The 124,663-nt window shown below is 38.3% G+C and overlaps 7 protein-coding genes across 12 annotated transcripts; 3 read left to right on the top strand and 4 right to left on the bottom strand.

Moving 5' to 3' along the window:
• Positions 1-1,519: 1,519 nt before the first annotated feature.
• LOC122828015 (bri3 binding protein) lies at positions 1,520-8,020 on the top strand. The gene is made up of 3 exons (XM_044111196.1): positions 1,520-1,926; positions 3,956-4,058; positions 4,159-8,020. Exons 1-3 carry the CDS (start codon positions 1,744-1,746, stop codon positions 4,578-4,580), a joined length of 708 nt encoding a protein of 235 aa, XP_043967131.1. The 5' UTR covers positions 1,520-1,743; the 3' UTR covers positions 4,581-8,020.
• Positions 8,021-12,630: 4,610 nt separating this feature from the next.
• wdr31 (WD repeat domain 31) lies at positions 12,631-20,637 on the bottom strand. Of its 2 annotated transcripts, none has more exons than XM_044111542.1 (10): positions 20,517-20,637; positions 16,944-17,004; positions 15,038-15,170; positions 14,815-14,889; positions 14,580-14,724; positions 13,947-14,047; positions 13,738-13,805; positions 13,354-13,495; positions 13,008-13,170; positions 12,631-12,911 (listed from the first exon to the last, which is right to left on the bottom strand). In XM_044111542.1, exons 2-10 carry the CDS (start codon positions 16,988-16,990, stop codon positions 12,724-12,726), a joined length of 1,062 nt encoding a protein of 353 aa, XP_043967477.1. In that variant the 5' UTR covers positions 16,991-17,004; positions 20,517-20,637; the 3' UTR covers positions 12,631-12,723. The 2 variants fall into 2 exon arrangements, with proteins under 2 accessions (XP_043967477.1, XP_043967476.1); XM_044111541.1 differs by lacking the exon at positions 20,517-20,637 and adding an exon at positions 17,551-17,857.
• An 887-nt stretch (positions 20,638-21,524) lies between these two features.
• Positions 21,525-43,735, top strand: LOC122828197 (guanine nucleotide-binding protein G(q) subunit alpha). Of its 2 annotated transcripts, none has more exons than XM_044111539.1 (7): positions 21,525-21,675; positions 33,452-33,636; positions 36,197-36,351; positions 36,439-36,567; positions 36,882-37,011; positions 37,593-37,746; positions 39,279-43,735. In XM_044111539.1, the coding sequence occupies exons 1-7, from the start codon at positions 21,540-21,542 to the stop codon at positions 39,467-39,469; spliced, it is 1,080 nt and encodes a 359-aa protein (XP_043967474.1). In that variant the 5' UTR covers positions 21,525-21,539; the 3' UTR covers positions 39,470-43,735. The 2 variants fall into 2 exon arrangements, with proteins under 2 accessions (XP_043967474.1, XP_043967475.1); XM_044111540.1 differs by lacking the exon at positions 21,525-21,675 and adding an exon at positions 33,163-33,332.
• A 958-nt stretch (positions 43,736-44,693) lies between these two features.
• Positions 44,694-58,068, top strand: gna14a (guanine nucleotide binding protein (G protein), alpha 14a). The gene is made up of 7 exons (XM_044111081.1): positions 44,694-45,157; positions 53,608-53,792; positions 53,885-54,039; positions 55,795-55,923; positions 55,999-56,128; positions 57,374-57,527; positions 57,719-58,068. The coding sequence occupies exons 1-7, from the start codon at positions 45,037-45,039 to the stop codon at positions 57,907-57,909; spliced, it is 1,065 nt and encodes a 354-aa protein (XP_043967016.1). The 5' UTR covers positions 44,694-45,036; the 3' UTR covers positions 57,910-58,068.
• Positions 58,063-98,894, bottom strand: vps13a (vacuolar protein sorting 13 homolog A). 4 transcript variants are annotated; one of them, XM_044111077.1, is made up of 76 exons: positions 98,723-98,894; positions 97,050-97,093; positions 96,927-96,969; positions 96,752-96,847; positions 95,433-95,534; positions 94,742-94,851; positions 94,587-94,646; positions 94,406-94,465; positions 94,072-94,152; positions 93,820-93,877; positions 93,189-93,316; positions 92,940-93,046; positions 92,678-92,849; positions 92,336-92,398; positions 91,713-91,845; positions 91,458-91,552; positions 90,697-90,839; positions 90,375-90,576; positions 89,220-89,334; positions 88,159-88,295; positions 87,944-88,076; positions 86,958-87,075; positions 86,562-86,700; positions 86,352-86,463; positions 85,973-86,148; positions 85,483-85,639; positions 85,306-85,385; positions 84,816-84,875; positions 84,001-84,199; positions 83,728-83,844; positions 83,394-83,497; positions 81,999-82,166; positions 81,600-81,907; positions 81,353-81,500; positions 81,005-81,176; positions 80,600-80,727; positions 80,199-80,368; positions 79,715-79,971; positions 78,538-78,713; positions 78,321-78,464; positions 77,811-78,020; positions 77,470-77,613; positions 77,288-77,389; positions 77,055-77,207; positions 76,715-76,973; positions 75,971-76,131; positions 75,735-75,838; positions 75,349-75,664; positions 74,885-75,021; positions 74,503-74,797; positions 74,165-74,269; positions 73,304-73,450; positions 72,827-72,958; positions 72,615-72,745; positions 71,704-71,772; positions 69,464-69,596; positions 68,019-68,079; positions 67,766-67,937; positions 67,512-67,665; positions 67,180-67,326; positions 66,443-66,524; positions 66,288-66,357; positions 65,974-66,088; positions 65,571-65,684; positions 65,262-65,395; positions 65,070-65,151; positions 64,615-64,728; positions 63,852-63,927; positions 63,293-63,456; positions 63,118-63,163; positions 62,878-63,001; positions 62,052-62,166; positions 60,634-60,719; positions 59,219-59,342; positions 59,067-59,141; positions 58,063-58,978 (listed from the first exon to the last, which is right to left on the bottom strand). In XM_044111077.1, the coding sequence occupies exons 1-76, from the start codon at positions 98,820-98,822 to the stop codon at positions 58,928-58,930; spliced, it is 9,819 nt and encodes a 3,272-aa protein (XP_043967012.1). In that variant the 5' UTR covers positions 98,823-98,894; the 3' UTR covers positions 58,063-58,927. The 4 variants fall into 4 exon arrangements, with proteins under 4 accessions (XP_043967012.1, XP_043967013.1, XP_043967014.1 ...); XM_044111078.1 differs by lacking the exon at positions 71,704-71,772 and having other exon boundaries at positions 58,071-58,978; XM_044111079.1 differs by lacking the exons at positions 58,063-58,978; positions 59,067-59,141; positions 59,219-59,342; positions 60,634-60,719 and adding an exon at positions 60,942-61,360.
• A 979-nt stretch (positions 98,895-99,873) lies between these two features.
• On the bottom strand, positions 99,874-101,768 carry LOC122828267 (C2 calcium-dependent domain-containing protein 4C). Its single transcript, XM_044111677.1, has 2 exons — positions 101,749-101,768; positions 99,874-101,653 (listed from the first exon to the last, which is right to left on the bottom strand). The coding sequence occupies exon 2, from the start codon at positions 101,622-101,624 to the stop codon at positions 100,413-100,415; it is 1,212 nt and encodes a 403-aa protein (XP_043967612.1). The 5' UTR covers positions 101,625-101,653; positions 101,749-101,768; the 3' UTR covers positions 99,874-100,412.
• A 9,308-nt stretch (positions 101,769-111,076) lies between these two features.
• Positions 111,077-112,607, bottom strand: foxb2 (forkhead box B2). The gene has a single exon (XM_044111046.1). The coding sequence runs from the start codon at positions 112,494-112,496 to the stop codon at positions 111,531-111,533; it is 966 nt and encodes a 321-aa protein (XP_043966981.1). The 5' UTR covers positions 112,497-112,607; the 3' UTR covers positions 111,077-111,530.
• Between the last annotated feature and the right edge of the window lie 12,056 nt (positions 112,608-124,663).

Raw genomic sequence — 124,663 nt, forward strand, 5'->3', positions numbered from 1 at the left:
AGATCGACACAAAGGGGCACATACCTAACACTGCACATCATCATGAATGCGGCATCCCCAAAGTAAAATATAATGGTGGCAGAATCATGCTATTTGGATACTTCTTCTTAGCAGGAGGAGGGAAGTTGGTCTTAGTTGGTGCTAAATAGCAAGTATACCTCCAAAGATAAGCGACCACAAATGCAACCCAAGGTGGATGAACAAAGTATTGATTCAGGGGCTGAAACAACTGTATGTTGAACTTTTCAGATTTGATCAAGTACTTCCACTTCACAATTATGATTATTCTGTGTTGGGTCAAAAATGGTGATGAAGCCATTTTATTTATTGCTGCTGATTAATAAAACTTGTCAATGTGAAACCCATTTGTACCTAGGCTCAAAAACCATAGAATTGTAAATAATGTTAGCTCTATTTTAGTACAAATAAAACATTTTGGATTAATTGAAAGAAACCCCTTTCTTGAAAAGAAAAAGTACATTTCGTTTGAGTCCTCTCCAGATCTATGGAAGAATTAGAGGTGATACTTAGAATAAATAACTAAAGCATCTAATTTACAACCTAATGGTGAAGAAAGAGTAAAACCTGAATTACTTCAATGTGCTGTTTTGTTGTGAAAAGAGTATGCAGAAATAAATAAAAAAAAGATAGAAGTCGTTAAAACTATCTTTTAATTAAAAATCTCAACAGATTTTGGTTTGGTTTTTTGTTGTTTGTTTTTTTTTGTTTGTTTGTTTTGTTTTTTCATTTGTCTTTCTCTTGTTTTATCTTTTTAGTTTGAGCCACCTGAAACATTTGAGTCAGACATTGCAGATCCAGATTTTGTCACATAAAATTTTACAAAAATACATCAAGATTTGTTGTAATGTGACAAGTTGGGGGGGAAACTACTGCTCCTGAAGTTCAGGGATATGAATACTTTGCCTGGCAAAAGACTTTTTCATCTTTATCTTGTAAATATTTTACCTCTCATTTAAAATGCTTCTGCAGAAGAATACTAAATGGCTGTATACCTACCAATAAACAGTTTGTAGTTTCATATGGAGGACATATCTATAATTTCGACATGTACTGTACCGTACTATTGAACAGCACTACTAGAAGTATCACTCGTTGACCAGCAGAGAGCAGCAGCGAACCATAGTTAATCTGAATCTACCTCACTTTGAGGCGAAGAGAGTTGTTGCATTAAATAATATAGGAAATATAATATTTCAAGGAATAACTCTTTTTCTATGTGCACATAGTTGCTTTTAGAAATTAGCATATTAAAAAAATCTAATTAAAGTATGTTTATAATTTTAAGAGTAGGCTACATCACAAAACATCAAATTTTACAAAATATCTACGATGACATTACACAAGTGCATAACATGTTACTTATTATACATGTTTACATGTATTATATGCATGTTGTAAAACTTGTAAATGTACATAAAAGAACGTTTGTTTTTGACAAATAACAGAAGAAGCATGACATTTGCGCTCTTATAGAGGACTTTTCTTATAGTGCTTTTCCCCTCTGAATTTGGAGCACGACACCTTTGTCCGAGGCACCCTGAATGTAACAGTGTAACAGGAACCCTGAATGTCCGAGGCACCCTGAATCTATCACCACCATCACAGCCAGTTTCTCCCTTGCAAGGTCTCCACTTTCGGCAGCTAGCTGTTGTTTTTACCTCGGGTTTTAATTTAAACATTTTGATACTAACTTGTACTTGACACCGCTGAGCGCTTGCTGCCATGAAGGAGAGCAGGATTTTTGTGATTTTCTTGGTGCTTTCCGCCTCTCTTCTGTGCACAGCCGAAGCGGGCAGGGGAAGGAGCGGCAGTAGCAGCCAGAACAGCTTCAGACGGGCAGCTAACGGGATCTACCAGACTCTGAGCAGTGTGTTCGGAGAGGATAACATCAGAGCCCTGTACAAGGTGAGCGGAGGACACTGTAGGGGAGCACATCCTGGTTCTCATTAAATTATGAGCTGGCCAGCTGCTTGCAGCACGCATGATGAACAGGAAATAAGAAAAACGGGGGCTCGGCCTGGTCAGTTTATCATGGATGCCATTTTGAAATATTACTATTAGTACAATAATTTTTCGTCTGTTGGCAACCCCAGTCTAAATGCTTTGTTATATACATATATATATATGTATAGAAGTGATGTATGTATGTCATTGCAGTTTTGTTTCAAGGTTGAAGGATCATCTCTAAACTGCGAATTCATTCATTACGTCGAAGGCCTTTAACGGCATCAGTCTTTGAAAGCGTCCTCTTATCATTTTATAGATAAGTAATCATGTGAAGTACATTCTGCGCTTTCCTGTGTGCTCTCTTTGGTCCAGCTGCACTTCCTGCATTTTGAAAAGCTGCACATTTCCTGCGTTTAGCCGCCAAAGCTTCCTATGTCACAGAGGTCACGTGATAATCATCAATACAAATGAACGCGATCAGAATGTTATTTTACATTTGTGGACATTAGCCTGTGTGGTGTTCTTACCACATGATGGCATTGCGAAAAGATTCACAGTATTACAGCTGTGGCACAAAAATGTTAACAAAATATCCATAACATGTGATATACTTCTTTTTATTCAAGATAGAGAAATTACTATGGACCCAGTCTACAGCATTTTTTTTAATCCAATCTGCAGTAGGAAAAATGGCAGAATGATGTGAAAATGTTAAATTTAGAACAGAGCACGCTTATAAATATTAATGAGGAAGTGTCATGTCATTCGCGATCTGTGCCGCTTTTTTTCGTACGGTAGACAGGTTGTAACGCCATTAATTCAACAAATCAGGAATAAGATAGAAATCATGTGACAAGTACAGTATTCTCCCACTTGCTACACAATACCACGTGGTGATTGTTCAGCCAGTGTGAATGTCTTTACAAGATTTGTTTTTTGTCGGAAAACTAATTTTGAGTTAAAGTAACATTATATTTAAGAAGACTGTTGCAGATAAAACAGTGCCAAAGTCATATATTTGATTAAAGTTAATTTAATATAACATGGGGAATCATTTTAAAGAACATTGCTAGTAAAGAGTTTGGTATATTGTCTTGAAAGTGTTAAACCCATCCCCGTCAGTACAACTGAGAACATTTTCTTAATTTAAATTATTTTACAGCATGAATATGCTCCAGACAAGGCAGGCTATAAAACTCAATGAAATGTAACCGGTTGAATGCATTTGCTCTACGCCACTTTCATAGTCTTCTTCTTCTCATTTAAAGCATTTTTTTTACCTTAGAAACAGTTGTAAAATAAAACTTTTGTAATTTTCAAATTGTTACTTTCAAAAACCTTGTGTTCCTGTGTGGCAGTCTGCAGGCCAATGCCTTTCTTTTTGCATATGCCAATTTTACAGTGCATCACAATAAAAGCTCAGTGTCAGGTTTTCTGGCGCTTCCTTGATACTAGGCAAATGAAGAAGCAAAAAAAAGCAATGTAACTATCAATCAGTCAGACGCTGCAATTTGTCAAGTATTCATTTTCAAGACACTGAAAAATATGAACGCCTTGCCAAAAAACTTGCTTGTGTTTTCTTAAGCAGTTGGGCTGTTTTTAGAAGCAGTCGAGACCCAAATGGAAGAATAACGATGTGCAAAAAGTGAATTTTGCATAGCAGGTCTCCTTTAAAACACTGGGTCTAAGATACGGGTGTATTGGGTCTGAAGAGGTGATCTGGTTAATGTGAGGTAAGCTCATGATTAATACTGGCTTTATTTTATAAAAGCCTAACTTTAAATTGTTGACTCAATTAAGGCTTTTCAAAGAGAGGCTGGGTGTCTTTGAAGCCATATCAAGGAAACATTTCGTGATGAGTTTAAATGACTAGATCACCATAAGTTACATGCTATCGAAAGATCACTTACATCCGATACATCTGCCCTCTGATATCACTTTTTGTAGAAAGAACCTCCCTAAACCTTCACTGTCTCTTTCTGCTCAGTTTTTCTCCAAAGCAACAGAGCGATTCGTCCATGGAGTGGACTCTTTTATGGATACCATCTGGAAGATCTGGTCGGATCTGCTTGATGTGATGGGAATTGATTGTAAGTCATGAACTTGCAGCACATTTTTTTTCTTTATTTGACACTAAAGCATGTAAAAAATGACATACTTCCTGTCTCTCTCCCTCTCTGGTTTGTGAAGCGTCAAACCTCAGCCACTACTTCAGCCTCACGTCTCTAAGCAACTCCCCAGCACGCGCCTTGCTCCTGATCGCTGCCATACTGTTGGCCTACTGGTTCCTATCCATGTTCCTGGGAGGAGTGTTTTATCTGCTCCATGCAGTTTTTGGACGCTTCTTCTGGCTGGCGAGGGTCATACTTTTCGCCCTGTCCTGCCTCTACATCCTGCAGAAGTTCGAGGGCGACCCAGAGCGAGCCGTGCTGCCTCTGTGCTTCATCATGGCTGTCTACTTCATGACAGGACCCGTTGGAGCGTACTGGCGTCGAGGAGGCGGGACGGGCACACTGGAGGAGAAAATTGACCACCTGGACACTCAGATCAGGCTGCTCAACATCAGGCTGAGCCGCGTCATAGACAGCCTCGAGCACAGCGGGGAGCAGTAGACCCGCAGCAAGGAGAAGGGTCAGGGTTGACCACAAGTATTTAACTCACTTTCCTGATAACATCTGCAGGAAAACAACTACCAGGTATTTACAACTCAACTGTCAGGAGGGATAAACTAAGATCTGAAGACAGGGTTTTAAAAGCTTGATTATTGGAACATAAATGTAAAATTTCTCTAAGATTTAGACACGTCAACCAAACCAAACATTTTTGCTTGATTATGATAAACAAAAAAATTGGGAACTTTTTTGTACATCTGTAAAGAAGTTTAGCTGTGAGCTCTCTTTCTGTTTTACACATCTTAGCAACTTATAGCAAGCTGGCAAATGATAGATTTATTTTTCTTTTGTTGAAGTACATAGAGTGCTCATGCTAAGAAAATAAACATTTTATATTTAGATTTTTGCCCTTTTGAAACCCCTTGACATCTCTGTTTGAAACTACTGTAAAAAAAATAATAATGTGAGCACGAATGCCTGACTCGAATTGAGACATTATGTCCGATTTGTAAAGATGTTGTATAGTTGTCCACAGTGAGATTTATTTATTTCATCCAAACATATTGAAATTTCTTCTGATTAATGACCATCGTGTGGTGAATGTGATGTCCAGACCTTTTTTTGTGTGTTTGGGTACAAGAGTCGATGCTGCAGTGACCTGCTCCGGTGTGTGTTTGTGGTCAGGCATGGGAATTGGAAAAACACTGCATCTAAAGTCATATTCTGATGTGGAAACCATACAGAGAGCCAGCAATATCTCAGGCTCAATACTCACTCAACACATAATGAAATATGAGTTCTATTATAAGTCGGGTTTTTGTCGCTTGAAATCTGTGTGTTGTTTAATTTATGCATACCGTCCACAGAAATCCTACTTTTTGTGTTGTAATTGTTGTGGTGACTCAAATCGGGTCACGTTTTTATCATATCCATGCTCTAATACTTTGAGTCAGGACACTGGCTAATTAGTCTTAGAAAAATCATCTTTTTCAGAACACAATTTATATTGTATATCATAAAGAAACTGAAGGATAAATGGCATTGCACAATTCTGGATAGTTGGAAACTTTCAATGGGAATCATTAGGAAATTTTGGGAAATGTCTATAAAAATGTTCAACATTGGCACTTACCAGGGATTTCAAACAGGGGATTAGTTTAGCATCATTTTGAATACATTTAAGTGTATCTATCACATGTACAGGGTGGGGGGGATCCAGTCATTTCCCATTCATTCCCCAAATTCCCAATTAAAGTTTTGAAATTATTCAAAAGTGGAAATTGCTGAAATATTTCTGTAAATCTTGTTTTCAACTTGGTTGAGAAGAAGTTTCAACCAAGTTGAAACTCAAGCATCTATTACTCAACAGATATTTGTATCACTTCAATCATCTTAAAAAGAAAGTACATTTGATCTTATTATGTGGCTTTTAAAAGTGGCAGGTACATCCATATTTTCTGTACAATGGCTTAAAGTTTAGTGAGTTTTGTCTTATTGGCCATTTCACTGGAGAAAAACCCTGGTGAGATTTCTTTCCATCCATGTTTTATAGCTCTGGAGGAGTCATTCAAACATTGTGATGGCATAAGACCCATAATGCAAAGCAGCAAAGATCCCTGGCTGAAAGAAAATAAATTAAGTTTTATTAAGGAAATTAAAATCAAAATGTTCTTGTTGCTTTAATCACTAGCAACTTCTTCCTTGACATGGGAGCATGTTATTTTAACGAAGCTCTGTTTGAAAGCAGGGATTTTGTTAGTTTGCTTAAATCAGTGAGTAGTTACAGTAATGAAGGTGATGAAGCTGAGCTGGATGCTCAAGCAATGAACTTGCAAAACACAAACTGTTCTATTCAACCTTGTTATGTTTTTAATGTTTTTTCTACATTTAGTTTTAGTTCTAAATCATCATGAACTTTAAAGTCTTAAGTTTGAAGTGCCTTACAAAAGTAATGATACCCCTTGAACTTCTCTACATATAGTTATCACAACCACAAAATTCAATGTTGTTTTGCAATTTTGTGAAACAAAGTTGTGTGGAATTGGAGAGAATAAAATTAAACGGTTTTTTTTTTTTTTTGTTTGGTTTTTTTTTACAAATAAAAATTAATTTAAATCGAACCTCCGAGCTTCATACACAGCCTGTAGAAGCTTCTTTAACTGAAGGTATGATAAATCTCTAACAGATCTGAAATTTGTTGTCATTATTTGCAAAACTAGCTTAAGTTCAGCCAGATTGGATAGGAGAACTTTCAAGTTTTGCCTCAGATTTTTAGATTTGGTCTGGGCTCTGATTGGGTTATTCTCGGACATAAATCTGCTTTGATATGAACTATTTTGTTGCAGCTTCACCTGTATGTTTAATGTCATCATCGTGCTGAAAGGTAAAGATTTTCCTCCAGCTCCTCTATCCATTATGAAGAAACGTATCCCTACAGCTTTGTTAAAATGGGACAAAGTGTGAATAAGTTCAACAGGGGTGAATATTTTTGTAGGCATCATACCTTACAGAAACCTGCAGAAGAAACCATATAAGTGACCATTCCTGCTGCCAGTCCGTCAGTTGCAATTTAGTGCAAGTCTGGATCCGTAGATAATATTAAAAATATCACTTTGCTCTGTATCCTTGATTTTGAAAGTCCAAGGTTGATCTTCTTCTTAGCAGGTTTGGTAATGCTGCACAATTTTTTAAAAACCATAAGATAACAACATAATGTGGTTAAATAGAGACACATTTTTCTCACTGCATTTTCTCTGTCATTAAGATGATTCCAGGTCCCTCTGTTAACTTTAGCATCTCAGGCAGAGAGACTCCATCCGACAGGCTGGATTTATTATTGCCATGCATGAAGTCAGGAAACTCGTAATATAGCAACTTTGAAATATTGCAACCCAAAGAGTCCTTTGTATTCCCTAATTAAAAGTTTTCACATTTTGTGGCACCACTGGCATTTATTCAGTAGTAGTTTAAAAGCAAGACATGCAGTGTTTTGCCTCCATACCTACACCCCTAACATATTCTAATAGTTTTGCAATTTTTTATTAATATTTCTTTGGTTGGTTGGTTTTTTGGCTTAAAAGTGGTGTCCACTGCTGGCAAGCAATACTTTACATCCAAATTTTAGATTTTTCCTGTTTTGCCAAAACATTTCCAGCCTGTTTGCTACATAAAAAAAAAAAAAAACACTCAGGTAATTGAACTGTTCATTGTCATGTGAGATTTTATTGCATGTTGCCTTTATTTCTGCAGATTTCAGTTTTGCTTCCTGCATCAAGCTTTTAACGAATGTCATGAGACCAGCTAGAAATCGAATATGTATTTGGGTTGTGTTACTGTATAATACGGCTTGTGTTTCTGCAATATTTATTTACAGTGGAGACTGGGATTTATTGACCAAATGATCATTCTTGTTAAAAAAAAAAAAAAAAAAAGACTGGATACAATCACTGTTTTGTCTTTTGATAATCACTGTAGTATCCCTGAAATGAAAGTACGTAATGAACTATGTGAGAATCAGACAATTCTTTTCTCTTTAGGCAGCTGACTGGAGAAATGGGCTTATGATGTATTGATAGCCTGCAGATTAATCTGTATTTACATTTATATTTCTGAAGAAATTGAGCTAAATGTGTGCTTTATTAAGGTACTATTGTTGGCTGGTGTTACCCAAATATACTGTGGAGTATTGCAATAATCTGTTTAAATTCCCACCCAAACATGTATTATACTATTACAGCGGGGTTAGGATTGGAAGCTCTTTCACATCTTTAAAACACTTGAGAGCTTGTAAGGTATTATGTGGAACATCATGTTATTAATTATAAATGTTATCATGAGTCACTTACTGTAGATGCTGGTTGAAACCAAACGGATTCCAGTGTTAGCATCTGTCAGCATTAGATTCATTACTTCACCCAGATGTTTATTCTATTGTTTAGAGTGTATAATGAATGACTTCTATGTCCATTAAATTACTGTAACCCAACTGTGTCTATTATTTCAAATGGTATTTATATCTTGTGCCAATTTTTATTACTGTAAGGAAATTTGATTTCAGGCTTTTTATTATTTTTTATTCTTTTTTTTTTTTATCATTTTAAGTCTTCTGTACTTGTCTCCTGATTTCTTTGTGTTTGGGTGTCTTTATGAAAAACTTTGTGGAAAAATAGCTTTTTGAGCAAAGATGAGGTTCAGATTTGAATAAACATGTATTACTGAAAACTAATGTTTTGATTTATTACTATTTCTAAGAGAATGAGATATTCCTGTTTTCTGCTATAAATATTCTGTCAATACCTTCTCTAAACGGTCAGAAACTTGGCCTGTACTGTCATCCTGTAGTGTCTGCTTTTAAGTCTGCCTTCCATTTTGTATTTTCTTTTAATTGGGATAAATTATGCTGCAGGTCCATCTCTGTAAGAGAGTAAGCTACAAACAATATTCCTAAAATCTCTGGCTGTTCATAGACACCTGTTCTATATATACTGATGAAAAGTTGAGTGGAAGGAAAAAGTGTGGTACAAAAAGATGCAACAGCTAGCCACAGCTTTGAAAGAATTAAAAACCAAAACACGTTCTAGAGTTTGGGAAAAAGTCACAAGCTCAGGCCCACAGCTGGAGTCAGAGCTTTGAATCCACCTCACACAGGTGTATCTGAGACATGGGCTGCAACTGTTTGATTTCTGGCATAAAGCATTTTCTGAACCAGAGTCTACATAAAAAACATTTTATGTAGGCTAAGGAGAAAAATGAAAATAAAAGTTCTATTTTATATAGAGACCTGGGCTTCCAGTACACCTCAGCAGAACCGCAGGCTGATTGTCTTCATGCCATGCTGCACTGATGCAGTCACTTATGCAGAGGCCTGACCAAGTACTGAGTTGATTATGATATTCTGAAGAATAGAGAAATTTCTGTATTTCAGTACCTAGATTCACAAAGCAAAAAAAAAATATATATATATATATATATATATATATATATATATACATATATATATCTACAGATTAATTCTACACAGACAGCATTCTGATTTTCTGCACACAGCTAATGAAGACATGTTCATAAAGCATGTCTTAATTCATTGAAAATGACTACAGGATATGTTTTTCAGTACTCTGATATTTCTGTATCAAAAATCTTTTGTTTCACAGGATACAGGATACATGATTAAATCATTGTGTTTCATCATTGGGTTTAACCAAATTAAAAGAAACCACTTGAAAATATAACTGTGTATTGAACTTATACACGTTTCTCTCCTAACTGAATTACTTAAGTCAATTTAGCTGTTTAAGAAATTCTAATTTGTTAATATGCTCTTACATAGTTATAATATCAAAGGTGGTTTTAAGATATTACGTTTTTCTGACACTAGGTGGAGCTAATAAATAACGTATCAGTGACAAAATTTATATTTGTGTTGAAACGGTTCCATACATTGAAGAACGTATGGAACCGTTCTTACATGTCCTGTGTTATATGTTATATATTATATAACATATAACACAGTAATATGTTATTGTGACTGACATTACATGAAGCCAAGTGCTCAAAAGAAAGTGAAACCAAAAATCAAAATAATTAGATGGTTAAAAGTTTCTAGCAGGTGTCTACAGAACATTTATTGAAAAATTGTTGTAATAAAAGTAAAATTACAATAGCAAAAAGAAAAACAAAAAAAACAATGTGACATGAAATACATTTTACAAATAAATATCTTTATAAGTTGATGGGGGTTTTTTTACCAGGTGGTATCAAACAAAGGTCCTGGGTTTGATTCCCAGCTTTAAGAATCTGCATGGAGTTTGCAAAATCAATGTGATGCTTAAACTGGCAAGTAAGCAAACTAAAATAAAAACCAGCCAATTCTGATATGGTTTGGTTCTAACATGTGTTCCCTAAATCCCTGAGAAATAATTAGAAGTCGGAAGCTTCTCTGATCGACGCAGCTTTAGATAAAACCATGCAGAGTTTTCTTTCTGCTTCCTCAGTTTCTCCACCTGGTTATGTTGGTGCAACATGTTTGTTTCATCTTTTTAAGATGGCATCAGTAGGAGGATTAGGTGCACAGTTCAAACATGAGAGCAGTTTAAATTAATGTACTGTATGCCTGGACTAATAGACTTTACTAATAGACTTTAGCAATGAATACCTGAAGCAAGCATCTGAAAGACCGCACATCTTCATTTTAATACTTGCACGTTTTCCCTTCGTGTTCAGTTGATCAAAAAAGTCAGTTACTGGTATTTTGCATTGCTGCTTGAAAATTCTAACGTTATGGCTAACAACACAAAATATCAACTATACGCATCTCAAAAATATAAGAATCTGTATCAACAGGAAACCTCTTCTATACAAGAACAAAATAAGTTCATATGAGCTGGCATTTTCGACATTCTTTAGTTTTAACATTTTGACAAAAAGAACAATACCAAGATAATAAAAATATTTTTCTAAAATAAACTGAAATGACTAACTTTGCTCTGCCTCATTTAAGAAAAGCTTTTAGATCATTATATGTGATTTTGCTTGACCTTGCAAAATTACAAATCCTCATGTTCAGAGATACTGAGCCAACTGATCCTACAAGACCATTTAAAGTGACAGTTCTGTACATTATACAGTACTTAGCTAAACTGTGTGCTTTGCTACACAGCTTACATATTTTTAAGAACATGGTTTAGTGTCATCACAGCTTGTTTATAAACAAAACAAAATGTCTGACAATACCAACAAAGAAGTAGGAATGACTGATGATATAAAATGTGTTAGTTTCTGACATTTTTCAGCACTACAGTACTTTTTGTGATCCAGCATTCAGTGACAATAGCCTCAGAAAGTTAATATATGCTAAAAAGCTCCACTTGCCATAAGTACTGTATTGTTAATCTTACAACTTTTGTTTGTTTGGGAAGGCAAAACACCAAGAGAAACTGGTTCTCCAACACAGACCAAGCTTCTCACATTAAGCAAAGTCATTTAAAAGTTGTGCATCAATTGGAGATGGAGCACATTTAACTCAAGTTCAGATGAGAGACATATTTTAGGTAAACTTTGGCTCCTCAAGATCCACAGTGGTAAATAAGGAGGAATTAATTCCAGTTACCATAATATGAGGTCAAGTTAATCCAGTAATGACTAAAATGGTATCAAGTTGTTTTACTTAGCAGTACACATACCCCTCAGGCACAAGTCCTTGCAAGAGTATTCATATTTACTTAACTTTTTCACGTTTTGTTTTGTTACAACCACAAATGTCATTGTATTTTATTAGGATTTTATGTGATGGACCAACTTCAAGTAGTGCCACTTCTAAATAGAAAGGAAAGTGTTACATGGTATTTAATTCTGTTTAGGAATGTAAATTTACAGTCCATTTTCAACCTTCTTCACTCTAATTCCCCAAAATAAAGTCCAATTTAACAAACTGCTTTCAAAACTTATCAAAACATAGAAGAGAGTCCACTTGTGTGTAATTTAATTTAATCTTAACATAAAATGAGAGGTTGAGCTAATTAAATGTAATTGAATCTGTCTCATAATTGGGAAATTTATTTTTAAAAAATTATCTGTGTGCAATTTAAGACTGAACTGAATATCTTGCAAAAAATAAGTAAAAATAATAATAATAATAAACAATAATTTCTAGATGACTAAAGTTGGTAGAAAAAACCTTCAGAAGACTGTGAAAGTTAAAAGCTGGTTCAGCAGAGTATTGATAATTAGGGTTTGACTACAAATTATTGCCACATGTGTCACATTTTTATTTGTAAAACTATGTTGATTACGCACTTTGTTGTGCCACCTTAATAAATAAAGTCCCAATAAAACATACTAAGGTTTGTAGTTGTAAAGTGGCAACTTTACAACTACTAGTTGTTGCAAAGTAGTTGATCATAAGCGCATATGATCATTTTTGTACTGCACTATGGATTTAAGGTACAAACTTCACACATCACTTGCTCACCTCTCCCATTCATCGCCCTTCTGGCATTTTCTTGGTATGGCAGGTTGGTAAAGCAAAAATGCCGGTAAAATAATCAAATAATGACATTAAAAGGTTTTTAAAAAGGAAGTATGTCGTTACTGCTCGCTGAATGCCTTGATGTCCATATAAGTCCCATTACATGCTTTGGTGCTGTCAGAATCGTGCCACAACTCTCATATCCAGATTTCCAGCACCAGAACCCTGTGCCTGGAGGGACCCCTGGTCCAGCTGGATATGTTGGAGACCGGCGTTGAAGCTGGCACACAGCAAACTATTGGTATCGGTGGGAGCCAAAGAAACCAGAGGACCAGCACCATCCAGGGACAATGTCCCTAAACAAACTGAAATCAGCAGAGGGTAGAGTGTTATAGGTGTCAGAAACTGACACTATACTCTTCAGGAAGGGTTTTTTCTTTACCCAGGAGGTAGGGTCCTACCTGCAGTATTCTGATCCCAGATTTTGACCGAACAGTCGTGGGAGGATGTTGCTATCTGAGCCGGGCCACCAGAAAACACAGGTAGAAATGTGCAGCAGGCTGTGGTCTGCAGGTGACCTCTGTACTCCACAACTTTACAGCCAGGCTGACGCAAGTCCCAGAGCTGACAACACACAAACACCTCACTGCATGCGGCAATCAACAGTTTCAGGAACATAGCACAGTAACAGAGAACAACTGAAACATCTCACCACACATGGGATAAGATCATCATCCTAAGCCATATAGATTGTTTCTAACTCATGTCTAATCCATCAAATCTAGAAAGGGCCTCTCTTGATCTCACCGTGGCTTCACAACCCTGGCCTCCAAAGCCGTTGCTGCTGGACACCAAGTAGTTCCCGTTTGAAGAGACATCACAGTGAGTCTGTATATACTGCTTAGCTGGGAAGGTATTGGTCACCTGCCACGAACGGCTATCCCACACCCTACAAGCAAAACATGTGAAAAGACAAGCAAACACAGTTTTTAGTTAATGTACAATAAATATTCAGACCAAGGCTAAAATATCAAACGGTTGTTTGACTTTGTAATATAACTGACTGAATTGTGCCACAACTATCCCACGAGATGGGATTTTGCATTTTTGGCAGGGTCTGTAGATGAATTTGACTAAATTAGAATCAGTGATCTAAAAAGACGCATCCCAGCAAACAAAGCTTTGCTGTACCTTATAGTTTTATCCTCTGAGGTCTGGACTACAGAAAAGCTAGCTGGCACCCAACATACATGAGTCACCTGGAAACAAATAAATATGTTAGAAAAGCTGAAACCTTACAGAAATCCAAATATAAATATATGGTCTAAATGAGTTCATAGTAAATCATATTTTCCATTAGGTGCATCACTAGCTACAAAAGCATAAATTAATGCTCTTACCAGGTTTCTTGAGATGTTATGTCTGTGTTCACATTTTGCAGATTCTATATCCCACAGGCACATCCAGTTGTCCCGAGAGCCAGTGCAAAGCTTTCTTCCATCTACAAAGAATTTAAAATACCAGCATCGGATATGCAGCGCACTTTATTATCGCCCCAAAACTAAGTTTAGATAACCATATTAGGCAGGAAATATATAATGCAATTTTTTTTCTGCAAATAATACAGACGAACACAAAAACTACTTAATATATATTTGTTCTTATTTTACTCTATGCATATGATCAGTTTGTAATTCCCAATCCAATCTTTGCAGGTTAGAGAAATATCCTCACAGAGTTGAACTGCTAAAATCTAAAATTTGCCTTTTTTATAATATATTTAATTAAATTTAACAAATGCTACCACAAGTACAAAAATTTGTAACCTAAGTTGCAGTTGCCTCAGGACAACAGCAGTGGGAATAATTATTATTTGCCATTTCATTTAAAATTTGAAATGATTATACATTTCTATCATAAATTGCTGTTTTGACCAAAAAAAAAAGTAGCAGCCTGATAACTTGTTGATAAATACAAAAGTTAAATATTTTTTTAATGATGGAGGAGACTGAGTGTGTTCTTAAAGTTTGTACCAGGGCTGATAGCGATTCCATTGACAACCAGCTCATGTCCACAAAACTCCTGAATCGGTTCGTCTCCCTGGTTCAGGTCCCACATGAGAACGGTTTTGTCCCGCGAGGCACTAAAGATCCATGTACTGTCGAGATAACAAAGCACCTGGTGGAAATATCAAGACTGTCGATCAGTGTGTGAAAATTTTAACAGCTATTAATTGCATGAAAGCTGTTCTCTTCCCACTGACTTTACCTTGGTAACCTCTCTGTTGTGACCCTGGAAGGACTGACACATCTGGCCTTGTTTCCAGTCATACACTACAACAGCCTACAGGAGAGGAGGCAAGCATTTTACGCTATTAGCTTCAGGTATTATCAAAGCATTACACAACATTTATAACTCCCACACTCGGTACTGGCACTAATATTTTTGATCAATGCTGTAAAACCAAGACAATAAACATCTGTTGCTCTACCTGGTCACTGCCACCAGAAACACACAAGTCTGGGCTGAGATTGGTCACAGTGTTGATGGCTCCATAGTGGGCAGGTTCATACTGTAACACCTGACTGTCAAAGGTGTTCTCAGCCTTCTCCCCTTGAGGTGATCTGCACAAAAGATGTATGTATATGAGTATGATAATTATTTTGGGGGATTTTCTGGTTAGATGCTGGAAGAATATGTGATTTTAGCCATTGCTATAGTTTACCAAAAATATTTAAAAATTATGGTAATCTCAAAACACCAACTGTAAGGTTATCATAAACTTCATAAACCTATTCAGACCTCTGAGGTCCATCTCTGATGATTTTGTTGTTTCAATTTTCTTTTAAGGAAAATAATGTAATGAATACTTTTAAAAAATCATTTGTTTTAAATGCCAGACATATTTTATTTCTGGTTCTGTAGCAGCGAAATTACTGGAAGTTTTTAAGTCAACATTCCAGCTGGTTCAGAACATTGCTGGTCACGTTCCCAAAATACATTAAAGATCTGTTGTTGTTTCAGCCTTTCGCTTGTTTTATAAATGGTAACTGTAATATGTCTTTATGGTGTAAAGCCATTTGAACTGCTTTGTAGCTGAAATGTGCTATACAAATAACCACGACTTGTCTGCACACCCTGCCAGGTTTCTGGTGGACGGCTCACACACCGATACAAAAACACTATCTGATATAGTTCTTGCAGTGATCTAAACATTTTAAAATTAATTCTGTTCCTTAATAAGACTGCTGGACTGCGTCCCTAAAGATCCCATTTAATTTGTCTCTGCTCAGTTAGTTGTATTTGTAAAATAATGCAAGTTTATCCTCTGAGCTTAGAAGCTTTTGTTTTGCCTTAATCATTAAGTGGATTAAAATGCGGAAAACCTCGGGTTCTATTGAGGCAAAACCTAGAGATCCTAGCAGCTCCAGGATCTCGAAGATCAAAAAAGTGATCCTTTACAGCAGGGGTGTCAAAGTCAAATGGACGGAGGGCCAAATAAAAAATTTAGCTACAAGCTGAGGGCCGGACTGATCGAATGTTCATTGAGATTTTTTTAAATGACGCATTTGGTCTAGTGCAGCGGACCGGGGGGGGGTGCGCGCGTTGTGAGGATCGAACGGGGGGGGGGGGGGTGCATCTCGCATTTTTTCAGACGGGGGGCCGGCTTGCTGAGGGCCGGTTCTAATAATAAATCAAGATCATCCCAGGGGCCGTAGAAAATCTTCTCGCGGGCCGGATGTGGCCCGCGGGCCTTGACTCTGACATATGTGCTTTACAGTTTTCTGTAGAACAGCACTCCTTCAGCTAACAGACTGGAAACTGATTAGGTCAACTACATGACCTATTTTTTTATTTAAAAGAATAAAGCAGCAGTTGTTCTCACTGCTTTTAAAAACATATATATTACTACCGTAGTTATGATAATGTTACATAAAATTTGTTTAATATTTTGATTTTGATAAACAAAAGCTTTGAATAAACACCTTGTAAAACAAGCTGTAATGCTTATTACAGATTATATTAATTTTTGTCCAAGTGTAAACACTATTAACTAATGAGTCTGTCCATCTGCTCAGCTAGCTTAGCCAGGTATGTCGGCCTTAGTCATTACAGGGTTCATTTAACAAAACTGATAGGTTGCCCCCATTTAGTTACAACACTATGACTGTCCTTGTTTCTCACCACCACTAATATTTCCTCTGACACTTTCTCTGTAATGTCATTATATGGATACTACACTGTGGGAACAGGAGGATGGAAAAATATGTGGTCTTCAAACAAAAAACTTGGGCATACCTTGAGACTGGTAAGGAGCAAGGAAACTTTATTGCAATATTAGTTTTAAGAACTACATAAAACAAGGAGCAGACTGTAAACAGTCCAACATAACCCACCTGTACAGCTCAGACCTCTTGCGAAACTTGCTCTGCAGCTTCCCCATGTTTGCTCAGAAACCTTAATTTCAGAGACAAAAAATCCAACTGAGGTAAAAAATAAATAAATAAAAAAATAAAATAAAAAAATTCATTCCACAAATTGAAGGATAACTATTGCTTGACTTCAATAAGTAAATTGTGATGTTAGGGTTTGTTTTTTGGGGGGGGGGGTTTCAGGCTTATAGGTGTGATTATACCATGAATATACATCAAACACTTGCAAAACATGCACTCATGAATGCATGGTCATTATATCACTGCCATTGCATACCATGTGAGATTAACCCCACACACATCACTTTCCCACGCACGAACGGCTAAGCTCCACCCTCATTATCCCCACAAATTTCTCAAACAAGCGGCAGGAAGGAGAGAGCTCCAATCCTATTAGCGCCACATCATTACCGCCACAAGGAATTAGTCAGTCGAAAACACCTCGCTATGAACTGTACTGGCGGTCATTATGCAACATCTCCCGCGGGAATTTAACTGAAGTTATTTGAAATAATAGTAATGTTATAACTTCTTGTTTTCAAACCGACATCTGAAGACTCGCTCTACTTACCTGTCACCAAGAGGTGTGGTCACTGGGATGATGCTGAGGCTAACTAATCCTTATCGTCCATGCTAAGAAAGATCAGCAGAGCGGCGCGGCTAAAACGTAAAATTTGAGGTATTAAAAGTTGATAAAGTTGTTGTTGGGACGACAGCGACGCTTCCCCGACAAATGGCCATTATAGTTTGACGTTTTAACTGTATAAAACGCCGCACTGAAACGTCCCTTGAACTACTATACAACCATTCTTCCCTCCGTGGAGACCGCAGCTAGACGCTTTCCCGTATCCAGGGGAAGCGGGGTCACGTGACACGTGGAAGAGAACAAGCGGAAGTTGTATCTGCTCACAAAATAAAAGTGTGAGGTAAAAAACATAGTAATTATTTTATATCAGCGGTCTCCAACTAAATATTTCAATGAAAAAAATTACTACAAGGTATTTTTTATGCCAAAAATAGTATGTTAAAACTTTTAGGAAACAGACTTCACTGAACTATTTTGTTCTTTAAAGGCTCATTTTTAACAAATAAAACTTAAAAATGTAGCAATTCTTTATGATCTACAAGCTTCTGTTGCTCCTAAAGCTGTTTCTTAAATATAATATTAATGGTGCCCTCTCAGATGTAATTCATCTTCATCTCATCCAAAACAGTGTCATTTTATCTATGGGTTCATAATAAGCCAGATGGCCCATTCCTATTTAGCCTGAAAGATGAGGCAGGTTTAATTTGCAAGAAGAATTTGAAATCTTCATGTTTTAGGCCACTGGTCATTTTGTGATTTAATGTCTATTTTTGTTTATACTTGCTGTGCTTAGTACTTTGTTACTAAGTACAGTAATTAGCATATCCTGCTCTTTTTCCAATTTGTAACTGGGACACAGTTAAGTTGGCTTAAAGGTTTTTCCCACACTCATCCTGACCTTTGGGATAAATGAATGATCACAAGCACCTTTTTTTTCTGGTTTACTGTGGACTTCTTCAGTTTACTTGAAGTTATTCACTGTTCTTCTTTGAATAAAATATTGTTTAAGACAAAGATTATTCTGAGTTTCCAGAACTCTCTTAGTGTTTGCTGATGGCTTAGAAGCTGTACATCACATTTAATGAGCTTTGTATTTTTCTTGCAGGTTGATACCAGTTCTTTAGTACAACTAAAAATAGGATGAAGTAAGATAAAAACTTTATTGTCCATAGAAATGAAAATTTGGTTTACATAATTTGTCAGATGCCTCTGATAAAGGTGGCCCAAGTGCCATTAGTGGTAGACTACAAAACTTTTAGCATAGTGTAAATCCTAAATTTGTATTATGAGGACCTACTCATAATCTTAAACAGACTCACGGTGATAGACTACAAATCAGTGACTGCTCCACTGGCTGTGGAGCTGAATGAACACTGTGCCATTTCAACAAAAATAGAACATAATGACCTTCACAGCTTACTGCAGAGCTACTTGGTTGAATACTGGTGCAACTATTATTGTTTCCACTGTAGAGATAGTTAATGGTTAACATCTAGCAGGCCATTACCAAGTAATCCCTGAAAATAAAAAAATCTGTTCTAACCAGTAAGCAAAACATAGCATTTTTCTTCAAGCATTTAGTCTCTTGATGTTCCACAAGGCTTTATGCAGGCTCCTTAAGCCATCTTAACTTTAATAGTTTTGAACATAAGAACATAAGTCGTTTGATTAAGCCTCAACTTGTTTGTATATATAATATCTACCCTCATTGTAAGACATTTACAAAGTAAATAGGTCCAGGTTCTATTTACATTGTAAAATACCTTAAAATTACCATATTTGATTAATTTGATAGTTCTGAGAGACATCTTACAAAAAGCCACATTTTATGTTTACAAAAATGAAAATGTTATTATATATAACTAGTAAAGGTTTATTTTGGATTCCTAAAGAAATTGGCATCACAAAGGAATTTATGTAAGCATATTAACAGAAAGTTGAGTGGAAGGACAAAGTTTAATAAAAAAAAAAAATAATGAAACCAATATAGAAAACGTGCGCCTTGAGAGGTTAGTCAAAACCCATTTAAATTAGGAAGTCTTTTATAAGCCATTCATACCATTTTGAATCTTTTCTGATTCTAAAACATGTTCTATTTTATTTGGAAATCAAAATCTTGGAATGTGGAGAAAAGAGGGACAGATTCCAATTTCATCTTCTGGTATTGGTCCAGTGTGTTTATTAAATCCAAAGAAGCACCACCATCTAGGAAATTTTACACTTCATCATTCCATCTGCCCTGCCCCCAAAATCCATAAACTGGGTATGAACTGATGATGGTAGATTTAATGTTCCTCAGCGCATAGCTCCATATTGTTAAAAAAAAATTGCTATAACTTCATTATTTTCAAATGCCTGAGTATTGTTTATTTTCATAAAAATCTCAAAATATTATTGCAACTCACCTCATATGGGCCTATGACTCATATAGAAAACAATGTTAGCAAAATATGCCTTTATTAAATAAATAAATAAATAAATAAATAAATAAATAAATAAATAAATAAATAAATAAATAAATAAATAAATAAATAAATAAATAAAAATCTTTGGGCCACCCCCAAAATTGCCCTGGGCTATTGTCCTTGTAAGCCCTTTCTAAAGTCTGGCCCAGTGCACAGTACATGAAATCACTTTTCCATAAGTCTACATGTTATTAAAAAAAAAAAAAAAAAAGAGAGATACTCATTTGATATGCCACTCTGTGAAAAGAACGTGTATACAAATTTTACATTTTGGGCCAAATAAGCTAAATAAAAAAAAAACTTAATCAGATTATTCAGACATTTATTTTAACTTGTTGAGAATCACCTTTAAGCAAAACTCCAGAAAATTATTTTCTGCTTTGTATTAGTATGGTGTAAGATTACTAGCGTTGCCCTCCTCAGCAAGCCCCTTACAATACATTCTAGAAACGTCCCTGGAAACAGGATTTAAGCGGAATTGCTTACGGAACTCGGAGGGCTTCAAACGTGTAGATTCGCATGCTTCTGTTCTACAGGTTGGGTGGTATTAATACATAGTGGCGTTGGCTTGACGGCGACACTCCCCCCAGGTCGACGGGGGCCAGACGCAGCCCGCGGAGGAGTGGATGGCTTCTGTAATAAAAATACATGAAGAGAATTGAGGAAAAGAAGATTGGTCGGGGGGAAAGCCAGCAACACGGCGTCCTGTTCCTTTCGCCTCTTCCCCGGTGCGGAGCCACGGACCCGTGCGCCGCTTTTTTGGGAGGGGAGGTCACACTCGGACATAATTTCGCTGCGACTAGAAAGAGCTCTGTGTGAAATTCCGTTTTCTGTGTAGCTTCCTTGGTTTACCGAGCTGACACGGAGATATAACTACTGTATCCCAGCCTAGCGAATCGAAGTGAAAGTCCGCCATATTCTGCCTTACCACGCCCGGGAGTGGAGCCATTGGAAAATAAACGGACAACCTCGCTCATGTGTTTTTCTCGCCAACGCAGACTGCGAGTTGGAAAACAAACAAGGTATTTCAGCGATTTAAAATACCACCAGCGTTGAGGACTTTGGAAAGAGCCTAACCGGAGTACTGATGACAATATCTATCCAGATCAGTGCGGATGGTGTGTTTTAAAAAGATCTGTTGATCATACAGAGACAGAATAGCAGATTTTACCCGTCGACCGAGCAAAATTATTCAACTGGACCCGCTTTCTACTCTGTTTGAAGCTTTCAGCAGGCCCAGAAAGCGAACCGAAACACAGGGAAGAGGGTGGGAGGGAGTGGGGGACTCCAACAATTCCTCTCAAATATCTTATTTTCCGTCTCTACTCCAGTCTGAACACCCAGACTCATTACAGCATCACCTAAAGCCGGCCTGCATGAGGACTTTATTTGACATTCGTAGGCCTCTGGTTTTCCCTCCGCGTCAAATGTGAAATCTGGATGACTCAATACAGAGGGGGGGAACAAGCGGAGTTATAGTGCGTGTTTGAAAAAGGAAAAGGACCGAGAATGACCCTGGAATCCATAATGGCGTGCTGCCTCAGCGAGGAGGCGAAAGAAGCCAGGCGGATCAACGACGAGATCGAAAGGCAGCTCCGCCGGGATAAGAGGGACGCACGCCGGGAGCTGAAACTGTTGCTTCTCGGTAAGCTTGGCTGGGGGAGGGCAGCGGGATGTGGAGCCTGCATTCCTCCTTCATCAGAAATACCTCTGTGGGGAGGAGGCGGTGGTCTGGTACTGGGGCTTCTCACCTGGGTGAAGTTGGAGGGGAGAAGTGGTTGAAGTGTCTCTCTCTGTTTTAGGAGTCGAGTGCAGAGATTGGCAGCGGGGAGAAGGCCTAGGTGGCTTCCTGTGTTTAAAACCACCTGATTTGAATAACTGTGACCTCTTCGTATCGAGGAAACAAAACCACTTGCCGCCTGCGCTATTATGACGGGAACCAACCTCTAAAAGCACAGCCAGCCCAAGGCAAACACGAACTTAGTACTTGCGTGATTTTGTCACGCAAGTCGAGTTTCATAAATGTTTTTATACGTACAAAGTTTGGTAAAAGTGTTTTTTTTCCTGGTAAAGTTTTACTTGTTAAGTTACAGTCAAGGCCAGCTGGTTTTGTGCTCCACTTTTCTAAACAGTACATGTATTGAGCAACAGATTTGATTTCAGGGTTAAAGCTACATGCAGACCTCAAGCTGTGGCAGTGTTAATGAGTAAAAGGAGCTTGTAAACACAGGAGGACAGTGAATCCAATAACCACTTACCGACTGAAAATATGCACTCTGTAGTTAGCCCATTGACATTTTAATGAAAGATCAGAATAAGCCATATTAGGTTCAGATGTGCATTAAATGTCTAAATGCAGGTCTGTCTTCATCTGACTGGAGTAAACAGAAAAAGGATCTAGCAGGGCTCAAGCACAAAACAAACTTGACTTCATATCTGGTGATATCAATAAAGGAACTTGATGCCAGTTACCACTTGTCTGACAGTTGAAATGTTATTGACACTTAAAATGTCTTGAACTATCAGTTATATGTTAATATTAGGAGTTTAATATCACATATGAAACGAGGATGAAATCAGTTCATCCTCAAATGAAGCTGTCTTTTGAGTATCTCACATAGTTGTTTGAATTGCTGAACCTGAATATTCTTCCTACGAAAAACAACTTCTGACATCTCGACCATTTTCTTCTTCTTTTTCCCCCATTAATTTTACTCAAGAAATTAGAGTCTTAAAGAATATCTACGGGTTTACTTCCTTTTAACTCAAGTTGTGAATTTACCCATCATAAATCCATAAAGTGAAGGTTATTCTTACTGTCCTAAAATGATTCAACGTGAAAATAGTTGATTTATGTCTGGCGTTGGCTCTTAAAATTTTATCTACAACATTTGGATAAATTTTTCCCTTATGAGTTTAAGTATCCCACATAATTGGCTAAAGTTGACAATAGTATAAGAGTTTGTAAAACGCACAGAAATGCTTGGAAGGAAGAATGAAAACTATCATATATTCATACTGTATTAGAGACGACAAATTTTCTGGACACCATTTAAGATGAGGTAGAGTTTGTTTAAGTTTGTGACTTATTTAGTGTGGGCTGTTATTTCCAACCCTAACTATTGTACACTCATACGATAAAACTTTAAACTGAAGTTGCAAATTTCATCCATGTCACACAGAGGTGACTCACTGTTGGAAGAATCTTACAAAGCCAGATGAGGAATGATGTTTAAATGTTTTAGTTGTATATGTTTTGAAATTGTACTGGAATGACACCAAAACACCAGGAAAAGGGGTGGAAATTTTTAGGCAGTTAGCATATCAATTAGATTATAATTCAGAAAGCCAAGATCCGATGATAAATCGGGTTACGTAACATTGACCTCACACACTATGCATACAGATGTTTTACTTGTGCTCTTGTTTGGAGCTCCACAACGTGCTAGCTGCTACTCATCAGAAGATGTACAGTGACTGAGAGGTCGCGTTCTACGGGAATTTCTTCCCATGCATCCCAGGTTGGAGCTATTTCACTTGCTTGTGAACCCATACAGCTTTTGGCCATCTCTGCCTCAAAGGCCCTTCCAGGTGGTGTGCTGATGTATGAGTGTGACAAATGTTAGCTGGGCCAAAGTCTGCCCTTTATTGGATGTAATCAAAACAGTTTTGCAGTTTAAAGCTAAACCCTGGCAATGATTATATCACAGGGCTGCAGGAGAAGCTTTGGAGCCCTGCTGCCCTTCATTTAAAAACATTTGTATTTAACCACTCAACCATTATTGTGTGCAGTATGAATTCTTTAAGTCAAGTATAAAAAGATGGACCATGTTTACTAGACCTGGGCCGGGTACTGGCATGAAGGTATATCAAGATGTAAACAAAAAGGGGTTTCAAACCATTTAAATTTTCATCAGACAGTTTTTATGGTTAGAGGTCTGATTAAGCCCAGTTTTTTCTAGCTGTATGGAGCATATTCTAACTGGTTAAAAGGATAAAAAAGGCTTCAATACTTTCCATTAGTTCTAATAGTTAATGTCACTGTTTTCACATATTTTCTGTCAGGAACAACAGTCAGTTTGTCATATTGACCAGCAAATTTCAACTTGTTACCTTGTAAAGAACCTACCAACAAAATGGCAAAATATTCTGCGCAATTAACATTTACTTGGAAACGGACTATGTTCAGCAGTTGTTAGTAAACTGTAATAACATGCATAATAGCTTATTGTTGGAGCAACAGGTGTATTTAAAAAAAAAAAAGATAATCATTTTATACATTTTTTTTGTTTTTAAGTTTTAAATTGATTTGTTGATACTGTGAAGCTTTGGTATTGTTACTCAAGGTTTTCATACTGTGACATTGTCATGTGGGCCCACACCCGGCTTTTATATTTCAACCTGTTTTGTTACTAATGTAAAGTCAGGTAAAAGGAGGGTGGTTGACATTTTCTGTAATTGCCATACTTGAGTAATACAAGTTCTTTAGTAGTCATCTGCTTTTTAATTAGACTGAGCATAAAGCATGTTAGATGTGATAACAAGCTGTGGAGAGTAGTGCCTGATACCCCGGTTCTTTAGGAAACGCACCCAGAAAATCATGCAAAGGAAGCTGCTGGACCATCCTAGTTTCTACCTCTTGATGGATGTGTAAAAGTGATGGAGCATCAGATGTTAATGGGCTTCACTCTCCTGTAACATCAAATTGATGTGATGCATATCCAGTAAAAGGGTTCGAATGAGCTGACTGCCACCATTGTTAAATACGGATATTATTCTCCTTGTTGCCCCATAAGCTTTCATTATTCCTTGCAGTTTGCTTGTTATTCAAACATTTGAATTGCCAGTAACAGAGAATGCTTAAAGAAGGTTAAATCATTGATAATGCTTGCTAAGTTTCAGTTTTGTTTTTTCTTTTTTCTCTTTGGCGTTGTCACTGCAAGAAATTCTGGTATGACTTCTAGCACTAATAAGCTGCTTTTATGGAGAGTCCAAATTTCAGCTAGACCAGAGAAAAAAGGGAATTTCTCCAGGAGCTCGAGACATGCTCAGAGGGCAACAACCAATCAAAATATTATAAGCGCCATATTTAAAGTCCTGGAGTTAGTATTGTTTTTGATCTTCTTGATTTAATTCAAAAGCAAAGAATGTCAACATTAATTTATGACCACATCACTTCAATAACATACACTCACTATCTCTCATCCTACTGCTGTTTATCTTTAAATCAACCATCACAGAGTTTTAAGTAGTTCATAGTGTACAGTTGTGGTTCCACAAAGTCATCCAATATAATTAACAAATGATGAGTGTAACTCTAGTTTTCCAGCGCTGCTGGTACCGATCAGATCGGCTGAATTGTGAAGCAGCAAGTTGTCTAAAATATTGTCAAATGAAGCTGGTGGTCATAAGGCATTTGCTTGCAGGGATGTTGGGATAGATTATATAATTTGTGTAGTTAATCTGTCTGCTGACACTGCTACCCTCCACAAAGCATCAGTTTGAAGTAGAGGGAGGGTGAAACATTTCCTGGACGAGACTGTTAGTGGCATCATGACGTGGCACTGACATGGCTCTTTGGTTGTGGAAAACTATACCACTTCTGACTCCGGTTAAATACAGAAACGGCTTTGGTTGAAAACCCATTTCTTTATGTTTTGAAATCGGTTTAGTCTGATTTTTCTATTTTATCTGTCTGTCTTCTTGTGGCTCACTCTAGTAGTACGTGTTCAATGACATAATGTTTACAGAGAATGGGTTGAAAGATGTGGTCCTATAAAGATATATATCTGTTTAGCTCACATATTTACTGATTTAGATATATAGGCTATGCCAGAACAATAGACCTTATGAGCTCCTGTACAAAGCAGAGATGCTTTTTCGTGATGCAAGAAGAAACGTACAGCTGCTAAAGCAATCTGGGCCGACTATCATTGTTGTTTTTAAGCTCACTTAATGTAACTGCTAATCTTCTCCACTTCATAGAAACATTACGTGTCTCTGTGTTGTGTGTTATTACACCCTAGCACTTCAAGTGGTCGACTTACCCAAAAGAAGTTGTATGTGTGGTTCGATAACCCATATTCTGCAAGTGCATTGGGGGTTTTTAAACTTCCTAATTGCCTCGTTTCCTGTGGGACTGGATTGGAAAAGTTTTACTTTAGACTGTCCCTAGCATTGAGACTCTCAAGTTATTGTGGCTTTGAGACTAGATTTTTTTATGTGTGCGCACGTTTCAAATCACTAATGTTCTTAATGTCCTTGCACAGTTTTATCTATGCAACATGTGTATGTCGAAAACTTCGGACAACACAATTCATTTGGGAATTACAACGATTATCTTACTATATCAGTTGTAAGTAGCTCTACACCCACCATTTGGCCCAACCTACTTTCATTTAATACAAACAATTGCATGTTGGCTAATTTCTCATTTTTATGTAGCATTTTTGATTGTTGTGAATTATAAACGCAACAATTGCAATTAACTTTTTAATTTTGGTGTAATACACATCATTTTACATTGTACATTTAATAGACACCTGCATGGCACAGCAATCATCGTTCCACTAACACAAATATTCCTCTTGAAAAAAATTGCAATGCACTTGTCTCCTATAAAGAAGTGTAATAGCACTAAACTGCACACACAAACTGCATTTAGTCATATTTTCATGTTTATCGATATACTCAATGAAAAATAGGTTAATGGATTTATTTAACTGAGTACCTCCAAATGCGAGCATCAAAGTTACTTTGTTGTCTTGAGATCTGGTGACTGTAGCCATCGGACGATGGTGAACTTGACATGTTCAAGAAAGGAGTGTGAGATGATTTAGGCTTTATGGCATGGTGCATTATTTTGCTGTAAGTAGGCATCAGAAGACAGATACACTTTGTGGTTTTAATGGCGTAGATATGTGCAAACTCCATGCAGAAAGATCCTGGACTGGGAATCGAACCCAGGACCTTCTTGCTGCAAGGCAAGTTGCAAGCTACACCACTGTGCAGCCCTCAAGGTTCAAGTTATTGTTCATTCATGGATGTTTTTCCTTTAATCATCTCTGACCATTTTCTTCAAGCATTAAAAAGCATTTTCATCCATGCACTGCCACCACTGCTCACCACAGTGAGCACTTTAATCCCACGTCTTCCCATTTTTGAAGCTCAATTTGATGTTCACTTTGAACATCAGAAATGTGTCTTCACCATCACTGAGTTTAGGTGCCATGTGATTGACTTGTCCCTCATTTAAGTCATCTTTTTGATTATTGCACCTGTTGATCAACTGATGAAGGCCCATCAATATTATGATCCTAATCCTTCTTGGAATGTCAAAATAAGTAGGTGCTCAACAATATGGCTTGTATTTGAACCACTTTAGGCATTTGGATGGTGCGTTTGATTGTTTCTACATAAAGCTCAATGCTGGAGAAAATCTCCACAGGTTTAGGTTTCAAGTTGTAAGCCACACCTCTATGAAAAAGAGCCCAGAAGCCCCATATCGTAACAGCTTGTTTTGTATAATGTGAAAGGACAGGTATATTGTGAAACTGTGAGTTTAGACAATATACAACTTAAGTCGCTATTAAAATGGGACTTAAGTTGCATAAAGACAATAGGAAAAAAATATCTAAGAAAGTGGATGTTGAGTGTGAAATACATTGACTCTTACACACCAGACTCAAACATTCGACTTATTAGGCTTTGACAAATTAGTGGCTCAATTACAAAAGTGGCGCAGCCCAAATTACATTCCTTGGAGACCATTGGACCTACATTTGAACGACTGTCTTTTTAACACATGTTCTCTTTTACTGTGTTTAACTGCATATGCAGACTAAATCAGTGTCAAAAACATCAGATGCCACTGGAACATTTCATGTTTTATAATTACTTTCACAGTGACTAAGCTGTGTTTATATCACAACACTGAACTGCTTTTCAGTTTTCCTGCATGTTTATGGCACTGCTTTATTTGGGCACAAATTATATGTTTGTTTTTTTTTTGGTTTTCAGAAACATTTTGGTACAGGTTTATCTGCACAATCACTGTCAGCTGCTTTTAGAAACCAGATGAAAGCCACTGTGGGAACTTTGTCAAGGCCATCGCTGAACAAAGTCCACATTGGCGTGTAACCAGCCTTTAACAAACACGTTTGTCACTGAGAGAGGAAGAACGCCGAATGTCACATGATTCCTGTATGAAAGCGGCTGGATCAGCAGGGCAACAGAAAGTCTCTAAAAGTAATAAAAATGTGTGTTAAATTAAATGTTTCACATGTCTAAAAGTTCTGATAGTTTTTCTTGCGATAGTTTAAAACTGAGTGTTGAGTAGATTTTAGTTTCAGGAGAGACTTTCTGAAAGTAAAAATTAAAATAACGCAGCAGTTTGCTTAATAAAAGATGAAGTTCATTTATTACCATTTCCTATAAATGAGTTGAAGCTGCTCTGTGTTGTCAGATTCCTGGGAGAGGAAAGTAAAACTAAACTGACATTTTATTTTGTGTTGAAATACTTAAATCAGCCTTCTGGTGTTTAGATTTTTGGAATCAGGGCAACAATTATTTAAATTATAAGTTTAGTCAGATTATGTAGGAGGGCACAAATTTTTTACTTGCAATTTTTTATTCTTCAGAAAAGGGCATTTCTCATCAGATGTAAACTTTGCAGGTTTGGCTAAACATTTGGCAGGATTGCTGCTGAAAACCAAGTGCTTGTACAAAGGAAACACAGAGTATTACAGTTAAAAGCTGAGGGTAGAAAATGATATTCTTAGGTGAACTCTGCTTGAGGTGATGCAGCGAATTTATTCTGTTTTCACCCATGAATTTGAGTTTGCTGCATTGAACAAACACGGATGCTGTGGACACACAAACCCACACAGTTTGTTCATTTCCTTTCTCTCCATCTGAATGAGTTAAATTCTTGAATCTTGTGGCTTGTCATCATAGCTGCTGAATGTGAAAAATGGATTAATTCCAGGTCTGTTTTGGCTGCATGATATTAGAAAATCTTTTGATGGTGATATTTGTAAATATTCTAATGAATGATATCAGTTCCAATACAGACCTATTTTCTTCTTTCCCCACTTTCTCATCTCTGCTTCCTACATACTGTGACCTTTAGCATTTTTAGGCTTTATCATTGTTGTCCAGCAGAAGCATCTGCTGCACTTGCTAAATAATCTCAGACTTTAGCTCCTCTTGGTTATGGTTAAAGGATCTTTTAAGACCCCAAAGTCCTGAGTTATTTGGGGGAATTTTGTCAGAAAAACTGCAATTTATCAACCCAGTGTGACTTAAAGCCAAAAAGAGATCACATAAGAGGAAAAACTGTTTTTGCACTAAGCTACACCTTATTACTACTGCACTTAGAAAATACCTTCTCCTGTTCAAAGTCAAACCTTGTTAACATGCGTGGTTGTTTCAATGGGTAGATAAAGCCAGCTACATCACAAAGTTTGACAGATGGATGAAATGCTCTGTGGCCTAAAGGCTGTTCTTACAGTACAAAGTATGTTATTTCTGTCAAATAAAAAATGTTATCCCTCTTAGGCGGATAACCATTTTAATTACCTGTTTAGAGCAGTCGGTGTGTTTTACGGCTGTTGCATTAGTGGTTCAAATCCGACATGACCGAGAATTAGAAATGTCAAACTTTTTTCATCATCCTCTGCTTCTTTTTTATGGGGAGTTCCACAAGGTTCTGTTTTCAGCCCCCTTTTGTACATATGTTCTAGCTCTGACTCTATGCTCAGGAAACATGGAGTTATTTCCTATAGAAAGGTGGAAAACTCTTTTTAGAGACTAGTTTTACTTTTATTTTTTTGTTTTATATAAATGCATTACTGTGGAAATCATGGTTTTTTATAACGTGTATAACAAACAAAGCTAGTGGGATATTTTTGTCATATTGCCGACCCATTTAATTCTTATTACATAAAAACAAATTCTGCCATTTTTTCTTTGTGTTGAAGAAAGAGGGGAAAATACTTATCAGTAATGTATTGTTTACTCTTTGCTTATGTAGGCAGGGTAGAGCAAATGATGTTTACTCAGAGTTGAGATTCATCAGCTCCAAGTAAGAAGGGAGTGTAGATGATCCAAGGACTACTATACATGTTTATGTGTTATGCAAATTAAATTGAAATGAATAAAAGTCCTGAAAACTCATGAAGTATAGAGAGACAAGACTTCTGACCATTATTCCTTGTCACTAAAGTAAAGCCAGGTCAGACCCAGCAGGTATGTCTCAGAAGGCCCCCACCATCTTATCCCTTTTCACCCGTTGTTGAGGTGGAGAAACTGAGCTGCCACATGAACAAATCATCTTAGTCTGTGGGATGAACATGCAAATAGTGACAGAAGTGTGGGGTTTTACATGGTTGGCAGTTTGGGCATCACATTGTGCTGGGGTGTGCCTGACCACCAAACGTGGGAGATGTAATAATAGGGTAGGCTGTTTTTGGTGCTTGGTGTTCTGCAGCAGCCTTCAGGCTGGAGGGCTTGGCAACTGAGCACTTCATGTTTTTGTCTGGCTTCTAAATTAACTATCGTATAATCCAGGGGCGGGTTGTCGACCAAAATGTGGTTGTTTTTATAAATTCATTAGTGATTTTATTTAGAATGACACTTAGTGATATTATTGTGTTTTGCTGCTGAAGTCCGAGGATGGTTGAGTGTCAAAAGAGAAGAGGCTGCTGCAATGTCTTACCATTGCACTGACTTGCTTGGCATTTGCACAGAAATCAAACTTAAACTGTATTTTTTTTCTTTTTGTGGGTTCTAGTGTCCCTTATATGACAGTAGGCTGACAGGAAAGGGAGAGAGAGAGGGGGGGAAGACATGCTGCAACTGTCGCCGGGTCCGGGAATCGAACCTGCGACGGCCGGGTTGAGGACTCAAGGCCTCCAAACGTGGGCCGCGCCATCCCCTACGCCACCACAGCACGCCCAAACTTAAACCATATTAATTTAATTTTATATACTTTACCTTTTCAAAAGGCCGCTGTCTTATTTTATAGCTGCAGGTTGTGTTTTATTGCACTCCGTTTGTTGTCCAGATAAGGGGCACGTTAAGCACGTTCCGTTTTGTTGTGTTTTCGATTACACACTTTACAGTGATTATTTACGAGAAGCGATCGTCGTTATGCAAACTGCATTTGGGAGCAGATTTTCCGAGTTCCAAAAGGGGGGAAAAAAATGACCGTTTCCCTGTCGATCTTCATAATAAAAATGACATCAAAAATCAGATTTCTTTATTGCATTTCTTTAATTCAGTGCAACAAAACACAATACGTTAATATTGTAATGAGAGGTGAACTTAAAGCGCCATTGTACAACAGAGTCACGTGGTGCGTCATTCTGTCCAGGTTGGACAGCAGGGAAAATAAACATTTAATCATGAATGCTGATTATGTATACACTTAGTCATTTTGATAATAGGCTAATATGGCTAATATAAACACTTAAAGCTTGTTTTGCCTTCATTATAAACCTTATATAAGGCTTTTAATATTTTGCAGCTCCAGACAGATTTGTTTTTTGTTTTTTTTGGAGAAAAATGGCTCTTTCAACATGTTGGGTTGCCGACCCCTGGTATAATGGGAAGACCATTTTCACGTTACTATAATAGCAGGGCAGCAGATTAGACTAATGTTTGTTGTTTATTCCATGGAAGTTAATATGGCTTAAATTGCAACGTCTTGCAAAAGTAGTATTGTTTTCACATTTGTTCACATTACAACCAAAAACCTTCCAATTGGGATTTTATGTGATTATGTGTGTTATCAAAACAAAGTGATCCATCATTTTTGAAAGTTTATTGTGGATTTCTATTCAGTCCCATTTATACAGATACTAAAATCTGTCTTCAGAAGTCAGATGCTTATTTAAAAAAAGCCCTGTGGTGTGAAATAAGGACCCAAAACACACACCAGGTCAACCATGCTTTAGATCAAAAGTGTTGTTAGATTGAAACCAGTCAGTTGTAGCAAAACATAAATGGCTGTTCAGATGCTCTCCATTCAGTCCGCCTGAGCTTCACCTGTGTTGTAAGGAATAATGAATAAACCTCCTGATGTAGATCACTGATATGCAAAGCGTGTACCCGGATGCTCCAAAACACATGCATCATGCTATTTTGTTTTCGTCCGTCAGAAAAATATCCCTAGGAAATACATTGACATTTGTGGTTGTAACACAAATGTGAAGTTCAAGTGTTACAAATACGTATTTAAGGCATGAAGATACAATGCAAGCGTGTGCAACCTTTCAAACTCATCCACTGTGTAATACTTGGTCACTCTGGACAGCAGACCTGCTTTTCCAGTTATTCCTTTCAGAGATGGTATAAAGTTAGACTGTCCCCTTGCCAGCATTCTCAACAAACCTAAAGAGAAACTACATCCCCACGTCTTCACACCCAAATACTTCCTGTCATCACTCAGGGGAGAGTGTAGCTCTTGGTCCGTCACCAGAGCAAGCAGGGCGGCTGGGTAAAAAGAAACCCACACAGGTGAGACTGTAGAAGTGAGTGAGCACATGCTGCAGGTCTGAGACCAAATACTGTATATGTGTGCATACTAATTAGTGTTTTTGTTTTGTTCAACGTTTTGGCACAGAAAACTAGGAGCTTCTTTCCCCTCCTCCAAAAAAAAACACTTAGGATTTAAGATTTACAACCATGCAAATTGTTTTTAGCACTAATAAATTGAAGTACAATTTTATCATATTAGTCAGTATGGTAACTAGGTTAAATGGCCAGTTCACAGAGTAGCAAACTCACAGGTAGTCATTATTTACAAATGATGTATATTTTAATTGCACTAGCTTCAGTACCTTCAGTCACAGCTAACTTGTTTGGTATTTGTCAACTTGAAAATAAAGTGTTTGTCTGGTTATGTTCCTACTTCGATGCTTTTTGGGGGGCAAGAAAGAATGAATAGAAATCAATGTAAATGTTTATAGTCACCACTACTACTAATAAGTCAGAATTTTTAGTTTCATATTTAAACACAAAGGGCTACTTCAGTTGAATTAAATCGTAAACAAACAAAAAAAATCTGTTACTAACTGCTCTATACAAGCAGCCTACTATATAATCTACTGGGGCACCATTCTATATAATTCTATATACACAATACTCAACAGGAGAGCGCCCGCCTTCTTCAGCTCTCATCAGACGTGAGAAAGGCTCGGATCCCTGAAGTCATATTTTCTGACCCCTTGAAGCCCCGCCCCTGCGTAGTAACAATAAAATCACTTATCGCTTTTGGGGAGAATGCTGTACAGTTGCAGTGTATGTTGCTTAAGTGTTTAAATTTTGTTCGTTTCTGTTGACATTTAAAACCCAGTGCAGTAAATACACTGTAAATAAACTCTGTCCTTTTTTCCCCCCATCCTTGTCTAACTTTTTAGGAACTGGTGAAAGTGGGAAGAGCACATTCATCAAGCAGATGAGGATCATCCACGGTGCCGGTTACTCCGATGAGGACAAGCGGGGTTTCACCAAGCTCGTCTATCAAAACATCTTCACGTCCATGCAGGCTATGATCCGAGCTGCAGAGACGCTGAAGATCCAATACAAATTAGACTCCAGCAAGGTATTTGAGATCTTTTCCCACAAGCCTCTCAAACGGGCAGAAATAACAGAAATGACTGTGGTAATTAAAGGTCACAAGGGTTTGGGATAAAGTGAGTTACTTTGCTCCAAGTGTTCAGAGCACTGCTGAATATTTTTAGAGTGCAGTCTATCTTATTTGTAGCAGCCATCCATAATAATTTCCTGCTGATTTTTACACTTCCTGTGTCCTTGTAGCTCTCCAGAGCTCCATCACACCCTTTGTGCAAGTCTCTATGCTCTCACATTCTGTCGATGCACACATGCGGACATATTGAAGCAGAGAAACATTTGACATTTTTTGTTGTTGTTGTCTTTAGTAGAATTTTGAAAATATTTGATAAAACTTAATTAAAAACAGACATCTGAACTAAAGTATTTGATGCTAAAATTTGCTTGGTGTTTATGTTTCCTATGCAGTCTGAAATAATAGAGAAAAATCTGAATTTTGGACCAAAATTACATCTAATCTCAAATTAAAATGAAAAATTTTTATTAGGTGGTTTGCCATAAAAACATAATTTGGATTGTACCGGGTTTCTGTTGTTATGGTTTGCCAATTTACCTCCTCACTTGCGTCTGTATTCTGTCCTGTTAGTGAGCATTTTTATCCATTAGTCTTGAACATAAGAAATGATGCAACTAATTTCTGCATTTAAGCTCATTTCACATTATATTCTACATCCTTCTATAAAACTTTTGTCTTTATTCTTCACATAGTGTTTGCATTGTTGACCTAACAAAAGTTACATAAACTCTTCAGTTTGTGTCTCCTAACATGATTGGATTTAACCAGAAAATAGAAAATAAAAACCACATTAATAGCTTCAGTTTTGGAGAATTGTTGTGGTGAATTTGGCATATGTAAATATAAAGTCTTATCATTCTCTACCCAATGCAGTTGCAGAGTAAAACTTTACCCAATAACAGACTTTTTCTGTTTTTGGCTTTTTGTCAGATCTAAATTTAAATTCTCACATTTTGATGAGCATCAGAACCTGAGTTAATGCAAAAGGTTTTCAAATATTTATTAAGGGAAAATTAAAACAACCTTGTCCTGTGTGAAATTCTTCCCATTGTTGAATTATTGACTAAACTGTGATTAAGAAAATTTTTTTGTGTCTGATAACATGAAGGCGAAGTATATTCGGATAGAAATCTTAATCTGGTATAAATGCTGAGGTATGATCTTCACTAGACCATTCATTAATGAAAACCCTTCAGTTTGGCTGAAATCAAGCAAACAGCTAGTTTTCACAAACTCTTGATGTTTGTTGTTGTCACAAAAAGAGACTCGATTGGTTGTTTGGTTTGGGAGCAATCGCTTTTCCACAAAGCACTCGCTTATTTAAAAATCATTATTTGGAAACTGCTTCTTATATCTACTCAGGTTATGTTGTGCTGATACTAGAATTACCAGAAAAGGGTCATTTGACATTTCTACCATTGGAGCCCAGAGGAGGTCGAAATCCCTGGTAATGCTGGTGTTAAATGTTTTTTGGTGATCTGAAACATTTGATTGTGAGACAAAAAGCAAAAACAGAAGAAAACTGTGCGGGTGTAAATTCTCTTTCATAGTGCTGTAGGTTCCAGCTCACTTGTGTTCTTGTGTTAAAACAGGAAGTGGTTGTCTGGGACAAAGGATGGCACTCGTCACACGGGAAGTGAAAATGAAACCTGACATTCATGTTCGCCATGTGTCTGGTCATTTACAGTGCTTAAAAGGCATATGTACCTGATATTTGCAAATTTTAGTGACAAAATTTTACCTCCAAACATATTTAGAAGCATACGATGAAAAAATGCCATGTTATTGCATTTTAAGCAATAAAATGTCTATTTTCTTATTTGAATTATTTGTTTACTTGTATCTTTGATATATTTTTTTATAATTGTATTAAAAAGGATTAAGTGGTTATCTGCAGGATGTAGCTTTTTTATAGGAATAATCAACAGATTCATCAATTTACTAAAATAATTGTTAGCCGCAGCTCTAATTGGTTTTTTCAAGGGATTTCATGTTGATTTATCTTTTATGAACCATTGGGCAAGTAAGTTACAGTGGCTTTATATAAACAATATGTCACTAACTTTGGAGACAGTTTTCTACTAGACACACAGGACTTTATGTGAAAACAATGACAAGGTTTGCAAATATCCTGGTTTCTTTAGTTTAAATCTGAGACAAACGGCCCCGGCAGGCATTCGGCCACATGTCGCTCTTTCAAAACACAGAAAACTTTTGACAGGAATCTGGGGCAGCAACAACTTTCCGCTTAATTTCTTTAAAATCCTCTGTGGGATTTCAGCTTCAGATATTAGCTACATGCTGAGCCTGGGGTCTAATAAAATGTTCCAAGTGATTGAAAATGAACTGCTAATAATGAGGACACTGGCTTTTTGTAGAAATCTCTTTGTGTGTGTGTGCGTGTGTGTGTGTGTGTGTATCTGTGTTCTTAGTCACATTTTTATTTATTTATTTTTCACCATTTACACATGCTTCTGTCTTGTCAGTTTTTCAGTAATGTTTTTTCACCCACTAGACTAATGCCAACATTGTTAGAGAGGTGGACGTAGAGAAGGTCACCAGGTTGGAGAGTCCTTACGTGGATGCCATCAAGAACCTGTGGAGTGACCCCGGCATCCAGGAGTGTTATGACCGAAGGAGGGAGTACCAGCTCTCAGATTCCACTAAATAGTGAGTAGAGGAGGAGATCAGCTTGAGCTGGAGCTATGTTGTAAATGCCGTGGTAACGAGAAATTATTTTCTGCTGCGTCTCTGTAGTTACCTGGACTCACTGGACCGGATCGCCCAACCCGTCTATCTTCCCACTCAGCAGGACGTGTTGAGGGTTCGAGTCCCGACCACGGGCATTATCGAATATCCATTTGATCTCCAGAGCGTCATATTCAGGTGAGGAGCAGGTGGTGCCATATAACTTTGTAGACATTCATATTTCAACGTTATTCTATAAATGTTCTTAATTTATCAAGAAAAAACTCAAACGTAAAAACCTTTTTTACTTCGACGGCTACTGTGATTAAATTCATAAAATAAATAAATAAATAACCTCAGTAATACTAAATGTGTAATCTGGTACAGAAAGGATCTCCTGTAGCAGTCTGTGCTGCGTCAGATCCCTGTAATACAGACGGCTACAGGACGGTCACAGTGAGAAAGATTAATAATGATGCAGATGATGAAAACTGACTCTTCGGCTGGGACAGGATGGTGGACGTTGGGGGTCAGAGGTCGGAGAGGAGGAAGTGGATCCACTGTTTTGAGAACGTCACATCCATCATGTTCCTGGTCGCCCTCAGCGAGTACGACCAGGTGTTGGTGGAGTCGGATAACGAGGTACATTTCTGCGGGGATTTGGGGACATTATTTTGTTTTGTTTCTGTAAGAATGAGAGGGGAAGAGATTCCGAATGATTAAAAGACTTAAGCAGAACGGAACATGATGTGCAAGAAAATCGAATGGCTCTCAGTAAAAGACTGAAAATCAGATCGGTATGCCGCCTCGTCTTCCACCTGAAAAGCATTTATAAAGGATCAGCCAGATGATCTGAGCACAGCAGTAGGCGACCCCGTCGCTTTAGGAGAATATTACATCTGTGTCAAGGTGTTAAAACCAAATTAATGAGCAGGTTAAATTACCTCCAAACTGACCGTTCTTTTTTAACGTCATCAATTCTTTTAATCACTGAAATAAAGTATCTAACAACATACCCATCCTTCTCCTCTCTCATTCTCCCTGCTCCCTCTTCTGTGCACTGAAACATTTATTACAGTCTCTTCTTAATGAGTTTGAACACTGTGCTTTAATTAAACTCTCTCTCTCTCTCTCTCTCTCTCTTTCTCTCTCTCCTCTCCATTTCTCCTTGTTTTTGTCCCACCTTCACCAAACCACGCCCACTTTCACGCCCCCCTGTGCAGAACCGGATGGAGGAGAGTAAAGCTTTGTTTAGAACTATAATCACATACCCCTGGTTCCAAAACTCCTCTGTCATTTTGTTCCTGAACAAGAAAGATCTGCTGGAGGAGAAGATCATGTTCTCCCATCTGGTCGACTACTTCCCAGAGTACGACGGTGAGTAGCGCACTAAACGCCCTTCAACCAAGAGCTCATTTCTCAGGTCTTTTCAGCTGCTTGAAAGTTGGTAATGATGGGCCTTTATGTGAAGATAACTCCCACTCACACTTTTTAGGTTTTTGGTCTGGAAAACTCTGAAATCTATCGGTATTTTGAAGTATGAAGAAAGGAAATGCAGGAATATGTGTTTTTCAGGATTTTAGTCCTTATTTAGTTGTCTAGTTCTTTCTGCCATTGTTTTTATTTCTCTCTCTCTCTCTCTGTCTTTCCTTCTTTTTTTCCTTCTTTCTTTCTCATCAGTCTATTGTTCAAAGTAAGCAGAATTTAAGGACTGAGAACTTTGAATATTTGGACTTTTTCATGGAAAACATCCTGTAAAACATCAAATGCTATTTCCTCATGTAGCCATTCTTACCAGTTTCTTTTAAAAGGAAATATTTAAAACAAATAACAAGTTAAAACACCAGAAACCACTCGATGATGTCGGTCACAGTGCAGCTCAGCCTGGAAGCCATTATGCCGAATGAAAATTTTTCTCCCGTTCGATACAAACAGAACCACGTACACAACGATGAGACTTCTGCTCTGTTTAAAAACATGTATATAACGAGTGATTTGGAAAGTACATTTTGCTGGAAAGTGATAATTTCCAGCAGTGAAGCATTTGTTTGCTTGTGGACAACTAAACAAACAGCTGTTGCCCCCTGCTGGTGGCTGGATAGACTGCAGGTTTATGTTTGTGAATTATGTACGTCTTTGCTGCATATCGTTGGATCCTCTGATGTTTCTACCGTTTGAACTGTCAAATTATTACTCTGATTGTAGCTGAGAACAAGTTTAGAGTAGGATCTGTTTTTTGTAGCTGTACTTCATTGATAACTTTGTTTAGACCACATGGCGTCTGCAATCGTGCTGCAGAAACATTTAACTGGATCTGCCTTGGTAGAACTTTAATAGTGTATGTTAAAATTTAAAAGACAACTAAAAGAAATGTAAAAATAACTATTCTGAAGGATTTAACTAACCAGATAACAAGAGAATGAATATGCATGTGAAACATGCTACTATCAATTAAGCCTGTCCACTAAGCAATTAATCAATTAATTGCATGATGAATTAAAATGATCTCAATAATTTTCATTCTGATATTTTTTGAAGGCCAATTTTGCTTAGGGTTGTCAGAATACATTATATTTATGATTTTGGTTGTTTGTGTGGAATTTAATTGCGTTTTGTTTATTGTTTTTGGTTGTCGGTTTAAAACTATCTTCCAGTTCCTGTGTGAAGTATTCTTTACAAAGGTTTAATGTCTTTGGGAGGGCAAACCTGCATTATTATGCTATTATTAATACATCAGTTGAAAAGGGTCTTAAAACAATGAAATGGCAGTAATTTCTGGGTCATCTTCTCATCCAGTAAAATCTGCTGTCATAACAGACCCACCAGCAATGCTTCATCCTTCAGGCACTGACGTAAGCAGCCATTTAATCCGTTACCAGCTGGTTGCTGATGTTTTCCTTCCTCTGCAGGACCTCAGAGAGATGCTCAAGCAGCTCGAGAGTTCATCCTGAAGATGTTTGTGGACCTGAATCCCGACAGCGATAAGATCATCTACTCTCACTTCACCTGCGCCACCGACACGGAGAACATCCGCTTCGTCTTTGCAGCCGTCAAAGACACGATCCTACAACTCAACCTGAAGGAGTACAACCTGGTGTAGAGAGCAGCTCCTCCCAGAAACAGTGACTGACTCAATCTGTGAAAAGATAGCTTTCACACACACACACACACACACAGACACAAATTCACGCTTACAAATTATCTAAGGAAAACAAAATCTAACGGTTGCATAATACTAATTTATTTGCCCTTTGTTGACTTCTTGCTGTGTGAGGGGTTTCATTTTGCTATTTAAGGAGCTCCATCACATCTGCCTTTTTATAAACAACCTTTCTTTTTGTAACCCTCCTCACCTATCATCCTTTCCAAAGGTTCTGCAAGAAGCTTAACAGGAAGTGATGTAACATTTCTCTTATCTACCGCCTCTTTTTTTTTTTTCTTCATTTTTATGCACCTGTTGGCATGTCCCTTGTAATGTTGCCATAAACTGTGATTTTTAAATTATTTGAGATTGATTTGACATTGATTGACTTCAATCATTATCCTTGTCCCAGTGTTTCCTTGCTTTGGTACCATTCAGTGATTTGAGCACATCTACTCCTTATTCGGACACAAACGTGAAGTTCAGGATGAGAAGGAGAAACGGTCTGAGCGACCAGGTGTGAAGACGCCTTCCACAGACTGCCGGGACGAGAGGGGTTCTTAACTTCTGTCACATTTGCTAAAAGTGTTTACTGTAAACCGTGCCACACAGAAGCTTTTTCTTTCAAATTGTAATTATTACCGATGCCAAAACAACTCGAGCACAAGAATGAGGAAAGAAAAGAGCAGGAGCAACAGACTGACATGTTGATCGGCCATCTGAATCCTGCAGGTTCTGAAGTGTTCACCGTCCAGTCCAATCACAGCTTAGCAGTATCTCTGTGTCCAATCACTGCCCGGCTTTCCAGACTGTTGTAGCTGAATTAGAAATGGAGAATAAATCTGGTTGGTTGTGTTGATAATTTTCCGTAACAGTTGCTACGTAAAGAGGCAAAAAAAAAAAAAAGGGCAGTGTTGATATGCAGTTTGTACCAAAGTAAAGCCCTTCTTGTTTTTAATTGGCACTTCTTTACAAGCGACTCTCAATTTACTTTGGAGTACCTATATTTTTTAATTATTTCCCTGCAACATAAGCCTGTAATTTACGTTTATTGAGGCATAGTGCAATTATGAATGCTTTAATCATTGTATATACATCTCACTTTCTCAATATATATATAAATATATATATATGTATGTATGTGACAGCATCTTTGTTGGCTTTGTAATCATTACTTTTTTGGGCAGATTGAATGTTCAGTATTGAAAATGTGTATCTGTGTAATTGTTTGTCCAATGGCTAACTCGTTTTTTTGTAAGAGGAAAAAGTTATTTGCTTGTTCTGCTTTTGTTTCCTTTCATTTGTCAGAGGAGAATGTACATTTTTGCGTTACGTTGCGTTCATTTCTCATCAAGGAAACATTATTTACCTTCAGAATGTGGAACATTAGTATCAGATTAGTGCAAGTCGAAGCCTTTTCCTTAAATTTACAGTTCTTCTCCTCGTCTTTGAGAAATGGCGACCTGAATCAGAACTACACGACTAATTCTAACATTTGAACTCTTAGCAGGCTTCAGATCAGAGCACTTTTTTCCTGACATGTAACTCTTTGATTCTGGAGTCTTTTTAATAAGTATTGATGAGCTTTGGAGCCTCCTCAATACATGCTGTGGTCCTGAACATGCTTCTCACCCCTTCACATTAATAGCCAACATGTTTCGTAGGATCAGAACCGTGGAGCCAAGCTGAGAAGGACGGCAGGAGAGCTGCTGAGTTTAAGCGTTTTTGAAGATGATGAAATTTTCTGGGAAGCTTTCCTGCTTACTGAGACAAAGTCAGCGTTGAAATCAGGTAATTAATGTACAAAAAGTCAAGAAGAATGAACCATTTATTGGTTCTTTTCAAATTCCTTTTTTACTCTTTCATCTCGATCGCCACAGTTTCATTAGAATGCACAGTATTTGTTCTTTTTTTTAATTTATAAAACGAGAAAAATACAGTTTCATGTGTACATATTGCCTTATATTAAGCTGTGCCTCTGAAGTCTCTCACAAAGGCACTTTGGTTTTTTATTGTTTGTTTTTTTTTTTTTTTTGTTTTTGTTTTTTTTCTGAGAAGTGAAGCTAAAGCAGCTGATAATGTCTCGTAATTTTTGCTTTGGCTTGGTGTTTTGTTTTGTTTTTTTGTTTTTTTTTTGTATTTCCACGCTGTGAGAAGCTCTGGGAACAGCTCTGATTTGTAGCTCGTGTGACGTAACAGCAGGACATTTTGAGCACATCATGAACAAACTGGAATCACATTTCTGTTCATTTCTGTTGTCGCATCTGATTCATGTCTTAAATGTTTCTACCACAGTGCATTATGATGCATTGAACTGCTTGGACACATTAAAACAGCATGGAGACATGCAGAATGAGATTTTTCTTAATGCAAGTTTCCACATTCAACTTTATTTTGACATCCTTTTACCATGTCAGCAGATAAAAAGCAACTCTTTTTTTTTTTTGGGAAGGCTGGGGAATGTTTTGGATGTTTAAGATGTGGTTAAAAGAAACTTTACACAGCTAATGACCAACCCAAATCTGGCATTTTGCACAATTTTACATTTATTGGCATTCCTGGCACAGGTTTATAAAATGCTTTTAAATAAATAGATGTTTTATGGCAAAGCTTAAAATCGCACTTACTAAAACGGCTTGGATTTTTTAAAAATGTTTTTATTTTACTTATTGTAAAATTATTGTTCTGACTGTAAATCTGAGCAGGTTTACGTCGGTATTTATTCTCTGATGCTGTTTTGTGAGAATCAACACATCTGCCTTACTTGAAGGAAGAGGGTTTGCTTGTCTTCCCCATTTTGGCGAGTGTCCAAGAAAAAATGGACTTCCTTCAGGTCATATTTACACCTGAGTTGAAACAATAATTAAACGTTCCTGAATAGTCTGGAAAATAAATAACAGACCTTTATTTAATAGGAAGGGTGATTTTGTTTTTATATATGGGAAAAATGTATTTAAATAATTCTCAACTTTGAGGTGTCTATGTGACAGAAAATGATTTGTATATCTAAAAACAAAACAATGTAAAACAAATCACTATTTACATTTTAATAAAAATGTGGCATAACAAAAATAATATGTTTACCCTTCTCAAGAATTGTTATTAAAATCTCTATTAATATCACACCAAAATTACCCCACTATTATTATTATTATTATTATTATTATTATTATTATTATTATTATTATTATTATTATTATTATTATCTTTTGAAAATTTATTTTATTTATTTATTTTTTTGCATGTCCATCAGAATTTTGACTATTTATGTTTGCTGATGGGCAGATTAGGTGGGAGGCCTCCTCACCATCACCCTAATCTTTAGCTCTCTCCACAGATTCTCAGATCACACTCGAATCCAGACTTTAGTTAGGCCAATCCAAAGTGTTAATTTTACTTCCAGTCTAAAGAGACGACGTAGTAAAATCAAAACACTTCAAAGCTACAATATGAATAATTTTGGCCTTTATTTTCTTAATGTTGGATTGTTTTCCTCTTCTGTTTAAAATCTGCAGAGAATAAAGGGTAGATCTTATTTTATAAAGTTATTTTATTTATTTTTTTGGTGTGAGGTCACGCTACCAAAAAGAAAGACTGATTCCCTTCAAAGCTTTTCAAGCAACTTCACCAGGGGTGCCAATAAGTGTGTTGGGTGGTGCAGGTGGAGTATTGACTGTATTTCTGGATCTTTGCCTCTAAATGAGGGGTCGCTCTGAAGCTGGCGTCCCGTTTCAGACTTGTCAGTGCTGCCGAGTCCTCGGTAAGAAAGTCAGAAACTTGTGTTGCTGCTCTTGTAAAGTGGCTCTTAATGCTTCCCTCTTACTTAACGTGAAAATCTGTCCACATGCTGGGTGTGAGCAGACACACCGTGATCTTACTTGAGCCCTGTTGGATCACACAGATGAGTGTCAGTGCATCTCCACTGTTTCGGTTCTCTTCATGTATTATTACACTGTCACAAAGTAACAAAACGGGATTGTTCTTGTGCAAATGTAAAAGTGTGATTGAAGTCTGTGATCAATATGAGCGATCTCTTCATGTTCATGCCTTTCTGAGCAAGTTTCCCCCTTTGTATTGATTTGTTTTTCCCCTTTAAGCAAGCAGCTGATGCAGACTTCACTTGTTTGGCCTCTGCTGTTCAGATTTCCTGCGTTATGTTTCAGAGCAGGTCCGTGTGTTGAGAACTGTTTGATTAAAAAGAAGTTCCCATGAACTGCTCTTAAACTCTGTCTCTGACACATTATTATTATTATTATTATTATTATTATTGTTATTATTATTATTATTATTATTATTATTATTATTATTATTATTATTATTATGGTTGGTTTAAGATCTCCCGCTGAAGATGAATTTTGAAGCATTTTACTATAAAATTATGTTCTGTTTCCATAAAATTGTTTTTAGGTGTAGTTTGTTTCACAATCTTGCTCTTTACTACATCTTGAGGGATAAAGTGTGTTTGTTCAACATAAATATTGGATTTATTTGATAAACATTTTGTTAAAAACTGTTAACATTGGCAGAGGTTTGATGATTGGTCTTTGGGAATGTTCTTAGTTTTCACATGCTGCCGTTGGTTTCATGGTGAAAATCATCCTAATTATCACTAATGAATGTTTGAAATCTCACTATTATGAATCTACAAATGAATCTTCAAATTTCGACTATAACAACTTTTATAACATTCCATTTTATTTGTGAAAATCATCTGGTTTACCAGAGAATTAAGGACGTCTCCTCATTTACATCCGTGTAACCAGCGCAGGCTGATCGAAACTTGATGTTACTTTCAAGGCAAAATTCTCAGATTCTCCTTCATTTCCTCGTTTTCTCCAGCCTGACCCCTAGCGGCCATTCGAGGACCTCTCATTTAAAAAGTGGCGCCGAGTCACTTTCTCTGTCCTGCACCTTACTGTGGCTGTAGGGAGAAAATCTGCTCCTCTGTGTCTCGTCAGATGAAGTTAGGCATTAAAGTTATGTCTTTAACACATAACTCACGTCTTGCTGGATCTAATGCTGTCACTACACAGCAGCACGCTGAGCTCTCCACGCAGAGGTGGAACAGGTGAAAGTCTGCTGCCTGTGAAGGCTCACTTCCCATTTATCCTCTTCTATTTATGGCCAGTGCCACGCCCTCCTGACCGGACAGGAAAACGTTCAGCAGCCGTCTCTCTGGTTCAGAACAACCGCTGCACTTTGTCCTCAAGGAAACTCAAAAGAAGACGCTCTTCCATGAGAAGGATTTTCTAATTAATCCGCTGATCATACACACAGCTGGGAGAATAAGAACATTTCTCAACTGATAAAACTTTTTTATTATTATTATTAATTTTATGAAGGATCAAATTCATTCCTTCTGATAATGCTCGACTCTCCCTCCCGCCAGAAGCTGTGAGCCGTGTGAGCTTTTCTTCCCGCCCACCTCATTCAAAGACGTCAAAACGTCTTCCTTTTTTTTCTCCCCCTAATTTAATCGCACAAGGTTCACCACCATAGGGGCCTTCGTCTCAGTGTTGGGGAGGATGGCTGGGTGTTGTGCGTCGGCGGAGGACCGGGAGACCAAGAGGATCAACGACGCGATAGAGGAGCAGCTGCGGAGGGACAAGAAGGATTCCCGCAGGGAGCTGAAGCTGCTGCTGTTAGGTGAGCATCATGAGAGCCCGGGGCCCGACCAGAGGCTCAGACAGAAAATACTTACAGATCAGGAAAAAAAAAAAAAAAAATCAAATCAGGGTTTAATCTACAACGCTTTGAAAATTACACCAAACTGAATCCGTTTAATTTGCATTAAAAATTCAGTCCAATAAAGTTTTAAAACATTGTTGACAACTTTCCTATTTAAGTGGATTTATTAAAACTTCCCCGTGGGTGTGACGGTCGGTGATTTATAATTTATTTATTTTTTTACCATTGCTTCACAGCTTCCTCACCGACCGCACCTGCACACGCAGATTTCCATGGAAAGTTGGGCTAAAGAAACAAACAGACGAAAACACAATTAAGCTGTTTTTAGAAATGAGCTTAATTGGATTAATTATATTAGTTTATTTTAAATCTTTCATCAAATCCAAAGTCAGTTTTAAGATGATCAGTGGGTTAATAGGTTAATATATGTAGCCATAAAATGATTGATTAACTCCATTTTGGTTCTGCCGTATTTTTCTACTGGTTAAAACACTCGCGGTTCTGCGTAATTACTGTGTCATAGATTTACGCACCATTTTTTTTTATAAATATCCTTAATGGAGAAGACGTATAGACTGAGAGAAAGGTCTATTATTTCAAAAATTTAAATGAAATAGAATAAAATAAAAACACTTTTTAAGCTCCTACCAGGTCGGGTCTGCGTGTTGGGAGAATTTTGGTTTTGTTCAGGAAGGAAGTGGAGTAACGCGGAGGAGCTGTTATCTTTTCCTGGAGTGAACTTAGCTAGAAAGCCAATGGCCAACTAAGAAAATAGTTCAGACCAAGGAGCAGTCAGTATTTACAAACAATATCTTATTAATATTATTTAAAATATATTTGTGGTTGGGATTCAATGTAATTTATGGAAATGTTTGCAAATATGTCTCAATGAGATGCATCCAGTTATAATAACTGTAAGAGTTTCATAAACAATGCATATACATTTCATTTGGTTAGATTTTAATATTTCTAAAAGTACATTTTGTAAGTTTAACATTTGGCTGAAAGATAAAAAAGTTCAACTGATTTAGAAGATCAACTCATGCTTAGCCAATTTGAAAGTAATAAGTTGCATCATTATGCTCATCTGATTTATTCTTCCATGATAAAAAGAAATTAGTTTTGTGCTTAAGGAATTAGATCTAACATGCATCGACCTGCAGTAACTAGGTATTGTATGAAACCTTTTTTTAATGATCATCACATACTGACATTTGTCCTGGTTATTGGCAACACCTGCCTCACTTAGTTTTGCTACATAGTTTTGCTTTAGGATTAGCCATCGCTAAGCTAGTCAGTCCAGAGAACAAATGAAAATAGCAGATGGTAAAAATCATTATCAGTTAAATTCTACTTAAAATGTCTACATTTACTTTTAACATTGCTAAGATTAAACTCATCTGAAATCTAAAAAAAGATCTTATATTTAATACCTTCCAAATTTATTTTTACAGTGTGACCTGTCCTTCAATGTGAAGAACTAAAAGAAAATAATTAGTGTGTGATTCATTTCTAAAATGTTATTGAAATAATTATAAACTTTCAACATTTTTTCCAACACGGTTAGCAACTTCCACTTGCTTGCTAGAATTAGCCGTCGATAAAACAGCTAAACCAGCAACATCTTATGAACGTTTATTTTTTACGGATTTTATAATATTTTCATTCACATTACAACTCAGAACATTTGAGCCATTTAATAAATTAAATGCCACTTAATACATTAAATGTCTAACAAATTCATTTTTACAGTGCAGCTGGTGATCAGACTACTTCTAATTAGTGCACACTGCTCTCTTTGTCCACTTCTGACTTTCCCACGTCTTATCACAGGGTTTGTTCTTTTGCACCTTTGGAAGCAGCCTGATAGTCACAGAGAAAACAGGCTTGCTGCATCAGTTTCGCTGCATTTTACTGCAGTGGTGTGGGAGAGGCTGAGGGCCACCACAACCCTGCCGACGCCTCGCTCTGTGCTGCTCATCAGAGCCATAACTAGCTGCTGCGGGCGCGCCTCATGCAAAACTCATGCAAATCCCACCACGGAGCAGAACATGAGCCACAAGTTAGCACCCACTGTTTGTTGGGAAAGGGTCAAACTCTTAAAGCAGAAAGGTGCCCTGGGCAGCTGAACAACAAATGATTAGACGCCATAATATTTCAGATTTAAGGCAGCCTAAAAATCCCTCTGTGTTCTTCTGACAGGCGACGCCTATTAATAAGAAACCTAATGGAGTCAGACAAGCTTTGTGAGGAACAGGAAGAACAACTTTCAGGGAAAAAATACCTTTCTAGGCCACTTTTCAGGTTAGATATTTAGTAAAACTAAAAACCAATGGCCAATTATGACTGTGATAAAAAAATAAATAAATAAATAAAAATCAACAATGTTTTCACCATCTGAAGTTGTTGCTTTGGACTTTGGACACAGATGCTAAGTTGTCCGTACTGGTCAGCATCTTGCCTGTAGTTTCACTCATTAAACTGGTCACTGACTCAGAGCTCTCAGTGGGTTTCATTAAGACGGTCGTAGGCCTATAGAGAGCAGGAGCGGAGCGAAGCAGAACAAAAACAACACAATCATCTATGAAGTAGTTTATTTCTGTGGCCTTGTATCTGAAAAAGCCAAAGGTCGATAAGTTGAGCTCCAGCCCAGATTCTGAGCAGAGCAAAGAAAACGGCGGTAAAAGAGCAAATCTTACAAAAATGAAATTCAACAGAAAAATGTACGTAGTCTTTCACGAAGAATGTGGTAAAAATTTTAAAATCATTATTAAACCTTAACTATCTAAATGTAGATTTTTACGTTTTTTAGACTCTAGTGTCCTTTATTGAACATCAAACAGGCAGGAAGGAGAACAGGAAGACATGCAGCAAATCGCTGGGCTCTGGAATCAAACCCAGAACGACGGCATCCAGGAGCTGAGCCACCCAGCACATTTTACGCTTTTATTTAATCATGAAAGACACATTTTGATTTAAAATCTCATTTACAAGATGGCTACAGCTCAAGACAGAACTAAATTTTAAAAAATAACTACAGAGCATTAAAGGTCACAAAAAATAAGACAATAAAACAGCTGCATATATGAAACTGTGAAATCACATAATCAATCAAAACACTTCAATAAATGAGAATTAAATAACCAGTTATTGACATTTACAACATTTCTTCTTTTTTAGCATTTTTTTATGTTCTCTGTGAAAACTGAAAATGTAGCATCTCAAATTTTAAAATTTGTAATTTCATTAATGATTTTCAAAGACCATCAGCATTATTTAAGCTGATAAATTTAAATACTCACTTCAAGATAGCAAAAAACAAAAATAAAAATTAAAAAAAGAGGTGAATCAACACAGATATTGAGGGCGTGAACCTAAATGTCTGTTTCACCCCTGCCCTTCAACAAGGCCTCAGCCCAGTGAGCTGTTGCTGCCAGAAGTCCAGCTCACAACAGATATTTTATCAGGCGAATTTATGTAAATCATACATCAGGGGACGTTTTTGTTCTTGGAGCAGGGCACAGCTTGGACTGTAGAAAAATCAGTTTGTTGTACTGACTTCTTCTTTTGCATCCTGCATTTGCCTGAAAATCCCACCTGACCGGCGAGTTTCATTTGCACAAAACCTGGCAGGCACGATGCAGCCATCCAGTAGTAGTTCTTATCTCTGGTATGTTAATGCCACTCATTCACACTGACTGTGCCTCCCTGTCGAGGAAGTGTGTGCAGCTGTGAGGCTGCGGCACATCGGCAGATGTGGACAAGTCCCTTTTTACTCACAAGGAAACTGTGTCAAGCAGGCACACACACACACACACACACACGCACGCACACACACGCACTAAAAACACAACTACAATTCAGCTTAAATACTGTATTACCCTTTAAATTATTCATTACGTATTTTAGCTTTACTACTCTTACTGTGTCACTGAGGGGGTTTCCTATCTGTCAGTCATACCTGTTTTCCACTTAAGCTTACATAGAACCACAACGATCAAAAACAACAGAGAGGCCACGACGCTTTAGGTGCCAACACAAAAAATGCACCAGCGTCGTTCAACTTTAATTTGCAAGGAAAATGGGTTCTGAGGAAAAGTTTCTCTTCAGAAAAGTTTAAGAGTTTCAAAATGTCAAACTTTTCTGCTAGTCGCTTTTCTATTTTGCGGGATAAAATATGAACCTGTTGCTTTATAAATACAATAAGCAAAATAATAATAATAATGCTGATGGTCAGCCATTAAGCATTATAAGTCTCCAAGTAGGTTCAGTTCAAAAAGAACAGACGATCAACAAGGTAAACGATGCCTGGGTGACCACAAGTTGTATTTTGTAACATGAAACTGGGCTGATAACCAGTCAAAATCCAGAAAATTCCCTCAGGTATGGTGTGGATGTCAATGCAGTGAATCACAGTCTGATAATTTGTTCCTTCAGATGTCATCAGCAAGCCGGCTGCACATGCTAAAAGTACAATAAAATAATAATTCAGGTTATAGCTGAAATTTCTTTTCTTTTTCTTTCTTTTGCTCGTTTGCCCTTTTCTTCTAAGGCCACTCTGGGAAACTGCATGTTTCCCACATCAAACCCACAATGGCAATGAGTTCAGTCCTGAAAATATTCACCTGAATTTACCCTGCCTTTAGTCTGGTCCTCTTACTTTGACTGGACACAACAGAACATCCCAGTTTTTGTGGTTTTTGGCTCAATCTGGATCTGATGTTTGATTCCAAAAGCCCAACCAATGTTGAGAGGAAACACATGAAAAACAAATGTGCAGTAACTTCAAAGTCATTTAAACATTTACGATTGTGAGCACTTTGGAGACAATGCATGTAATTGTTTTCCCATTGTTATTGTGTTTACCTGTAATCAAAATGCAAATACGGTTCTTCAGGCTGTATAATCCTTTTATGATGTTTTGATGGAGTACTGGTTAAAGGAAAAATAATTTAACATCTAGATCTGGCTGGGGAAAGAATAATTTGGGGCTTAACCAGTTATCTGTCTGGAAAGTTTTTATTTATTTTTTTAATCAGCCTAAATGTGGAAATTATTTGTAAATCAAAACATCTTTTTTAAATTTACATTTTACTCAGCATCAATTTTTTTTCATTTTATTTTTACAAAATAATCTTGTCACATTCCTCGGTTATTCAGGTGACCACCTGCAGCAGAGTTTGAAAAGTTTTGTTTCATCCTGAATTGAGTATCTGGCGCAGCAGCAGCAGCATCTGAATTTGCCTCCTTTTCTGCCTCACATCCAGGAAACTTGACTTGTAAACAAGGTACATTCAAATGCAGAAGATTTGGCTGAAGTTTGTTTGCCGAGAAGTCTCGTGTTCTGCTTTGCATGGCGTTAAGACGTGGAAACTTCTGGAACCGAAACTCAGATCCGCTGCAGTTTTCATCGCTAAATTTATTTGATTGGTGACGAGTATCCACCAGATCTAAATAAAAATATTAGAATAAATTCAAATTTGTAAGCAGTTATAGACTTTCTTTGGAAACTTTGTGGATCTGCAGATGGGAAGTCATCTGATGAAGCGTTTGAGCGTTCAGGATGTAGTGATCCAAAGTCAGAAGTGACACCAGCTGCCTGAAACCTTGGCGTCTGCATTCGAAGCAAATTATGGAACTGATTTTGTCATTGGTTACAAAAGCTGAGTGTGAGTGGTCAGTGCAGGATAAATGATTTGACTTTACTTTAAACATTTCACTTTCCAGCGGTTTTAGAGTTTATGAGGATCGTGTCTAAGTACAATAACCAGTTCGACCCGTTATGAAAACGTAGTGGTGCTTTTCCATGAAACAGTTGTTTCGACGCATAAAACAACTCTTCAATGACAGAAGACGGCTGAGGTCGTCTGGTATTAAGTAATCACTTGAAAGCATTCTTACCTGGGATTCAAATCATCTGCCAGCTGGATGACGTGAGTCATCTACAACTTCCTGCACACAAATATGAACAAACTGGTGCCTTTTTGGCAGTCAAATCTGCATTCAAATCGTTACGTTTGCCTGCAGATTCCCGCATGGACAAGTTAATAGTCAAACGTTGTCATAGAACTGGTTTACCTGTTCTTTTTAATTATTATTATTTATTTACTTTAACCTGGCACTAGGTAACAAGATGTTCAGAAACAGAATGACTGCAGGGAGACTGTAGAGTGGCTGTGTGTGTGGAGCGGCAGTGAAAAGTGGGTCAGCTGCTGTACTTGAAGTATTTAGATGTTTTTTCCTCTTCATTTCAGAGGGAAATGTTCTACTTTATGCTCCCCTGAATGTAACACTTGAGAAAACACAACAGATTGGTAAATAGCTACAAAAGGTCCCCCTAAAGTAATATTAATGGTTATTCAGGGTGTCTTAATTTTTGTTCTTTAAAAAAAAAAAAAAAGTTTTTAATTCGATCTTTTGCTTCTTAAATTTGGTTCAATCACTTTATCTTCCTAAAGTGAACATAGAAAATATTTTTTGAAATAAGTTTCTGCCTTATCTTCTGTCTCCTTGCCATCACACTAATATTTAACTCCAACCAGATATTCACTTCGAAACATTAATATTTCTTACAGCCTGAAGAAATATGTTGGGAAAATTAAACACAAAAACATCCAGTTTCTGAAGGAAAAGCCAATAAATTCAGATTTATGGAGTTCAGCTCACGTGTCTTTAACAATCACTTCTTAGAAATATTGATCAAATAGTTTAGGTTAAATCTGTTGGAGCATTTTATGTTCATACAGTAGATGTTTGAGTATATCAAAAAATATAAAAACTTATTTTTAACTGCCTCTCATTCTTACTTTCTGTAAGCCAAGAACAATTTACAACAATTCTTGCTGCATGTTTTGATTGGGATTAGACGCTGCTGAGTTCCCAATTATTTCTTGGAAATAAAATCTATTATAAAATTTATGACTATGACTGGCTATTTAAACAAACTGTCATTACCCTGAAAATAATACTTCCTTACAGTTTTTAAAAATCTCTCTAAGAACATCTAAGCTCTCTTTTACTGTGAGCTCATAAAACCTTTGCCTCTCATTTCTCATGTTTTTCCCTCATATTTTCAAGGATATGAATGAGCTCAGTCTGAACCAACACACCTTAAAATCACATGAATAATATTCTTAGATTTACTAAAACAATCCATCCATCCATTTTCTGTTCACCCTTCGTCCCTAATGGGGTCAGGAGGGTTGCTGGTTCCAATCTCTTGCTATGTTCCGGGCGAGAGGCGGGTTCACCCTGGACAGGTCGCCAGTCTGTCGCAGGGCAACACAGAGACATACAAGACACACAATCATTCACACACACACTCACACCTAGGGAGAATTTAGAGAGACCAATTAACCTGACAGTCATGTTTTTGGACCGTGGGAGGAAGCTGGAGAGAACCCACCATGCACAGGGAGAACATGCAAACTCCATGCAGAAAGACCCCGGGCCGGGAATCGAACCCAGGACCTTCTTGTTGCAAGGCAACAGTGCTATCAACTGCGTCACTCTGCAGCCCCTACTAAAATAATATTGTCATTAAAAATTTTTAGCACATATTGTTGGCAATACCTGACACATAGGCGCCTGTTCAGGGGGCGCCTGTTCAGGGGGCGCCTGTTCAGGGGGCGCCTGTTCAGGGGGCGCCTGTTCAGGGGGCGCCTGTTCAGGGGGCGCCTGTTCAGGGGGCGCCTGTTCAGGGGGCGGCTGTTCAGGGGGCGCCTGTTCAGGGGGCATTCCCGTACGGCCCTGCCTTGCCCGTCCGCTGGTCCTGCCAGACATTTACACAGGCTGCACACAACTGATAATCCGTGACTGACATCTCTCTGTGTTTATATGTAGACAGAGGTACAGATAAAATCTACAGCATTGAGATCAGGACCAAATTTAAGGCTCCAAATGCATGTGTGTAAACAAACTGCCTCATGTTTACTCACATGCGGCGGCTTCGCGTCGGGTTGGGATCATGAACTGGTCTGACATCTGAAAAAAGACTTTGATCCAGCTTAGGTTTGAACCAATTCAAGATAAATTGCGACTAACCCATTGAATTGATTGACAGGTGCCATCATATCAATTGAACAGGTTCACCCCATGACCCCCCACCTCACACGAGTCGCTGACCTGACACCTTTGTAAACTGCTTAATTATTGAAGACATGGACAATAAAAAATTTTCATTATATTATGATATTTTACAGGTTAGCTTCTGAACGGTCTACCTTTTGTAATTGAATTCAACATTTTAGTAAATAAAAGAGGCAATTTTCTAAAACTGGAGGCCAAACTTTGAGAAAATTAGGAGTTTTTTGAGGTTTGCATCCCATATCTCAGTTTCTAAATGCAAACATTCAATAAAAGTAGCAGAATAAAACAAATTGTGGAACGTCTCCTCTGTCTCTGAACAGGCACGGGTGAGAGTGGAAAGAGCACCTTTATCAAACAGATGAGGATCATCCATGGAGGGGGGTACACAGACGAGGACAAGAGGAGTTACGCCAAGCTGGTCTTCCAGAACATCTACACATCAATGCAGACCATGATCCGAGCCATGGGGCCGCTCGGCATATCCTTTTCTGATCCGCAGAACAAGGTGGGTTAGAAACCAGTCTGAATGAAAAAAACCCCCCACATATCATACATATAAATCTATTATAAGTCAATTATTCCTCCTCTTTGTTGCAGAACAATGCAAACTCAGTCCTGGAGGTGGAGGTGGACAAGGTGGAGGAGTTGGATCAGAACCTTGTTGTTGCTATCAGGAACCTGTGGAACGACGCTGGAATCCAGGACTGCTACGACCGGCGCAGGGAGTACCAGCTGTCCGACTCCACCAAATAGTGAGAATTTCACCTTGCAGTTGCTTAGAGCACATGAAGCTAACCCAAGCTAACATGAAGCTAACCCAAGCTAACATGAAGCTAACCCAAGCTAACATGAAGCTAACCCAAGTACTCAGCAGAGAAGACAGTGGCCGCTGTTATGTTTCTGCAAATTTTACGTATGAATTTAGGACAGGAAACATCAAGCTTTGCTAGGCTACTTAGATATTTTTTGTCATACTTTGACCTTTTGACCTCTCCCAGTGCTAGAAACAACCAATCAGAGCCAGGAGGAGGGTCTTAGTGCTGTCAATCACCCCTCCATGTGGCACAGCTCATCCCCTCTCTTGACCTTCCCCTTATCTCTGCTAAGCTATAGTTAGCAGAGCTTGTCATAAATGCTGAAGCTAGTCAACATAGCCACCAATGATGGCACTCTAAACAGTTTTCCTGTAATAGTGAGTTGTTTCTCCATTTGGCAGCGAGTACACAGGAATGATTAACAACATCAAGTCCCTCCTCTTGGCTCTGATTGGTTGTTTTTGGTCAGGACTGGAGCATTTCTTCAGACAGCAATAATAGCTCAGAGTGGAGGTGAATGAGATCGACCTCTTCACAGATGTCTTGTAACATAATGACACATAAATAAATTTAACACCAGGTATTTACATACACTGTAAAAAATGTATGTAAACCTTTTCACACTGTTTGACATAAAATTGGAATAAATGTTTTAAGACTACCAAATTTCCCAGAAACGTGGTCATCCCAATTGACCTAAAACGGAAAAAGTTTATTCTGTTTTCATGTTAGAATGAAAAAATCTGTATGTATCTTTCTATATAATGTATGTAAACTTTTGGTTTCAACTGTACTTTCCAGAGGTCTGATGTTAGTCCTAAAAATATCAGAATTTGATTGGTCTACTGTAATAAATTTCTGAGATACTGAACTTTGGGTTTTCATAAAAACGCAAAAGATAAAAGATAGATATTTTTATTTTATGTCATGAATCCCTGTAAAATGACTGGTAATAAATATTGTACTTTTATGCAGCTTTCTGATTTTTAAATATATGTTAGTAGCAACATAAAAAAATGTTAATTAAGAGAACCAAAAAAAAAAATAATCCTATAGAATATCTATTTTTTTGCTTTCCTAAAATTTTTACTCATAATTCTAAATCTGCCATGGCAGCAAACCAAAATAAAACCATTGAATCTCTATTATTGGTTTTGTTGCGTTCACCCTGAAATAATCACATGTTGGATCTTTACAAAATAAAGGATGGATCTCTGCTGCTTTATTAACACCACATAACTGAGTCATGTTTGTTCCCATGTTTTTAAAATATACAGAGGAGCTTTAAATAGAACATGCAAGGCCAATTCCTGGCCATGCAGATGAGCTCCAACTCATAGTGGAACAGAAATTATTCCTAGTAAAACTTTTCTCTGACTTGACCACTAAGTTGAAAAGAGAAAAGCGCTGTTTGTTTTTTTGTTTTCTTTAGTGGGTTTTTGTTTTTGGAAATGCAAATCATATGTTAACTGAAATGTGCTCCTTTTTCACTTCTGTAATGCAACAAAGCTGTTGTCTGTTGATTCTGCCAGAAGTTTCCATAAACGGCTCTTAAATCAAATATGCCAATGTAATGAGAACTTCATGCTTGCTTTGCATCAGCGCCCTGTTTGGGTTTCTGGCTTTTCAAAACCCTCCTCTGGTTCTTTTTAACTCAACCGCTGATAATGTCATCGCTGTAAATAATTTCAGCTATCTCACCGACTTGGATCGGATTTCCCAGCCTACCTACCTGCCAGACCTCCAGGATATCCTCAGAGTCCGAGTGCCAACAACAGGAATAATTGAGTATCCCTTTGACATGGAGAACGTCATTTTTAGGTAATGTCACTTACAGCATCCCTCTCCACTGATGGCCGTCGCTGTGTGTACTCATTGTGGCTGATTTTCTGTCAGGATGGTGGATGTTGGAGGTCAGAGGTCGGAGAGGAGAAAGTGGATTCACTGCTTTGAGAACGTCACCTCCATCATTTTCCTGGTGGCGCTTAGTGAGTACGACCAGGTCTTGGCAGAGTGCGACAACGAGGTGAGACTCCTACCTGAGGCAAAGCGACGTTAACACATTTATACAACTTTTTCTTTTCTTTTCTGCTCAGTTCAGTTCAGTCCTGCAGCTCACAACTGTTATACAACCAAAGTTAAAAAAACAAACAAACAAACTGATATGTTTGAATGCTAAACTGGAACATCAATGCATGAGATGACATCCTAGTGAGAAATAAGAGTGAACAATGTCTCTGTTTCAAGTTTTAGTTCAACAAGTCAAAATTTAAATGTTCTTTTTTCAAGTGAGAAAAACTTTAAGAGAAATGTTGATGACTATTAGTTTGGAGATTAGACAAACTGGCATCCTACAGGCAGAATTAAAAGCGCTGTCATGAGCCCAGTCTGCTTCTAATTTCAAACACTACAGTAATATCAGGTTCCACCCATCCTGGTAACTTTGGTGCCCAAAAGTTCCCAGACAATATTCTTCCAACAGTGTCACTGAAACAGCCCACCTTTTATTAGCAAGCCAGAAAGGTGCAAGTTTCATCCCTCTCTCATCATCCACCTTGTTCAAAACAGTTTTCTACTGCTATCAGCTCAAACTCAGTTCCCAGTTTGTTTCTACCAACATGTAATCCTAAAATAAGCTAAAGCTAATGCTACACATGTACGGTTGGAAGAACGTTGACAGTACAGTGACAGCTGGATCAAATGCTTTTTTGTTTTTTTCCTTATTTGGCTCAGACATGAAGAAATTCCTAGTTTTTGATGACAAAAAAGAAAAGCACAATAAAAAAAGAACTTCCTTACTTTACATTAGTTTAACTTTATGCTTAGAAATGACAGCTGTTGACTCACAGTTTGATCTATCAGCAGAGCCACTCAATCAACTCTAATGGATTCTTACCTCTCAGTCTGTATTTGTCTTTTTCTTAAACTAAAGATAAACATTTTCCCTACTTCTGGTGAAAACTGTGCTTCCAACAGAGGGTCTGGGTCAGGTTTTTGCTTTACATGTTTACTGCCGCTGAACTCCTGCAGAGACGATGTCTGATGTTACAGAGGGTACAATTACAAAATGCTACATCATCAATTTAAGGAAAAACAAATATCCAGTTAAGAGGGTGTAAATGTGTTTTGGTGTTTTATTAATGATCTGCATTAAAAATCAGCAACAAAGCCTACTTAGGTTTCATAATTTATAATGTTTCATGCCTTTGGATGTCATATCCCCTTTGAAGTGCGAGTTTAAAATGTATGTTCACTGTGGCACCTTCCTTAGAACCGGATGGAGGAGAGCAAAGCCCTGTTCAAAACCATCATCACCTACCCCTGGTTCGAGAAGTCTTCTGTCATTCTTTTCCTCAACAAGACCGACATCCTCAAGGAGAAGATCATTTACTCTCACTTAGTCACCTACTTCCCTGAGTTCACAGGTCAGATTTATTATTCACTCATCATTAAATCCAGTCTGACAGCTTGGCTAGTAGATGGCCTGAATCAATGCTAGCATTTGAGTCAAGAAAGTACATCTAAATCGCAAGAACTGTGTTTTCAGAACCACATTATTCTTCAACTCCTAATGAAAGGTGTTTTTATTAACTGGTACCTTGATTCTCCTTTGCAGGGCCTCAGCAGGATCCAGTAGCAGCTCAAGAATTCATCCTGAAGATGTACCAAGAACAAAATCCCAACAAAGACAAGAAGCTGTACTCCCACTTCACCTGCGCCACGGACACCGAAAACATCCGCTTTGTCTTTGTGGCGGTGAAAGACACCATCCTCACAGCCAATCTGAAGGACTTCAACCTGGTGTAGCCGCCACTGAAGCAAATGCCACGTAACCGTTTACCCATATTTCACGTAAAAGATTTTCTGGATCAAATATGATCCCAAAAGCACAAGATCCAATTTAGCTGAACAGCTGGAACCCAGGAGGCATAAACATTGATTTGTGTAGGATATTCTGCCTAAATTAGAACTCCTTTATTTTTAAATACATTTTTCTCTGCATATTTCTTTTGTAAAGTTTGCATTGCATATACATATATTTATATATATATAGTACAAAAACATGAAAGCAACATTACCATTTCAATTCCACAGACTTGATGTGATCAAAGTAACTCAAATGATCATACAGATAGTATAAAAATAGCATGCAACTGTAAATCCAACTAATTCTTGGAAAATGTGTATAAAAAAAGTAAAACTTGAAGAAGACAAAGGAAACACTGAACCATAATGATGTTACAGTAACACCTTGATTCCCTTTTAGATGATCTGGGACATAATTAACAACTTTAAATGCTGAATGTGAGGTTGGTAATTTGGCCTGTTATTTAGGATGCTTCCCATGATATTTCTACATTTTCACCGAAATAAAAACATAATTAATAACAAAAAGGAATAAATTCAGTGACATGATGCATTCGACAGTGAAACATAAAACTAAAGACACCTAAAAGGTTTTAAAAACACCCCGGCTTTTTACACTAAATGTTATAAAATGTAAAGGTAAACTTGAGGATCAATGTTGCTTCGGTCAAAAAGACCAATGAAACTGGATTTGTGCAAAAAGAATGAGTGCAATTAGAGTAGTGGCAAAGTGTGGTGAAATTGTGTAATTCAGAAAAACACTAATAGCACTTTTTTTTGTTCAACAATATAACTCCTGTTTAAATCTTTCACTCCTAACTTCATGCAAACAGTCAACAGAAAAAAAAATGAGTGCGCTGTTTACACACAGAGAGACGTAAATCAGGCATGCAGTAAAGAGCAAAGGCACTGACACACAGAGATCATGTGTGTTTTTAGCACATCCTGTTCTTCATTATTAGTATTTAGGTAAACGATCTCTGGCATCTTCCAATTTGTTGAGAACCCACTGAAAAAGAAATTAGAAGTCAGAATAAATGAGTTTTAGTCATTTGTCAAGCATGGCTGGCCTCTTCTCCTAAAAGCCGTCAGCTTACCTGGGCAATCTCTGGCGTTTTGAAGTTTATGATCTTCCCAAACTCTTTGGCATGGAAGACTGACTTCACTCTTTCCTGTATGTTTAGAGTTGGAATTCGATTTATGTCGGCATGTTGTGAACTTTTAACTGGACAAAAAATAATGTTCATACCTTGGCTTCAATCCGAAGTCGCCGTCCACCAACAATCCTCGGGTCCATTGTGAATTCTTCAAAGAGATACTGCCACTCACAGGTCAGCTGACCAAAGGTGCCTTTAGTCACAAAAAATATTCCTCTGCAAGGAAGAATCAACAAAATGAGCCAGTTTGGTACAAATATAGTGTCAATGAAGGTGCTTAAAACTAGCCAAAAGAACAAAAGCTGTAAAATATTCAATTTAAAACAGAACCAGAGATATTTTATAAATGCTTACTGCTCCAATTCTTAAACAAACTTCAGATTTTGGGAGTGAGGAAGATGGAAAAGCCTTACCAGCAGTTCCCAAACTCAACTCCATTGATCATTTATTAGATCTACTTGGACGTGTTTGTGCCAGAGTGACCAACACAACCACATTGGCTGATTGCAACAAACGCTAAGTGATGAATGGGATGCTATCCTGTGTGGCCAAGCTAGTGACTAGCATGAGGACGTGGTGCCAGACTGTTGTGGCAGCGCGCTGATCTTATTTGCTAAATTAATAAATTGTTCACTTACTGACAGATTTTGATTTTTGTTTAGTATCAGTAGCAGAATAAGTTGGTTGATATTGCCAAAGGGTTTAGCAGTTTTCTTTAATCAGCCCTCAAACTCAACTCTGCTGCTTGACCCACAAATGCATTTTGCTAACGAATGTGACATCACTGAATGGAAATGAAGCGACATACAGTAGGGCACCACTTATTCACCTATTTGCAGATTTTGATGTGAAACTCCAAATTACTCACTGCGTATCAGCCTATTTTTTTTTTGCACAGCACATCTAAAATATTCATAAGAAAATGCTACTTGGCACAAACGGTTGTCTGGGGTTTCCAAACCAGCCAAATCAAAAACGGCATTCGATTTTCTTGGCACTGATTGGCTGTGGTAATAAGCTAGCTTGTACATGTTCACTTCAGCGGTGTTTTTTTTTTTTTTTACTTCAGCGGTGTTGCTGAGATGGTTTCCACTGTGCGTGATAAAGCAGTTTAAGACTTTGAAAAAACAGAGGCAGCTAAAGGGTTTTAGAGGCGACTTCAAGCATTCGCTCATTTGAGCCGTTTGTGGTTTCTAACCTGCACCAATACCAGGGGTTGACGGCAACATTTATTGCCAAGAAACACGTTTACAAAGAAACAATCAACCAAACCTAATTTCTTTTGTGATTGTGCTTAAATGCACGTTTTACATTGAGACATTACTGTTATTAACCTTAAAACATTTTAAGAGGACTAAACTTGTACAGCACTTTATACACCATTACAATACAAAAAGGCTTTATGGACACCTAGTGGTGAAATTATGAACTACAACAAAATAACTGATGTCTTTTGAGCTCAGCGAAGGTTTGATAATTTATTTGACAAAGTGTCAGAGCTGCTTACCTCTTGGTGATCATGAAGAAATCTGAATCGTTAATCTTGGCATGAGCAAAGTATCTATACTTGGCAAAACGTCCGTCTTCAATCATCTGCGAGGAAAAAAAAGTTTAAAAGAGAAAATGTGATTTAAAAAAAAAAAAAGAAATTATTTGCAGGTTTGCAAGATGATTTAAAATATGATGAACTAACTGCAGGAATGACGCGACATGGTCCTCAGCAAAATGAGTGCATGAAAATATGGAGAAAACTTAGAAAATGAAAAAAGAGCAAGGGGTGACGGGAACAGATGGGATGAAACAGACAATGGAGGCTACAATTTAAATAATCCTTTATTAGCAACAAAATCAAAGTCAAAACTGCTGATAATGAAAGATTTCTCAAACAGAAGCTAAGGAAGAAAATAATGACAGACAGAAAAAACAGGAACAGAAATAAATCTGACAACAATGGATTGATAAATGATGAAGTGAATGATACTGACTCAATAGGAACAAAACAAACATTTAAAAATTAAATACAATGCAAAATTACAATCTTACATTCCTCAAAGGTCATCTTAAAAGTTCAACAGTTTAAACTAACAGAGATTATAATCTGTAACTCTCCAGCACAGACTATGCACAAGTAGAACTACTCTACATCACAGCTACGGTGGATTTTAGCTGCTTTACTCATCATCCTCATCCTTGGAGTAATTATTTTTACTCCATTCAATGTAGGCCAATCGCCTCTGTGGACATGACAAGAGAGAGGGAGGAGGGTCAGAACAGGAAGGACTGGAGCTTCTTAAACTGAGACAGAAACTCTGGAAAAGGCTCCAAGCAATCTAGAACTTGGTGTCTAAAGCCATATTAAAAATAAATAAACAAGAGCAGAATAGCTCACAAATAAAAACCATTTTCAAAGGCTTGGAAAACCAGAGACGTTTGTAAAATCCTGATCGATTTGGAGACGGGCTTCAAATCTCACAACCTTGGAGATCTCACTCTAAAGTCAGAGCACAAACTTATCTCTCCACGACCAAAGTTTAATTATGTTGTAACTACAGAGGCTGTTTTTGTACATAAATACAAAAACAGCCTCTGCACCCGGTGTGTGTGTGTGTGTGCGTGTGTGTGTGCTCTACCAACTGAGCCGCTCTGCACAAATTCACTACATTTTGACTGAAATCATTTACCCAGGCTGAATATGACATACAGTCGTCAAAAGCCTCAACTACTAACAGCATCAATCTACAACATTAATCTAGAACATTAATTATCTGGCAAGAAACAAGGGAGAGATGATAGAAGTTATGAGGGATCAATGAAAGGACGGGTGACGGTGAAAATGAATTAAATCTATGAGTGAATTCCCATAAACAAGATGGAGATATAGAGAACAATCAGATCCAGGAACCCAAAAATAAAGTGGATCCTTACCTGGAGCATCTGACTGCCGACGCCCTCTCTCTCCTTATATGGTCGGATGACACCGTCCTCGTGTATGAAGCGAGGAGGACGGAGAGAGATGACATCCTGAGAGGTCTCTGCTGCCCTGTAAGCGGGACGATATGACAGAAAAATATTTTACTTGATTGCCTAAAGAAGCACAGTTTAAGGAACCTCCAGGATAGTTCATGTACAGTTATTGACAACTCAAAGACAGGCGCGTCCAAAAGCCTTACAGCAAATTATTAAGTTGACACTGACGGATGTGGCTCTTCAACATTGAACTTTGAAGTTTTTCCTTGCCATTCTGCTCGTTACGCAAGCAACATAAAACGTTCCACCATTGTTTGTCATAATTCAAGTTATTCAACATGCTCATTTTTATTGCCCTGGCAAGTTTAGGAGAGTCCAAGTTTTCTCCTTCTCATCATCTGCTCGATGTCATGCCACTTCAAGCCAACAGGAAATCATGCAGCATTTTGCACTGCAAAAGTTTAAATAGTACAAACATTTTAAATGTTAAAAAGCTGTGCTAAATTTTAGGCTTTTTCACACATCCCTATGAGATGTAAAAAAACTGATGGACAGCAATGTAAACTATACTGTATAGAGAGACATTCAGATAGTAAAAGTCTGGCAAAGAAATATTTACAAGTGGAGGAGCAAACAGCAGATTGTCATGATTAAATATCGACCACCTGAGGAAAAAAGCTCGTCTCCCTTTAGCAGTTCTGTCAGAGAAGCAGCGTATTTAAAATCTAATTACCTCAGCAGTGTGAAACCATAAAGATGGGAAAAGCAGAAGAGAGAGTTATACCTTTTGATTCCCTGAAACGTACTGCTGGCCAAGTCGATAATGCCTCCAGTCGGTCGAGCTATCGCGCCCACCAAACCTTTGCCAACGCCTTTAAAGAAGCCCGCTGCTCCCTCTTTCTGCGCCCCTGCGCAATAACAGATAGTGTGTTTAGAAATTTCAAACCCAACCATCTTAATATTACTATGAATTAAAAAACAGTTTGTAGCTTTATATGTTTGTGGAGCGTCAGACTAAACACACCTTTTATAGGTTTGGTAACAATCCCTGTGATTCCACTGACGAATCCCTGAAACACAAACAAACTGCCTCGGATCAATGGAACATTTTTATTTTAGGCCACGCTGCAGCATTTAGAAAGTCGGAAACATTATTATCGATGAATTCAAAATAGAGTTGGACAAATAATGAAACGCACAGAAACCAATCCTTTTCCACCTCTGGTCAGCCCGTCTTTCAGGCCCGTAGGCTGTTTGTTCATGACTTCTCGCCTCTTCTGCTGGAATTCCTCATCCATGGTTATTGCAGCGACTCCCTTTGCGATGGTCCCTGTTATCCTAGAGGCTGCGCCTGCTATACCCCCTGTACAAAAAAATACGCAAAAGCTTACTTATTTTAAATAGATACAACTTGTTTTATGCCACTGATGCGTGTCACCTGGCAAGTATAGCTTATTTCCAAATAGGGCAGAAACAATTTTCTGCAAGTTTAGATTCATTTGACTTGTTTATAAAAGCTGAAAATCAAATCTATTAAGGAGAAAAAAGTTTACTTGATCAGTTCAACAGAAGAACTGGATCAAATATTATCCCAACCCCACATTTAATGCCACAACTCCTCCTGTACTGATACAATCTGCAAAAATCAGAAGGCTCCACTTTATGGACATACTTCATCATCATGTTTTCCTCTTCGATGACTGCTCTGTATTAGATCTTATTTGCAGACATACAAGTTCCCACTGGTTAAATTCTTACCAACAGCTCCTCCAACCAGAGCTTTCACGCCGATGGTCATGCCTTCTATAAACTCTTCAGGGCCTTGGATGGCTCCCTGGAAAACCAGCAGCACAAATAAACACAGAGAATGAAGAGTGAGTTCAGGAGTTTTTAGGATGTCAATCTGAACAAAAATCATTCTGGAGTCACTCCAGAAAACCCTCAGTTCCAAGAAACTACTTGTCCATGTATAAATGCATCGAGGTAAATCATAATAGCATAATAAAGTTCTGGGAAAACTGTGGATAAAACAGAACAGGTCACGCCACCAGATTGGCAGTATTTCAGATATTTAAAACAAAAAACCAATCAATAATTCTCAAAATTGACAATTATCGATATTGATTATATTGTGATAACATGTTGTCCAGGCCTATCATATTTCAGATCTAATAAAACTAAACATTTAGTTTCTCCTGGGATTACAAACATACAAAAAATGAATGCATTTTCACTCAGATAAATCTGTTCCGTCATGCAGTCATGGATCTGTACAAAAACAATATTACTACACATTACTGTCCCATTTTGAAGCACCGACAGGCCGAAGCAGAAGCTTCGAAACAAGAACGAACGGCTGTAAACAAAAAGTCTGTGAAACACGCAAAGTTAGACTCGAAATTCATATTTCCATTTGTGTTTCACCAATGTTTCAGATAGAAATAATACCTTGTTTATGCTGAGATTTGTTTATGAAATTTATTGAAAAATAAAGCACTTATTCTATGTACTACATTCCTACCTGGTAGGGCTCATAGAAGAACGCTTCGACGCCCTCTGACAGTCCTCTGATCAACCCAAAGGGATTTCCAAGCACATCCAGGCCCAGCACCAGCACATACATCTGTTTAATAGCCTGAAATATAAACGTGAGTTCCCATGTTTTCAACTTTTAATGAATAAAAGGAAAAAGGAATTTGCTAAAAAGAAATTAAATAAAAAAACTTCTAGGTGAAGTAGCTACATTTATGACTTCTGATCTGTCACTGTGTAAAGTTAAATTGAATTAAAAGATGGATTTTAAATGCAAAGAAAATAAATAAAATTGATAAAGAAACTTTGGACAAAATGGGTTGATTACTGAGAAAACAAACACACAAAAGAAAAACACTATTTTATCAACCTTTTTTAAAAGAAATCCCTCAAATATGCAAGAAAAAAAAAGAGCCATCTTGAAACTGATTCTGTGACCATCACCTGCTTGGAGTAATGTCTGATGACCTCTGATTGTAGCTGCTGAGTGGTGTAAAACTCAAAGTTTAGCTCAAAGAATCCCAGCCTGGAATAAACAAAATATTCAGTCAGCAGAATAATTTCTTCAAATCACAGAGAAACACAGAAACAGCAGCTGGATCTGGTTTGTGCGCTCAAACATGCGAGGCCTCGTACTTGAAGACGACGTCCTGCACGTCAGTGAGAGTTGCTCCGATGCTCTTCAGCAGCAGGTTGAGGGACTGGATGGGGATGAGTTCAGTTTCTCCCTCATCTTCTTCTGCTGTTCTCAGAGAGAAACTCAAATGCAACTGAAACGAAAAACAGAAACAATTTCATATTAATTTCAGTGTAAAATAACTAGAATATCCCTGACTGAGTTCATTCAGTGTTGTGTTATGTCATCTTTTTGTGATGCATTTTCATGCATCACAATAAGCACTTTTAAAATTACATTTGCAGAAAGTATTTTTGAATTTTACGCACCTTGATAGGGGAAATGTGGAATTGCTCATAGAGGCTGATGGGTGACGTATCAGTAGAAGAGACGTGGTTCAGCTCTGTTCTTATATACTCTATGTCCTTAGCAAACAGCTCCACCTGGAGGACAAGTGCAGATACACTGGATCATGAAGTCGCAGTGTTTGCTCACATCTCTTTATTTTTGCTCTTTTTGCTACACTTTCCACAAAGCTTTATGCCAGAAAAAAGACAACTTAGCACATGCATAGTATCTCCACTGTACTTAAGTCTGGTATTCAGAAGCGGACCTGCTGGTGTGCTTCACATTGTTGTCCAGGTGAATAAACACTCCGTTTGTCCTTGTCTGACAATAAAATATGGAGGAACAGAGGAAAGGCTGTGGTGATCATCAGTGAGTGTGACTGACCTCCTGTTCTGAAGTCATGACGCCGGCGTTCTCAGGAGTAACAAAGTCCATGATGGCATACAGAAAGGCCAGGTCAAGTTTTAAATCCATCTCCTGAATCAAAACCTTGAAGTATCTGAAGTCAAAACCAATTAAATTGTTATTTAAGAATGAGCCGAGAAAACATTACAATTGTTTGTCATAAATGAAACAATGGAGAAGATTAATCTGAGAGAAGACAACAATTAAAATGAGACTCATCAGGAGACTGCCAAACTTTATTTTACCTGGTTATGAAAATACGTTACATATATTCAAATAAAAACTAAACATACTTGATGCGAGAGATGTCAGTGTGTCCAGCAGTTCTGGTAACAATGCAGAGATCAATTAGAGGTTTGGGTTCTAGAAGAAAAACAGATTATTACATTAAAGACCAAAACTGCATCATGAGTAAATTATGACAAATGAACTCGCTGTAAAAACAGACCTGTGTCCTTGGCGATTGATTTGGGGAGTTTAATGGGGTAAAAAACGAAAGGGAAGAAGGCTCCTGGTATCTGATTCTGGATCTGTAATAGAGACGAGGCTTTTCTAAGAACCAATGCATGGATGAATAGCAACTTAACTAAATGAAAATGCAACTGACACCAAGTCTTTAAAAGATTCACAGAAAACAAAGGTGTTGCGTTTTCTTTGAAAGTATCTGTTTAAAGTTCACAGTTCTCATGAGCAGGAACCCAATGATCCACAAGAACCATTTTCTTTTTCCTTCAGATCCATCAGATCTCAGCATGTTTTCATGGTCCTCTGCCTTCATGAGGAGGAAAAGGAGCATCATCTTTTTCTTCTTACAAATGATCTGTCTCATACTGTCACAACGTAACAACAAATTTTAACAAATGTGTAAAGAATATTCATTTATATACATATATATATATATATATAAATATATATATATATATATATATATATAAATATATATATATATTGTTATTTTGAGAGAAAGATGGGTTAATTATTTTAGTGCAATTTATGGTGTGTAGTTTATAATGTGCAATTTAAGAAGAAGTCAAAACTGAGACTAAGAAAGCCAAAGTCTTGCTGCTACTTCATCCCAAATTCGACATGTTAAAGCAGCAGAGCAAACATTTTAGAAATTAACTCAGGAGCAAACAACTGCTTGCTTGGTAAAAATGTTCGATGCTAGCAGGTTTTTAATTTCACCTGTATCCGGTGGATTTGGACGCGGTAGGATCTCTGTCGAGGTGAGATGCTGTACTCCACCTTCACCCCGGGGAGGTGGTGTCGCCTCAGAGGAGCAGCCACTGGCTGCAGCATGTGCATATCTGTACCAGAGGGCGTAAAACAGACCTGAGGGAGGAATTATTAAAATAAGCTGTTTAATAATTACACAAATGCTAATGTCCTTCTCAGCAATCAGCCAAAAATATTTATGCCCAATTCACTAACAGATTATTCTAACTGCTAACATTTTAAAATGTTTGGTTAAATAATTTAATTTCTTCCAAATTAACCAATAATCCTTGTTCTCTAACCTGAATGTTGTTCTCCAGGTCAGCAATGCAGTTGTCAAACGGCGAGGAATCATAGTACTCTTTAAAGCGATTCTCTATCATCTCAACTTCTTCTGTGTTCAGGGTTTTCCACCGACCTTTCTTCTTAGGCTTGATCTCCCACACAATGTCAGAGCTGAACCGGATGCAGCAGGACAACAGATGCACAAAGATTTAAACATTTCTGCTGCATGTTTGACTTGTAATCAGCCATTTATTAAACAAAGAGGAATCACCTTGTGATTCCAATAAAAGAAATCTCTTGGCTATTGTTGTTGTTGACCAAAGATATGCCCATGTCGTGCAGCCACAGGATGACTTCCTGTTCAGCATGTCGCAAGCTTTCATTTTCCAAAAGCCTCTTGAAGATACGATGATTCTCAGTGAACACCACGACACGTTGGAGGCCTTTCCATCAGAAATAACACAAATTATCAACAGGAAATGTAAATGTAACATGACAGAATCCAGGACGCGTGGGAATTTTACCTTCATAAAAGGGAATCACATAAAGTTTCCTGTCTCTGTTTGTCTTCTCATCAAGCAGTTCCTGATGAAACAGCAGAAACATCGCAGTTAATCAAACATGAACGATTCGTCCATCCATTATCTAACAAGTTTTTCTCTGCAGGGTCACAAGAGGTTCTGGTGCTTTTCTCCAACATTTCAGATAGAAATAATACCACCATGCAGACACACACAAGAACAATTTAGAGCAGTGGTCTCTCTCAAACTGCATTTTCGAGGGCCAGAGTCCTGCAACTGTTAGATGTGTCCCTTGTCCTACAGACTTAAACTAAATGGTGAAACTGTCTCACTCTGCTAATGAGTTAATATTGGAGCCAGGTGTGCTGAAGCAGAGATGTCTAAAAGATGAAGGATTCTGGCCTTCAGGGAAAGCGGTTTGAGACGACTGACTTGGAGCGATCAATTCACCTAACAGTCATGAATTTGAACTGTGGGAGGAAGCCGGAGTACCTGGAGAAAACCTGCACATGCACAGAGAGAATGACAAACACTGGACTTTATCTAATGTGTAACATTGTCCACACAGATTGTTGGTCTAATTAAACTGGAGGTGAGCCATGTCCTTCTCCAAAACTATTTCATTTGTACAACTAAGAAACCGTTTTTTACTTGACCAATCCATGTCCTGAAGGTAAGAACGACAAGAGCTTAGAATATCAGTTTAAGACGTGAAACACAAAACCCACAGCAATTAGTTCAAGTTAAGTTGATGATAATGGCTTACAGATAATAAAAATACAAAATATACTTCATCTGAAGATTTTAATATCATTTAGACAGACAACAAAAACAATGTTTGTAGCCTAGACAGCAGATTAAAACATTTTAAATAAGACATTTGACTAATAATAGTAAAAGTAATATGAAGCATCTACAGCCAGTTGTCTCTGTCTCCTTGTTACTTCGTTTCATTTAGAAAGCAAACTCCCAGGACCTGGAGGAAAAGTCAGAAAGCTGTGAAGTTTCCACTGCCTGTGATGTTTTGGGAGCCATCTCATCTGTTTAGAGCTCTGTTTGCTTTATGGAGATGCAGATTTTAATTTTAAGCAGAAGTTACAGAAAAAACTAAAGGTCATAACCTGGGTTGTAGAGCAGAGTCACAGGCTGATGAAACCTCAACCAAATTTGATTTACAAATTAGCCTGTGGCTACAGATCCTGTGTTCTAAACGACGGTTAGAACACAGTTCATGTTTGTTTAACATGTAATATTGTTTAATGTGCTCTCCTTACTGAAATTATTTGAACTAAAATAAAAATAGTATATACATGTAGGGCTGAAACGATTCCTCAAATGATTCGATTACCTTGATTATTAAAAATCATCAAGGAAAATTTACCTGCCTCGAAGCTTCGTTACTTTCCCCTTATTTCTTAGATACAGAGAGTAAATCTATACATCAGTACCTTCTCCACCTTGAGCTCTCCATGGTACCGTCCATGTTTCCAGCTAAGCTCTCTGGACCCGGTGGGCTCAGTCCAGGTGTAATACACAGCTTTTCCGGCCTCTAGATCCTCCCACTCCAACTCCTTCAGAGAGCTGAGAATTCACAAACAGTGGAACAGCAACGATAGTTTAGGATGTAAAACGATTTGCAATAAGAAGCCAGAAAAAGAGAATTTTAAAGGACAACACAACGGAGTACATGCAACTATGAACACAGGGAGGACAAAGACGTCACAAAAGGGCAGAATATGCCATCTTAAAAGCTCAAAGGCTCAATAATAACTTCCATAAAAGCTTTACTAACAGTCATTTCAAGAAGAAAGTACACCCTCTAACAACTCTAGAGTTTTACGGTAAAACTACTTCAATCTTATTTTAATTAAAAATTTTAATAAAGATGAAGACAAAATGTGAACAATTGTAAAATCAAATATAAATCATGGAATTAATAGATAGATAAAAAGTATTTTAAGCCCCAGAACTTAAAGAAGGTGAACATCAATGACTGCAAGTATTATCCGTTTGAGTAAACATGAATATTTAGCTAAATGTTCTCAACGGAAGAAAGAAAAGGGGAAGTTCACTATCTAGAAATGGAGAATAGAAGCAAAGAAACGGTAGTTAATGAGAGAGAAGAACTGCGAGCAGAGGTTATAGTTCCCGACGCAGAATCCCATCTACCAGCAGAACATCCAGGAAGCCTTTGCTACAATTTACCAGATAAACACAACGACATTAAACGGCTTTAGGTGTGTAACCTGCTCAATCTGACTAAATGTTTAAAATTAGTAACAAAATGATCATAGAATAGAAAAAACTTTGCTAATTTACAGCTAGACTTTTAATATTTATGTTTTCCATAAGCATCTCAATGATGGTTGTGAAATCAGTTTGTGTGTGAAAGCAGGTTACACAGTCAGAAGTGAAACAGGTTTCTACTCTTTCCTAACTTCACTCTTCATCCACACTCAGAACTGAGGTCAAAGGTCGACTAACAGGAGGCTGAGCCTTTTGCTGCACTTCAAGCTAATTTCTAACTTCTTCATTTATTTAACAAACCCCATTCTTTTTTCTTTTGATATGAATCATTAATTTCACATAATTAACTCCCATTACCTTCCTTAACAACGGTAATTTTTAGTGGAAGGCCGATTAGGGGAGCCATGATGAGGGCAAAACTATTTTTTTTATGTTATTTTTTTCATCTTATGTCATTTTAATGTTTTAGAAAAATAAAGTTTGTGTTTCCGCTGGTCATAGCCAATATTCATAAGAGTCAGACATAAACACTAGGAATAAAATCAGTTTGTGTGCAATCAATCTTCATGATACAAGCCTCACATTTTTAATTAATTTAAATGAAATGTTCAATAATGTTCTGATTTAATGAAATGTGTGACTAAAAGTTTTCCATTAAAAACATATAAAACAAATACATTTTCATCCTATTCTTATATATTGTGATGCACCTGCATTTATTATGTTATTACTTATTTAAAAATAGTAATAATCCAATTTTTTATAAGATTTGCCAACACATAATGCATTTGAACCAACATAGGAATTCTTTCTTTCTTTAAATTAATAGGACTTCAGAATAAATCATATTAAGCTCCTTCAAGTACCTTTTTGTTAAAAGGAAATCTTATTAGAGATAAAAGTTTTTTTATACAAACTTTGTCTACTGGATTTTTTCTTATAATGGAAAAATAAATGAGACTACCTGTAACTGAGTGGTTCGTGTTGGATCAGTGCTCTTCCATATTAATTCATATTCTTTAAATATTCTCATGTGTGATCAGCAATATTTTTTTTCAAGTGGTAAAAATTAGTCTAATTACTGCTTCTAAAAAGATAACTATCATGTCTCTTGTTGTATGTTTTCATGATGCATCTTCTTTTTTTATTTTTTATTTTTTTTCCCCACCAGGGGGTCCTTTTTGTGGGCTCTAGTGTCCCTTTTATCATAGTAGGCTGACAGGAAAGCGGGAAGGAGAGGGGGGAAGACATGCGGCAAATGTCGTCGGGTCCGGGAATCGAACCCGCGACGGCCGCGTCGAGGACTGAAGGCCTCCAAACGTGGGGCGCGCTACCCGCTACGCCACCGGAGCACGCCCCGCACCTTCTTTTTTTAATGCATGAGTCCTTAGCCTGAGTTCAGAGTGTGTCAGAGGAGTTTTTACGTTTCATATTTTTCTACCTGTCCTCCTCCCCTGAGGAGGAAAGGTCAAGCACTTCGTCAGGAACCCACAAGGTCTCTTTCCGGGCGCTGCATCGGCCACACGACACAAAATGTACAAATCACCATCAGCAGAAATAAATACTGACATTTATTATTAGTCCAACAGTTTAATAGAGATGCACCAATCAACTGGCCAGAGTTTGGGACATGTTTTTGTTTGGCAGGTCAAAGAAAAATAATAGTTTTTTCACCTAGTAAAGGATCAAAACTAAAAACTCCCACCACTTTCAGCTAACTAAAATCATGAACTCTGATGCAAGTGTTTAAAATGAACATAAATTAGATGTATTTTAGATGACTAAAGGGGATAGCTTTGGAATTACATCAATTCCTTTTTATTGTGCTTGAGAAAAAGAATAAATTCGATTGGTGCATCTCTATTGTGTAATAATGCTACAAATAACCAAAATGGTTTCTTCAATCAAAACACAGCAAATTAACAGCTGCAATGTGAAATGATACATATAAAAAGAATATCAGGCTGAGGCAACAAACTCTGACCAAAAAGAAAAAACAAGGTCATGTAGAAATTTATTAGTAAAAAAGATCCAATGTCCCCTCGTGGCCCTCGACCCCCTAATGTAAGTATATATTACTGCATGCATTCATACAATACCTATTCCCCTTATATAATAAATAATTTGTGAAACAGCAATTTGGAGAAAAAAAGTTACAACTTTTGTTAGAAAGTCTAGAAGGGATAATTTTGTATAAAAAAAATGTGTTGAAGCATTAATGTTACTGTCATAGATTTTGTAATCCTGTAGTTACAGCCCTAGTTCTATCATTGACTAAATATCATGCAGCAGATGATAAAACTGTAAGGCTTAAAATATTTTTCACTGTCTGCATTTCTCTTGTCGTCCTACCTCTGTCTGAACTGAAGACGTTCGTTTGTGTGGTTGATGAGGAGGAAAGGGGCCGCCCCATCATGGTACTCAGAGAATCGAATGGTGGCCAAGTGATCTGACAGGTTTACATCAACGATGATGCCGCCCACCTTAAATAACACAAAGTTAGAAAAGAAATAAAGTTGTGTCCTTTTAATCCTCTGACTGAATGATTGTGTTTGTTTAGTTACAGAGTTGTCCAGATGCAGCAACAAGCAGTTCTCCTGTTTGGTGAAGTTAATCGTCTGAGGAGGCGCTAAACATCCTTCTAATTTGATCTTCAGACGCTTGGTGTCGTTCTCGGGCCAGAAAGGAACAGCTGACTAAACATGGACAAAAAAAAAAACCAAGAAGAAGGCAGTTTAATATTCATAGAAAAAAGCAATGCCTCAACACATTAGCTAGTATTTCTAAACTGTTTTAACATGCCATATTAAAATAAAAAACAAAAATAAAAATTAGAACAGAAGCACTAAACTAATTTCTAAAAGAAAAGTGAATGTTTCTAAAATGCATCAATAACCATAAAACTTCAATAATTTTTTATTTTTATTTTAGGAAACACAAATAAAATACATATAATTTAATTTAACATGACCTTATATAAAAGCTGTTAAAAGACTAGATAGTAATGCAAAAGAAATGAAGTTTTAAGTAACTAGTTTGACCTGTTCTGGCTCTGCTTGGGTCCAGTTTTCAAGGCCCTCCTCGCAGACGAAAACCCTGTGCTTGGTTCTGTTGACCAGCATGTAAAATGGTACAAAGGTCACGATGCGGGTCAGACCGAAACTGCTTGCATCAATCTTCACACCAACCTGGGAGCAGACAGGCATCAAGCAAAGTACAAGACATGATGATAAAGATGATGTGCATTTATTTACATAACAAAACATAACTTGCAGAAAAATGTCAATACATTGCAGAACATCTTAAAGTTGTTCAAAGGATAAATCTGAACAACTTTATTCATGTCTCCTAATTTTAAAGATTGTTGAAAGCCCAAGTTTCAAGTACTCTAAAAATGTAAATTTAACAAAAAAACAATAAAATGCAATTAAAAAACAAGATTTTTACACAGAAATGTAATGCTGGGTTTACAGCCTGCACAATCATGGGGAGAGAAGGCTGACTTGGCAAATGGTGACTTGAGATGTAAGGAAATTCACCACTAATATTATCAAGCTTTGTTAAAAAATATTAAAATTTCAACAAAGCATTATTAGAGTGAAGTCAGCAGCATAAATGTTAATATCAGTAATATTAGCAGTTTTAATAATATTATCAATATTACACTAAATTTACAATAAACTAACAAATCTAATAATTCTCCTTTGTTAAATAATAACATGGACTAAACACATAATGCTCCTATCACTCAGATTGTTTATGTTCATGAGTCCATAAATATGTTTTTAAACTCAGAAAATGGCATGTTGACGTTAAATTATCACTTTACCAATGTTAGCGGGACATTTCTCATTTGATAAAATCTTTATGTTTGAAATTCAACAAATAAAACAAAGTCTTACCAGATAGTCCTTGTATCTGCCTTTACATTTCACATCGCCATGGCTACCAACAGTGTCGAGAGAGAAATCGTCCGACAGCTCGCTGTCTGAGATCATAAGGCGGACCTGAGAAAGGAGAAAAAATATCTCATTTAGTGCAGCAGGAATGCAGCAACTCTTCTGAAAGGTGAGAGTATTTGTAGCTTTATAAAAAAACCGATGTGTTAAACTTGCTTTGTCATGCAGGTGAGGCTTATGTGATGTCATGATGTCACACCAATGTGTGTAAAAGTAGCATTACAGGTAATAACAGTATTGGAAAACACAATACTGAATATTATAGTCCTTTTTCTTCCTACCTTATTGTTTCTCAGAAAATTGCGAGGCTTGAAGGAGAAGAGAAGCGGCATGTCGTAGTCTAGAGGGTGTTTACGGTGAATATCATCAGCCTTGTACTGCAGCAACCTCCCTGTCTTATTCATCATCCAGTATGGAGAGTGGATGGTAACAACAGTCTGGCCTGGGTCCTTCTGAACATGCACTGCAATATCTAACTCAGGCTTCTTCCTTTCTAACCCATCTCCTACATCTTCTTCATCGACGCGTAGAGACTGGAACACAATGAAGGTGATGTCTTTCTGCTCACTCTGGAGTCTGCAAGACAACAAGTTATTCTGACTTAGAGGGGAAACAGGGACCTTAGGTTTGAAGGTACGTATAAATAAAAGATGCAGGTTAGACCTGTATTCAGAGGACCAGTCCTGAGCCAAATAATCCAGAAGCCGGAGCTCAAGAGTTGACTGGTTGATGACCGCAGTGTGAAGCTGAGCAGAGTGGCCTGGACCCAGCGTAACTTCAGGGCCACTGTCCTTGTTCCCCTGTTGGTAAAAATTTATTTCATTAATTTGGGAGTTTTTAAAGACAGGCATCAAAGACTCTGATGAGTTTTAAATTTTTTTAGATCGGGACCCGGTCTGTTGTTTTTTGAGATCTTTTGGTATAGTTCATGTTGTAGGATTGGTTCTCTTTAATTGATATTATTATGTTTTTGTTTCACTTTATTAAATGATTCACATTAAACTCAGAAAACAAAAACAATACTAGATTACAAACCCATAACTGGACTTGATTCTGCAAGTCTGACAAAAATCACGTCTATCTAGTGAAGGTAAGCTTAGCTGTGTGAAAATGTTGGTACATCCAACCTTTAGTTTGTAGGCGATGGGGTAAGGCAGCAGATTGCGGAGCAGGACAGAGGGCCAGAGGTGAAGCACAAAGGGAATGTCACAGTTTTCTCCGATATCTCCCGTCTCCTTGCACGTCACTGTGTCTTTCACCGGCACCATGTTGATCATCATCATGATGCCAGACTCATCTCCACGACGACGGCATTTCTGCTGTAGGCGAGTATCTGTGTTACGGTTGAAGAAGTCCTCGTAGCTGAAGCCCTCTGACACGTCAAACTCTTTTCCGTCTTCTTCGGCGGTCTCCTTCGTTATCGGCTGTAGGCTCAGCTCAGACCTGAGGGCAACGGAGATTAGAAAGAAGAGATGATTGTGAATGTGAAGGGTGGCTGTGCTTTAGGACTCACCTGTATGAATCAAATGGTACACAGAACTCCTCATTCGGAGAAGCTTTCCCCAGACATGTCGATCCCTCAAAAACGTTGAATGGTATTGTGAAATGATTGATAATCTGTAAAGAATATGGAAAAATAAAATCACAGATGCACAATAAATTATGGTCTCTTGTGCATTTTTATGCGATCTTCCAAGATTATACAAATTATCTGAAGAAAACAGCTAATTTTCTCTTCTTTCAAGGTACCTGAAAAGGAGAGCGGATCTTGATGTATTTGCTGCCCTCCACAGAGGAAATCTGACAGACGAGGAACCGAGTGACTCCTGAGTTGTTGTGCATGACACGGTACATTCCCCGTCCCACTTTGATCAGAGGGATCACACTGGTGGAAGTGTGGCCCTCTGGAACTAAAAACATAAAAAAAACAAAGAGTTAATTTTTTATATGCTAAAAGTCAGGATAGAGACAATAATACATACTGAATGTTTCTTATTAGATAAATGAACTCGATAAGAAGGAAGATAAAATTGAAATATTGAATTTTAAGTTGTTTTTGTTTAATGTGTTGCCTACAGTGGTGAACTTCCTAAATAAGACATTAGAACCACAAATTTAATTAGATTCATGTGATCGACTAAATCAAGATAGAGCTTAGTTGTCAAGTGGAAGACAAATTATACACAGTAAAAAAAAAAATTCTAGACACACTCATGAAAAGTGTGCAATGTTCAGATATTAGACAAGTACAGTTGGTGAAGAAATACTGGAAAAGAAAAATGATGCTACAACTTACTGACACAATAATTTCCAGTTCTGTGTGGCTCTATCAAACATTCCTAATAGAATACATTGAGGTTTGTGTCTGTGATTTGATAAACAGTGGTACTAACTTTGCTGCAACGTGTGAAGAAACATAACGATTAGAAACACACAGGCGACCTGGATTTAAAAAAAAAAAATCATCCAGATCTAGAGTAGCAGGCAACTCACCAGGATGTATGTAGTAGTCTTTTTCACTCAGCGAGGTCATAGCTGAGAACTGATCCGACTGTGTCGTGACTGAGTAGTCCATCCCAAGGCTTTCGCCATCCTGCAGTTTCACAGTGTGTCTATCGCTCTGCTTGCCGATGGGGGAAAACATCTCACTGTGCCGCACAGAGACAGGAAGACCCAGCCTGTTTTTCACCACAAAGGGAGCTTCATCCTTTTGAAAACACTCTGCAGTCTGCTTGGCAGCTTCTGCAAACGCCTTAAGAATGAATCAGATAAGAGATCAAAACACAAGCTTAAGCAGGCGACAACGATGGAAGCAATTCTCTGCTTCTCTTACAGCGCCCAGGTTGTTCAGCATGGTGAGTCCACACTTGGAGAGCGTGATGTTGAGCTGGTCCTTACTGCTGATTGTAGTTACTGTCCTATAGTCTGGAATGTTGTAATCCACATCATCTGACAAAGTAGGCTTATTCACTGGCTTCTTCTTCATCTGGTTGCAAAACATTTAACTGTAAGACACAGTATGTGTGTGTATATGCGACTTTGCTTTGACTGGATTGTTGCCGCTACCTTCAGGCTTAGAGTCCAAGATTTGAAACGTTCGCCCGTCTCATCCTCCAGGGGCTCCAACAGCGGCTCCCAGACGCCCAGCATCTCATTGTAATAGTGAACCTAAAAACACAACAAAAACTTTCAGAACGTTTTAGATGAGTATTTATCACTGAGAAATAGTTTTATTTCCCTCATTTTACCTCGAGAGTGAGCTCGCTCTGGAGGTTGATGAGTGTGGACCAGTTCTTCACGTCTCCGTGAAAGGAGGACTTGGCGAGAAGCATAGGGATGGTGCGGTGTCCCACTCCAGCTTCCAGGGTCACACAGATTGAATCTATGGTCAACTGCAAAGACAAATATGTTAATACAGCACTCAGCTCCAACTTTGCATATTTATTTTGTGTTTAAAGCAACACAAAACAATTATCCAGAAATATCCAGATTTTTGAATAGATCAATATCTTAAGAGAGAGATAAATAAAATAATCTTTGCAAAGTTTGGCAAAAATCAAATAAGCTTAATAATGCGAGTCATAAATACCTTCAAGGATTCTCCCTGTGGAATGAGTGGCGTTAGAGACTTTGTATCTTCATCCCCCTCCTCTTCCAAGAACCAAAGCTTGAGCTCCTTCCAGTGTCGTTTCTCCCACAGGTTCACGGGAACGGGGCTCTCCTGCTCCTCAGGAGTCTCAGCCTGAGGCGTCAGCGCCGACTGGATGGTGATCACTGTGTTGATGATGACAGGAGATACCTGGGAAGACAATTATTACACAACAAGAAGAATAAAAACTGCTTCCAATGAATCCCCCAGTTTGATTCACTATTCCTGTTTACAGTAGAAAAATAAAGACATTGAAATAATTCATGTAAAATGTTTTTATAAAGTGTTTAGCTTTATAACACTAGGAAACATATTCTCACCAAGTACAGAGCCATTTCAAAAGGCTGTGTAGTTTTGAAATGAGGAAAATGTTTGAAGGAAGTAGAAACTTTTATGATTTTGTTTTGAGGAAAAAGAAAAAAATTGTGACACTGCAAATGAAATATGCACCTTTAGAGAGAGAGCGTTAATCTCAACTTCCATAGCCTGAGGGCCCGCAGGAGGCTGAGAGCTCCGATAGTGAACCTGACATGGCTGGAGGACGGTGGTCACATGGTTCTTCCTAATCTCTCTTAAGAAGGGACAAGCCACAACCTGAACACACAAACATACTCAAGTTATTTATGTGTAATCTGAATATGAATGTATTCATAGGAAATATATAAACCTTTAGATCTTTGATGGAAGCGGTCATTGTTGACTCTGCTCCACTTATCATTGACACTTCACAATATGTGGTCATCACCAAGGCGGGGGCGTCGGCACGCGTCAGGTCGGCAACAAACACAATCTCTGGGTTACGCACCACAACGGTCATCTCCATCTTTGACACCGGACCTGCAGCTGCACCGGAGAGCAACAAAGAGCAGCAATGAAACTCCGGCTAAATCAAGGGTGGAGAATTACTTTAAATATCTTCAAAACAAACTGAGAAACTTATAGAAGAATCATATACAGGATTCCAACACATTCATATAAAAACTTTACATTTTTCTAGCCTCAGTTCTTTCTACTTCTCAAGTGCTTTACATGAACTGAATGAAAAAAACAAAGAACAAATCTATATTCTGAATTTATGGCAAATATTTCTATAGCAGGCGATGAAAAAAGGAGGAGCAGAATATGAAGAGAAAGACACAAAGAAGAAATTAAGAAAGGAAAAGGGCAGGTCAAGGAAGTCAGTCAGTCAGAAAGAATGAACAGTTCAGATGCAGAGCTGACGACTCGACCTCATCTCAAGGTTCCAGTAAGTCAGATTTAAGACTTTTTAAGTATTAAAATTTAATATTAAAAACTATGGGGGGATGATTTGGGTAACGCACTACACAAAAACTTTTGCCAAACAGAAAAGTCCCACAAAAAAAAAACCCAATAAGATTAAATAGTCCAGCCAGGACAAAATTTAAGACCTGTGATTAACGTATTTAAGCCCAACTTACATTTTTTTAAATGTAAAATATTTCAAGGTCTTAATTTTAGATGCATCACTTTATGATTTAAAAAAAAAAACTTTTTAAATATGCAAGATACATAGACACCCTATCAACACAAAGAGATGCATAAAACTTGTGCATGAAAATAAAAAGTCCATCCAACAGGCCAGCTGTATATTTGACTGGCAGAGTTTTAATTCCCCAGTCCATAAAATGTCATACTAAATATTGCATCCAAGCAATCCCTGCAAATACAAAATCTGTGATTTGATCAATTCTGCAGCTCTAGTGTGTGGCAACAAAAATCAGAATTGGCAAAAAAAACAAAAAAAAACAATTGATGACAAACCAAACTGACAGAAATCACAAAAAAAAAACTAAAACTGAAAATGTTTTAACAGATCAACTCACACAAGTCTTTAGACGTGACAGAGGAATTAATGTTCTTCTTTTCTCCAGCACCAGTGTTGCTTTTGGCTTGTGGCCCCTGAGCAAATCCCTCCTTGGTGGCTTTGAGGAAAATATCTGCCACCGTGAGCAGGAACTCCATGCTGGCACACAAGTATACATCCTGTACCACTGTCTCTATGTTGGTACCATCAAGTCCCTGTCGGTAGTTCACCTCCACCATCATGTTCTGCTCAGCACCGGGCCGCAGTTGCATCATCCTGCAGGACGACATAAGACGTGATTTGGGTTTCCATAAGTTACTGTGATTAAAGGAGCGCAATGAAAAAAAAAATGGCTGCAATTTTTAAGTCTTTATGAATAGAATATTATTCTAGAATATTTATAATATTTGTTGTTATTCCATAGACTTCTGAGGGCTTTAATAACATTATTAAAGATTAAGACACTAACTGGCTATAATAAATCTCAGTCTATTTTCTCAAACCTTGAGGTAACCATCTTGATTCTTGGTCTCTTGTCATCTAGGAGGCACGTAGAGAGTCGAACTGATGCCTTCATGGAGCTGTCAGAGAACATGTGGACAGAGGTGGAGATGGTGCCCAGAGTAAACTCTGCCAACTTCAGCTGTTCATCATGACAGTCTAAGTGTTGGATCTATAAAACGAATCATAGTATGTAGTTTATATTGGGATCTTGGTTCACATTAAGTTACAAGAGAGATGCACAGAGAAATCTGCACAGGATCATTTTCAGCTTGATCGATCCTAATCAGCAACTGACCCATCTGAATCTCAAAAATTCAATCTTCATCCAGTCTGTAAATCAGGGGTGTCCAAACTGTAATCAGATGTAATTGTTTTTATGTGTGTATCTTTGTCTACATACCACGTTCTCATTAGGGATGAACAGAACCAGCGTCATGGAGTCGAACTTGAAGTTCAGCTTGAGTGTCGTCTTCAGCTTGCTGTGTTTCTGGGTCTCAACCACAGCAGCTGTCACCACCGTGTTGCCTGCTGTAACGTTAATATTGCAACGGGTTAAAACGGTGAACAGAAAATAAAGAACACCCTTTCAGAATCTATCAGGGGATTTTATGATGGAGAAAATAAACTACCTAACTGATCATAAGAATGATCATAATGTTCAAACTTTAAATCAAGTTTATTTATTCACACATGACAGCGTTTTTAATTATATGTACTGTACTCGCCTGGTTTTAGGGACTCATAAATCAAGTAAGCAGATATTTTTTAAACTATTACACTTTCAGAAACAATGGCATAATCTTACAGCTGGTGGGTCCAGTGGTTCCTGAGCCCTGGGACTCTTTGTTGGACACAGAATCAGAGGACTGGTCAGTGGTGGGCAGAACCGCTGGAGGCTGAACAGCTTCAGACTTCTCCGACAGATTCTCGCTCAAAGTCTTCAAGACAACAGTCATGTCATCCTGGCAGAGGATCAGCTGTCAGGAGCAAACATGGAACATAATCAAAAAGAAAACATTCAGCTTGAAACTGATGGAAACTTCTGAAATAAAGTATATTCATCTTGTGTGAATATACAAAATTATGAATAATTAATTTTTGATCAATTATTATTTGATACTTGTCCTCAGTGCAGCTGTACATGAACACTTACACCCAAAGGCTTAAGATGAGCAGTGATCTCTATATCAGGGATGCTGTGGTACCAATTAGCCGAAAGATTTCGTTGGATTTCCAGGTCCAGGCTGACCGGCTTCAGCAGCTGAGTCTCGCCTTCAAATTTCCCATTTTTGTAAGTGGTTCTGAAAGCAAAAGCATCACAACAGTTCCTAAGATGATGAATAAAAAACATGGGATGCGTGTAAACTCCATCTGTGGACGGTCACACTTTTGGCTCAGACCTGTACATCTTGAGGTCGGTCAGTTTCATGATCATTTTATCCACAACCGGCGGGATTGTAGCGTCGCTTTTGGACGGTTGCTTGATGAAACGGTTCTTTACAGACAGGAAGCCAAGATCAGCAACAATGACGTTTGAAGAGGAGGAAGACTGGGGGAGGAAAATCACAGGTGCGTTGAAGTGGACGTCAAGAGCAATTCGAGTGCTTCTCTCTGCCAGCTCCTTCACACCAGAGGCTGCCTTTTCTGCAGCCTGAACCGTCACCTCAGTGAGGGCTTCTTTCGCCTGGTGGAAATTATTAATGAATACCTGAAAGGAAGAATAAGTGGAGAATAATTTTAAATCCAGTAATAGTGCTGTAGACGAACCCAAGATCAGTTCAGAGTGAAGTGATCCTTACCAGGATGGAGGAGACAAACTTGTTGAGGAAAATAACCTCAATGCAGCCGACTTCCAGTGTGACAGACGTGTCAACATTAGACATGTCGAGGTAGGCATCGCCTTCTGTTGCCCCTGTGTGGTTCAACATCCTGAAGGCAAAAACTTGCTTATCTGCAATAGAGACAGCCTGAAAAGAAGGGAAATATAATAGGAAAGATTTACATAAAACTGTAAAGAAGCAAAGTGTAAGTAACCAGTGAACTACAGAGGACAAAGTAGATATATAAGAAGAAGTGAACTGAAAAATGTGTAATTCAATCGGCCTGACAGTACAGCTATGGAGAGAAATAAGCTGGTGACAGAATTTAGTGACTCATTTTTCCGAACAAAGAACAAACCACATCAAAGTGCCAGCAGGTCCTGCTAACATCAGCACTCCTCGATGAGGAATTATTATCTACTTCCAGTATCAGTGAGGAGATAATATGAAGCAACAGGAACAACAAAACTGTTGAGAAACTGGTCAACAGGAAACAGCATTTTATTAAAGCTTAGTTTAGACTTCTCTGTTTAAAAATCTAAAAGCCTTGTGGATAAAAAAAGAAAACTGCTTCTTGTTCCCTGGAAGACTGGATATAAAATTGTCCCTGGTCCTTTAAGATTTAGGAGCCTGAGCTGCTCCTTTGATAACTGAAAGCTGAGCATTTAAAGCAATGTTGTTGATTTTTTTAATCAATTTGAAGAGTCTGATTCTGTCTATGATGAAACTTGCTGGATTTGAAAATGCTGAAAGTGTTTTGGAATCTCAGGTAGCATAAAAATCTACCTCCAACAGAGAATCATTGATGCTAACCTTTACTAACTCTAACGGTGCTAAACATGTGAATTCCAGTTGCTAAGTAAATATCAACTATAAAATTAATAATGAAAAGCTGTTTAATTGCACAGTTTCCAGTGTGGGGTAGAAAAATATCCCATCCTATTTCTTATTTTAGGATTGTGGTCGGGATGCAGAGCTACTTGTGCCCCAAAATTTGGTTAAATTTTGGTCAAATTTAACCAAAATTTGGTTAAATGTTCTGATTTCCAGTAATGCAGACACAAAAAATTCAACTTTTCACTGTATTTGATAAATCACTGATATATCAACAACTAACAGTAAAACTTTCAATCATTTAAGGTATGGACAAAAAACTGTTCTTTATGAGAAAATTAAGATGGCTAATATAGATTTTGGTCAGAGCTCTACAAAATTTGAGATCAGAAATTGGCCAAAGAATAATCAGCAGGTGTAATCTCAAATTACGCCTGTTTACCATAGAAATTTAAAATATCCTGAGAGGTTCATGTTCATGCTTCTCTATAAGAACAATACACAAATAAAAATGTCAGAAAAGTCGACAACTGCATGTACCTTCTTGTATAACGCGTCCTTGTTGCAGTCCAGGATCACAATGCTCTTTAGGTTGGCGAGGATCTCCATGTTCTTCTTCCTCATCATGACATCAGTAACCAGACCTGAGGAGTCAAAACAATCACACACTGTCAACAATTTCTTTACAAATGCAAAACCAGAAGATATTAGGAAGCTGAGTCAACAGAAAACTTATAGTAAATTAATTTAAAAAAAGAAATCTGTACCCAAAGAGGATTTCTTGTCATCTGATACAATAAAACAAATTTAAGGAAGGCATTTCTGCTCTTAGCTCCATCTGGAGCACTGCTGTGTAATATAATATCTCACACACCTTCAATACTTATCTCTGATATTTGAGCGTTCTGCCCTCGAATGAACACCTTCAAGCAGCGCAGATCAGCTCTCACACGAAGATTCACCATGTCTGCAAACTTTGAGCTTTTAGAGGCTGAAAAAAGAAGGGAGAGAGATTACAGAGGAAACCCTGAACCCTAAAATTAAACAAACAACACTTGGCAATACTTTCAATACAGCAGATAAAAGATATTCAGCACTAAAATATCCTCGATGTTTTTTCCACATTACAATGTGTAGAAGTAGATACTTTTTTTCTTGGTTACAGCCGTTTCCCCCTTCTTCTCCTCCTCTTTCCCTGCCTCAGCCTCCTCTTCCTCTGGGATGGTGGGCAGCTCCTCCGGCCCTCCCTCCTTCTTACTGGATGGAGGAAGGAGGTTACTGAGGAAGCTCATGGTGTTAAGGAGAGCCTCCGTATGCAGATGAACGTCCAAAGACGAAAATGCCACCTGACAAGGAGACAGTTTTAATCAAGGATTTTGATAAAAATGACCAACTCTGTAATAAGGGGGCAATTTATGCTCAAAAATTAGAAATACACCAATCAATCAACCACTTTTGATTTAATGATCAGCAGATCAAATACTTTTTTTTCCTGTTTACAGAATGGATCAAACCAAAAAGTACCAGTTTTTAAACAGGTTAATGAGCAGCGTGTTCTCATTGCTCTTTATTTTAGGCTTTAGTTCAGATCAGATGAAGGTGTCCTTTGAGGCATAAATTATGTCACTTCAGATAATGAGATAATCTTGCAAATCTTTTCATTTCTGATGGGTGTCAAAACTAACTTGTATGGTCAATGTCTGCATTTAGCTGTTTAATGAAAGTTCATCAAAACTTGAGTTCATGTTGTCGTCCTTAGCAAAAGAAATGAGAAGTGAATCACAGAAAATCAGAAACTGCACTGATCGATTTGAACATAAAACTTTGATTTCTTTTCAGCACTGAAACGGTTTTTCAAAAAAGAAAACAAAAAAAAATTCATTAAAACATAACAGAGCATTTTGAACATATTTACTGTATAACATCTGAAAAACAAATGTTTGTCTTCTATTTATTTCTCACCTTAATGAACTGCTCTGTGTTTTTATGCTGAGACTTAAACTCAGGACCATTTTTATCCGCCTAGAAGGAAGACACAATTAATAACAATATTGTTTATTACCGTTTTGAACATACAATTGAAAACAGATGTTACATACACTATAGAATAGGTCACAACTTTTTTTTAAATTACTAAACTTTTCCATTTGTGAGTACGACAAATAAATGTATTTGGTAAATAAATTTTTAAATGTACTTATTTTTATTCAAATGTTTACATACAGGATCCTTAATATTTGTTAAAATTTGCTTTTTAAGCTGTATGACTTTGCTAACATGTTTTGGTTTTCCCTCCACAAACTTCCTACTCCGCTTGCTGGAAATGTAGTTGGATTTAAATTCAGACACTAAAAAGAAAATGTTGACTCTCTGTATACCATGTATGTAAACATCTGGCTTCAACTGAATTTATTCTGAGCTCATCTGCTTTAATGTGAGTGGAAAAAAGTACTTTGATATACTGCAAGATGAGAAGGTCAACTTCTGAGTTGTCTAAAGTGGTGATCAGCTGAACTTGCTTGTCTTCAGAATCTACACAGAGGATTGAAACAAAGCGTGAGAAAAACACCACAACAACTCAAACCTAGCTGTTAGTTTTGACATAGAGTTGAGTGAATCATTTACTGACCCAGGTATTCGGGACACTTCAAGCAGATCTCGCGCAGGAAGGTGTTTGACGTCATGTCGAAGGTGCGGAGCGTCAGCTCAGTACCCAGACCCTCGATTTCCAGTTGGAGAACAACGATTTCCTGAGCGCCTGACAGACGACAGAGCTGAACAGACAACTGAAACATGGAAGAACAAATGAGAGGACAAAGAAGACATATGTTAGACAAATAACACCAACCTCTGAAAGGTGTCTTACAAAGCCAGGGCGACGTTCAAGAACAAATATTCACCATAAGCATGCAAGATTACTTTTACAGGAGAAATAAACAGAATTTTTTTTTTTTTGCAGATTTACTATATAAGGTGTTATCTAGCAGTTCACACTAAATAAATGTAAGAATGTTCTAATTATGCACCTGCATTTTACTTTTGTTGAATGTCAATTATTAGAAAACTTCTCTGCAACAAAACCCTCAAATTACCTACTGGTTTTGCAAAATAGTTTTTACCTCATTGATCTCGAATCTCATTATGAAGTCAGTCATGTTCTTCTGAGGATCTTCTTTAATGAGATTCGTTCTTTTGCTTAAATCGGCGTAGCATAGCGGCATGGGATTGTCCGGGAAGAACGCCTTCTCTCCGATCGGAGAGCTGGGGGCGTCATAGAACAAATCTTCCTGTGAACCTGTCGGATTTACAAAACAAAAACTATTTAATTCTTTTACATAGTGTGGAACAGGTTCACCTTTATATACAGATGGTAATGTAAGCTGGAATTTCAGATTTTGTTTTTTCCATGCAGAGTGAAATCTGAGCCTCAAATGCTAGAGTAAGTTGTTGCATCGGAGTATATTGTTAATTGTTCAGGAGTCTCCTGCTGTGTCTCACCCAGAGAGGCGATGCTGATACTCTCACAGGACTCAAAAATGATCGAGGAACGCTGGTCGACTAAACTCAGGTGTTTTCTCGTAGTGAGCTGAGGAGTGAACGACTGCTTCGGCTGAGGAAGCACACGCATAAAATAAAATCCATCAGGCTCATCAGCAATGACTTTCCCAAAAGAGTTAGTATTCCCACAAGTTAGCTGATTTTTCTTACCCTTACAGAAGAAGCGGTGCTGCGGGCTGCAGGTCTGCTCTCAGGCAGTGGGATGCTGTCCACCAGCTCCAGAACACTTCGGAGTTTGTTGTCAGAAATCCGAAGAGACAACAGCGGGAGTTCACCAAACATTTTATACCTACAACACAAGAATTGTAACAAAATTACACAACTTTCAGCCAAACTGACTGTGTGGTTTACAGACTTTAGCCTTCAGTAAAACATCATCACTCAAAATATATTTGGCAATACATAAAATATATTTTATTTTCCTGCAATCTGGTAATTCTGCACTGCTTCCTGCTGCTTGTTTGAAATATAATCTTATCATCTGTGGGTGCACAAAAAACAACAGCTCATCTCTTTAGTGTATAGAGAAGACAACTGTGCACTTACTTTGCCATACGTGTGTCGCTCACAACCATGGCCCTGCTGACAACCACATTCATATCCACAGGCTCCAGGATGTGGAGTGGAGACCGTTTCTGTTTGCGAGCTCTTTTCCAGTCACCATCTGCAGATAATCACAGCCTCTTTATTTTTCTCCTCTTTCAACACAGATGCTACAGCTGTTCTGTTTTTTAGAGTAAGTGAAAAAGCTGATATTCACTGATTAAGAAGAGTGACTTTCCACATCATGGCTTTACATGTTTTTCAGAATTAAAAATATTTTTGAGCGGTGGTGTAACATACACCCCTTATGATTTTAAAGTCACTTTTTGAACATTTCTGGTGTGTTTTATAAAAGATAAAAACATCTACATGTCTTTTTACTCCATTAAATATTTAAAAACTTCTTTTTTTTTCCAATTCTGTGACCATAAATTTGATTTTACAAATATATTACACCAGAAAAAAGCAATACAATGGGTCTTGAAGGACCAGTGTTAATAAACATAGACAACACAGTGAACATACTTTTCAATAATGCACTACAGAACTTAAGTTTGACATTTACAAACAGCAAACCCTCAAACTAGCTGGTCTTTTATCAGACATAGTGCAGGTGTACAAACACTCGCATGGCATTTGGGGATGGTTGAATGCTACAGGCAGCTGGGTTTAGACTCATTATCTTTATCTTTTCACCCTTTCCAAATAGTCAAGTTAGTGTATGTAACCTCATTTAAGCCAAGATAGTGGTGGAGCACAGAAACAGATGGGGGAGGGGCAGTGCTTCGAAGACCAGATTATGAATTCATTGGCACATTCTCTGACATCTTATGAAAAAGGACTTTCAATTATAGGAACTTTTAAAGGGTAAATGTGATTATCTGAAATGGTAACTTATTAAAATGTTGTCATATCTTGATATCTGTGACTGGAAGATGACAAATGGTGACTAAACAAATGAAGGATTTACTTGTTTCTGCTCCGAGTACCTGGTTTACTGTACAGCAGCTGCAGGCTGCTGAGCTGAACGTCAAAGTGGTCGTATGCTCTGGACATGATGTCTTCAATCTTGCTGGAACCCACTGACAGCTGCGGCAGATCCTTCTTGCTTAAACTGGACATCTAAAAGCCGTAGAAGAAGAAGTTCAAATCTGCTCTTTGAGTCACATTTACTCAGCTTTAAGGTTTTTTGACATCTTCTGACCCTGAAATGACCAAGATCCAAAAGCACAATATTCTGGGTTCCGTCGAAAAAGCCGGTCTGTGGAATGATGACGTAGGAGGCCATCAAGTTCACCTTCAGGTCGAGAACTTTCTGAGTTTCGATCACGTACAATAAACCTAATGGATGAAACAATCAGTTTATTACTCACTGCTCAAAGAGTTAATAATGTGAAGGTAGTTTTGATTCATACTGCTTTCTTTATTGCTAAGAAAAAAGTTATGGATAACTAGAAGGAAGGAAAGACGGATTTCATTAAAAATCACAGAATAAATTTAGCATTCAGTGTCCAATACTTGGAAATATTTACATAACTCAATACACTGAGGTTTTGTTTTACTCTTACTTAAGAGAAATGGAAAAGAAAGAATACATTTGCTTATTTGGGTATTTAACATTTAACTAAGTTAATGTTAAACTAACTGAGTTAAATTCAGTAAAACTCAGTTAGTTTAACATTAACTAAACCAACTAGTTAATGTTAAACTAACTGAGTTAGTGTACATCATCTTACACTCCCAAGTCAAGGGGTGTAAGATGATGTACAGTTTTATGGAAGGAAAAAAGAACAAACTTAAGGAAGGAAAGGAATGTAAGATGGAAGCAAAGAAAGAAGGACAGAAGGTTTGACTGATGGATGGAAGTGTTGAAATAGGAAATGAATGACATTTATTAAATAAAATAGGGTTGAAGGCAGAAAAGAAAAAACTGAAGGACTGAGGAAGGAAGTAAAGACAGCAGGTTTGAAGGATGAATCAGAGTGATGATGTGATGACTAAATAAAGAAATGAAGAACATAAAGACTGAAGAAAGAACGAAAAAAGGAAAAAATAACTTGCAACAGTCAGAAGACAACATTGTCAAGAAAATAAAGAGGAATCATATCATCTGAATGCTGAGTTTGTTCAATGCTTAGACGTGCATAGTGTCTGCAGACACCACAAACACACAATTCAGCTGAAAAAAAGGGATGTAAACATGCAGCCATCAGAGAGCTGGGATCAGGCTACTCCCATATAATAGTGAATATTTGTGCGACTCACCAGTGGCTGTGCGGTCTTTGAACTGCTCCAGTTTCATCAGGGTGGCGTTGGTGAGCTCATCCAGCTGCAGGTCATCTGGAGGCCGGAAGAACTCTGACATGTTGTTCACTGTTATCTACACAGAAAGATCAAAAACACTTAATAAACAGACTTCTTACACTTCTTTACAAAGGTCTGAATACATATTGAACTGCTCCACATGCTCACCATAAAATTACTGGCTTCAATGTTGAGTATTTAGGATTTTCTGTGATACATCAGCACAAGGCAACAAATAATCTCAAAGCGGAGGGCAAAGGATCCATGGCTAATGAAAATGGCTTATAAATAAAAATCTGAAGTGCAGCAAACATCTGAATTTGGGCCTTTTTACTCATTAAATTCCTAAATAAAATCTAGTGAAACCAACTCCTTTAGAAATGACTGCACCACTGCACAATCAAATCTCTTCAATACAGTCGTTCTGTTGAAAGTAACAAAGAGCCTTTTGATACAATTTGTGAACAACCAGCATCCTGAAGACCAAGGAACACAGCAGACAGATCAGAAGCAAAGCGCTATGCTCAATCTTCTTTCTCTTGAAAAAAATCCATAATGCAAAAAGTTGTGCCAGACAGAAAACCAACACAGTGCATCTTCCTGAACAAGATCATGCTGTGGGGATGTTTTTCTTCAACAGAAACAAACAAGCTGGTCAATATCAAAATTATAAGGATAACTAAATACAGAGAAGTCCCTAAAGAAGTATTGAGGAAGAAAACAAGATTGGCCTAGTCAAAGCTCTGAAATAAATCAAACTGAGAATATATGGTAAGACTTCTACATTTCTGTTCACAGGTGCTATCTATCCATCTACGTGCAAAGCTGGTAGAAACATACTCAAAAACACTTGCAACTGTAATTGCAGCAATAGGTGACCAAGTGTTTAGTCAGGAGTAACCATTGTTATGATTCCACTTCATAATTCTGCAGCACTTTTTGCTGGTGTGTCACATAAAAGAACACTAAAATTAATTCACTTTTCTGGATAAGATGTAACAGCATAGGAAAAACCTTAGTTGACGGCAATGATGTTGCGTGCACACACGCGCGCACAGACACACAGACACAGACACACAGACACACAACACCAGCAGTCTGGAAAACATCACTCACTGCATCATAGATGATCTCCAGTGGTTGTGACTCAACGTGGAGCCTCTGGTTGGCGCTGTTGTCCAGCGGGTTGGTCTCAAACAGGATGCAAAACAGCGGGGTTCCTGCTCCTGTGGCCGCCTTTCTTGATGAAAGGAGGGTCGGTGCCGGACGCTGAGTGGCCAGACCAGTGATCTCAAACAAACTAAGCTGGGCTGTGACTCTGATAAAAAGGTCCAACAGAGAAACGATCTGATTAGGCTTTCAGATAAATTAAAATCTCAGAAATATAATTTGAAGTAAAACGAGTACAAATTAGAACAAAATAAAAGCCTTAACTTACTTAATGGCTTGTGCTCCGGGTCTCTGTGCGAGTGTGGAATTGAGCTCCCCCACAGTCAGTTTGATGATTTCGTTTTTGTCCTTCTGGTCTTTGATGGACACAGACAGTTTTTCCATGTGGAAATTTACCTTCATTGCTTCAAACTAAAAGCAATGACATAGCAGTTAATATTTTTATCAAGAATGCACACGTTACCGTCAGCGTCTGCAGCTGCTGCTTTAACTGCAGTCGCTTGATTAATATTTAACCAAAGTGATTGTGATAGTGAATATAAAAAATAAAATAAAAAAATCACTTTTTATTACATTGGAAAGAAATCACCAAAATAGTTTTTTAGTTTAGAAGAGCGATTCTTCTCTGGTGCTGATGTTAATAGTAAAAATATTACATTCGACAATAACCAAGGGACATTGAGGCTGAATAAAGAATGCACAAAAACTATTTACTCTAAAAGGTGAATAGAAAATAAAACATAATCACATGTCACTGACTGAATGTCCCATTGTAATATTCATTTTTAGAACTTTAAATGTAATTTGAGAGACTTTTTTGTTACATGCCAACTCTCTACATCTTAACACACACAGATGATTATAGTAGAATTTGACAACAATTTAAATTTTCCTTCAAATGAAGTTGGATTTGACAATTGTTTTAAAAGGTCTGCAAACATATTTAGCTCTCTAAGGTAGTTTTGATATTCTTCTGAAAAACCCAACCATCATAAACGAGTGAGGTGATTTCAGAGGGAAGTGACTCACGTTCTTTGGCAGGTTGGGGTTGGCTGCAGTTTCACTGTATCCGATGGCAGTGTAAAGTTTGGCTTTCTCATCCACAGTAAACAACCCATCAAATGCTGACACAAAGAAAATGAGAGAGACAAAATGTAAAAAGGCAGTGGCATTAAAAACAAAGTCCTTACTGACAAAATTATATATGTGACACTTTTGGCAGGCTTTTAACTTCAACTTCTGTTCCCTCCACTGTCCTACTCAATGTTTGGTTTAGAGTCTTACTTCCAGTTTTGACCTCTTTGGTCTGTGCCTCAGCCTCTCCTCCCCAGTTCCACATCCAGCTAAGCCAACCCTGGGACTCCTCCTCCTCCATCTGTTTCCCTGGACGATAAATACGCAGTCCGGCTTTGCTCGCCTGGGGAAGAATCATAATAAAACTCTGAAACAAAACCAAATTTACACCATGTTCTAAATTATTATGCAAGTAATATTTCCTCAGAGTTTCTTAAATGGTCAATGCAAACGATGGTCAGTATAATTTTCAAGTCATGAACTATTACAGTATAAATCAAATTTTACTGAACAAATAATAATTTGGAACACAATCTATAGTTTATGTAACATTGTTCTTCAGTAGGAGCAAACAGAGGAGATTTCTAAGCAACTAGATTCATCTAATTGTAGTCCTTTTTGTACTATAGTTCATTGTGACCTTCTTCGCTATAGAAAGGCTTTAGCTGCTGTGATAACAATGGATTCACCATAAAAATATGCACAGATCATAACACTGGGACCAAACTCACTCAGTCTAAGGAAGTTTGATAAAGCAGATGATCACAGCTGCAATGAATTAATGGAAATAGATACACTGTTCCTGTCAAATACAAAAGATTCCAGGTTTTTACCTCCACTTCAGCTTGTTGTCTCGCCAATGTGATGTTGAAAATATCTAAAGATTTCTGTGTAGCCTGGGAACAAAGAAAATCATTATAATTAAACCTCTTTTTATCTAATTATTGCAATAAATAAGCATTAATCAAATGTTCTTTGTTAAAAGAATTGTGATAAACTAAGGCAAAAACTCAGCATTAAAAAAATTATATTGTGTGAGCATCAACTTTACATCAAAATAAAAAAATTAGTTAGCTGTGCATTTTATTTTCCAAAGACAAAACTTGAGCTTTTCCTCACAAAATCCCCAATTCGAAGTTAAAAACTAATTTAAACGCAGTTCATCCCTGTCCCACCTCCAACTTTTCGAGCAGCTCCACACTGGGCTTTTTGCTGGTGATCTTCCTCTTGTAGAGCTCTCTGTAACACTTCACTGTTTCCCGGTGGCATCGGATGTGTTGCCATGACCACATGTGGAGATGAGGCTTCACGTCCACCTCCAAGATGCCTGTGATCACATATTTCCACCTGAAATCCAGGAACATAAACGCATTTGTGTCAGTAAAAGTAGGTGTGCAGCAGGCAGTGGTGGTAAAAAGCACTCAGATGTATTCTGACCATATGTGAGCATTTCTGTGAATGTGGACCTCGGGTCTGTACTTCCTGTATGGCAGATTTCGTGACATCATATCCACTGAGCCCAGCAGCTCCAAAATGCTAATGTACTGGAAAGACAGGAAGTCGGTGATTACAGAGCAGCTCAGCGCGCTCTTATCATCCAACGTTGTTTACCTTAAACGTCTTTATTTGCCTTTAGGATTTTCCAGTCAAATTCCACAGACCTGGCCTGAAGAGAGACGCACTAACCTGAGGTTTGTTGAGTTCAAAAGCCACTTCGCTGAGGTTGACCATCAGGTCCACTTTAGGAGAAGAGAAATCCACATCTGATCTCGGATTCATTCGCAGTTTTGCATTTGCGGATATAGGACGAAAGACTGGAAACCGGCAAAAGGAAAAAAAATATATATATTTTTTTTAGCAGTTATTTTGTATAAATAAAGGACATGGATTTCTAACCATATGACACATGTTTCCTCTTATTCTCTTTAGCAAGAATAATCAATTTACAAAATTCATACTAGTGGTTGCAAGGGAAAATTACAAAAATAATGTTTATGATATTTGGTGATAATCTCTGGATATAGTGGTAGTGATTAAATGTTTGTAATACTGTATACACATACAGTGCTTTCCAAAAGTGCTTATTTGTCTTAAAAGTTTTTACATTTTGGTACGTTATCACCACAAATTTTTAAAAAGTTTATTTGGTTACAGTTCTGTGCTGGTCTATCACATAAATCTGAGCACAGTACATTTTGTGGTATATGTGATGCATATCATTTGCAGACTGAAGAAATAATCTCAAAAGATAACTTTCCTAGGTTTCATCAGATGAACTGTAAAAATATTACAAAACAAGAGGCAGTGGCTCACTCACTGAAGTCATGGCTGACAGGAACAGAGGGTTTGATCTCCATGCTGTTCTGAAGACATCGCTATTAAATTGGAAAACAACATCTCTGTTAATGTGACTATTTATTCCCTTTTGCATCATACTTTCACATCAGTCTTTTCCTAAAGATCAAAAAAATGTTTTCATATCATCTGCAAAAGACATTTCAATTGTGCAAAGTCCAATTAAAGAAAACTATGGTAAATTTGAGCAGGTAGAGACAATCCAGTGACTCACCAGGGCTTCATCTGGACTGTGATTAGAGAAGAGAACCGAGTTCACATTCCAGTAGGCAAATAAGTTGTTCAGCTGAACCAACTGATGACAAGCAAAATACAAACAACTTAGTCATGAGGAGCGACGAAGCTGTTCACTGATGATGCATAGAGTTGACATCTAGAGATTTGGTCCAGAGCCCAGAGCCAATAAAAAACAAAAGTGTTTCTGAGAACTAAACTGACTGGTGGAAATTATAGTGGTTAACAAATAGTACGCAGCACAACACAAGAAGCACTGCCTAGAAATATACAATTTAAAAGTGATGAAAAAAAGTTTAGTAAAAATTTCTTACCTTGAAGAAAAGCTTGGAGTGTTCATCTAGCAAACTGGGTTTCCAGTGATTATCAGCTGTCTGTAAAAGCAAATATTATATTATATTATATTATATTATATTATATTATATTATATTATATTATATTATATTATATTATATTATATTATATTATATTATAAGAAAGGATATAACAAATTACTTGAAGGCTGAGGTTTTTAAGCGACACTCCAAATGACAAAGGACAGTTTGGATTAGTGATCTGAGGAGACAAACACACACATTGTTATCAACATCCCTGCAAGCTATTGTAGAGAATTAAAGTTATTTTTACTGATATTTAACTGAAATACTCACATCATCCTCATAGCGAACATGGATGTTAGAGATCTTGACCTGCAGGTTTTTGATCACTTGTGTGACAAGCTTTTCCACAAAGGTGTCCTGCTTCTCTAGCTTTGTGTTCTCTGTGAAAACCCAAACAATTTTGAGTATTTGTTCTGAATATTTTTTTCTGTCGGGTTTTACCTTCATTGGAACGGCCCAGTTACCAATCTCAGGGTTTCCCAAGGTTTTACAAAATTATTGCTTCAAATCGGCTACAAACTGTATATTAGTACAAAAGGATTTATTAATTATTGTATTCTGCTTTTTTTAGTGCTTTACATAACTGCATTGGAACTGGGTTTGTATATATTTGCAGGCGAGGATTTACATTCTGAGATTTGTTACATTAGCTGTAAATTGCTATTATGATCTATAGCATCTGCAAAAACACATGACAAATGCTGCTCAAGCAACATGTAGCCTACATTTCTAATTAAAGGTAACAGCCTTTAGGAGATCAGCAGCTGCATGCTGCTGAAGTATGTCGTCATATTTGGTCAATCAGTAATGCCTGCTTGATAAATTAGTTTCTAGTTTCTCTTTCACCTCTGATGGCTTATCTCAGGATGTTCCTGAACCTGTTAAAATGTCTTTATTTGATGATAAATATTGTTGGACAGAAACACAAATCTCTCTTTAATAGTCAAAGCTGAACTCTGACCTTGTTCTGCAGCCTTGAGTTTTGTCTCCTCTATTCGATCAAGCTCCCTCTGACGAGCCTCCTGTAGCTGCTTCTCCTCCTTTTCTGCATCATACTTTATACCTGGAATCAAATGACACACCACAAAAATATATTAAATATAAACAGAGGGAAACAAGTGTTATCTTACATGTCACCAAAACTGGTGACATGTAAGATGGGAGGTGTATATCAGGCAAGGGAGGTGTATATCAGGCACAAGTAGGCAAATTTATTATTAATATGAACAAATAACGAGTGGATCAAACATACTGTTATCAAGGTTTAAATATTTTTATATGGTTTAACTAGTATTGATCTCTTATTACAGCAAGAAATCGACAGCATTTAGTAGAATTCTGTGTTGTAAGGCTGCTCCTAAAAACAGAAGGAAAAAAAAAAATCAAATCTGCCATTTGAGATACTCAATAATGAAAATGATGCAACTTTTTCACAGTTTGACAAAGACATAACCAAAATTATTGATAGAGGAAATTATATTTAAAAGAGGGATATAATAATTTATTTAAAAAAAATGTTTTTTTAAAGGAGGAAAAAGAGGTTAGACATCTTGGATTTAGTTTTGGAAGTAACCTGAGCTTCAGTTGTCACATACATTAAATATTGACACATGCACAATATTACTAATGTTGAGAGCATGCTTTGCAAAGGCAAGGCAAGACAAATGTATTTGCACAGAACTAGTCATACATACAGTAATTTAAAGTAATTTATAAGAAATGAAGGCAAAGAAACAATCACTTATTGTGTCGTTTAACCTGCATCACTGCGTTGCTGTTTTAAGATAACTGTCGACTCTACCTCTGAATTTCAACACAAGAAGAAAAAGCACTACTCCAACAATTAAATCCTTCCACTAGCTTCCTGTATCTTGAAGTGATTTAAATATTTCATGATTTGTTTTCAAATGTCTTCTAAGACATGCTGCTTAGGAGTTAGCAGCATGTCTGCTGCCTATGCCAAGCTTCAGCTGCGAGCAGCATGTCTGCTGCTTACTTCTAACACTTTTAAAATTCACTTTTTTACTTTTTTTTATTGTTTTTTTATTTCTCTGCTTTTTCCCCTTCTGTAATATACATATTTGGTTCATAAAGGACTTCTCTGTTGACTGTTGCTAATTGCACCTTATATTTGTTGAAGTTTATTTATTTTTGCTTTTGAAAACCTACTAAAGAAAAGACGTTTTACTACCACTAATAATAATATTTTTGATCAAAATGTAAAGCATTATTTAATGCCTTAACTGTGCTTTGATGCCAGTACTTAGACAGCGATCTTACTTGCTGTGGGGACGATTAGCAGATAGACTCCATCTAGCGTGGCCTCCACTGACTGGTTGTAGATGTCCGTCCATGGGATTTTTAACTCAAGACGTCCTTTTAACAAAAAACACCAAATAAGAAAATGCTCATCTAAAAAAAAAAAAACAGCATCACTCAGAAGTAGTAAATTTACCTATGTGACCAGCTCTCACTTTAAAAGGAAGATCAAGTTGACTCTGCAAAAAGAAATAGAAAAGTCCAATTATACTTAAAGAAACAATCAGCTTCAGAGTGTAACAAGTTATATTTAACTCACCAAGGCATTTTCCTTTATTTCAAGATTTTTCAGCACAGCATCACCTATAATGACAGAAATATTTTACATACAGACACAACAAACTACTGTTTGATATTAGGCTCATATATGTAGCGTTTAATCACTGTTCACTGCTCTCGTCCAATACTGGAGCACAACCCCTCACAAAACACATGCCTATAAAAACAGATATTTGAATCCACTGAATAAGAATACATAAATATTATTAACCGTCTGGCATGAAATCAGTCTCACATTTTATTACTAATAAGATTATTTACTGAATTCCAAAATAACAACAATATTTCTACTTTCTTGGAAATTGTCTACACTTAATTAGTATTTTGTAAAATTTCCTTTAACTAATACGATTTTGTGTCAAACGTTGAGGGTATTCGTTCACAAGTTTCTCACATCACTTAACTTTCTGGCAGATATCTTAAAATGTTGCGTAGATATTTACACATATCTCTGCTGATGATGCCATCCAGTTTAGGAATTGCACCTACACAGCATGATACTGCCACCTCCATATGTCAAAGTTGGAAAGGTGTTCTCAGCCTTTCTACATTCATTATAACAGGGGTCCACAACTCCTCAGTGCCACTGTCCTCCAACACACCTGAATTAAATGACCTGGCTTTACAAAACTTAATGACATATCAAGGATGTAATTCAGGTGTAATGAATGGTGTTTATAGTCAGATGTAATTGTTTGAACAGATAGATGAAGCATAGTCATTCAGCTGGAGACCCACAATTTTACAGAAGTTCTTGTATAAATTCTTTTGATTTTTACACAATGTCTCACAAGAACGACGTGTTTAAGATATGCCCTAAATACATCCACAGATGTGCCTCAAAGGTTCTGATTTAATCTGCAATGACAAGCTTTCAAACTAGTGACATCACCTGCGCTTTTCAAGTGGGTTAAAAGCATAGTAACTTTAGAGTAGGTAAATTTCCGACGTTCAAAAAAAGAATTTTAAAAATTTCCTTCATTATTTTAACATTTAGCAGGCAGAAGTACTTCTAATTACTGAATTTTACCTCACATAAACAGGAAAGGATTAGCCTGATTTCAGGTCAGATAATAGAAAAACGATTATATCTGTTTATGAAGCTCATCTAAATGTTTTATTTCATCTCTACATGCAGTCTGCAATAGAGGAATGTAGATGAAAATGTAGACTGCCAACTTGGAAAGTAGAAAATATTCAAAAATAATTAAAAATAACGATGTATCGTTAAATCAACTGCAAGTACATTTTCTAACCCTATCATGTGTCCGACAAATAATAGTGTTACCCAGGTTCTTGGTAACACTATGGAAATACTCGGAATAAACCTGAGGCAAGTCTTAACTTGGTTCCAAAAAAGGGCGGAACCATGAACTGATCCATTCCCAGAAACTTTAAAGACTAAAGGTAAATATAACCCCAGTTAAATAAAATAACAAGAGACAATGCCTGTAGTAAAAAGATAAAGGTGCATTTTCTTTCATCAAAATCACCCAGCGGTTCTAACAAACTAATGAGCGACATTTAGAGAAAGGAAAGTGACACTGACAGCTGGGAGAGTCCACACAGGACTGGTGTGGCGAACGTTCATTAGCATGTAGCATGTTAGCATGGAAAGGTGTTCTGATGAAAGACAAACACAAGTTCGGTTACCTCCCCATATGCCAAGCTTCAGCTGCGAGCTGTCAAGGTTCACAACGTAGTCCCCTAAAAAACGGTTGAGGACGTCAACGACCACACTTTCAAAGACCATTTTGACGCGGTTTTCATCTGTGTTTCATCATGTTTACGTGTAGTGGACTTCTTGAAGCTGACTCTACGTCAGTTTCAGACGTCCATCAGGGATGTGGTTACGTCACGCCGTAACTGCCGACGGAAAACATTTTATGGCAGGTAATTGTAGCATATAATTAAAGACACCCAATTTTGGTGACTTAAGGCTGTCGAAAGGGTTTTAATTGCTCATATAACCGAAAAATCGATGCTTTTATTCATACTATATGATTTTCACTTTCTCATGTCAGGAATAATTTTGTGTTCAATTCATTGCAAAAAAAAAAAAAATAATAAATAAATAAATAAAAATGTGATCTGCAAGAAGCTAGAAATCCTGGCAAGCTATTATATGGTAAAATATACTGTCATACACTCACAAAAAACAATTGAAATACAAAGAGGGCAAGAAGTAACTTGAAAAAAGACTTACATTAACAAACTACTATTTATCTTTATTAATGAAATAAAACAAAGCAAGCATCACTCATACATTTTCTACAACCAAGCCATGCAAACCGAGATGTACAAACAGGGGAATGTTTTTCTATATAGATATCTAGGAAGAAAATAAATTTCAAAAAAAGCCTTTTTTTTTATTGTCTTATATAATTTTTTTCCCCTCCAGTCTTACATTTTTATAGAAGGCTTGAATCCTAGTTTGAGCAGTATCTTGATATAATTACTTATTTTTTTTATGTATGAAACAATCAATAAAGAAATCCCCATGACGATTTCAGAAATTTCATTGGAATCTGAGCAGAGTCTAACAAACATGTAGGCCTTGCTTTTATAAGATTTTACTTCAGCAATGAACATTTTGTCAGCATCGATAAGTTTGCGTTTTAAGAAATGTGGAAACAAAGAACAGCTACATTTAACATTGCTGGTGGAATAAAATACTTTATTAAACAAGTTAACCTTCTTATGGACAAAGTTATATAAAGGCCAACTGGATTTATTTTGATTTTGCAGTGACTCACCTATTGAGCTTCTTTCTCCCACACATCTTCAACTTTCAGTGTCTGGTAGTTGTTCTGTATTACTGTGTATTTTGTTATGACAGATTAAATAGCAAAAAAATACAAAATAAATAAAAATAAAAAATCATGCCAAATCCTGTCAGCAGTGATAATAAGTAAGTTTATACATGAGAAGAGTAGTGGTGCTCTGACAACTGTTCTACATTGAAGGTGTTATAAAGGGATGAATTACTCACTTTTACACATTTACTAAAGAAATTAGGAAAATAACAACATAACATCACCAAGATAGCAAAACAAGTTCAGTGTGTTAATATTTTTGTGGGGTTTTTTTCACCTAAAATACAACTGTGCCACATTGTGGTTACATCAGTTTGTTTTTAAAAAGGCTTGTATTTAATTATTGTCCAAGTAGCTTCCTTCTTAGGTTAGTGTCCCCATTCCTACATTCACTTCAATACTACCTACCTGAGATGCTAATACAAATAAGAGTGGCTAAAAATGAATAATGGTGACAAAGAGCAATCACAGTGTTATCATAGAAAGAAATATTGTTTTTACTGAACTTATAAGATTCAGATCCATTCTTACACCCGATCCTCAGAGGACACCAGCTTGGAAAGAGGTTTACAGATCATCCCGATCACAGTTCCCCTCCTCAGAGCTCCCTCTGCAGTTTTAACCACCACTTTTAACTGGAGCTGCAGCTCCATCAGATCCTTGTGGCTCAGCTCTGTGAAGTAGAAATCTTCATTGAACACGGGTCGACGGCAGCTCCTGATGGTGGCGCTCTCCTGGTGCTGCAGCTTCCCCGGCATCAGGCACAAACTCACGGCACAGTTCAGAGTTTGTCGTTCACTTCCATCCAGCAAGCCCTCCACAGACATCACACGCACTCTGATAGTGAAAGAGATTGAGGAAGCACCATTGGAGAATGTGGTGTGCTCAGTGGAGAGGCGAACTTTACCTTGGCCCTGCAAAGGAAGGACGTGTTCGTGCTGAAGTCTCTCCTGGCAGTGGAGCAGGTCCAGTGGATGGAGAACAGGTGGGGACAGGGTGGGTGGATTTTTATCACTGGGTAGCTGTCTGCAGGAAGAAGTTGGTAAACTTAAACCTAATTTCTTTGGTTTCTTGCTTTTCTCCATGCTATCAATCAGCGAAGGGCAGGAAACGGTTTCTTTAAGACACCGGCTTCTGGATGGGAAAGATTTGGCACTGGAAGGTGTTTCAGCTTCCACGCTTGCTGCTTCTGAGAAGCTTTTGGATACAAAGAGTGGGAAAAACCCTGAAAAAGTTTTTTTCAGAGGGAGTGTCTTCTTTACTTGACTGGGTTTTGTGGCAGAGACGCATCTTTCGAACACATATACAGGCCGTTTTGAATGGAACAAAGACTCTTTCCTTCTAGTGTTGGGACTCTCATAGATCCCAGCCAGGCCGTAACACTCTGCAGAGAATGGCAAAGGTTTTCTTGGAGCCTTCTGAGACGCTAAAGGATCTTCACTCTTTTCCTTCATATTCTTCATTTTAACCTTGAAAGACGGCCTGCTCTTTTGTGTCTGCTGATGGGTGTCCTGCTGAAGTTGGTTCATCTCAGTTTCTAGCATCGGCTGTCTCTTGAAAAGTCGTGGAGGCAGGCAGAACTCAGGGATGTTGTCTGGAGTGATGATGTTCGTGTGAAGTTTCTGTGAGAGGCTGGCCTTTGTGGAGAAAAAAGCATCCTCGTTGTTTTTTCCAATGTAACAATTCAGTTCCAGAGGAATGCTCTCCATGCTCTCTCTGATCTTCCCAAGGACCCACATAACTGCTGGCTTCTCACTCAAATGGCTACCTTTAAATCAAACAAAAAGTATGTTATTTAGGCAACATCACAGAAATCTTTGTTTGTATGTTTTCCAAAAGATCCAACAAATATTATTCTCCCACCTGTGATGTAGAGATGTTCCCTTCGCTGAGATCTGAATGCTCTGACGCATGGGATAGGTTTTAAAGGTTAGTATGAGTTAGTGAGTCATTGGTCTCCCTGCCCCCGCATGGATCAGAAAACGTTGTGCAGGCATACACCCCCAAATACGCTTCACAGGGTCTGTCTGTGTGTGAATCTGGGTGGGTGTCACATCAGATCAGATGCATTGAAGGGCAGTTTGCTGTGATGTCAGCTCTCTGAATTATATTTCTTTTCAGATCACTGGTTCAATGTGCTTTGGAGGATGACAATGAGTCACAAAGTGCAAAAATGCAACATGGGTATTAAATTTCTGTCATATATCAATTGAATGTTATGATAAAGTTCTTTGCTCCACAAAGTGGATTGAAATGCGTTTAGTAGAAAACATTAAAGAATTCAAAACAAAACCAGAGATTGAAGTAATCAGTAAATCTGTTGATTTGTTCCTAATCTTCTCGTGTTACAAACTTTGATTTATTTCGTTTAGATATGTTTTTTGTCTCAGTTTTTTGTATCTTATAGCAAGTGGGTCTTTTTGTATTTTTTCCATGAATGTTCAGATCAGTTTCTACATAGAACACAGTTTATATACAAATTAAATTATATAGCAAATTAATCCAATAACATACAAAGGGGAGATGTGTGATGTAATTTCTGCAATATGGGAAAGTTATGGGAAAATACTAATACTGGAGCACAGAGGGGTAAAGTACAGTTTCCAGGCCAAAATGAGAGACTGGACAGGTCTGCACCAAAGTTAAGTAGTCTGATTCAACATTGAAGAGGAGAAATCTTCTCCTTTAACAGTATAGTATTCAGCATATGTTGCTTTGGTTATGATGACAGAGATATGAAGCTTTTTTCTGATACCTCAAAGCAGGTATTTGAGTTCAAAGTCAACTCAAATGCCTGTCTTGGTGCCACTGCCTCAAAGAGTGGATAACCTTTCAACAGCTGGTGATCAGAAACACTGCTGACCTAAAGTCAGTACACAGCATCCATCCATCCATTATCTGTACACCCTTCGTCCCTAATGGGGTCGGGAGGGTTGCTGGTGCCTATCTCCAGCTGCGTGCCGGGCGAGAGGCGGGGTTCACCCTGGACAGGTCGCCAGTCTGTCGCAGCAGTACACAGCATTGAGTTGATATATATTCCCATGTAGGTCAAGCATAATAGTGGGAAACAAGACTCACAAAAAAATTTAAAAAAAGCTAAAATACTAAGACCCACAGAAACCGTTGCAAACTGTTCAGGTTTGTTTGTTTTTAAGTCTTAAAGGTTCATTTTTAAGCCGAAAGTAATTTTAAAAATGCAGTGATGACTTTAAAAATCTATTTAATCACAAAATCCACTTCGTAGCCTCCAGTAATGAAACTGATTCCTTAAATTCAGTCAAGACCTTTTCTATCAATCAGTGGTTTTGGCGCTCACTCTAGACTGAATTTATTATGCAATAACTGTACATGGATTAGTGTAGCCCACATACACTTTGCATTTTTTATTATTGTGGAGACCTAAAAATAACATCTAAACAAAGTACTACATACTATGAAAACATAAACTTATGTGCACTAAAATGTTAGTTAAATTGAACTTCTTTTCTGCAATTGCTTATTTTCACCTGAAGAGGGCACAGGTGGAATGGGTCAACTTCAACATTTAGGTATTATAAATGTGTCTGAGGAAATAAATACAAATATTGAAACTTTTATAAAGTGTTAGGTCCGTTTACATTTTGTCATGCTTCTGTATGGAGCAAAATAAAGAACAAAAGCATGGATAAAGAAACATACACTTACAAGCGTTTCACATCACTAAGGTTTTAGTGAAAACAATACCATAAAATCATTTTAATTAATCTTAAGATGCGTGTCATGGGTGAGAAAGTGCGTGTCAGAGAGTGTATAAGACATATGAGGAATATGAAGATGAGGAACACATTCAGTCTTGGACCTGAGAGCATCTTTGGGTCAGGAGGTCTTTTGTGGTACTGAAGATCAACTTTATTACACTAATAAAACCTTGGAGTGCTTTCTCTAATGGAGAGATAAATGATTAGGAGTCAGAAGAAGACCTTGCCTTTAACTACTGTCAAAGCTGCAATTAACGCTAAAGAGAGGACAGTACAGCCAACACTGCAGTCAAGAGTTAAGGGCTTTTTAGAACAATAACTTGATGCTTTTTCTAAATTGTATTGAGCTTAATTTTGCTTAATCATAATAAAAGATATTTCCCTAATTAATCTACATGAAGACTAATGTGAACCTAAAAGAATAGTTATGTGTGAAACCATGTCTCTCAATTTCTTTTCTTTTTTTGTCTGTTTTTACCTCACAAAGTCCAAAACGATGGATTTTGGGGATGAAGTAATGATCGTAAACATTCACCATATGAGTGAATGTGACTCATCATTGGATTGCCAGATAGAGAGGCATGATATGCAACTCCAAACAAAGATTTTTCACTGTAAAGCCCAGTGACAATATGCACTGGACCACCACATCCTATGATTTGTATTAAACTATGTAATGTAAGGTTTTTATACAGCTGCTCACCCATAAAAAAAAAAAAAAACATTCAATGAATCTCATTTTATGCTCTTCTTGATCTAATCTGGAGGCCACATGAAGTCTTGAGGGCTGTAGATATTTACTCTGTGCCTCGTCCTCTGCTGACCAGGCTCTGTGATTTCCCACAACCTCCTATGTTGTGACTGACTTGTTGTCATTATCAGTCATTTCCACGTTTTGATACCACCAACATGTAATTTTGTAATTTATTTTGTTGAAAAGTAATTACACAACTGGACTTACTGTACAGGTGCTATCTTATCATGGTACCATGGTGGAATTCACTGAACTGCTAGCAGTGACCTGTTCTTTCAGAAATGTTTGTAGAGTCAGTCTGAGTGCCTGGATGCTGGATTTCATTCATCTGTGGTTACTGAAGTGTTCAGAACGCCTGGACTCAATGACACGGACAGGTGGGGGGATACTTTTGGCATGTATCTTTACCATACATGACACTGTAAAGGAATAATATCAATGCAATATTACCTTATGTAATATTCACTGGGTTGAATTTTTAATCTCGAATAATAAACAGAAGTTTGGCCTTTGTGACAAATAGATCCAAACTATGTAAATAATGTTTTTTCAAATACCGTCACATTTTCTGTTTACAATCCCAAAGAGAAAACAAAAGTTTTTTGTAGATTTAAATATTTGTGTGTTGCTTTTTTTAACTGTCTTGTTAGTAAAACTCAAAATTGAGGCAGTTATCAACTCAAAAAGTTTACATTTTAACGTGATGGATGTGGGTGATGAATCCTAAAAGACCCAAACGTTGCAGTGAGAGTGCTCATGTTATACATTAGTCTGACAGTAGACGTAAATGAAATTACATCTCGTCTCTCACAGAGCACTTACCTTTGATGAAACTTCTGCAGCGCTTTTGGCCGCTGCACTCTTCTTCAGAGAACTGTGCTGAAAAAGTGAGGAAGTGAGAGAGGAGGAACAATGGGAAGGAGGCCAGCATGACTGAACCACTGACCTGATTTGATTGATATCAAAAAGTGTAATAATGGTTAATTAGGTGTAATAATTTGGGCCAATAAAGATGGGTGGCAGATTGAGGATGATATGTGCTGCATCAGGAGGACCTTACTCTGAAGTACTTGTCTCTGGTCCGTCCTCAGCCACAGGGATGGATAAATTTTGACCCTGCATAAGTGAATCATTGTGCAATTATAAAGGAGGAAGAGCGATGTGGTTTCTCTAGAGGATAGATCTCAGTGGAGGAAGGATATTTGAAACTTCTGGAGAGGTCAGAGTTGGAATTAAAAAAACAAGAATGAGAGAAGAAAGTTATGGCAGTGTGTGTCCAGAACGACCGATGTGGGGATCTCTCACCAGTTTGGAGACCTGATGAAGTTTTACTTAGACACAGATACTATTCAATTAGTTTGATAATTTAATAGTTCATGTACTGTTTTCTAGAAACTCAGCTAACTGAGTGAAAACTGTTACATGGATTACAATAATGTTTAAATCCTTCAGTTCTATTAACTGTGATAATTTTATGCTTACAAGAAATAAAAACAAAATAAAATTCTTAGATCAAAATATTACATCCGACCAATAAAAAACAATTTTTCGAACAGACATGTGGGCTCAGTAAACATTATGTTTAACATCCCATCAACGTCCCATACTTGGTGGTACCATAAATACAGCTGCATTAGAAAATGTCCGGCCATCGGCTTAAGATATTAGCTGAAGTCCACTTGGATTATGGGTTATTGATCCATGGCACACTGAGAAGTCCACCTCTGAATCGTTAAAAAAAAAAAATCACTAAACTGAGGATTTTGGGAAGGCATGGTTAAAGTCTAGATCTAAATTTGATTGAGCTGGTTATTAAAATTCACCCAATGTAACCGAATTAAAACAATTCTGCAAAGAAGAGTGTGCCAAAATTCCTCTACAACCTTTCCCTTAAATAAAAACAGTTCTCTGTATGTACACTGTTCATATTAGTCTGATATAAAAATTTATTTGATGACGGTATGCCAGTTGTCAAAAAATACATTTTCACTTTTACGTCAGTGAAAAAACACATGTGGTAATTGTTTCTTTTCTACATGTAAATATAGAAGTACCATATAATGTCATGTCAAGAACTAGATGAATATCACAGATTATAAACATAAAATAAAAAAGAATAAAATGTTCAAAAATGTAAGTTTAGAAGGAAAACTGAGACTGTATCTGATTCTCTGTTGTTGTTGTTATTTTTGTTTAATTAAAGCATTTAATTAATTAAACTTTTTTTTTTTAAACTTCCGGGATTTCTGGACAAACTCAGTACACATTACACTGAGAGCTGGATTTTTGTGTTATTTGTGAACATTTTGAGTTCATCATAAGCGAAAGCAAAGTGGTTGTGAAGTTTAACTTAAATTAGAGGCATATTTGTTTAAAAATTGAATATCTGAAGTGATGAATTTGCTGTTAAATCTCTTTTTAACCCACAACTTGTCTAAATTGGTTTTACAAATATATGTATTCTTCATCTTTTTCATTAGGAACATCATGAAGTGAAAAAGATCACATTTGCTGAGATGCGGCGCTTCAGTCATTGTGCTAAAATATTACAGCAGTGCTGCACTTTCTTACTTTGCAAAACGTCTGCATGCACATGATTCACTGATTAACGTCATTCTATTTTTTCCTTTGAAGATGAAGATCTTATTTTTGACATGTTTAATTTCATTAAAAAATTTGATGAGTGCTTCAGGTTTATTTTGTTTCAGAATATGCTGCTTATTCTCTAAAAGCAAAACTTTTGCTCAAAAACAGTTTTTCATGTAAAACTGAATGTCATGTAGACATTTCCAATTTTGCTAATATAAAATAATTTTTTCCTAAAAACCTTGAAAAATTTGACAATGTTATGTCTTTGCCTTTATATTTATTTTTATCATTTTCAAGCTGTGACTAAACTATGACAAATATATGAAAATTTTTGTTTCCTGATCTCATGTTACAAATATGTCCAAATTACTGCCTGGAACAAAGAATAATATTGAAGTATGTGTGCTCCTGCAGGCGTATGTTGGTGTGAGCGGCAGGTTAGATCAGATGAATTAAGCTGCTCATCATGATGGCCAGCTCTTGCTGATCATTAGGAAAAACGCATGTAGAGTTTGCCACCCTGGCCCCTATGAAGGGCGGGTAATTACCACTAATGCACCATCATCTATGCATGACCGTCACATTATGTTTCAGAGGGCGGACAGTGAAACCTCTGACATGGATGTTTTATTCATTCATAATCCTCAAATTACTCATTTTCAAACCTAATTTTACATGATGAAGTATTTTTTCATGAGTTGATTCATTTTAATTTCAGGTAAATGGGGGCTCCAGTTCTTCTGTGACTGCAGAAGATAATAATTTTTTCACATGAAAAATTAAAACATTGTTTGGATTTTCACAAGAAAGGATGCATGGCTCAACTCTTGCACAAACTAAGAATATTAACTTTATGACTACCTTACAGTTATTTTTTCTTCTTCAATGTTTGAATCCACGCATTACTATATTATAGCAACGCAGCAGCGTTCTGATTGTTCATTGTCTAAATAAAAATTAAAGGCACGACCATCAAGTGACACATGCCCGCCTTTAAAAAAATAAAAAAACAAGTGAAGAATTAGTTTAGCAGCTGTTGCTGTATTAAACATGGATCAACCCGTTGTGTTCAATAACTACCATTTACCATTTATGAGACAATTATCTTTGATGGTCTGAGTGATGATACAACTCTTTCTTTCATCAATCACAGCCAGGAATTACTGAAAATAAAGCTGGATGCTTCAGCCGCCAAAGAACACCAACTCATAGTTTTATTTTTGGATTATAACTAATAGAGAAAATACCTTTTGAAGATCTTTTCTGTCCTCCATGATGAAGAAAACAACAGCAGAAGTCCTCTGCCTTCAGGAATGTTTAGCTGCTTGACTGGTCAGTGCCACGTAAGTTAACTTTAATCCAGATGATTATGATCTTCTTAAAGGTCCGATTTGTTCATTTAGCTTGTTACCAGCTTGTCAGATTTAAAGAACTATCAGCATTTTAGCAGAGCGTCTGCTTTACTTGAAAAGAACATTTGAAATAATCATAATTCAAGCATTTACACTTGATGAAGATTAACATGTATTTTCTAACGTCAAAAGAGCAGATCAGCCGAGACACAACTTCCTTCAATCCTTCACAACAACAGCACTAAGCAAGAATAAAATATTCTGAAGTTAAAATTATAGAAATATAATTCTATATGTTGAGTTTACATTTCCATCTGCAGTCCTTCAGAGAGATAAAACAAAAGAGACAAACAATATAATAACAATATAAAGACATAAACATACATAGAAAGTTACAAAATCAACCCCACAGCTAACATATTTATATTTCAAGTATATTCTAATTTTGGTTTAGTTTAAAAACTGTTCTATTAACAATTCTTTGTTAAAGTGCTCAAAGGAGAAACAGTATATTCATTAAAGTGTGAACTAATTTTAGCGTTCACACTACTTGTTGCTGTTGAGCAGATTTACTAAAAATTGATTTCCCTGTTTTCACACAAGCTGGAAGCATTCCCCCTTTTCTTGAAGGCTCAGAATGAAAATTATTATAGGCTGTTAAATGTCTGAACTCTGGTAGTTGCTGCATGTAGCAACAGCAGGAATGATCTATTTCTCTGCTAATTCTGGTAACATTGCGTGTTACTCTGTAAAGAGAAATCACGGCTCATTGTAAAAAAGTGAAACTGTCATTTATTTTATAATAGATTTTATTTTATATATATATATATATACATTTTGCTGTCTTTATAAATCAACTTTATAAACAACTTGGTGGTTTTCTTTTCTTTTTCTGTTGCTTTATATTTTGATTTTTGATTTTTAAGTTATGCTGGCATGATGTATTTTTTTATATCTGTGAAAGAATCAAACCTCCCATAATGATTACCTCTACCTCATAGAAAAGTAGACTAATTTATTTTAAATAATTTAATTTGTCAGTTTGAAAAATATGTCTACCTGTTTGTTTCCACACATATGAACATATGAAGTAAAAATCTGCAAGGGGGCGCAACAAAAACAGCCGCGCTGAGGCTCCTTGGTAAAATGATTTTTACCTCTGTGATTTCATAATATTTTTGCATGCAAAAGCAGCTCCTGTTACCCTGCATGTAAACACATGTGCCCATCAGGAGACGTCGTGATAAGTATTATGATTCCAGGAGCATGTAACATTGCTGTTGTGACGACTGAAGATCATGGAGGGTAGTAATGGCTGCATTATTACTCCTCTTATTGTGTCTTAATTAGTGGCATTTAATTATGTGCTAATGCAGTGAGGGCTATTAAAGACACTGAGACCTGCTGATCAGGGAATTAAAGAAACTCTCTCTCACACACACACACACACACACACACTTCTGCACACCCGGCTTTTCACACAAACACACTCAAATCTCAGTTCCCTTTAACTAGAAATTACCGGCATCCTACAGAGAACATGTGTGTGTGTGTGTGTGTGTGTGCGTGTGTGTGTGTGTGTTTGTGTGTATATTAGACCTAACACATGCAGCAAGAAGGAGTTGGAAGATTTAAAGAAAAAAAAACTCAGCATCAGATGGAGAACAATACAAAACAAACAAAAGGAAAAAAAACAAGAGTAATTGTTTTTAAGTGTATTTTGATTGACAGCCAAATATTTTCTAATTCTTCACTCCCACGCATCTCCTCCACTGGTGCATCTCAATTATTTGTTCAGAGGCTGGTGTGACAATGGTGTCGGCTGTAGGTGCCTTTGGGATGCTAAACAGGGGGACAGGAGGTTAAATATAAGTCACTTTCAGTGGGATGAACCTGAGGCTTTGTGCTGCTGGAGTGCAGGGGCTTCAAAGCTTCATTAAAACAGAGCAAACAAAAGAGCAAACTTGATCCGAAGCCCCCCACCACCACCACCACGTCTGCTTTTGAAGATGGTGGAGCTGCAGTGCTGAGTGTTTCAGCCTCCTCATTTCAGTCATGTTGTGATCCTCCAGCTCACTGCTGGGCAAAGACACATCAGCCCAAATGCCCAGTCCAGTCCCACCTGAAGGCTGAGCGAGGCGACAGGGTTTCAGTCAGGTCACATTTTATTTCCTTTCTTGCATGAGTTCATTTAATAAGAGTTTGTTTTTTACACCTTGGGTTTAAAATTTGCTGCCTAAAACTGTAAAATGACACATTTGTAAAAACTCGTTTCTGCCACATTTTTCATTGATCTATGTTTTATCTTTGTTAAGCAGTTAAAAGTTAAACGGTTACCTTTACCTTTTCAGTAATTCAGTAAAAGTCAAATATTGGAAATTAGATGTTTCTCTCCTTTTTTTCTTTTTCCCTTTTTGATGCTTAATTTTCCACATAAAAATAAAAACTGTAATTAAAAAAATAAAGGGGATGAAATTAATCACAATTGTTACATTTTACTTGAGCTCTATGTAATTTTTACTTGATTTCTAACAAGCTGATAAAACCCCACATAATACCTATTTGAATCTAGAAGCTAAGCAACATTCACAAACCAATTTAATTTACAAGTATTTACACTTATGTCAAAGGGAGGGTTTGCTTAGAGGAAATGTGCAAATTCCTGTTGAGCAAAAATGAAAAGAAAGGTTTAAAAAATACAAAAGTCAAGATTGAGTTTCAAATTCTTTATAAATATCTTCAGGTAAATAGGATTATAATACAGTCATAACATGTTTAATAAACTGCTAAAAGTACAGACAAAAAAGTGCAACAGGCCTAATTATTATTATAATTATTTTTTTTAAGAAAGCAAAAGGCCTACTTTTACTTTAGCGAACAGACTCGCAATGATTTACTGTGAAGAATGACAGCAAAAAATATAATTTCTTATTTTGCATTTAGGAAAGTCTTTTGAGCGAAAGCTTTCTTTGGAATCTGCTTGTCTGATTATATTCGCCACTTTGGTGGTAAATGCCCTTGCAAAGTGTGCAAAATAATTAGGATTTTTAAACACAAAGGTCTAAATGAGAAATTAGTTACAGAGGACAAGTACGTATTTTACAACAGTTGATGACAAGTTTGTGTCTCAGATGTTCTGTTCTGATTTATTTATCACGGGTTCCTTCAAGAGAGGAAAAAGAGCTCAAATCAACACTTTTTTATTTTACCCGGTTAGGACAGCAGCAGAGCCGGGTGCAGCGGGGCTCCCTTTCCCTCCAGCAGATCGCTCTTTTCCATCACCGACCCTGCAGAGCAGAGCTGGGTCGGACCGGTCTGCATACCCGTTAGACCGGGCATCGGACCCAGAGACGGGGTCGGCTTTATGGGCACCGGGATCGCGGGCAGGGTTGGCCCGCTGGCGCTGTGGTACAGGCCCTTGGCGGACACGCTGAAGGGCGCGTACTCAGATGATGGCGCGGGCACGGGCACGCCGCTCATGGTCTCTGACAGCACGCCGACGTGCGGCCACATGGAGTTGACAACGCTGCTGAGCTGAGGAGGCACCGGGTAACCTAGGTGATGCATGACCGAGGTGAGAGGAAGCCCGCCGGCCACCACGCCTTTGTAGTCCCTTCCTATGATGTTCTCGATGGCGAAAGGATGCTTGAACCCACCGGGCTGCGTGCAGGTGATCCCCCCGTAGCTCTGAAAGTGAGGGAGCCGGCCCACGCCTGCCGGGGCAACCGGGTGTTCGGGGTGAGCCGGTGCGGCGCCCAGCTTGTTGCCCGGGTGGTGGTGGTGGTGGTGATGGTGGAAGTAGTGCATCATTGGGGACGTCTTGCAGGCCATGTGCTCTGCGCGCAGCACCTTGAAACGCTTCCTCCTCCTCAAGAAGCTGCCGTTTTCAAACATGTCCCCGCAGTCCGGATGCAAAGCCCAGAAGCTTCCCTTCCCAGGCTGGTCGGGCCTCCGGGGGATTTTGATGAAGCAGTCATTGAAGGAGAGATTGTGTCGAAGGGAGTTCTGCCACCTCTGGGTGTTCTCTCGGTAGTATGGAAAGCGATCCATGATGAACTTGTAAATGTCACTCAGAGGCAGCATCTTCTCCGGAGAGTTTTGGATGGCCATCGCTGTCAGTGAAATGTATGAGTACGGAGGCTTCTGGTCGCTGTATGAGTTTTTTCCTGGACGGGGCATAGCTGACTGATATCCTAAAGCTTCTGCTTTAAATCAACCACTTTTTAGTTATATTTTACGCGCTTGCTTACTTGACAGTCAGTCTCCATCCAGCTGGTTGAATCCAAAAAATCTGAGCCATCAAATTAGAGTAAATGCCCCTTTTCAGCCAAAAAGGCCTGCAACTGACAGGTAGGATCCTCAGAGGTGCGCGCATCCAAACATAGTTCTCTCTGGATGTATCTTCGCTAAAACGATGCTCTTTAAGGTTGTGCGCGAAACTCAGCCTGTGTGCGTAAAAGTTGTGAGGTCCCCTCGCTTGGCGCGGTCGGGTTGTGTGTGGCTCCTCTTTTCTTTCCTCCTCTCCTCCACATGTGTGACGTTCTCACTCGTCGTGCCGTGTTTTTGTAAGCCCCCCGTAGGTCGTCGGCTCTATTATCTGTTATTCAGACACTTAGGGGACACGTCAGGAGTGAGCAGAGGGTTGTGTGCATGTGTGTGTGAGCGCGTGCGCGCGCGCGTGTGTGAGTTTGTGAATGTGTGTGGAAGTAGGGGTGGGAGCGAAGAGATGGGGTGAAGTCATAAGAGGAGGGGCGATCTGTGGGCGCGTTTGGTTCTAATGTGCTGTTTGCCAATCAAAGAGCTGCGCCCAACACAATCACGCAGATCTGTAGTGACATATATCAGCTGTGTTTGTTGTCTCTTAAACAAACCCGTCCCTTCTTTTCTGCATCACATTGACCTTTGACCTCTGTTTTGTCTTCCATTTAAAGCCTGGTAAAAGAAAATTTACTTCTTTTATTTAAAATCACTTGTTTGTTGAATAATTTTGACAAACTATTTGTAATCCATGTGACATTTAAAGCCATGATATAAAAAATATTTACATTCTAGATTTGTTCTAAAAACAGAAGCTATAATCAGTCCCTTTCACCTCTGATAAAAACTACAACACTATATTTTTCTGTACATTTTGCATTTTTATCAACTAAACACCGATGACTGCAGTTGCCTATTTCCAGAGCTTGCTGGGTGGACGGTATGGTACAACCTGGACACTTCAACAGCCCATCACAGAAAGATTCAGGACAAACAACCAGGCAAGTTCACACTCACTTCCAATGCCAGTTTAGTTAGACCACCTAACCTAACATTCATCCTTTTCAACTGGAAACCAGGGTAGCCAGAGAGAAGCATTTCTGCATAAACCATCATCACAAATGTTTGAGACCAATTTCATTTGATTTGAAGAAGGTGGAGGTGGGTGGGAGAGCAACTTCACTCATATCAGGAGAATCAGGTGTACAAATGTGCTTTAATGTACAGGTGTAACGTCCCAGATGTTTCAGAAAGAGAAACTTGGGATTTGACAAGTTATAGGGTTTATCCATTTGTGTACTTAGGCTGTTAATGGATTTTTTTCTGAATTAAATTTCTTGTTAAATAATTTAAAAAAATTAATGAGCCTGACTGTTTTTATGCACTAACATGGTCAAATCACATGAACTGAAAAGCAAGAACCATCCACCCATCCAGCTGGACCTGCTTCTCAGGGGAAATCTCCAGCTGTTCCTAGGCCAACAGAGAAACAATCCCTCCAGCATCTCCTGGGTCTTTCCCTGGGTCTCCTCAGGTGGGACAAGTCCAGAACACCTCACCTCAGAGGCGTCCAGGTGGCATCCTGATCAGATGCCTTAGTCACCTGGTCCAGCTCCTCTTGACTTGGTGGAGCAGCAGATTCCTGAGCTACGCAAACAATCCAATAAGCCGAATGGGTGAATAACTATAAATGTGGGATAAACAAATACTTCTATATTTCTAACACATTTTTGAAAACAATGAAGTCAAAACAAGAGAAAGGAATTCAAATTCAAAATTCATGGCAAGTTGACTTTATTATACATGCAGATTGTGTGTCATTAGTTTAAAGAGCCTGTGGTGAAAAGAACAATATTACACACAAGATGTTTCAGACTACTGATGAGTTTTGAAGTCCAAACCTTGTGCATTTAAGATTCAAGTCAGCTACAAAACTTTATACATGGTGCTGAATAGAGAAGGACAAAATGACATGTGATGTTTAGATTTGTCTTCAGGAATATTTCTATTGTATGTCATTTTGCTCTAGTAAGAACAGAAAAAAATAAATGAAATGACTGATTATCCATCACAACACAAAGAGGAAACGAATGGACTATTTTAGTAAAGTATTTGCTACATTGTAATTTCAGGTGCTTTTCCAAATAAAGCACCCAGTACTTCAAAGTTTAGATTACAGTAAATTAGATTAGATTAGATTACAGTAAATTGAGGTCACACTGTGAGGAAAAGGGGAGCCTTTACCTTTTAAAATAAAGCTAAAGACACTCTTCCAAATTAATTTCTTATTTTTTAAAGGTTTAGATGTTTGAACAAGAGGGGCGATGCATTACCAAATGAACTAAACCAGTGGCGGAAATATATTTGCCTTTCAAAATAAAAGTCATGCATTCTCTTTAAAATAACGTTTTTATTATTACTTCTACTGACGTTTATAGTTGCCAGTTTAGATTACTAATAGCGACTAAACCTGACAGGCATGAAAACGTCATTGTGTTGATGTGTCTAAATAAAACTAATAGGAGCTTTTCAAAATAAAAGTCTTGAGTCTCCTGAAATTGATAATGACAAATTAAGGTTCAGTGTTCCTGGGAAGCTTTAAATCCCAAAGCTCATTCATTTTGGGCCCTAAGTCTGAACAAGACAGTCCCAGCGGCGCAGACATGCACCAAGTGGCAGCACGTGGCAGACACCATCAAAAATGTCTTCCTGAGTTTTCTAATTAATGTCCCTCTCGTCTGATTGAAGTGACCAGAGAGAAGTATCTGAACAGAAACCAGGCTGAGTTCCCTTCAGAAAGTAAATAGAAAAAGATGGCATATTTAAACACAGCCTCTTTGTTAAATTTGCTCGATTGCACTTTCAGACTTTCCCAGCAATAAATCATGTGTTCCTTTGCGCACAATAATCAGCGCGCTCCTCGTCTGCTCCCCACGCTCAAGCGAACCGCTTCGGCACAGAAAACACACGACTAAGACAACACACTGAGCGAAGAGAGGCGCTGTTGTTGATTAATTGCTGAGAGGGGAGTCCGGCGGCTGTCTGTCTGTTCAAACACTCTCTGGTGAATCCTACAAGGATGTAAACAAACTTCATCCCCGTGCTCCGGATCCTGCTCGGCGGAGAGAACAACAAAAAAGCTGCCTTCTGTGTTTTTCTTTTTTTCCTCTCTGGCCAGGTGTCATGGCTGGGTCCTTGACGGCTCCTGTCTTCCCCGCTGCCCCTGCGGGTCTTCGAATACATTAAAATAATTAAGCCTTCCGTGATTTAGCCTCCTTGGAGAAAAGTCCAACAATGTAATTAAGGGCAAGCTCGCTGTATTAGGTATGAATATTCAAAACTGTGTCAATTAATTAGCCGGTGCATCTCTCCTGTAATGTCTGGGTCCTTAAAGCCCACTCAAAAGGTCAGCTGTGTCAACTGAGAGCATATTTTAAAGGCATCAGATAATTGCAAGGAAAATTACCTTTTAAGCGCCACATCACCAGCAGCTAGAGAATATTTTTAAATGAACTGATAAATAAAGAGAAGGGTTGTTTTTCCAGGCGCTTGGGGGAAAAAAATGAGACGTAGCTACAACTCCAAAGGCCCTCGGAGGCCAACGTGTGTAAAAGCATCCCCCTTAAAACGCCCGGGAAAGATCAATATTAAATCTGTTTTCGCAAAGGGGGCCGTTAAATAGACACTATAGCTGATCTGCATAACAAAATTAATTAGGCAGTCCGTCGCATTCTTCGGCGCCGCACCAAACTCCTGGACAAATAACTAGTTGTGTAAAGCGCACCTTCTGGGCATATGGAACATATGTTGGAATTATCCTTAATTGACTAATTACATAAATTACTCATTAAGTTTACAGCACATCAATTATAAAAGATGTATCAATTAATTTTGCATAAATTACAAGCGGCACCCCGCACGATGAGGGCGACTGGGGGAAGGTGAGTCGCCAGGAGGGGGGTCTTTTCCAAAGGTGGAGTGTGTGTGTGTGCGTGTGTGTGCGTGTGCGTGTGTGTGTGTGTGTGTGTGTGTGTGTGTGTGTGTGTGTGTGTGTGTACGCGCGCGCGCGCTTGCAAACGGGGAGCGACGGTCGTCTATTTGTTTCCAGCCTCTAATAATTATTTGCTCAGCTTAAGGGCAAAGATATCTGTTCTATCTCCCACTCGCAAAGGGAAAGTGTGGGGGTAATGGCAATTATACTAATAATAATAATCTTAAAGACCTCTCTCTCCAACTCATAAGGGGCGCATCGTCGCGGAGAGAGCCATTAAAATCAATTAGCGAGGCCTATTGTTTTCAATGGAAAATTAAGCCGGTTTAGGACCGCATAGAGCAAACGCTGCAAGGCTTATTTGTGCAATGAGGTATTATTTAAAGGAAAACATCTTTCCGTTTTTCCCATAAAACAGCGAGGAAGCTGTCCATTGTGTCTGCCTGTTGACTGTTTCCGTCAGTTCAGGCTAAACAGAAGAAAATAAAACTATCCTTAAATATTCCATAAAATCTTTTAGCAAACATCTTGAATAGATTTTACGCTGCAAATAGATAACTTTACAACATTAATACGCGTATTAGTTCAGGCCTTATGAAGGTGCTTGACTATTGAGAGTTCATACAGAAAACAACAAGCTTCACCCATTTTATTATTAACCTTTTAATAAACTTTATAAAACATCTATAAATGCCAACAGACTTTTTTCTACTTGATGTAATTCCTTTCAGATTGTTTATACAGTGCTAATTAATACTATAGCAGAAGCAGCCCTTATATATGTCATGATGGGTGTGGTGGAAGCGGTGGTGAGGTAAACGCAGCAGACCCAGATACGATTAAATGAGGAGTTTTAATGAAATAAACCAGATCACAGCGAACAGGACGACGGAGGGACGAGACTTAGACGTGACGTGACGAAGTATGACGAGGATCCAACAAGACACAGAGACACAGGTGACACTAAATACACAGAGGGTAATCAGGGAACGAGACACACCTGGGAACTAATCAAGGGGAGACAGGACAACACGGAGACTCAGACACACAGGAAACTTCAAAATAAACACAGGAAAACACAGAACATGACAGTACCCCCCCCTTAAAGGGCGGCTCCTAGACGCCCCAAAAACAAAAAAGTCCAAAATACAACAAGGGTGGGCGGAGGGGGCGCTGGACGGAGGGCCAGAGTCCAAAACAACAAAAAACACACCCAACCGAGTGGGTGGAGGCCAAGAGTCCAAAACACACAAAAACAAACCCAACCCAGTGGGCGGAGGCTCAGGGGCGGAACAGGTCCGGGGGCCGACCTCGGCGCAGGAAGCGGGAGCCACGGAGGGGGTCCGGGGGCCGACCTCGGCGCAGGAAGCGGGAGCCACGGAGGGGGTCCGGGGGCCGACCTCGGCGCAGGAAGCGGGAGCCACGGAGGGGGTCCGGGGGCCGACCTCGGCGCAGGAAGCGGGAGCCACGGAGGGGGTCCGGGGCCGACTCGGCGCAGGAAGCGGGAGCCACGGAGGGGGTCCGGGGCCGACTCGGCGCAGGAAGCGGGAGCCACGGAGGGGTCCGGGGCCGACTCGGCGCAGGGAAGCGGAGCCACGGAGGGGGTCCGGGGCCGACTCGCGCAGGTAGCGGGAGCCACGGAGGGGGTCCGGGGGCCGACCTCGGCGCAGGAAGCGGGAGCCACGGAGGGGGTCCGGGGGCCGACCTCGGCGCATAGGAGTCGCTGGGGGAGCACTAGGAAGGAGCTCGGGACTGGCACTGGGACGGAGCTCGGGACTGGCACTGGGACGGAGCTCGGGACTGGCACTGGGACGGAGCTCGGGACTGGCACTGGGACGGAGCTCGGGACTGGCACTGGGACGGAGCTCGGGACTGGCACTGGGACGGAGCTCGGGACTGGCACTGGGGACGGAGCTCGACTGGCACTGGACGGAGCTCGGACTGGCACTGGGACGGAGCTCGACTGGCACTGGGGACGGAGCTCGGGACTGGCACTGGACGGAGCTCGGGACTGGCACTGGGGACGGAGCTCGACTGGCACTGGGACGGAGCTCGACTGGCACTGGGGACGGAGCTCGACTGGCACTGGGACGGAGCTCGACTGGCACTGGGACGGAGCTCGACTGGCACTGGGACGGAGCTCGACTGGCACTGGGACGGAGCTCGGGACTGGCATTGGGACGGAGCTCGACTGGCACTGGGACGGAGCTCGACTGGCACTGGGACGGAGCTCGACTGGCACTGGACGGAGCTCGACTTACTGGGGCCGGCTGCGGGAAAGTCCGCGAGCCGCCGGGCCGGCTGCGGGGAAGTCCGGCGAGCCGCCTCGGGCCGGCTGGGAAGTCCGCGAGCCGCCGGGCCGCCGCGGGAAGTCCGGCGAGCCGCCTCGGGCCGGCTGCGGGGAAGTCCGCGAGCCGCCGGGCCGGCTGCGGGGAAGTCCGGCGAGCCGCTCGGGGCCGCTGCGGGGAAGTCCGAGCGCCGGGCCGCTGCGGGGAAGTCCGGCGCCGCCGGGCCGCTGCGGGGAAGTCCGGCGAGCCGCTGGGCCGGCTGCGGGGAAGTCCGCGAAGCCGCCGGGCCGCTGCGGGGAAGTCCGCGAGCCGGGCCGCTGCGGGGGTGCGGCGAGCCGCCGGGCCGGCAGCGGAGGGTGCCGGGCGGCGCCTGGCCGGGTAGCGGAGGGGTGCCGCGGCGCCTCGGGGCCGCAGCGGAGGGGGTGCCGGGCGAGCGCCGGGCCGGGTAGCGGAGGGGTGCCGCGGCGCCGGGCCGGGTAGCGGAGGGGTGCCGCGGCGCTCGGGCCGGGTAGCGGAGGGGTGCCGGGCGAGCGCCGGGCCGGCAGCGGAGGGGTGCCGCGGCAGCGGAGAACGTGTTCCTGGAAGGCGACGAGGGGCCGGGTCCACCGGCGGCTCACGTCGCTCTTTCCGGGCAGGCAGAGGATGTAGTGTTCCCGGAAGGCGACGCGGGGCCGGGTCCACCGGCGGCTCACGTCGCTGTTGCCGGGCAAACAGCGGAGGTGGTGTTCCCAGAAGGCGACGAGGGGCCGGATCCACCGGCGGCTCACGCCGCTTCTTCCGGGCAGACTTCGGAGGTTGTGCTCCCAGGCGGAAAAACGGCCGGAGCGAATCCGGGGGGTGCCAAGGCCAGTCTCGTCCCCCGGAAAGCCTCCCTCTGCAAGTCGTAGTCCGACTTCAGACCCATCTCCTCCAGCAACAGCGGAGAAGGCAGGATCTCTACATCCTTGTAGAGATCCCTCTGTGCCAACTCCAACTGCTGCTGGATCCAGTTCTCTCGGTTCATCTGCCCCCAAAGGGGAGCGCCCTCACCTCGGTTGTGGTTGGATCCTTCTGTCATGTTGGGGTGTGGAGGTGAGGCAGAAACGCAGCTGGACTGGATTGAATGCAAAATAATGAATTTAATGAAATAAACCAGATCACAGGGAACAGGACGACGGAGGGACGAGACTTAGACGTGACGTGACGAAGTATGACGAGGATCCAACAAGACACAGAGACACAGGTGACACTAAATACACAGAGGGTAATCAGGGAACGAGACACACCTGGGAACTAATCAAGGGGAGACAGGACAACACGGAGACTCAGACACACAGGAAACTTCAAAATAAACACAGGAAAACACAGAACATGACAATATATATATATATATATATATATATATATATATATATATATATATATATATATATATATATATATATATATATATATATATATATATATATATATATATATATATATATATATATATATATATATATATATATAGGACTAATAAGATCTATGCAAATGGATGCAAGCTTGTGATCTTAGCACCTTTACATTCGTTTTGGCTGAATGATAATTTGGTACTGTTTTGTCACTCTATCACATCTCTTTTGTTGTTGTTTTTGTGTTTCTGTTTCTGGCTGGATCTCAACTTGTCTTGCCAAAATTGGTTCAATAACGACCCTGCAGGGTAAAGTAGGTAAAGACGATGAACAATTCATTTATGATTCACTCTGGACAAATTAAAACACATTGTTATGCAGTGTGAGAAGCAGCAGGGAGCAGCAAAATCACACACGTTTAGGACACTGAGCTCATAATTAGGATATTTTTACCTCAATAAATTCTGTTTTAATTTATGCAATTATTGTTCACAGATTCTAAACTTTTGATACAATCTTTTTGTGATACAAACTGCAAATGTTCTTCACTTTACATTTTTAAACATACTCTCAAATTGATCCATGGGAAAAGGGAAAAAACAAAGAAGTAACCATCACAAACTGACCAAGAGCACTCACTAACCATCCACCTGAAAATGAATTATTGTGAAAACTGTCTGCTGATGATGCTCTGTCCTTGGACATGATTCCTCCTAGAGAAGAAACTGGTATTGTTTCCATTTATCATCTTTACACACAGGGCATGAAGCAATAGCTTCACCAGCTTCACAGTTGTTTTATAATTTGTTTTTTATCATGAATGAGTTGAAAACTAAACACGTGGAATCAAAGTTATCCAAGTCTTTTGCAGCTTCTACTGGGTTTGCTGTTTATTTCGCTCCATCCAGTTTTCACCAACTCTCATCCACTTTTCTGTTTCTGTTGCTCCATCACCTGATGAGGCGTCTTATATTTTTCTTTCAACACTGGCTTTCTCCTTGTCATTCTTCCATCAAGACCAGATTTTTAGAGTATACCACTAACAGATGCCCTTTCAACAGATTTTCTCACCTGAGCTGCGGATCTCCGCAGCTCCTCCAGAGTTGCCACGTGTTCATTGGCTCCTGTCTGACTAATATGATGCTTACATTGGTTTGTGGGTTTGGTAAATGCCCATGCTTTCGTAGGTTTACAGCATGAGTTTTTTCTATTTTGATCCAATTTATTGATCGTGAAATATTTCAAGATTGGGATATTGTTTTATACCTTTGCCCTCATTTTCTCCCTGACCTCCCTGGTATGTGTGGTCTTCATTATGTTAAATGTTTCTGTTTCTCCATTTACTCCCGGATGTCATGATGGTGGATGGTTTTGTTTTCAGACCCAAGCACACAGACACTCTGGAGATAGTCTGAAAAGACTGTGAGGAAACGGAGAGGAGAGTTGATGAACAATGAATGGAAGGTTATGGAGAAGAAGCTTATTGATTAGGGTGACAACGGACACCAGGGATTCAATTCCCTGGGCTTTTGTGTTTGTTGATCCAGAGGTTCGATGCTGGAGACAGGAGAAGTGGTAAGGTGATTCGACCAAATTAGAATATTTAGTCGAATCTTGTTTTTTTGTTTTTTCTTGTTTGTTACTAGGATCCACATTCCACTTCTCCCAGTACTCTTGCACAAGGGTTGAGTATTTTACTGTAAAACAGTGACACTGCTATGATCAACAGTGGACCTCATCCTGCTCTCCCAAAACCTTTTCGCTTCCAACACCATGTGCAACTCATCTTTTTCTGTCTTATCCACTAAAAAGACAAATATTACGTTTGCATTCATCTTTACACCTTAAGTGACTTCTTGTTCCAGATGAAACAGCCTCTTCTGAACCCAATGTTTCTGCTCATCGGAGCAATCAAATCATGAGATACTTCAAATTCAAAATGCTAATGGTGACACAATGGAGTGAAAAAAACTTAGACAAACAAGAAGCAAAACTAAATTGATTAACAAGATAAGGTCACACATAAAATCAAGTTTAGGACAATAAAAAGGTAAAATGAAATGGGATCATTGTGCCCATATATGGAGAGAAATTTCTTCTCTCTAAAGATGTTTGTAAACTAAATCTTATTCATGCCAAAATCAGAAAATTTTCAATTATACCAGATTTTTAGCATAGTGATTTTGGAAGATTTGTTTTAACTTGAACCTCCATGTTTAAATAATTTCCTAAATTACATTTAAATTACTTACACATTTAATTGTCTCGTAACATTGAGCATCAGCCTCTCAATTTTTGTAGCAATTAATAAGTTTTGGATCTTAATCTGGATTTTTCTCTGATGGTTTTATTGGAAGGATTGCCACAGTTTTCAACAGGGCTAATGATTTACAGAGGCTCAAATATAACCTAAATCAACTCTTTGCGGTGTGTATCATCGTTCTTGTAGAAAGCAGCTGTCTTGTAAATGTTTTTTTTTTTCTCCCCACCAGGGGGTCTTTTGTGGGCTCTATTGTCCCTTATATGACAGTAGGCTGACAGGAAAGGGGGATGGAGAGGGGGGAAGACATGTGGTAAATGTCGCCGGATCCGGGAATCGAACCCGCGACGGCCGCGTCGAAGACTCAAGGTTTCCAAACGTGGGTCGCGCTCTCCCCTACGCCACTACAGCACACTACAGCACAATGTTTTTGTTTTTTTAATAAGTTTTATAACCAGGAGCTTCATACTGGTTTTACAACAGTTTCTAATTCCTGGCAGGTTTTATCTTAACAGGAATAAGAATTTTAACAGAATTAATCTGTCATTGTCCAAACATCATGGTGGTCTTCTTTGTTGTTTGTTCACATAAGATGTTGCATATTCCCCAAGCACCATGTCCTACAGCAGGAAAGCCCCCTAGAGCCATGGCGTCTCCAAGAGTCCCTTAGGTGATCTCATGGTTCTTTATCCTAGTTTTAGAGACACCTGCTCTCTATGAGGATTTAGTCAGCATAGATAATGAATAGATTGTAAAAATTCAGCCGTAAGTCCATACAGAAATGATGTTTAAAATCAGAATTAGAAGCTTGATTTTTTTTTTTGCAATAAATACATTTCAGAGTGAAAGAGACTCTGAATGGTATTTATTGCAACATGGTATTTATGTTGGGTGAACAGCTTTGTGCACAGTTTACCCAGTAAATTTTAGCTAATAAAGCAAATTATTCAGGTTAAGAAGGAAGAGAATATGTTTTCCAAAATCTTTGTCTTCATGCATCCAACCAGAAAAGCACAGAAACATGCTGAGCAGGATCAAAACAGAGCAAATATGCTACCGTTAGCTTTTCACTTCAGCAAAGTTCTCAGCATGTCGGCAGGAACCCGACAAAGTTTTACTGAAGACAGCAGCTGTGGAATCATATTGATCTTTAGAAACAAATGACAATGTGTTTTTCAGGCACATATAATTGTGACATAATTGCATACACAGATTTCATGTGCCTTCACACAACATGGATTTTCTCATTAGGACCAAAAAATAAAGGCTTTCGTCCATCCATTTTCTTACATCCTTGTCCCTAGTGGGGTCGGGAGGGTTGCTGGTTCCAATCTCCAGCTACGTTCCAGGAGAGAGGCGGGTTCACCCTGGACAGGTCGCCAGTCTGTCGCAGGGCAACACAGAGACATACAGGACACGCAACCATTCACACTCACACCTAGGGAGAATTCAGAGAGACCAATTAACCTGACAGTCATGTTTTTGGACTGTGGGAGGAAGCCGGAGAACCCGGAGAGAACCCACCATGCACAGGGAGAACATGCAAACTCCATGCAGAAAGACCCCGGGCCGGTAATGGAAAATTTTTGAGTTGGATTTGATTTTTCTCAATACTTTCATTAATACAAACAAAACAGCAAGGCAGAGAAAAGTGGAAAATTATCCAAGTTGCATATATTTTGGCACATTCATATTACAGCTTGGCTATAAGAAGATGCTTCACACAGTGCCTGCATATAGCAAAAAGATGAAACAGTTGAGAAGTTTTGGAGGATTGACAGACCTACCTAAAATTCTCAAGGAACACGACTTATCCAAGGGATCAGCAAAGAACCCTGAACATGTAAGACCACAAGGCTCATGACTCATAGTTAAGGTCCAAATCATCTAATGACAGCTGTGGAGAAGCTCCAAAGCCAAAACCACAAAGGCCCATCTTAAGTTTGAAAAAAAATAAAATAATAATAATAATTATATATATATAGATATATATATATATATATATATATATATATATATATATATATATATATATATATATATATATATATATATATATATATATATATATATATAGATATATATATATAAGTGATCCTCAAAACGTTTGGGAACTGTTCTTTTGATTGAATAGATAAAAAAATAAAAAATAAAAAAATAAAAATTCTCCACAGTGA

Source organism: Gambusia affinis, linkage group LG03 (genome assembly GCF_019740435.1).
Source record: "Gambusia affinis linkage group LG03, SWU_Gaff_1.0, whole genome shotgun sequence".
NCBI classification, from domain to species: domain Eukaryota; kingdom Metazoa; phylum Chordata; class Actinopteri; order Cyprinodontiformes; family Poeciliidae; genus Gambusia; species Gambusia affinis.

Coding starts and splice junctions, on each gene's coding strand:
- LOC122828015 (XM_044111196.1), top strand. CDS start 1,744: ATGAAGGAGAGCAGGATTTTTGTGATTTTCTTGGTGCTTTCCGCCTCT. Junction 1,927..3,955: donor ACATCAGAGCCCTGTACAAG/GTGAGCGGAGGA, acceptor CTTTCTGCTCAG/TTTTTCTCCAAAGCAACAGA. Junction 4,059..4,158: donor TGATGTGATGGGAATTGATT/GTAAGTCATGAA, acceptor TGGTTTGTGAAG/CGTCAAACCTCAGCCACTAC.
- wdr31 (XM_044111542.1), bottom strand. CDS start 16,990: ATGGGGAAGCTGCAGAGCAAGTTTCGCAAGAGGTCTGAGCTGTACAG. Junction 13,806..13,946: donor ATAACATCTCAAGAAACCTG/GTAAGAGCATTA, acceptor ATTTGTTTCCAG/GTGACTCATGTATGTTGGGT. Junction 12,912..13,007: donor CTGGGATCAGAATACTGCAG/GTAGGACCCTAC, acceptor TGCTGATTTCAG/TTTGTTTAGGGACATTGTCC.
- LOC122828197 (XM_044111539.1), top strand. CDS start 21,540: ATGACCCTGGAATCCATAATGGCGTGCTGCCTCAGCGAGGAGGCGAAA. Junction 21,676..33,451: donor GCTGAAACTGTTGCTTCTCG/GTAAGCTTGGCT, acceptor CTAACTTTTTAG/GAACTGGTGAAAGTGGGAAG. Junction 37,747..39,278: donor CTACTTCCCAGAGTACGACG/GTGAGTAGCGCA, acceptor CTTCCTCTGCAG/GACCTCAGAGAGATGCTCAA.
- gna14a (XM_044111081.1), top strand. CDS start 45,037: ATGGCTGGGTGTTGTGCGTCGGCGGAGGACCGGGAGACCAAGAGGATC. Junction 45,158..53,607: donor GCTGAAGCTGCTGCTGTTAG/GTGAGCATCATG, acceptor GTCTCTGAACAG/GCACGGGTGAGAGTGGAAAG. Junction 57,528..57,718: donor CTACTTCCCTGAGTTCACAG/GTCAGATTTATT, acceptor TCTCCTTTGCAG/GGCCTCAGCAGGATCCAGTA.
- vps13a (XM_044111077.1), bottom strand. CDS start 98,822: ATGGTCTTTGAAAGTGTGGTCGTTGACGTCCTCAACCGTTTTTTAGGG. Junction 92,399..92,677: donor AGCTGCTCGAAAAGTTGGAG/GTGGGACAGGGA, acceptor CTTTGTTCCCAG/GCTACACAGAAATCTTTAGA. Junction 68,080..69,463: donor GAGAGCTCAAGGTGGAGAAG/GTACTGATGTAT, acceptor CTGTTTCATCAG/GAACTGCTTGATGAGAAGAC.
- LOC122828267 (XM_044111677.1), bottom strand. CDS start 101,624: ATGTGGGTCCTTGGGAAGATCAGAGAGAGCATGGAGAGCATTCCTCTG.
- foxb2 (XM_044111046.1), bottom strand. CDS start 112,496: ATGCCCCGTCCAGGAAAAAACTCATACAGCGACCAGAAGCCTCCGTAC.